Source organism: Ictidomys tridecemlineatus, chromosome 13, assembly GCF_052094955.1.
Source record: "Ictidomys tridecemlineatus isolate mIctTri1 chromosome 13, mIctTri1.hap1, whole genome shotgun sequence".
In the NCBI taxonomy this organism is placed as follows: Eukaryota; Metazoa; Chordata; class Mammalia; order Rodentia; family Sciuridae; genus Ictidomys; species Ictidomys tridecemlineatus.
The window spans coordinates 75877004-76021182 of NC_135489.1; positions in this window are offsets into that span (position 1 = coordinate 75877004).

Here is a 144179-nt window from a genome sequence, read left to right on the forward strand (position 1 = left end):
GATATCTGAGTTTTCTGAGATGCTCACTATTCATTTCAGCTATCTAGTACATGGCAATGTCACCAAGCTTGGAGGTGGTACATATCTTGGACACAAAACCATGAGCCTATTCTGAAGAGTGGCCAGAATTCAAGAAAAAACCAGAAATTTAGGAAGATAGTAGGTTTTGCCCATGGATAAGGCAAGCCCCAGTCCATTCATAAATTGGGCAGGATGAATGCTGGAAGCTTTCTACTAGACAGGACACATCCATTGATGCATTCTCTTTTCTAATGTCTACAACCACGGACACAGTGCGATACACAGACATAGCAACACTCGCCTTGTCAAAAGACTTGCTAGAAACAGTCCACTCCAAACCAAACAAACCGCCTTTCCTAGCTCTTCTCAGAACATGAGACCAAACCACAGACTCACACCCACACCCACAAAGCCACCTCATTCCCCCAAGTAGGTCTGTGACTACCCGCAGTGTCCTCTGACAGGTGGGCCATACTATGTTCCCCCGAAATGGCCTGTCCTGACTCAGATCTGGACTCCTTGGCCTATTCTGTTAATTTATCAGGAGCCAGGGGTGAGCCACTACCTGCTTTCTCAGGAAAGACCCCCTTCAGAGCTTTCTTGGCAATTGGCCATCCGCACAACTGTAGGTACCAAGAAAGACTGACTCTGTCCTTGGTAAATCCAAACAAGTGAGCCCACTGGGACTGGCACTGGGACTGCCTCTGGGTGCCTGGCTTCCTGGATCCCAAGTTCAGAGAGTTCCATCACCAAGGAAGTGTGGTGAGGTCACTTCCTTCAGGAACTGAATGAGGTCACTGCCTTGGAAACCACTCTGTTCTAACTGTTGCTTCCAAGGGTCCCATGAGATGGAGGCTTCCCCTGCTTCATGTGACACTTTCACAAGTTAGAATGGTATATCAACCATAGGCACCCAGGAAAAGCTCTCCACACAGGCCTGTTTTGGTCCATCTTGTCTACATTAAGAAGAGAGAGGCGCATTCAGACACATCTTTTCATCCTGACCAGGTTGTTTGCCACAAAAGATGACTTCTGCTCTCTCAGGTCCTTCCTGGCTGCCTACATCTTCTCCAGGGATCATTTCTGCATGGACCTTTGAGGTTCTCAGCAGGTGGAAGATCCCCTACATTCCTGTATTGTAAGACCAACTCTGTCCCTGCTCTTTTGTAAAGTTAGATTGAGGGAAAAGTAAATGCTTGGGGTTAAGAACATGTTCGATTTGGGTTAGAAATCATTCTGCTGGATGAAGAATGGTATTGGGAACCTGTGATATTTATAATAATATAGAGGTGAAATATATGTATGAAAACAGAAATCTAAGTAAGATTTGAAGACCAGAAGGGCATTGGGCCCTTGATTGAAATACTTAGCTTTGAATTACATTCTGTACAGATGTCTCTGACAAATCTATATACAATGGCATAGGACCTTGTACCTTGGATGATTGAATGTAGAAGAGAAGATCCAGTCAAAAAGGGATAGTAGGTAGGATAAGGAAGATAGTTAGTAGGTTTAGGAAGAAGAGAGGGTATAATATTTGGACCAAAAGTTCTTTAGCAATAGGGTGTCTGTTAGAGAGTGAATGTAAATGTCAGCACATGTGAAGAGTCAGTCACAATGATGAACTGGGGAAGATATGTAGGAAAGCAGATATGAATATAGACATTAGGAAATCAGGAAAAGTATAAAGTGAGTGATAGGATATGACATTTTCAACAGGGGTGAGGTTGAATATATAATCTAAGGCAGAAACAAATGTGTAGTCACCAATAGGATTGACATTTGAGAGCATTAGGCAACCTGGTCAAGGATGGTTTTAGTAATCCATGCTAACTTTCCAATTAGGCTTTGGTACAATCATAAGTGTGACCTTTGCATTTTGTGTCCAGAATATCACTGTGATAAAATATATATGTAGATCAGGTGACATGAGTATTTCTTCAACTATTTTTGGGAGCAATGTATTGAAGACGTATAAATTAGCATTCGGGGGTACAAATAGGTATACCCAGGTTCTATGAGTATAGAGATAATGCATGAATAGACCACACTGTGAATAAAGAATATAACTGGTTCCAATTTAAATAATGGATTGAATTGATATCTGAAAATATATAGGAAATCTTATATTGATACAGGATCATTCATTCCAACCAGTTATACATCTAATGGTAATATTAGTGTGATGGTTTACCATGAGGGGTGTGTGAGTTTTGGTTCCAAAGTGATTAAGGAAATCCAAAATAATATGCTTGGAAAGAAGTCTCATGAAAAGACCAGTCAAGAAACATGGAGGAATACATGTGTTCTGAAGCAGGATTTGATGGAAAGTGAACCAAATGCCTAGAAATTTGTGAACATGAGGATGAAATATATATCTTATCATGTGCATCAACTGAAGAAATAGTAATGTGCCAGTGTTGAATAAAAATAAATGTCCAAATACACATCATGTCCCATAGGAGTCTACTTGCATTGATGTTAAACAGGGTAAGTTACTGAAGAAATGTTAGGACTTCTATTCACCATTCACTGAAGTTAGTTTTCAGTACTAGGAAACAAATACGTATTTCAGGTGGATGAATATTTCTGAGAATAATCTTGTGAAAAGTTGATTATAAATCCACATACATGAACATGAATTTAGGGAGTGTAAAATAAGACACATATATTTTATATTTTGAAAAATCTGGAGAGTGTGTGTGTGTATATATACATAGATATATATACACAAACACAGAGACATTAAGAAGTAAAAATATATATGCCAATTGAAATTCATCATGAAATATATATCATTTAAAGATCCAAAAATATTTATTTTACTGAACATGGATGTATGTATCATGTTGTTCAAGTAGGAAGCTCACCCATAGGTTGATTTTCAGTTCAAACAGCATTTAGGAGGAGTGATTTCTTCTCACAGATTGTATCTGCCACGTCAGCCACCTCAAAAGAATGTAGCTGGGAAACCAGGTAGGATTCTATATGTGCATGTAAAAAGACATGTGCTGAATAGGCTGCAAAAAAAGGGAGACAGGAATTCACATATTTGTTAAGTTTAAAAACACATGGAGATCTATTACATTGGACTAGATTCATAACATGTACCCTTTATAATTCAAAAAGCCTGTCCAACTACGCCTCATGCCTCCTCTGAACTGCTAGTATTTTTATTCTGTTTGGGTTATTTTTCTCTATCATATTATGATTCGTAGTCAGAGTCTAGTAGGGTATGGTCTAGTGTCAGGGATTCAGTTTTTGGAATGGAAAATAGGAAAATAAATCCAATGTTTATGCAAATATGTTCTACACAAAATCTTCCCAAAATCATCCAGAAAAATGCCTTGACAATACCCTTGCCCCATGTAAGACGCAATTCGAGAAGAAGAGTTAGAAAATCATTGAATAAATATGTGGAATGAAAAATGCTCAGGAGTTCACAACTTTGGAGGTGGTAGAGGAGTTTCCAGAAGTAAGGGACAGGAGAAACACTCCACAAACATGGAGCTCTGCTGGCCTAAAGACTTCTTGAGAAACTGCCTCTGAGAATGGGCTTTTGAAATATATGTTGTTGTCAGGGGCTTTAGCTTCTTTTGTAGTGAGACCATCAAAGCTGGGTCTTCATCTATGTGACCTGGAGGATATGGTTTCTGATTTTCCAATGAACATGAGGCAGAAGTGCTGAATTCTCTCTTTGTAGGTAAACTGTGGCCATTGGGGGCTAAGTGTCTCCCCGTGGGGACTCTGAAGCCATTTGGTCATCCTCCACTTTTCGTGGTGTTTCTTGCTGCTGCACTAGGAGTTTGGTATTTGCTTCAGGAAATACAAGGAGTTTAACTGGGACACATTGATGGAGGGAGTTCTGTCCCGTGTGGTGGGTCAGGGTCCTAGGAGAATGCACCAACCATGATTCTATCTTACAGAGCGTGGCCCCTTGACCATAGCAACCTGATTCTGAACATTGTTCTGAAACCTCTTCATATAACAAGATGCCTTTACATATAAGGGTCTGCTGGGTGCACCATGTCAGTCACAAGCCATTTGGAAGCCCATTGCAGATCCACATGGCCCCACCACAGATGTTTTATCACACACCTGCACACCACTGCTCTAGGCCCACTACTCAGCAGGCCCCACCATACTGGCATCTCTGTTCTTCATCATTTTCATGAAACCCGTCAATCAAGGCACCTGTCTGGTACACTCATGATCAGCAACAGGACATCCAAAGGTTCTCCAGTGCCATCTGGTCATGGGAATTTCAAAGATTGCATGGTATTTATCTAGCCGTTTTTAAAGGATGAAGTTGGAGGCACTGTGGGTTTCCATTTATTCAGGAACCATTAAATGGTGAGAAAGATCATTTCAATGAAATCTCTGGAGAACTCTAACAAACAAGGCTTCTCAAAGAGTGGCCAAAACGTCACATGAAACCAGGCCCACTGAGGTGTACAATGTGAGGTCCATGTGTGTTTTGACTCACAACTATGGCTGCCAGGTCTTTAAGAATAAAATCATGTGATATCCTGGCTGAGATTCCCAGTGTTCTGTGGAAAGTCACCCTGGGCTTCGATCTCAGTTTCCAGGGGGTGCTCTCATGAGTGGCCTCGGAAAATCCCAACTCAATTCATGGCAATACTTCTCTGAGTTCAGTTCCAGAACTCAGTCTCCAAGGGAATCACACCAGAGTTCAAGCCCAGGCGGACCCAGTCCTCTCTTCCACCGCCACACAAATGACCACAATTCAAACCAAAACACTGCCAAAAGGCCCTCATCTTCTTCCATATAGACAATACTCATAACCTCTGGCTGGAGGTTTCCATGAGGGGCGCAGCCTAAGACAGTGTCCACAATAAGCTCCCTTGCCCATCATTTGCCTAATGTCAGGGTGGCCTGGACACCCTTCCTTTGAACCAGGGGTGATCAAATAGGCCTGCCTTTAATACTGCTCAGCTTCTCCGCTTGGAGGCCTGCTGATCTTGGGGTATAGATTCTTTGTGTGAATTGGAGTCATGAGAAAACCCAAGCACATAATGGCTAGCCTCTGCAGGGCTTTGAAAAACTCATTTGACCCAAAGGATCCCTATTCTCACTTGATGGAGGACAGGAACCTTACAGAGGAAGGCAAGAGACTTCATCCACATTGACTGCTTTTTTGCCATATTGGCTATGGATGCACATATGGGATCTTTCTTGAGATCCATCAGGTGCTGACAATCTAAGCCACAGCCTTACAAGGGGCCAAGAGGCTGATTCAGACACATCCCTTTGCAAAGCAATTAAGCAAAGAGCCACAAGTGATGCCCGTTCGTTTGCATTTGAAAACTGTTTTCTTCAGGCTTCACAAAGGGGTGTCCTGAGGCAAAGACCTTGCTGACATCCAGGGAAACAGAACAATAGGTAAGCAAAAGGCCCAAAGCAGGGTTTTTCCACTGAGACTTTAATGGGCCCACTGATATCTGAGTTTTCTGAGATCCTCACTATTCACTTCAACTATCTAGTACATGGCAATGTCACCAAGCTTGGAGGTGGTACATATCTTGGACACAAAACCATGAGCCTATTCTGAAGAGAGGCCAGAATTCAGGAAAAAACCAGAAATTTAGGAAGATAGTAGGTTTTGCCCATTGATAAGGCAAGCCCCAGTCCATTCATAAATTGGGCAGGATGAATGCTGGAAGCTTTCTACTAGACAGGACACATCCATTGATGCATTCTCTTTTCTAATGTCTACAACCACGGACACAGTGCGATACACAGACATAGCAACACTCGCCTTGTCAAAAGACTTGCTAGAAACAGTCCACTCCAAACCAAACAAACCGCCTTTCCTAGCTCTTCTCAGAACATGAGACCAAACACAGACTCACACCCACACCCACAAAGCCACCTCCTTCCCCCAAGTACGTCTGTGACTACCCGCAGTGTCCTCTGACAGGTGGGCCATACTATGTTCCCCCGAAATGGCCTGTCCTGTCTCAGATCTGGACTCCTTGGCCAATTCTGTGAAGTTATCAGGAGCCAGGGTTGAGCCACTACCTTCTTTCTCAGGAAAGACCCCCTTCAGAGCTTCCTTGGCAATTGGCCATCCGCACATCTGTAGGTACCACGAAAGACTGACTCTGTCCTTGGTAAATCCAAACAAGTGAGCCCACTGGGACTGGCACTGGGACTGCCTCTGGGTGCCTGGCTTCCTGGATCCCAAGTTCAGAGAGTTCCATCACCAAGGAAGTGTGGTGAGGTCACTTCCTTCAGAAACTGAATGAGGTCACTGCCTTGGAAACCACTCTGTCCTAACTGTTGCTTTCAGGGGTCCCATGAGATGGAGGCTGCCCCTGCTTCCTGTGACACTTTCACAAGTTAGAATGGTATATCAACCATAGGCACCCAGGAAAAGCTCTCCACACAGGCCTGGTTTGGTCCATCTTGTCTACATTAAGAAGGGAGAGGCTCATTCAGACACATCTTTTCATCCTGACCAGGTTGTTTGCCACAGAAGATGACTTCTGCTCTCTCAGGTCCTTCCTGGATGCCTACATCTTCTCCAGGGATCATTTCTGCATGGACCTTTGAGGTTCTCAGCAGGTGGAAGATCCCCTACATTCCTGTATTGTAAGACCAACTCTGTCCCTGCTCTTCTGTAAAGTTAGATTGAGGGAAAAGTAAATGCTTGGGTTTAAGAACATGTTCGATTTGGGTTAGAAATCATTCTGCTGGATGAAGAATGGTATTGGGAACCTGTGATATTTATAATAATATAGAGGTGAAATATATGTATGAAAACAGAAATCTAAGTAAGATTTGAAGGCCAGAAGGGCATTGGGCCCTTGATTGAAATACTTAGCTTTGAATTACATTCTGTACAGATGTCTCTGACAAATCCATATACAATGGCATAGGACCTTGTACCTTGGATGGTTGAATGTAGAAGAGAAGATCCAGTCAAAAAGAAACAGTAGGTAGGATTAGGAAGATAGTCAGTAGGTTTAGGAAGAAGAGTGGGTATAATATTTGGACAAAAAGTTCTTTAGCAATAGGGTGTCTGTTAGAGAGTGAATGTAAATGTCAGCACATGTGAAGAGTCAGTCACAATGATGAACTGGGGAAGATATGTAGGAAAGCAGATATAAATATAGACATTAGGAAATCAGGAAAAGTATAAAGTGAGTGATAGGCTTTGACATTTTCAACAGGGTTGAGGTTGAATATATAATCTAAGGCAGAAACAAATGTGTAGTCACCAATAGGATCGACATTTGAGAGCATTAGGCAACCTGGACAAGGATGGTTCTAGTAATCCATGCTAACTTTCCAATTAGGCTTTGGTACAATCATAAGTGTGACCTTTGCATTTTGTGTCCAGAACATCACTGTGATAACATATATATGTAGATCAGGTGACATGAGTATTTCTTCAACTATTTTTGGGAGCAATGTATTGAAGACGTATAAATTAGCATTCGGGGGTACAAATAGGTATACCCAGGGTCTATGAGTATAGAGATAATGCATGAATAGACCACACTGTGAATAAAGAATATAACTGGTTCCAATTTAAATAATGGATTGAATTGATATCTGAAAATATATAGGAAATCTTATATTGATACAGGATCATTCATTCCAACCAGTAATACATCTAATGGTAATAATTAGGGTGATGGTTTATCATGAGGGGTGTGTGAGTTTTGGTTCCAAAGTGATTAAGGAAATCCAAAATAATATGCTTGGAAAGAAGTCTCATAAAAAGACCAGTCAAGAAACATGGAGGAATACATGTGTTCTGAAGCAGGATTTGATGGAAAGTGAACCAAATGCCTAGAAATTTGTGAACATGAGGATGAAATATATATCCTATGATGTGCATCAACTGAAGAAATAGTAATGTACCAGTGTTGAATAAAAATAAATGTCCAAATACACATCATGTCCCATAGGAGTCTACTTGCATTGATGTTAAACAGGGTCAGTTACTGAAGAAATGTTAGGATTTCTATTCACCATTCACTGAAGTTAGTTTTCAGTACTAGGAAACAAATACGTATTTCAGGTGGATGAATATTTCTGAGAATAATCTTGTGAAAAGTTGATTATAAATCCACATACATGAACATGAATTTAGGGAGTGTAAAATAAGACACATATATTTTATATTTTGAAAAATCTGGAGAGTGTGTGTGTGTATATATACATAGATATATATACAAAAACACAAACACAGAGACATTAAGAAGTAAAAATATATATGCCAATTGAAATTCTTCATGAAATATATATCATTTAAAGATCCAAAAATATTTATTTTACTGAACATGGATGTATGTATCATGTTGTTCAATTAGGAAGCACACCCACAGGTTGATTTTCAGTTCAAACAGCATTTAGGAGGAGTGATTTCTTCTCACAGATTGTATCTGCCAAGTCAGCCACCTCAAAAGAATGTAGCTGGGAAACCAGGTAGGATTCTGTATGTGCATGTAAAAAGACATGTGCCGAATAGGCTGCAAAGAAAGGGAGACAGGAATTCACATATTTGTTAAGTTTACAAACACATGGAGATGTATTACATTGGACAGGATTCATAACATGTACCCTTTATAATTCAAAAGGCCTGTCCAACTACGCATCATGCCTCCTCGGAACTGCTAGTATTTTTATTCTGTTTGGGTTATTTTTCTCTATCATATTATGATTAGTAGTCAGAGTCTAGTAGGGTATGGGCTAGTGTCAGGGATTCAGTTTTTGGAATGGAAAATAGGAAAATAAATCCAATGTTTATGCAAATATGTTCTACACAAAATCTTCCCAAAATCATCCAGAAAAATGCCTTGACAATACCCTTGCCCCATGTAAGACGCAATTTGTGAAGAAGAGTTAGAAAATCATTGAATACATATGTGGAATGAAAAATGCTCAGGAGTTCACAACTTTGGAGGTGGTAGAGGAGTTTCCAGAAGTAAGGGACAGGAGAAACACTCCACAAACATGGAGCTCTGCTGGCCTAAAGACTTCTTGAGAAACTGCCTCTGAGAATGGGCTTTTGAAATATATGTTGTTGTCAGGGGCTTTAGCTTCTTTTGTAGTGAGACCATCAAAGCTGGGTCTTCATCTATGTGACCTGGAGGATATGGTTTCTGATTTTCCAATGAACATGAGGCAGAAGTGCTGAATTCTCTCTTTGTAGGTAAACTGTGGGCATTGGGGGCTAAGTGTCTCCCCGTGGGGACTCTGAAGCCATTTGGTCATCCTCCACTTTTCGTGGTGTTTCTTGCTGCTGCACTAGGAGTTTGGTATTTGCTTCACGAAATACAAGGAGTTTAACTGGGACACAGTGCTGGAGGGAGTTCTGTCACGTGTGGTGGGTCAGGGTCCTAGGAGAATGCACCAACCATGATTCTATCTTGCAGAGCGTGGCCCCTTGACCATAGCAACCTGATTCTGAACATTGTTCTGAAACCTCTTCATATAACAAGATGCCTTTACATATAAGGGTCTGCTGGGTGCACCATGTCAGTCACAAGCCATTTGGAAGCCCATCGCAGATCCACATGGCCCCACCACAGATGTTTTATCACACACCTGCACACCACTGCTCTAGGCCCACTACTCAGCAGGCCCCACCATACTGGCATCTCTGTTCTTCATCATTTTCATGAAACCCGTCAATCAAGGCACCTGTCTGGTACATTCATGATCAGCAACAGGACATCCAAAGGTTCTCCAGTGCCACCTGGTCATGGGAATTTCAAAGATTGCATGGTATTTATCTAGCCGTTTTTAAAGGATGAAGTTGGAGGCACTGTGGGTTTCCATTCATTCAGGAACCATTAAATGGTGAGAAAGATCATTTCAATGAAATCTCTGGAGAACTCTAACAAACAAGGCTTCCCAAAGAGTGGCCAAAACATCACATGAAACCAGGCCCACTGAGGTGTACAATTTGAGGTCCATGTGTGTTTTGACTCTCAACTATGGCTGCCAGGTCTCTAAGAATAAAATCATGTGATATCCTGGCTGAGATTCCCAGTGTTCTGTGGAAAGTCACCCTGGGCTTCGATCTCAGTTTCCACGGGGGGCTCTCATGAGTGGCCTCGGAAAATCCCAACTCAATTCATGGCAATACTTCTCTGAGTTCAGTTCCAGAACTCAGTCTCCAAGGGAATCACACCAGAGTTCAAGCCCAGGCGGACCCAGTCCTCTCTTCCACCGCCACACAAATGACCACAATTCAAACCAAAACACTGCCAAAAGGCCCTCATCTTCTTCCATATAGACAATACTCATAACCTCTGGCTGGAGGTTTCCATGAGGGGCGCAGCCTAAGACAGTGTCCACAATAAGCTCCCTTGCCCATCATTTGCCTAATGTCAGGGTGGCCTGGACACCCTTCCTTTGAACCAGGAGTGATCAAATAGGCCTGCCTTTAATACTGCTCAGCTTCTCCGCTTGGAGGCCTGCTGATCTTGGGGTATAGATTCTTTGTGTGAATTGGAGTCATGAGAAAACCCAAGCACATAATGGCTAGCCTCTGCAGGGCTTTGAAAAACTCATTTGACCCAAAGGATCCCTATTCTCACTTGATGGAGGACAGGAACCTTACAGAGGAAGGCAAGAGACTTCATCCACATTGACTGCTTTTTTGCCATATTGGCTATGGATGCACATATGGGATCTTTCTTGAGATCCATCAGGTGCTGACAATCTAAGCCACAGCCTTACACAGGGCCAAGAGGCTGATTCAGACACATCCCTTTGCAAAGCAATTAAGCAAAGAGCCACAAGTGATGCCCGTTCGTTTGCATTTGAAAACTGTTTTCTTCAGGCTTCACAAAGGGGTGTCCTGAGGCAAAGACCTTGCTGACATCCAGGGAAACAGAACAATAGGTAAGCAAAAGGCCCAAAGCAGGGTTTCTCCACTGAGACTTTAATGGGCCCACTGATATCTGAGTTTTCTGAGATGCTCACTATTCATTTCAGCTATCTAGTACATGGCAATGTCACCAAGCTTGGAGGTGGTACATATCTTGGACACAAAACCATGAGCCTATTCTGAAGAGTGGCCAGAATTCAGGAAAAAAACAAAAATTTAGGAAGATAGTAGGTTTTGCCCATGGATAAGGCAAGCCCCAGTCCATTCATAAATTGGGCAGGATGAATGCTGGAAGCTTTCTACTAGACAGGACACATCCATTGATGCATTCTCTTTTCTAATGTCTACAACCACGGACACAGTGCGATACACAGACATAGCAACACTCGCCTTGTCAAAAGACTTGCTAGAAACAGTCCACTCCAAACCAGACAAACCGCCTTTCCTAGCTCTTCTCAGAACATGAGACCAAACCACAGACTCACACCCACACCTACAAAGCCACCTCCTTCCCCCAAGTAGGTCTGTGACTACCCGCAGTGTCCTCTGACTGGTGGGCCATACTATGTTCCCCCGAAATGGCCTGTCCTGTATCAGATCTGGACTCCTTGGCCAATTCTGTGAAGTTATCAGGAGCCAGGGGTGAGCCACTACCTGCTTTCTCAGGAAAGACCCCCTTCAGAGCTTCCTTGGCAATTGGCCATCCGCACATCTGTAGGTACCAAGGAAGACTGACTCTGTCCTCGGTAAATCTAAAAAAGTGAGCCCACTGGGACTGGCACTGGGACTGCCTCTGGGTGCCTGGCTTCCTGGATCCCAAGTTCAGAGAGTTCCATCACCAAGGAAGTGTGGTGAGGTCACTTCCTTCAGGAACTGAATGAGGTCACTGCCTTGGAAACCACTCTGTCCTAACTGTTGCTTCCAAGGGTCCCATGAGATGGAGGCTGCCCCTGCTTCCTGTGACACTTTCACAAGTTAGAATGGTATATCAACCATAGGCACCCAGGAAAAGCTCTCCACACAGGCCTGGTTTGGTCCATCTTGTCTACATTAAGAAGAGAGAGGCTCATTCAGACACATCTTTTCATCCTGACCAGGTTGTTTGCCACAGAAGATGACTTCTGCTCTCTCAGGTCCTTCCTGGCTGCCTACATCTTCTCCAGGGATCATTTCTGCATGGACCTTTGAGGTTCTCAGCAGGTGGAAGATCCCCTACATTCCTGTATTGTAAGACCAACTCTGTCCCTGCTCTTCTGTAAAGTTAGATTGAGGGAAAAGTAAATGCTTGGGGTTAAGAACATGTTCGATTTGGGTTAGAAATCATTCTGCTGGATGAAGAATGGTATTGGGAACCTGTGATATTTATAATAATATAGAGGTGAAATATATGTATGAAAACAGAAATCTAAGTAAGATTTGAAGGCCAGAAGGGCATTGGGCCCTTGATTGAAATACTTAGCTTTGAATTACATTCTGTACAGATGTCTCTGACAAATCCATATACAATGGCATAGGACCTTGTACCTTGGATGATTGAATGTAGAAGAGAAGATCCAGTCAAAAAGAAATAGTAGGTAGGATTAGGAAGATAGTCAGTAGGTTTAGGAAGAAGAGTGGGTATAATATTTGGACCAAAAGTTCTTTAGCAATAGGGTGTCTGTTAGAGAGTGAATGTAAATGTCAGCACATGTGAAGAGTCAGTCACAATGATGAACTGGGGAAGATATGTAGGAAAGCAGATATGAATATAGACATTAGGAAATCAGGAAAAGTATAAAGTGAGTGATAGGATTTGACATTTTCAACAGGGTTGAAGTTGAATATATAATCTAAGGCAGAAACAAATGTGTAGTCACCAATAGGATTGACATTTGAGAGCATTAGGCAACCTGGACAAGGATGGTTTTAGTAATCCATGCTAACTTTCCAATTAGGCTTTGGTACAATCATAAGTGTGACCTTTGCATTTTGTGTCCAGAATATCACTGTGATAAAATATATATGTAGATCAGGTGACATGAGTATTTCTTCAACTATTTTTGGGAGCAATGTATTGAAGACGTATAAATTAGCATTCGGGGGTACAAATAGGTATACCCAGGGTCTATGAGTATAGAGATAATGCATGAATAGACCACACTGTGAATAAAGAATATAACTGGTTCCAATTTAAATAATGGATTGAATTGATATCTGAAAATATATAGGAAATCTTATATTGATACAGGATCATTCATTTCAACCAGTTATACATCTAATGGTAATATTAGGGTGATGGTTTACCATGAGGGGTGTGTGAGTTTTGGTTCCAAAGTGATTATGGAAATCCAAAATAATATGCTTGGAAAGAAGTCTCATGAAAAGACCAGTCAAGAAACATGGAGGAATACATGTGTTCTGAAGCAGGATTTGATGGAAAGTGAACCAAATGCCTAGAAATTTGTGAACATGAGGATGAAATATATATCCTATGATGTGCATCAACTGAAGAAATAGTAATGTACCAGTGTTGAATAAAAATAAATGTCCAAATACACATCATGTCCCATAGGAGTCTACTTGCATTGATGTTAAACAGGGTCACTTACTGAAGAAATGTTAGGACTTCTATTCACCATTCACTGAAGTTAGTTTTCAGTACTAGGAAACAAATACGTATTTCAGGTGGATGAATATTTCTGAGAACAATCTTGTGAAAAGTTGATTATAAATCCACATACATGAACATGAATTTAGGGAGTGTAAAATAAGACACATATATTTTGTATTTTGAAAAATCTGGAGAGTGTGTGTGTGTCTATATACATAGATATATATACACAAACAGAAACACAGAGACATTAAGAAGTAAAAATATATGCCAATTGAAATTCTTCATGAAATATATATCATTTAAAGATCCAAAAATATTTATTTTACTGAACATGGATGTATGTATCATGTTGTTCAAGTAGGAAGCTCACCCACAGGTTGATTTTCAGTTCAAACAGCATTTAGGAGGAGTGATTTCTTCTCACAGATTGTATCTGCCAAGTCAGCCACCTCAAAAGAATGTAGCTGGGAAACCAGGTAGGATTCTGTATGTGCATGTAAAAAGACATGTGCCGAATAGGCTGCAAAGAAAGGGAGACAGGAATTCACATATTTGTTAAGTTTAAAAACACATGGAGATCTATTACATTGGACTGGATTCATAACATGTACCCTTTATAATTCAAAAGGCCTGTCCAACTACGCATCATGCCTCCTCTGAACTGCTAGTATTTTTATTCTGTTTGGGTTATTTTTCTCTATCATATTATGATTCGTAGTCAGAGTCTAGTAGGGTATGGGCTAGTGTCAGGGATTCAGTTTTTGGAATGGAAAATAGGAAAATAAATCCAATGTTTATGCAAATGTGTTCTACACAAAATCTTCCCACAATCATCCAGAAAAATGCCTTGACAATACCCTTGCCCCATGTAAGACGCAATTCGAGAAGAAGAGTTAGAAAATCATTGAATACATATGTGGAATGAAAAATGCTCAGGAGTTCACAACTTTGGAGGTGGTAGAGGAGTTTCCAGAAGTAAGGGACAGGAGAAACACTCCACAAACATGGAGCTCTGTTGGCCTAAAGACTTCTTGAGAAACTGCCTCTGAGAATGGGCTTTTGAAATATATGTTGTTGTCAGGGGCTTTAGCTTCTTTTGTAGTGAGACCATCAAAGCTGGGTCTTCATCTATGTGACCTGGAGGATATGGTTTCTGATTTTCCAATGAACATGAGGCAGAAGTGCTGAATTCTCTCTTTGTAGGTAAACTATGGCCATTGGGGGCTATGTGTCTCCCCGTGGGGACTCTGAAGCCATTTGGTCATCCTCCACTTTTCGTGGTGTTTCTTGCTGCTGCACTAGGATTTTGGTATTTGCTTCACGAAATACAAGGAGTTTAACTGGGACACAGTGCTGGGAGGGAGTTCTGTCACGTGTGGTGGGTCAGGGTCCTAGGAGAATGCACCAACCATGATTCTATCTTACAGAGCGTGGCCCCTTGATTATAGCAACCTGATTCTGAACATTGTTCTGAAACTTCTTCAAATAACAAGATGCCTTTACATATAAGGGTCTGCTGGGTGCACCATGTCAGTCACAAGCCATTTGGAAGCCCATTGCAGATCCACATGGCCCCACCACAGATGTTTTATCACACACCTGCACACCACTGCTCTAGGCCCACTACTCAGCAGGCCCCACCATACTGGCATCTCTGTTCTTCATCATTTTCATGAAACCCGTCAATCAAGGCACCTGTCTGGTACACTCATGATCAGCAACAGGACATCCAAAGGTTCTCCAGTGCCACCTGGTCATGGGAATTTCAAAGATTGCATGGTATTTATCTAGCCGTTTTTAAAGGATGAAGTTGGAGGCACTGTGGATTTCCATTCATTCAGGAACCATTAAATGGTGAGAAAGATCATTTTAATGAAATCTCTGGAGAACTCTAACAAACAAGGCTTCCCAAAGAGTGGCCAAAACGTCACATGAAACCAGGCCCACTGAGGTGTACAATGTGAGGTCCACGTGTGTTTTGACTCTCAACTATGGCTGCCAGGTCTTTAAGAATAAAATCATGTGATATCCTGGCTGAGATTCCCAGTGTTCTGTGGAAAGTCACCCTGGGCTTCGATCTCAGTTTCCAGGGGGTTCTCTCATGAGTGGCCTCGGAAAATCCCAACTCAATTCATGGCAATACTTCTCTGAGTTCAGTTCCAGAACTCAGTCTCCAAGGGAATCACACCAGAGTTCAAGCCCAGGCGGACCCAGTCCTCTCTTCCACCGCCACACAAATGACCACAATTCAAACCAAAACACTGCCAAAAGGCCCTCATCTTCTTCCATATAGACAATACTCATAACCTCTGGCTGGAGGTTTCCATGAGGGGCGCAGCCTAAGACAGTGTCCACAATAAGCTCCCTTGCCCATCATTTGCCTAATGTCAGGGTGGCCTGGACACCCTTCCTTTGAACCAGGAGTGATCAAATAGGCCTGCCTTTAATACTGCTCAGCTTCTCCGCTTGGAGGCCTGCTGATCTTGGGGTATAGATTCTTTGTGTGAATTGGAGTCATGAGAAAACCCAAACACATAATGGCTAGCCTCTGCAGGGCTTTGAAAAACTCATTTGACCCAAAGGATCCCTATTCTCACTTGATGGAGGACAGGAACCTTACAGAGGAAGGCAAGAGACTTCATCCACATTGACTGATTTTTTGCCATATTGGCTATGGATGCACATATGGAATCTTTCTTGAGATCCATCAGGTGCTGACAATCTAAGCCACAGCCTTACACAGGGCCAAGAGGCTGATTCAGACACATCCCTTTGCAAAGCAATTAAGCAAAGAGCCACAAGTGATGCCCGTTCGTTGGCATTTGAAAACTGTTTTCTTCAGGCTTCACAAAGGGGTGTCCTGAGGCAAAGACCTTGCTGACATCCAGGGAAACAGAACAATAGGTAAGCAAAAGGCCCAAAGCAGGGTTTCTCCACTGAGAACTTAATGGGCCCACTGATAGCTGAAATGAAATTCAGATATCTAGTACATGGCAATGTCACCAAGCTTGGAGGTGGTACATATCTTGGACACAAAACCATGAGCCTATTCTGAAGAGTGGCCAGAATTCAGGAAAATACCAGAAATTTAGGAAGATAGTAGGTTTTGCCCATGGATAAGGCAAGCACCATTCCATTCATAAATTGGGCAGGATGAATGCTGGAAGCTTTCTACTAGACAGGACACATCCATTGATGCATTCTCTTTTCTAATGTCTACAACCACGGACACAGTGCGATACACAGACATAGCAACACTCGCCTTGTCAAAAGACTTGCTAGAAACAGTCCACTCCAAACCAAACAAACCGCCTTTCCTAGCTCTTCTCAGAACATGAGACCAAACCACAGACTCACACCCACACCCACAAAGCCACCTCCTTCCCCCAAGTAGGTCTGTGACTACCCACAGTGTCCTCTGACAGGTGGGCCATACTATGTTCCCCCGAAATGGCCTGTCCTGTCTCAGATCTGGACTCCTTGGCCTATTCTGTGAAGTTATCAGGAGCAAGGGGTGAGCCACTACCTGCTTTCTCAGGAAAGACCCCCTTCAGAGCTTTCTTGGCAATTGGCCATCCTCACATCTGTAGGTAAAAAGAAAGACTGACTCTGTCCTTGGTAAATCTAAACAAGTGAGCCCACTGGGACTGGCACTGGGACTGCCTCTGGGTGCCTGGCTTCCTGGATCCCAAGTTCAGAGAGTTCCATCACCAAGGAAGTGTGGTGAGGTCACTTCCTTCAGGAACTGAATGAGGTCACTGCCTTGGAAACCACTCTGTCCTAACTGTTGCTTCCAAGGGTCCCATGAGATGGAGGCTGCCCCTGCTTCCTGTGACACTTTCACAAGTTAGAATGGTATATCAACCATAGGCACCCAGGAAAAGCTCTCCACACAGGCCTGGTTTGGTCCATATTGTCTACATTAAGAAGAGAGAGGCTCATTCAGACACATCTTTTCATCCTGACCAGGTTGTTTGCCACAGAAGATGACTTCTGCTCTCTCAGGTCCTTCCTGGCTGCCTACATCTTCTCCAGGGATCATTTCTGCATGGACCTTTGAGGTTCTCAGCAGGTGGAAGATCCCCTACATTCCTGTATTGTAAGACCAACTCTGTCCCTGCTCTTCTGTAAAGTTAGATTGAGGGAAAAGTAAATGCTTGGGGTTAAGAACATGTTCGATTTGGGTTAGAAATCATTCTGCTGGATGAAGAATGGTATTGGGAACCTGTGATATTTATAATAATATAGAGGTGAAATATATGTATGAAAACAGAAATCTAAGTAAGATTTGAAGGCCAGAAGGGCATTGGGCCCTTGATTGAAATACTTAGCTTTGAATTACATTCTGTACAGATGTCTCTGACAAATCCATATACAATGGCATAGGACCTTGTACCTTGGATGATTGAATGTAGAAGAGAAGATCCAGTCAAAAAGAAATAGTAGGTAGGATTAGGAAGATAGTCAGTAGGTTTAGGAAGAAGAGTGGGTATAATATTTGGACCAAAAGTTCTTTAGCAATAGGGTGTCTGTTAGAGAGTGAATGTAAATGTCAGCACATGTGAAGAGTCAGTCACAATGATGAACTGGGGAAGATATGTAGGAAAGCAGATATGAATATAGACATTAGGAAATCAGGAAAAGTATAAAGTGAGTGATAGGCTTTGACATTTTAAACAGGGTTGAGGTTGAATATATAATCTAAGGCAGAAACAAATGTGTAGTCACCAATAGGATTGACATTTGAGAGCATTAGGCAACCTGGACAAGGATGGTTTTAGTAATCCATGCTAACTTTCCAATTAGGCTTTGGTACAATCATAAGTGTGACCTTTGCATTTTGTGTCCAGAATATCACTGTGATAAAATATATATGTAGATCAGGTGACATGAGTATTTCTTCAACTATTTTTGGGAGCAATGTATTGAAGACGTATAAATTAGCATTCGGGGGTACAAATAGGTATACCCAGGGTCTATGAGTATAGAGATAATGCATGAATAGACCACACTGTGAATAAAGAATATAACTGGTTCCAATTTAAATAATGGATTGAATTGATATCTGAAAATATATAGGAAATCTTATATTGATACAGGATCATTCATTTCAACCAGTTATACATCTAATGGTAATATTAGGGTGATGGTTTACCATGAGGGGTGTGTGAGTTTTGGTTCCAAAGTGATTATGGAAATCCAAAATAATATGCTTGGAAAGAAGTCTCATGAAAAGACCAGTCAAGAAACATGGAGGAATACATGTGTTCTGAAGCAGGATTTGATGGAAAGTGAACCAAATGCCTAGAAATTTGTGAACATGAGGATGAAATATATATCCTATGATGTGCATCAACGGAAGAAATAGTAATGTACCAGTGTTGAATAAAAATAAATGTCCAAATACACATCATGTCCCATAGGAGTCTACTTGCATTGATGTTAAACAGGGTCACTTACTGAAGAAATGTTAGGACTTCTATTCACCATTCACTGAAGTTAGTTTTCAGTACTAGGAAACAAATACGTATTTCAGGTGGATGAATATTTCTGAGAACAATCTTGTGAAAAGTTGATTATAAATCCACATACATGAACATGAATTTAGGGAGTGTAAAATAAGACACATATATTTTGTATTTTGAAAAATCTGGAGAGTGTGTGTGTGTCTATATACATAGATATATATACACAAACACAAACACAGAGACATTAAGAAGTAAAAATATATATGCCAATTGAAATTCTTCATGAAATATATATCATTTAAAGATCCAAAAATATTTATTTTACTGAACATGGATGTATGTATCATGTTGTTCAAGTAGGAAGCTCACCCATAGGTTGATTTTCAGTTCAAACAGCATTTAGGAGGAGTGATTTCTTCTCACAGATTGTATCTGCCAAGTCAGCCACCTCAAAAGAATGTAGCTGGGAAACCAGGTAGGATTCTGTATGTGCATGTAAAAAGACATGTGCCGAATAGGCTGCAAAGAAAGGGAGACAGGAATTCACATATTTGTTAAGTTTAAAAACACATGGAGATCTATTACATTGGACTGGATTCATAACATGTACCCTTTATAATTCAAAAGGCCTGTCCAACTACGCATCATGCCTCCTCTGAACTGCTAGTATTTTTATTCTGTTTGGGTTATTTTTCTCTATCATATTATGATTCGTAGTCAGAGTCTAGTAGGGTATGGGCTAGTGTCAGGGATTCAGTTTTTGGAATGGAAAATAGGAAAATAAATCCAATGTTTATGCAAATGTGTTCTACACAAAATCTTCCCACAATCATCCAGAAAAATGCCTTGACAATACCCTTGCCCCATGTAAGACGCAATTCGAGAAGAAGAGTTAGAAAATCATTGAATACATATGTGGAATGAAAAATGCTCAGGAGTTCACAACTTTGGAGGTGGTAGAGGAGTTTCCAGAAGTAAGGGACAGGAGAAACACTCCACAAACATGGAGCTCTGTTGGCCTAAAGACTTCTTGAGAAACTGCCTCTGAGAATGGGCTTTTGAAATATATGTTGTTGTCAGGGGCTTTAGCTTCTTTTGTAGTGAGACCATCAAAGCTGGGTCTTCATCTATGTGACCTGGAGGATATGGTTTCTGATTTTCCAATGAACATGAGGCAGAAGTGCTGAATTCTCTCTTTGTAGGTAAACTATGGCCATTGGGGGCTATGTGTCTCCCCGTGGGGACTCTGAAGCCATTTGGTCATCCTCCACTTTTCATGGTGTTTCTTGCTGCTGCACTAGGATTTTGGTATTTGCTTCACGAAATACAAGGAGTTTAACTGGGACACAGTGCTGGGAGGGAGTTCTGTCACGTGTGGTGGGTCAGGGTCCTAGGAGAATGCACCAACCATGATTCTATCTTACAGAGCGTGGCCCCTTGATTATAGCAACCTGATTCTGAACATTGTTCTGAAACTTCTTCAAATAACAAGATGCCTTTACATATAAGGGTCTGCTGGGTGCACAATGTCAGTCACAAGCCATTTGGAAGCCCATTGCAGATCCACATGGCCCCACCACAGATGTTTTATCACACACCTGCACACCACTGCTCTAGGCCCACTACTCAGCAGGCCCCACCATACTGGCATCTCTGTTCTTCATCATTTTCATGAAACCCGTCAATCAAGGCACCTGTCTGGTACACTCATGATCAGCAACAGGACATCCAAAGGTTCTCCAGTGCCACCTGGTCATGGGAATTTCAAAGATTGCATGGTATTTATCTAGCCGTTTTTAAAGGATGAAGTTGGAGGCACTGTGGATTTCCATTCATTCAGGAACCATTAAATGGTGAGAAAGATCATTTTAATGAAATCTCTGGAGAACTCTAACAAACAAGGCTTCCCAAAGAGTGGCCAAAACGTCACATGAAACCAGGCCCACTGAGGTGTACAATGTGAGGTCCACGTGTGTTTTGACTCTCAACTATGGCTGCCAGGTCTTTAAGAATAAAATCATGTGATATCCTGGCTGAGATTCCCAGTGTTCTGTGGAAAGTCACCCTGGGCTTCGATCTCAGTTTCCAGGGGGGGCTCTCATGAGTGGCCTCGGAAAATTCCAACTCAATTCATGGCAATACTTCTCTGAGTTCAGTTCCAGAACTCAGTCTCCAAGGGAATCACACCAGAGTTCAAGCCCAGGCGGACCCAGTCCTCTCTTCCACCGCCACACAAATGACCACAATTCAAACCAAAACACTGCCAAAAGGCCCTCATCTTCTTCCATATAGACAATACTCATAACCTCTGGCTGGAGGTTTCCATGAGGGGCGCAGCCTAAGACAGTGTCCACAATAAGCTCCCTTGCCCATCATTTGCCTAATGTCAGGGTGGCCTGGACACCCTTCCTTTGAACCAGGAGTGATCAAATAGGCCTGCCTTTAATACTGCTCAGCTTCTCCGCTTGGAGGCCTGCTGATCTTGGGGTATAGATTCTTTGTGTGAATTGGAGTCATGAGAAAACCCAAACACATAATGGCTAGCCTCTGCAGGGCTTTGAAAAACTCATTTGACCCAAAGGATCCCTATTCTCACTTGATGGAGGACAGGAACCTTACAGAGGAAGGCAAGAGACTTCATCCACATTGACTGATTTTTTGCCATATTGGCTATGGATGCACATATGGAATCTTTCTTGAGATCCATCAGGTGCTGACAATCTAAGCCACAGCCTTACACAGGGCCAAGAGGCTGATTCAGACACATCCCTTTGCAAAGCAATTAAGCAAAGAGCCACAAGTGATGCCCGTTCGTTGGCATTTGAAAACTGTTTTCTTCAGGCTTCACAAAGGGGTGTCCTGAGGCAAAGACCTTGCTGACATCCAGGGAAACAGAACAATAGGTAAGCAAAAGGCCCAAAGCAGGGTTTCTCCACTGAGAACTTAATGGGCCCACTGATAGCTGAAATGAAATTCAGATATCTAGTACATGGCAATGTCACCAAGCTTGGAGGTGGTACATATCTTGGACACAAAACCATGAGCCTATTCTGAAGAGTGGCCAGAATTCAGGAAAATACCAGAAATTTAGGAAGATAGTAGGTTTTGCCCATGGATAAGGCAAGCACCATTCCATTCATAAATTGGGCAGGATGAATGCTGGAAGCTTTCTACTAGACAGGACACATCCATTGATGCATTCTCTTTTCTAATGTCTACAACCACGGACACAGTGCGATACACAGACATAGCAACACTCGCCTTGTCAAAAGACTTGCTAGAAACAGTCCACTCCAAACCAAACAAACCGCCTTTCCTAGCTCTTCTCAGAACATGAGACCAAACCACAGACTCACACCCACACCCACAAAGCCACCTCCTTACCCCAAGTTGGTCTGTGACTACCCACAGTGTCCTCTGACAGGTGGGCCATACTATGTTCCCCCGAAATGGCCTGTCCTGTCTCAGATCTGGACTCCTTGGCCTATTCTGTTAAGTTATCAGGAGCCAGGGGTGAACCACTACCTGCTTTCTCAGGAAAGACCTCCTTCAGAGCTTTCTTGGCAATTGGCCATTCTCACATCTGTAGGTACCAAGAAAGACTGACTCTGTCCTTGGTAAATCTAAACAAGTGAGCCCACTGGGACTGGCACTGGGACTGCCTCTGGGTGCCTGGCTTCCTGGATCCCAAGTTCAGAGAGTTCCATCACCAAGGAAGTGTGGTGAGGTCACTTCCTTCAGGAACTGAATGAGGTCACTGCCTTGGAAACCACTCTGTCCTAACTGTTGCTTCCAAGGGTCCCATGAGATGGAGGCTGCCCCTGCTTCCTGTGACACTTTCACAAGTTAGAATGGTATATCAACCATAGGCACCCAGGAAAAGCTCTCCACACAGGCCTGGTTTGGTCCATATTGTCTACATTAAGAAGAGAGAGGCTCATTCAGACACATCTTTTCATCCTGACCAGGTTGTTTGCCACAGAAGATGACTTCTGCTCTCTCAGGTCCTTCCTGGCTGCCTACATCTTCTCCAGGGATCATTTCTGCATGGACCTTTGAGGTTCTCAGCAGGTGGAAGATCCCCTACATTCCTGTATTGTAAGACCAACTCTGTCCCTGCTCTTCTGTAAAGTTAGATTGAGGGAAAAGTAAATGCTTGGGGTTAAGAACATGTTCGATTTGGGTTAGAAATCATTCTGCTGGATGAAGAATGGTATTGGGAACCTGTGATATTTATAATAATATAGAGGTGAAATATATGTATGAAAACAGAAATCTAAGTAAGATTTGAAGGCCAGAAGGGCATTGGGCCCTTGATTGAAATACTTAGCTTTGAATTACATTCTGTACAGATGTCTCTGACAAATCCATATACAATGGCATAGGACCTTGTACCTTGGATGATTGAATGTAGAAGAGAAGATCCAGTCAAAAAGAAATAGTAGGTAGGATTAGGAAGATAGTCAGTAGGTTTAGGAAGAAGCGTGGGTATAATATTTGGACCAAAAGTTCTTTAGCAATAGGGTGTCTGTTAGAGAGTGAATGTAAATGTCAGCACATGTGAAGAGTCAGTCACAATGATGAACTGGGGAAGATATGTAGGAAAGCAGATATGAATATAGACATTAGGAAATCAGGAAAAGTATAAAGTGAGTGATAGGCTTTGACATTTTAAACAGGGTTGAGGTTGAATATATAATCTAAGGCAGAAACAAATTTGTAGTCACCAATAGGATTGACATTTGAGAGCATTAGGCAACCTGGACAAGGATGGTTTTAGTAATCCATGCTAACTTTCCAATTAGGCTTTGGTACAATCATAAGTGTGACCTTTGCATTTTGTGTCCAGAATATCACTGTGATAAAATATATATGTAGATCAGGTGACATGAGTATTTCTTCAACTATTTTTGGGAGCAATGTATTGAAGACGTATAAATTAGCATTCGGGGGTACAAATAGGTATACCCAGGGTCTATGAGTATAGAGATAATGCATGAATAGACCACACTGTGAATAAAGAATATAACTGGTTCCAATTTAAATAATGGATTGAATTGATATCTGAAAATATATAGGAAATCTTATATTGATACAGGATCATTCATTTCAACCAGTTATACATCTAATGGTAATATTAGGGTGATGGTTTACCATGAGGGGTGTGTGAGTTTTGGTTCCAAAGTGATTATGGAAATCCAAAATAATATGCTTGGAAAGAAGTCTCATGAAAAGACCAGTCAAGAAACATGGAGGAATACATGTGTTCTGAAGCAGGATTTGATTGAAAGTGAACCAAATGCCTAGAAATTTGTGAACATGAGGATGAAATATATATCCTATGATGTGCATCAACGGAAGAAATAGTAATGTACCAGTGTTGAATAAAAATAAATGTCCAAATACACATCATGTCCCATAGGAGTCTACTTGCATTGATGTTAAACAGGGTCAGTTACTGAAGAAATGTTAGGATTTCTATTCACCATTCACTGAAGTTAGTTTTCAGTACTAGGAAACAAATACGTATTTCAGGTGGATGAATATTTCTGAGAATAATCTTGTGAAAAGTTGATTATAAATCCACATACATGAACATGAATTTAGGGAGTGTAAAATAAGACACATATATTTTATATTTTGAAAAATCTGGAGAGTGTGTGTGTGTATATATACATAGATATATATACACAAACACAAACACAGAGACATTAAGAAGTAAAAATATATATGCCAATTGAAATTCATCATGAAATATATATCATTTAAAGATCCAAAAATATTTATTTTACTGAACATGGATGTATGTATCATGTTGTTCAAGTAGGAAGCTCACCCATAGGTTGATTTTCAGTTCAAACAGCATTTAGGAGGAGTGATTTCTTCTCACAGATTGTATCTGCCAAGTCAGCCACCTCAAAAGAATGTAGCTGTGAAACCAGGTAGGATTCTCTATGTGCATGTAAAAAGACATGTGCTGAATAGGCTGCAAAGAAAGGGAGACAGGAATTCACATATTTGTTAAGTTTAAAAACACATGGAGATCTATTACATTGGACTAGATTCATAACATGTACCCTTTATAATTCAAAAGGCCTGTCCAACTACGCCTCATGCCTCCTCTGAACTGCTAGTATTTTTATTCTGTTTGGGTTATTTTTCTTTATCATATTATGATTCGTAGTCAGAGTCTAGTAGGGTAGGGGTTAGTGTCAGGGATTCAGTTTTTGGAATGGAAAATAGGAAAATAAATCCAATGTTTATGCAAATGTGTTCTACACAAAATCTTCCCACAATCATCCAGAAAAATGCCTTGACAATACCCTTGCCCCATGTAAGACGCAATTCGAGAAGAAGAGTTAGAAAATCATTGAATACATATGTGGAATGAAAAATGCTCAGGAGTTCACAACTTTGGAGGTGGTAGAGGAGTTTCCAGAAGTAAGGGACAGGAGAAACACTCCACAAACATGGAGCTCTGCTGGCCTAAAGACTTCTTGAGAAACTGCCTCTGAGAATGGGCTTTTGAAATATATGTTGTTGTCAGGAGCTTTAGCTTCTTTTGTAGTGAGACCATCAAAGCTGGGTCTTCATCTATGTGACCTGGAGGATATGGTTTCTGATTTTCCAATGAACATGAGGCAGAAGTGCTGAATTCTCTCTTTGTAGGTAAACTGTGGCCATTGGGGGCTAAGTGTCTCCCCGTGGGGACTCTGAAGCCATTTGGTCATCCTCCACTTTTCGTGGTGTTTCTTGCTGCTGCACTAGGAGTTTGGTATTTGCTTCACGAAATACAAGGATTTTAACTGGGACACAGTGCTGGAGGGAGTTCTGTCACGTGTGGTGGGTCAGGGTCCTAGGAGAATGCACCAACCATGATTCTATCTTACAGAGCGTGGCCCTTGACCATAGCAACCTGATTCTGAACATTGTTCTGAAACCTCTTCATATAACAAGATGCCTTTACATATAAGGGTCTGCTGGGTGCACCATGTCAGTCACAAGCCATTTGGAAGCCCATCGCAGATCCACATGGCCCCACCACAGATGTTTTATCACACACCTGCACACCACTGCTCTAGGCCCACTACTCAGCAGGCCCCACCATACTGGCATCTCTGTTCTTCATCATTTTCATGAAACCCGTCAATCAAGGCACCTGTCTGGTACACTCATGATCAGCAACAGGACATCCAAAGGTTCTCCAGTGCCACCTGGTCATGGGAATTTCAAAGATTGCATGGTATTTATCTAGCCGTTTTTAAAGGATGAAGTTGGAGGCACTGTGGGTTTCCATTCATTCAGGAACCATTAAATGGTGAGAAAGATCATTTCAATGAAATCTCTGGAGAACTCTAACAAACAAGGCTTCCCAAAGAGTGGCCAAAACGTCACATGAAACCAGGCCCACTGAGGTGTACAATGTGAGGTCCACGTGTGTTTTGACTCTCAACTATGGCTGCCAGGTCTTTAAGAATAAAATCATGTGATATCCTGGCTGAGATTCCCAGTGTTCTGTGGAAAGTCACCCTGGGCTTCGATCTCAGTTTCCAGGGGGGGCTCTCATGAGTGGCCTCGGAAAATCCCAACTCAATTCATGGCAATACTTCTCTGAGTTCAGTTCCAGAACTCAGTCTCCAAGGGAATCACACCAGAGTTCAAGCCCAGGCGGACCCAGTCCTCTCTTCCACCGCCACACAAATGACCACAATTCAAACCAAAACACTGCCAAAAGGCCCTCATCTTCTTCCATATAGACAATACTCATAACCTCTGGCTGGAGGTTTCCATGAGGGGCGCAGCCTAAGACAGTGTCCACAATAAGCTCCCTTGCCCATCATTTGCCTAATGTCAGGGTGGCCTGGACACCCTTCCTTTGAACCAGGAGTGATCAAATAGGCCTGCCTTTAATACTGCTCAGCTTCTCCGCTTGGAGGCCTGTTGATCATGGGGTATAGATTCTTTGTGTGAATTGGAGTCATGAGAAAACCCAAGCACATAATGGCTAAGCTCTGCAGGGCTTTGAAAAACTCATTTGACCCAAAGGATCCCTATTCTCACTTGATGGAGTACAGGAACCTTACAGAGGAAGGCAAGAGACTTCATCCACATTGACTGCTTTTTTGCCATATTGGCTATGGATGCACATATGGGATCTTTCTTGAGATCCATCAGGTGCTGACAATCTAAGCCACAGCCTTACAAGGGGCCAAGAGGCTGATTCACACACATCCCTTTGCAAAGCAATTAAGCAAAGAGCCACAAGTGATGCCCGTTCGTTTGCATTTGAAAACTGTTTTCTTCAGGCTTCACAAAGGGGTGTCCTGAGGCAAAGACCTTGCTGACATCCAGGGAAACAGAACAATAGGTAAGCAAAAGGCCCAAAGCAGGGTTTCTCCACTGAGAACTTAATGGGCCCACTGATATCTGAGTTTTCTGAGATGCTCACTATTCATTTCAGCTATCTAGTACATGGCAATCATCACCAAGCTTGGAGGTGGTACATATCTTGGACACAAAACCATGAGCCTATTCTGAAGAGTGGCCAGAATTCAGGAAAATACCAGAAATTTAGGAAGATAGTAGGTTTTGCCCATGGATAAGGCAAGCCCCAGTCCATTCATAAATTGGGCAGGATGAATGCTGGAAGCTTTCTACTAGACAGGACACATCCATTGATGCATTCTCTTTTCTAATGTCTACAACCACGGACACAGTGCGATACACAGACATAGCAACACTCGCCTTGTCAGAAGACTTGCTAGAAACAGTCCACTCCAAACCAAACAAACTGCCTTTCCTAGCTCTTCTCAGAACATGAGACCAAACCACAGACTCACACCCACACCCACAAAGCCACCTCCTTCCCCCAAGTAGGTCTCTGACTGCCCGCAGTGTCCTCTGACTGGTGGGCCATACTATGTTCTTACGAAAAGGCCTGTCCTGTCTCAGATCTGGACTCCTTGGCCAATTCTGTGAAGTTATCAGGAGCCAGGGGTGAGCCACTACCTGCTTTCTCAGGAAAGACCCCCTTCAGAGCTTCCTTGGCAATTGGCCATCCGCACATCTGTAGGTACCAAGAAAGACTGACTCTGTCCTTGGTAAATCCAAACAAGTGAGCACACTGGGACTGGCACTGGGACTGCCTCTGGGTGCCTGGCTTCCTGGATCCCAAGTTCAGAGAGTTCCATCACCAAGGAAGTGTGGTGAGGTCACTTCCTTCAGGAACTGAATGAGGTCACTGCCTTGGAAACCACTCTGTCCTAACTGTTGCTTCCAAGGGTCCCATGAGATGGAGGCTGCCCCTGCTTCCTGTGACACTTTCACAAGTTAGAATGGTATATCAACCATAGGCACCCAGGAAAAGCTCTCCACACAGGCCTGGTTTGGTCCATATTGTCTACATTAAGAAGAGAGAGGCTCATTCAGACACATCTTTTCATCCTGACCAGGTTGTTTGCCACAGAAGATGACTTCTGCTCTCTCAGGTCCTTCCTGGCTGCCTACATCTTCTCCAGGGATCATTTCTGCATGGACCTTTGAGGTTCTCAGCAGGTGGAAGATCCCCTACATTCCTGTATTGTAAGACCAACTCTGTCCCTGCTCTTGTGTAAAGTTACATTGAGGGAAAAGTAAATGCTTGGGGTTAAGAACATGTTCGATTTGGGTTAGAAATCATTGTGCTGGATGAAGAATGGTATTGGGAACCTGTGATATTTATAATAATATAGAGGTGAAATATATGTATGAAAACAGAAATCTAAGTAAGATTTCAAGGCCAGAAGGGCATTGGGCCCTTGATTGAAATACTTAGCTTTGAATTACATTCTGTACAGATGTCTCTGACAAATCCATATACAATGGCATAGGACCTTGTACCTTGGATGATTGAATGTAGAAGAGAAGATCCAGTCAAAAAGAAATTGTACGTAGGATTAGGAAGATAGTCAGTAGGTTTAGGAAGAAGAGTGGGTATAATATTTGGACCAAAAGTTCTTTAGCCATAGGGTGTCTGTTAGAGAGTGAATGTAAATGTCAGCACATGTGAAAAGTCAGTCACAATGATGAACTGGGGAAGATATGTAGGAAAGCAGATATGAATATAGACATTAGGAAATCAGGAAAAGTATAAAGTGAGTGATAGGCTTTGACATTTTCAACATGGTTGAGGTTGAATATATAATCTAAGGCAGAAACAAATGTGTAGTCACCAATAGGATTGACATTTGAGAGCATTAGGCAACCTGGACAAGGATGGTTTTAGTAATCCATGCTAACTTTCCAATCAGGCTTTGGTACAATCATAAGTGTGACCTTTGCATTTTGTGTCCAGAATATCACTGTGATAAAATATATATGTAGATCAGGTGACATGAGTATTTCTTCAACTATTTTTGGGAGCAATGTATTGAAGACTTATAAATTAGCATTCGGGGGTACAAATAGGTATACCCAGGGTCTATGAGTATAGAGATAATGCATGAATAGACCACACTGTGAATAAAGAATATAACTGGTTCCAATTTAAATAATGGATTGAATTGATATCTGAAAATATATAGGAAATCTTATATTGATACAGGATCATTCATTCCAACCAGTTATACATCTAATGGTAATATTAGGGTGATGGTTTACCATGAGGGGTGTGTGAGTTTTGGTTCCAAAGTGATTATGGAAATCCAAAATAATATGCTTGGAAAGAAGTCTCATGAAAAGACCAGTCAAGAAACATGGAGGAATACATGTGTTCTGAAGCAGGATTTGATGGATAGTGAACCAAATGCCTAGAAATTTGTGAACATGAGGATGAAATATATATCCTATGATGTGCATCAACTGAAGAAATAGCAATGTTCCAGGGTTGAATAAAAATAAATGTCTAAATACACATCATGTCCCATAGGAGTCTACTTGCATTGATGTTAAACAGGGTCAGTTACTGAAGAAATGTTAGGATTTCTATTCACCATTCACTGAAGTTAGTTTTCAGTACTAGGAAACAAATACGTATTTCAGGTGGATGAATATTTCTGAGAATAAGCTTGTGAAAAGTTGATTATAAATCCACATACATGAACATGAATTTAGGGAGTGTAAAATAAGACACATATATTTTATATTTTGAAAAATCTGGAGAGTGTGTGTGTGTATATATACATAGATATATATACACAAACACAAACACAGAGACATTAAGAAGTAAAAATATATATGCCAATTGAAATTCTTCATGAAATATATATGATTTAAAGATCCAAAAATATTTATTTTACTGAACATGGATGTATGTATCATGTTGTTCAAGTAGGAAGCTCACCCATAGGTTGATTTTCAGTTCAAACAGCATTTAGGAGGAGTGATTTCTTCTCACAGATTGTATCTGCCAAGTCAGCCACCTCAAAAGAATGTAGCTGGGAAACCAGGTAGGATTCTGTATGTGCATGTAAAAAGACATGTGCCGAATAGGCTGCAAAGAAATGGAGACAGGAATTCACATATTTGTTAAGTTTAAAAACACATGGAGTTCTATTACACTGGACTAGATTCATAACATGTACCCTTTATAATTCAAAAGGCCTGTCCAACTACGCATCATGCCTCCTCTGAACTGCTAGTATTTTTATTCTGTTTGGGTTATTTTTCTCTATCATATTATGATTCATAGTCAGAGTCTACTAGGGTATGGGTTAGTGTCAGGGATTCAGTTTTTGGAATGGAAAATAGGAAAATAAATCCAATGTTTATGCAAATATGTTCTCCACAAAATCTTCCCACAATCATCCAGAAAAATGCCTTGACAATACCCTTGCCCCATGTAAGACGCAATTCGAGAAGAAGTGTTAGAAAATCATTGAATACATATGTGGAATGAAAAATGCTCAGGAGTTCACAACTTTGGAGGTGGTAGAGGAGTTTCCAGAAGTAAGGGACAGGAGAAACACTCCACAAACATGGAGCTCTGCTGGCCTAAAGACTTCTTGAGAAACTGCCTCTGAGAATGGGCTTTTGAAATATATGTTGTTGTCAGGAGCTTTAGCTTCTTTTGTAGTGAGACCATCAAAGCTGGGTCTTCATCTATGTGACCTGGAGGATATGGTTTCTGATTTTCCAATGAACATGAGGCAGAAGTGCTGAATTCTCTCTTTGTAGGTAAACTGTGGCCATTGGGGGCTAAGTGTCTCCCCGTGGGCACTCTGAAGCCATGTGGTCATCCTCCAATTTTCGTGGTGTTTCTTGCTGCTGCACTAGGAGTTTGGTATTTGCTTCACGAAATACAAGGAGTTTAACTGGGACACAGTGCTGGAGGGAGTTCTGTCACGTGTGGTGGGTCAGGGTCCTAGGAGAATGCACCAACCATGATTCTATCTTACAGAGCGTGGCCCCTTGACCATAGCAACCTGATTCTGAACATTGTTCTGAAACCTCTTCATATAACAAGATGCCTTTACATTTAAGGGTCTGCTGGGTGCACCGTGTCAGTCACAAGCCATTTGGAAGCCCATCGCAGATCCACATGGCCCCACCACAGATGTTTTATCACACACCTGCACACCACTGCTCTAGGCCCACTACTCAGCAGGCCCCACCATACTGGCATCTCTGTTCTTCATCATTTTCATGAAACCCGTCAATCAAGGCACCTGTCTGGTACACTCATGATCAGCAACAGGACATCCAAAGGTTCTCCAGTGCCACCTGGTCATGGGAATTTCAAAGATTGCATGGTATTTATCTAGCCGTTTTTAAAGGATGAAGTTGGAGGCACTGTGGGTTTCCATTCATTCAGGAACCATTAAATGGTGAGAAAGATCATTTCAATGAAATCTCTGGAGAACTCTAACAAACAAGGCTTCCCAAAGAGTGGCCAAAACGTCACATGAAACCAGGCCCACTGAGATGTACTATGTGAGGTCCATGTGTGTTTTGACTCTCAACTATGGCTGCCAGGTCTTTAAGAATAAAATCATGTGATATCCTGGCTGAGATTCCCAGAGTTCTGTGGAAAGTCACCCTGGGCTTCGATCTCAGTTTCCAGGGGGGGCTCTCATGAGTGGCCTCGGAAAATCCCAACTCAATTCATGGCAATACTTCTCTGAGTTCAGTTCCAGAACTAAGTCTCCAAGGGAATCACACCAGAGTTCAAGCCCAGGCGGACCCAGTCCTCTCTTCCACCGCCCCACAAATGACCACAATTCAAACCAAAACACTGCCAAAAGGCCCTCATCTTCTTCCATATAGACAATACTCATAACCTCTGGCTGGAGGTTTCCATGAGGGGCGCAGCCTAAGACAGTGTCCACAATAAGCTCCCTTGCCCATCATTTGCCTAATGTCAGGGTGGCCTGGACACCCTTCCTTTGAACCAGGAGTGATCAAATAGGCCTGCCTTTAATACTGCTCAGCTTCTCCGCTTGGAGGCCTGCTGATCTTGGGGTATAGATTCGTTGTGTGAATTGGAGTCATGAGAAAACCCAAGCACATAATGGCTAGCCTCTGCAGGGCTTTGAAAAACTCATTTGACCCAAAGGATCCCTATTCTCACTTGATGGAGGACAGGAACCTTACAGAGGAAGGCAAGAGACTTCATCCACATTGACTGCTTTTTTGCCATATTGGCTATGGATGCACATATGGGATCTTTCTTGAGATCCATCAGGTGCTGACAATCTAAGCCACAGCCTTACACAGGGCCAAGAGGCTGATTCAGACACATCCCTTTGCAAAGCAATTAAGCAAAGAGCCACAAGTGATGCCCGTTCGTTTGCATTTGAAAACTGTTTTCTTCAGGCTTCACAAAGGGGTGTCCTGAGGCAAAGACCTTGCTGACATCCAGGGAAACAGAACAATAGGTAAGCAAAAGGCCCAAAGCAGGGTTTCTCCACTGAGAACTTAATGGGCCCACTGATATCTGAGTTGTCTGAGATGCTCACTATTCATTTCAGCTATCTAGTACATGGCAATGTCACCAAGCTTGGAGGTGGTACATATCTTGGACACAAAACCATGAGCCTATTCTGCAGAGTGGCCAGAATTCAGGAAAAAACCAGAAATTTAGGAAGATAGTAGGATTTGCCCATGGATAAGGCAAGCCCCAGTCCATTCATAAATTGGGCAGGATGAATGCTGGAAGCTTTCTACTAGACAGGACATAGCAACACTCGCCTTGTCAAAAGACTTGCTAGAAACAGTCCACTCCAAACCAAACAAACCACCTTTCCTAGCTCTTCTCAGAACATGAGACCAAAAAACAAACTCACACCCACACCCACAAAGCCACCTCCTTCCCCCAAATAGGTCTGTGACTACCCGCAGTGTCCTCTGACAGGTGGGCCATACTATGTTCCCCCGAAATGGCCTGTCCTGTCTCAGATAAGGACTCCTTGGCCTATTCTGTTAAGTTATCAGGAGCCAGGGGTGAGCCACTACCTGCTTTCTCAGGAAAGACCCCCTTCAGAGCTTCCTTGGCAATTGGCCATCCGCAAATCTGTAGGTACCAAGAAAGACTGACTCTGTCCTTGGTAAATCCAAACAAGTGAGCAAACTGGGACTGGCACTGGGACTGCCTCTGGGTGCCTGGCTTCCTGGATCCCAAGTTCAGAGAGTTCCATCACCAAGGAAGTGTGGTGAGGTCACTTCCTTCAGGAACTGAATGAGGTCACTGCCTTGGAATCCACACTGTCCTAACTGTTGCTTCCAAGGGTCCCATGAGATGGAGGCTGCCCCTGCTTCCTGTGACACTTTCACAAGTTAGAATGGTATATCAACCATAGGCACCCAGGAAAAGCTCTCCACACAGGCCTGGTTTGGTCCATCTTGTCTACATTAAGAAGAGAGAGGCTCATTCAGACACATCTTTTCATCCTGACCAGGTTGTTTGCCACAGAAGATGACTTCTGCTCTCTCAGGTCCTTCCTGGCTGCCTACATCTTCTCCAGGGATCATTTCTGCATGGACCTTTGAGGTTCTCAGCAGGGGGAAGATCCCCTACATTCCTGTATTGTAAGACCAACTCTGTCCCTGCTCTTCTGTAAAGTTAGATTGAGGGAAAAGTAAATGCTTGGGATTAAGAACATGTTCGATTTGGGTTAGAAATCATTCTGCTGGATGAAGAATGGTATTGGGAACCTGTGATATTTATAATAATATAGAGGTGAAATATATGTATGAAAACAGAAATCTAAGTAAGATTTGAAGGCCAGAAGGGCATTGGGCCCTTGATTGAAATACTTAGCTTTGAATTACATTCTGTACAGATGTCTCTGACAAATCCATATACAATGGCATAGGACCTTGTACCTTGGATGATTGAATGTAGAAGAGAAGATCCAGTCAAAAAGGGATAGGAGGTAGGATTAGGAAGATAGTCAGTAGGTTTAGGAAGAAGAGTGGGTATAATATTTGGACCAAAAGTTCTTTAGCAATAGGGTGTCTGTTAGAGAGTGAATGTAAATGTCAGCACATGTGAAGAGTCAGTCACAATGATGAACTGGGGAAGATATGTAGGAAAGCAGATATGAATATAGACATTAGGAAATCAGGAAAAGTATAAAGTGAGTGATAGGATTTGACATTTTCAACAGGGTTGAGGTTGAATATATAATCTAAGGCAGAAACAAATGTGTAGTCACCAATAGGATTGACATTTGAGAGCATTAGGCAACCTGGACAAGGATGGTTTTAGTAATCCATGCTAACTTTCCAATTAGGCTTTGGTACAATCATAAGTGTGACCTTTGCATTTTGTGTCCAGAATATCACTGTGATAAAATATATATGTAGATCAGGTGACATGAGTATTTCTTCAACTATTTTTGGGAGCAATGTATAGAAGACGTATAAATTAGCATTCGGGGGTACAATTAGGTATACCCAGGGTCTATGTGTATAGAGATAATGCATGAATAGACCACACTGTGAATAAAGAATATAACTGGTTCCAATTTAAATAATGGATTGAATTGATATCTGAAAATATATAGGAAATCTTATATTGATACAGGATCATTCATTCCAACCAGTTATACATCTAATGGTAATATTAGGGTGATGGTTTACCATGAGGGGTGTGTGAGTTTTGGTTCCAAAGTGATTATGGAAATCCAAAATAATATGCTTGGAAAGAAGTCTCATGAGAAGACCAGTCAAGAAACATGGAGGAATACATGTGTTCTGAAGCAGGATTTGATTGAAAGTGAACCAAATGCCTAGAAATTTGTGAACATGAGGATGAAATATATATCCTATGATGTGCATCAACTGAAGAAATAGTAATGTACCAGTGTTGAATAAAAATAAATGTCCAAATACACATCATGTCCCATAGGAGTCTACTTGCATTGATGTTAAAAAGGGTCAGTTACTGAAGAAATGTTAGGATTTCTATTCACCATTCACTGAAGTTAGTTTTCAGTACTAGGAAAAAAATACGTATTTCAGGTGGATGAATATTTCTGAGAATAATTTGTGAAAAGTTTATTATAAATCCACATACATGAACATGAATTTAGGGAGTGTAAAATAAGACACATATATTTTATATTTTGAAAAATATGGAGAGTGTGTGTGTGTATATATATACATAGATATATATACAAAACACAAACACAGAGACATTAAGAAGTAAAAATATATATCCCAATTGAAATTCATCACGAAATATATATCATTTGAAGATCCAAAAATATTTATTTTACTGAACATGGATGTATGTATCATGTTGTTCAAGTAGGAAGCTCACCCATAGGTTGATTTTCAGTTCAAACAGCATTTAGGAGGAGTGATTTCTTCTCACAGATTGTATCTGCCAAGTCAGCCACCTCAAAAGAATGTAGCTGGGAAACCAGGTAGATTTCTGTATGTGCATGTAAAAAGACATGTGCTGAATAGGCTGAAAAGAAAGGGAGACTGGAATTCAGATATTTGTTAAGTTTAAAAACACAGGGAGTTCTATTACATTGGACTGGATTCATAACATGTACCCTTTATAATTCAAAAGGCCTGTTCAACTACGCCTCATGCCTCCTCTGTACTTCTAGTATTTTTATTCTGTTTGGGTTATTTTTCTCTATCATATTATGATTCGTAGTCAGAGTCTAGTAGGGTATGGGTTAGTGTCAGGGATTCAGTTTTTGGAATGCAAAATAGGAAAATAAGTCCAATGTTTATGCAAATATGTTCTACACAAAATCTTCCCACAATCATCCAGAAAAATGCCTTGACAATACCCTTGCCCCATGTAAGACGCAATTCGAGAAGAAGAGTTAGAAAATCATTGAATACATATGTGGAATGAAAAATGCTCAGGAGTTCACAACTTTGGAGGTGGTAGAGGAGTTTCCAGAAGTAAGGGACAGGATAAACACTCCACAAACATGGAGCTCTGCTGGCCTAAAGACTTCTTGAGAAACTGCCTCTGAGAATGGGCTTTTGAAATATATGTTGTTGTCAGGAGCTTTAGCTTCTTTTGTAGTGAGACCATCAAAGATGGGTCTTCATCTATGTGACCTGGAGGATATGGTTTCTGATTTTCCAATGAACATGAGGCAGAAGTGCTGAATTCTCTCTTTGTAGGTAAACTGTGGCCATTGGGGGCTAAGTGTCTCCCCGTGGGGACTCTGAAGCCATTTGGTCATCCTCCACTTTTCGTGGTGTTTCTTGCTGCTGCACTAGGAGTTTGGTATTTGCTTCACGAAATACAAGGAGTTTAACTGGGACACAGTGCTGGAGGGAGTTCTGTCACGTGTGGTGGGTCAGGGTCCTAGGAGAATGCACCAACCATGATTCTATCTTACAGAGCGTGGTCCCTTGACCATAGCAACCTGATTCTGAACATTGTTCTGAAACCTCTTCATATAACAAGATGCCTTTACATATAAGGGTCTGCTGGGTGCACCATGTCAGTCACAAGCCATTTGGAAGCCCATCGCAGATCCACATGGCCCCACCAAAGATGTTTTATCACACACCTGCACACCACTGCTCTAGGCCCACTACTCAGCAGGCCCCACCATACTGGCATCTCTGTTCTTCATCATTTTCATGAAACCCGTCAATCAAGGCACCTGTCTGGTACACTCATGATCAGCAACAGGACATCCAAAGGTTCTCCAGTGCCACCTGGTCATGGGAATTTCAAAGATTGCATGGTATTTATCTAGCCGTTTTTAAAGGATGAAGTTGGAGGCACTGTGGGTTTCCATTCATTCAGGAACCATTAAATGGTGAGAAAGATCATTTCAATGAAATCTCTGGAGAACTCTAAAAAACAAGGCTTCCCAAAGAGTGGCCAAAACGTCACATGAAACCAGGCCCACTGAGGTGTACAATGAGAGGTCCATGTGTGTTTTGACTCTCAACTATGGCTGCCAGGTCTTTAAGAGTAAAATCATGTGATATCCTGGCTGAGATTCCCAGTGTTCTGTGGAAAGTCACCCTGGGCTTCGATCTCAGTTTCCAGGGGGGGCTCTCATGAGTGGCCTCGGAAAATCCCAACTCAATTCATGGCAATACTTCTCTGAGTTCAGTTCCAGAACTCAGTCTCCAAGGGAATCACACCAGAGTTCAAGCCCAGGCGGACCCAGTCCTCTCTTCCACCGCCACACAAATGACCACAATTCAAACCAAAACACTGCCAAAAGGCCCTCATCTTCTTCCATATAGACAATACTCATAACCTCTGGCTGGAGGTTTCCATGAGGGGCGCAGCCTAAGACAGTGTCCACAATAAGCTCCCTTGCCCATCATTTGCCTAATGTCAGGGTGGCCTGGACACCCTTCCTTTGAACCAGGAGTGATCAAATAGGCCTGCCTTTAATACTGCTCAGCTTCTCCGCTTGGAGGCCTGCTGATCTTGGGGTATAGATTCTTTGTGTGAATTGGAGTCATGAGAAAACCCAAGCACATAATGGCTAGCCTCTGCAGGGCTTTGAAAAACTCATTTGACCCAAAGGATCCCTATTCTCACTTGATGGAGGACAGGAACCTTACAGAGGAAGGCAAGAGACTTCATCCACATTGACTGCTTTTTTGCCATATTGGCTATGGATGCACATATGGGATCTTTCTTGAGATCCATCAGGTGCTGACAATCTAAGCCACAGCCTTACACAGGGCCAAGAGGCTGATTCAGACACATCCCTTTGCAAAGCAATTAAGCAAAGAGCCACAAGTGATGCCCGTTCGTTTGCATTTGAAAACTGTTTTCTTCAGGCTTCACAAAGGGGTGTCCTGAGGCAAAGACCTTGCTGACATCCAGGGAAACAGAACAATAGGTAAGCAAAAGGCCCAAAGCAGGGTTTCTCCACTGAGAACTTAATGGGCCCACTGATATCTGAGTTTTCTGAGATGCTCACTATTCATTTCAGCTATCTAGTACATGGCAATGTCACCAAGCTTGGAGGTGGTACATATCTTGGACACAAAACCATGAGCCTATTCTGAAGAGGGGCCAGAATTCAGGAAAAAACCAGAAATTTAGGAAGATAGTAGGTTTTGCCCATGGATAAGGCAAGCCCCAGTCCATTCATAAATTGGGCAGGATGAATGTTGGAAGCTTTCTACTAGACAGGACACATCCATTGATGCATTCTCTTTTCTAATGTCTACAACCACGGACACAGTGCCATACACAGACATAGCAACACTCGCCTTGTCAAAAGACTTGCTAGAAACAGTCCACTCCAAACCAAACAAACCGCCTTTCCTAGCTCTTCTCAGAACATGAGACCAAACCACAGACTCACACCCACACCCTCAAAGCCACCTCCTTCCCCCAAGTAGGTCTGTGACTACCCGCAGTGTCCTCTGACAGGTGGGCCATACTATGTTCCCCCGAAATGGCCTTTCCTGTCTCAGACCTGGACTCCTTGGCCAATTCTGTTAAGTTATCAGGAGCCAGGGGTGAGCCACTACCTGCTTTCTCAGAAAAAACCCCCTTCAGAGCTTTCTTGGCAATTGGCCATCCTCACATCTGTAGGTACCAAGAATGACTGACTCTGTCCTCGGTAAATCCAAACAAGTGAGCCCACTGGGACTGGCACTGGGACTCCCTCTGGGTGCCTGGCTTCCTGGATCCCAAGTTCAGAGAGTTCCATCACCAAGGAAGTGTGGTGAGGTCACTTCCTTCAGGAACTGAATGAGGTCACTGCCTTGGAAACCACTCTGTCCTAACTGTTGCTTCCAAGGGTCCCATGAGATGGAGGCTGCCACTGCTTCCTGTGACACTTTCACAAGTTAGAATGGTATATCAACCATAGGCACCCAGGAAAAGCTCTCCACACAGGCCTGGTTTGGTCCATCTTGTCTACATTAAGAAGAGACAGGCTCATTCAGAAACATCTTTTCATCCTGACCAGGTTGTTTGCCACAGAAAATGACTTCTGCTCTCTCAGGTCCTTCCTTTCTGCCTACATCTTCTCCAGGGATCATTTCTGCATGGACCTTTGAGGTTCTCAGCAGGTGGAAGATCCCCTACATTCCTGTATTGTAAGACCAACTCTGTCCCTGCTCTTCTGTAAAGTTAGATTGAGGGAAAAGTAAATGCTTGGGGTTAAGAACATGTTCGATTTGGGTTAGAAATCATTCTGCTGGATGAAGAATGGTATTGGGAACCTGTGATATTTATAATAATATAGAGGTGAAATATATGTATGAAAACAGAAATCTAAGTAAGATTTGAAGGCCAGAAGGGCATTGGGCCCTTGATTGAAATACTTAGCTTTGAATTACATTCTGTACAGATGTCTCTGACAAATCCATATACAATGGCATAGGACCTTGTACCTTGGATGATTGAAGGTAGAAGAGAAGATCCAGTCAAAAAAGGATAGGAGGTAGGATTAGGAAGATAGTCAGTAGGTTTAGGAAGAAGAGTGGGTATAATATTTGGACCAAAATTTCTTTAGCAATAGGGTGTCTGTTAGAGAGTGAATGTAAATGTCAGCACATGTGAAGAGTCAGTCACAATGATGAACTGGGGAAGATATGTAGGAAAGCAGATATGAATATAGACATTAGGAAATCAGGAAAAGTATAAAGTGAGTGATAGGCTTTGACATTTTCAACAGGGTTGAGGTTGAATATATAATCTAAGGCAGAAACAAATGTGTAGTCACCAATAGGATTGACATTTGAGAGCATTAGGCAACCTGGACAAGGATGGTTTTAGTAATCCATGCTAACTTTCCAATTAGGCTTTGGTACAATCATAAGTGTGACCTTTGCATTTTGTGTCCAGAATATCACTGTGATAAAATATATATGTAGATCAGGTGACATGAGTATTTCTTCAACTATTTTTGGGAGCAATGTATTGAAGACGTATAAATTAGCATTCGGGGGTACAAATAGGTATACCCAGGGTCTATGAGTATAGAGATAATGCATGAATAGACCACACTGTGAATAAAGAATATAACTGTTTCCGATTTAAATAATGCATTGAATTGATATCTGAAAATATATAGGAAATCTTATATTGATACAGGATCATTCATTCCAACCAGTTATACATCTAATGGTAATATTAGGGTGATGGTTTACCATGAGGGGTGTGTGAGTTTTGGTTCCAAAGTGATTATGGAAATCCAAAATAATATGCTTGGAAAGAAGTCTCATGAAAAGACCAGTCAAGAAACATGGAGGAATACATGTGTTCTGAAGCAGGATTTGATTGAAAGTGAAACAAATGCCTAGAAATTTGTGAACATGAGGATGAAATATATATCCTATGATGTGCATTAACTGAAGAAATAGTAATGTGCCAGTGTTGAATAAAAATAAATGTCCAAATACACATCATGTCCCATAGGAGTCTACTTGCATTGATGTTAAACATGGTCAGTTACTGAAGAAATGTTAGGATTTCTATTCACCATTCACTGAAGTTAGTTTTCAGTACTAGGAAACAAATACGTATTACAGTTGGATGAATATTTCTGAGAATAATCTTGTGAAAAGTTGATTATAAATCCACATACATGAACATGAATTTAGGGAGTGTAAAATAAGACACATATATTTTATATTTTAAAAAATCTGGAGAGTGTGTGTGTGTATATACACATAGATATATATACACAAACACAAACACAGAGACATTAAGAAGTAAAAATATATATGCCAATTGAAATTCATCATGAAATATATATCATTTAAAGATCCAAAAATATTTATTTTACTGAACATTAATGTATGTATCATGTTGTTAAAGTAGGAAGCTCACCCATAGGTTGATTTTCAGTTCAAACAGCATTTAGGAGGAGTGATTTCTTCTCACAGATTGTATCTGCCAAGTCAGCCACCTCAAAAGAATGTAGCTGGGAAACCAGGTAGGATTCTGTATGTGCATGTAAAAAGACATGTGCTGAATAGGCTGCAAAGAAAGGGAGACAGGAATTCACATATTTGTTAAGTTTAAAAACACATGGAGATCTATTACATTGGACTAGATTCATAACTTGTACCCTTTATAATTCAAAAGGCCTGTCCAACTATGCATCATGCCTCCTCTGAACTGCTAGTATTTTTATTCTGTTTGGGTTATTTTTCTCTATCATATTATGATTCGTAGTCAGAGTCTAATAGGGTATGGGTTAGTGTCAGGGATTCAGTTTTTGGAATGGAAAATAGGAAAATAAATCCAATGTTTATGCAAATATGTTCTCCACAAAATCTTCCCACAATCATCCAGAAAAATGCCTTGACAATACCCTTGCCCCATGTAAGATGCAATTCGAGAAGAAGAGTTAGAAAATCATTGAATACATATGTGGAATGAAAAATGCTCAGGAGTTCACAACTTTGGAGGTGGTAGAGGAGTTTCCAGAAGTAAGGGACAGGAGAAACACTCCACAAACATGGAGCTCTGCTGGCCTAAAGACTTCTTGAGAAATTGTATCTGAGAATGTGCTTTTGAAATATATGTTGTTGTCAGGAGCTTTAGCTTCTTTTGTAGTGAGACCATCAAAGCTGGGTCTTCATCTATGTGACCTGGAGGATATGGTTTCTGATTTTCCAATGAACATGAGGCAGAAGTGCTGAATTCTCTCTTTGTAGGTAAACTGTGGCCATTGGGGGCTAAGTGTCTCCTTGTGGGGACTCTGAAGCCATTTGGTCATCCTCCACTTTTCGTGGTGTTTCTTGCTGCTGCACTAGGAGTTTGGTATTTGCTTCAGGAAATACAAGGAGTTTAACTGGGACACATTGCTGGAGGGAGTTCTGTCACGTGTGGTGGGTCAGGGTCCTAGGAGAATGCACCAACCATGATTCTATCTTACAGAGCCTGGCCCCTTGACCATAGCAACCTGATTCTGAACATTGTTCTGAAACCTCTTCATATAACAAGATGCCTTTACATATAAGGGTCTGCTGGGTGCACCATGTCAGTCACAAGCCATTTGGAAGCCCATCGCAGATCCACATGGCCCCACCACAGATGTTTTATCACACACCTGCACACCACTGCTCTAGGCCCACTACTCAGCAGGCCCCACCATACTGGCATCTCTGTTCTTCATCATTTTCATGAAACCCGTCAATCAAGGCACCTGTCTGGTACACTCATGATCAGCAACAGGACATCCAAAGGTTCTCCAGTGCCACCTGGTCATGGGAATTTCAAAGATTGCATGGTATTTATCTAGCCGTTTTTAAAGGATGAAGTTGGAGGCACTGTGGGTTTCCGTTCATTCAGGAACCATTAAATGGTGAGAAAGATCATTTCAATGAAATCTCTGGAGAACTCTAACAAACAAGGCTTCCCAAAAAGTGGCCAAAACTTCACATGAAACCAGGCCCACTGAGGTGTACAATGTGAGGTCCATGTGTGTTTTGACTCTCAACTATGGCTGCCAGGTCTTTAAGAATAAAATCGTGTGATATCCTGGCTGAGATTCCCAGTGTTCTGTGGAAAGTCACCCTGGGCTTCGATCTCAGTTTCCAGGGGGGGCTCTCATGAGTGGCCTCGGAAAATCCCAACTCAATTCATGGCAATACTTCTCTGAGTTCAGTTCCAGAACTCAGTCTCCAAGGGAATCACACCAGAGTTCAAGCCCAGGCGGACCCAGTCCTCTCTTCCACCGCCACACAAATGACCACAATTCAAACCAAAACACTGCCAAAAGGCCCTCATCTTCTTCCATATAGACAACACTCATAACCTCTGGCTGGAGGTTTCCATGAGGGGCGCAGCCTAAGACAGTGTCCACAATAAGCTCCCTTGCCCATCATTTGCCTAATGTCAGGGTGGCCTGGACACCCTTCCTTTGAACCAGGAGTGATCAAATAGGCCTGCCTTTAATACTGCTCAGCTTCTCCGCTTGGAGGCCTGCTGATCTTGGGGTATAGATTCTTTGTGTGAATTGGAGTCATGAGAAAACCCAAGCACATAATGGCTAGCCTCTGCAGGGCTTTGAAAAACTCATTTGACCCAAAGGATCCCTATTCTCACTTGATGGAGGACAGGAACCTTACAGAGGAAGGCAAGAGACTTCATCCACATTGACTGCTTTTTTGCCATATTGGCTATGGATGCACATATGGGATCTTTCTTGAGATCCATCAGGTGCTGACAATCTAAGCCACAGCCTTACACAGGGCCAAGAGGCTGATTCAGACACATCCCTTTGCAAAGCAATTAAGCAAAGAGCCACAAGTGATGCCCGTTCGTTTGCATTTGAAAACTGTTTTCTTCAGGCTTCACAAAGGGTTGTCCTGAGGCAAAGACCTTGCTGACATCCAGGGAAACAGAACAATAGGTAAGCAAAAGGCCCAAAGCAGGGTTTCTCCACTGAGACTTTAATGGGCCCACTGATATCTGAGTTTTCTGAGATGCTCACTATTCATTTCAGCTATCTAGTACATGACAATGTCACCAAGCTTGGAGGTGGTACATATCTTGGACACAAAACCATGAGCCTATTCTTAAGAGTGGCCAGAATTCAGGAAAATACCAGAAATTTAGGAAGATAGTAGGTTTTGCTCATGGATAAGGCAAGCCCCAGTCCATTCATAAATTGGGCAAGATGAATGCTGGAAGCTTTCTACTAGACAGGACACATCCATTGATGCATTCTCTTTTCTAATGTCTACAACCACGGACACAGTGCGATACACAGACATAGCAACACTCTCCTTGTCAAAAGACTTGCTAGAAACAGTCCACTCCAAACCAAACAAACTGCCTTTCCTAGCTCTTCTCAGAACATGAGACCAAACCACAGACTCACACTCACACCCACAAAGCCACCTCCTTCCCCCAAGTAGGTCTGTGACTACCCGCAGTGTCCTCTGACAGGTGGGCCATACTATGTTCCCCCGAAATGGCCTGTCCTGTCTCAGATCTGGACTCCTTGGCCAATTCTGTTAAGTTATCAGGAGCCAGGGGTGAGCCACTACCTGCTTTCTCAGGAAAGACCACCTTCAGAGCTTCCTTGGCAATTGGCCATCCTCACATCTGTAGGTACCAAGAAAGACTGACTCTGTCCTCGGTAAATCCAAACAAGTGAGCCCACTGGGACTGGCACTGGGACTGCCTCTGGGTGCCTGGCTTCCTGGATCCCAAGTTCAGAGAGTTCCATCACAAGGAAGTGTGGTGAGGTCACTTCCTTCAGGAACTGAATGAGGTCACTGCCTTGGAAACCACTCTGTCCTAACTGTTGCTTCCAAGGGTCCCATGAGATGGAGGCTGCCCCTGCTTCCTGTGACACTTTCACAAGTTAGAATGGTATATCAACCATAGGCACCCAGGAAAAGCTCTCCACACAGGCCTGGTTTAGTCCATCTTGTCTACATTAAGAAGAGAGAGGCTCATTCAGACACATCTTTTCATCCTGACCAGGTTGTTTGCCACAGAAGATGACTTCTGCTCTCACAGGTCCTTCCTGGCTGCCTACATCTTCTCCAGGGATCATTTCTGCATGGACTTTTGAGGTTTTCAGCAGGTGGAAGATCCCCTACATTCCTGTATTGTAAGACCAACTCTGTCCCTGCTCTTCTGTAAAGTTAGATTGAGGGAAAAGTAAATGCTTGGGGTTAAGAACATGTTCGATTTGGGTTAGGAATCATTCTGCTGGATGAAGAATGGTATTGGGAACCTGTGATATTTATAATAATATAGAGGTGAAATATATGTATGAAAACAGAAATCTAAGTAAGATTTGAAGGCCAGAAGGGCATTGGGCCCTTGATTGAAATACTTAGCTTTGAATTACATTCTGTACAGATGTCTCTGACAAATCCATATACAATGGCATAGGACCTTGTACCTTGGATGATTGAATGTGGAAGAGAAGATCCAGTCAAAAATGGATAGTAGGTAGGATTAGGAAGATAGTCAGTAGGTTTAGGAAGAAGAGTGGGCATAATATTTGGACCAAAAGTTCTTTAGCAATAGGGTGTCTGTTAGAGAGTGAATGTAAATGTCAGCACATGTGAAGAGTCAGTCACAATGATGAACTGGGGAAGATATGTAGGAAAGCAGATATGAATATAGACATTAGGAAATCAGGAAAAGTATAAAGTGAGTGATAGGCTTTGACATTTTCAACAGGGTTGAGGTTGAATATATAATCTAAGGCAGAAACAAATGTGTAGTCACCAATAGGATTGACATTTGAGAGCATTAGGCAACCTGGACAAGGATGGTTTTAGTAATCCATGCTAACTTTCCAATTAGGCTTTGGTACAATCATAAGTGTGACCTTTGCATTTTGTGTCCAGAATATCACTGTGATAAAATATATATGTAGATCAGGTGACATGAGTATTTCTTCAACTATTTTTGGGAGCAATGTATTGAAGACGTATAAATTAGCATTCGGGGGTACAAATACGTATACCCAGGGTCTATGAGTATAGAGATAATGCATGAATAGACCACACTGTGAATAAAGAATATAACTGTTTCCAATTTAAATAATGGATTGAATTGATATCTGAAAATATATAGGAAATCTTATATTGATACAGGATCATTCATTCCAACCAGTTATACATCTAATGGTAATATTAGGGTGATGGTTTACCATGAGGGGTGTGTGAGTTTTGGTTCCAAAGTGATTATGGAAATCCAAAATAAAATGCTTGGAAAGAAGTCTCATGAAAAGACCAGTCAAGAAACATGGAGGAATACATGTGTTCTGAAGCAGGATTTGATGGAAAGTGAACCAAATGCCTAGAAATTTGTGAACATGAGGATGAAATATATATCCTATGATGTGCATCAACTGAAGGAATAGTAATGTGCCAGTGTTGAATAAAAATAAATGTCTAAATACACATCATGTCCCATAGGAGTCTACTTGCATTGATGTTAAACAGGGTCAGTTACTGAAGAAATGTTAGGACTTCTATTCACCATTCACTGAAGTTAGTTTTCAGTACTAGGAAACAAATACGTATTTCAGGTGGATGAATATTTCTGAGAATAATCTTGTGAAAAGTTGATTATAAATCCACATACATGAACATGAATTTAGGGAGTGTAAAATAAGACACATATATTTTAAATTTTGAAAAATCTGGAGAGTGTGTGTGTGTATATATACATAGATATATATACACAAACACAAACACAGAGACATTAAGAAGTAAAAATATATATGCCAATTGAAATTCATCATGAAATATATATCATTTAAAGATCCAAAAATATTTATTTTACTGAACATGGATGTATGTACCATGTTGTTCAAGTAGGAAGCTCACCCATAGGTTGATTTTCAGTTCAAACAGCATTTAGGAGGAGTGATTTCTTCTCACAGATTGTATCTGCCAAGTCAGCCACCTCAAAAGAATGTAGCTGGGAAACCAGGTAGGATTCTGTATGTGCATGTAAAAAGACATGTGCTGAATAGGCTGCAAAGAAAGGGAGACAGGAATTCACATATTTGTTAAGTTTAAAAACACATGGAGATCTATTACATTGGACTAGATTCATAACATGTACCCTTTATAATTCAAAAGGCCTGTCCAACTATGCCTCATGCCTCCTCTGAACTGCTAGTATTTTTATTCTGTTTGGGTTATTTTTCTCTATCATATTATGATTCGTAGTCAGAGTCTAGTAGGGTATGGGTTAGTGTCAGGGATTCAGTTTTTGGAATGGAAAATAGGAAAATAAATCCAATGTTTATGCAAATATGTTCTCCACAAAATCTTCCCACAATCATCCAGAAAAATGCCTTGACAATACCCTTGCCCCATGTAAGACGCAATTCGAGAAGAATAGTTAGAAAATCATTGAATACATATGTGGAATGAAAAATGCTCAGGAGTTCACAACTGTGGAGGTGGTAGAGGAGTTTCCAGAAGTAAGGGACAGGATAAACACTCCACAAACATGGAGCTCTTTTTGAATTGAGACCATCAAAGCTGGGTCTTCATCTATGTGACCTGGAGGATATGGTTTCTGATTATCCAATGAACATGAGGCAGAAGTGCTGAATTCTCTCTTTGTAGGTAAACTGTGGCCATTGGGGGCTAAGTGTCTCCCCGTGGGGACTCTGAAGCCATTTGGTCATCCTCCACTTTTCGTGGTGTTTCTTGCTGCTGCACTAGGAGTTTGGTATTTGCTTCATGAAATAGAAGGAGTTTAACTGGGACACAGTGCTGGAGGGAGTTCTGTCACGTGTGGTGGGTCAGGGTCCTAGGAGAATGCACCAACCATGATTCTATCTTACAGAGCGTGGCCCCTTGACCATAGCAACCTGATTCTGAACATTGTTCTGAAACCTCTTCATATAACAAGATGCCTTTACATTTAAGGGTCTGCTGGGTGCACCATGTCAGTCACAAGCCATTTGGAAGCCCATCGCAGATCCACATGGCCCCACCACAGATGTTTTATCACACACCTGCACACCACTGCTCTAGGCCCACTACTCAGCAGGCCCCACCATACTGGCATCTCTGTTCTTCATCATTTTCATGAAACCCGTCAATCAAGGCACCTGTCTGGTACACTCATGATCAGCAACAGGACATCCAAAGGTTCTCCAGTGCCACCTGGTCATGGGAATTTCAAAGATTGCATGGTATTTATCTAGCCGTTTTTAAAGGATGAAGTTGGAGGCACTGTGGGTTTCCATTCATTCAGGAACCATTAAATGGTGAGAAAGATCATTTCAATGAAATCTCTGGAGAACTCTAACAAACAAGGCTTCCCAAAGAGTGGCCAAAACGTCACATGAAACCAGGCCCACTGAGGTGTACAATGTGAGGTCCATGTGTGTTTTGACTCTCAACTATGGCTGCCAGGTCTTTAAGAATAAAATCATGTGATATCCTGGCTGAGATTCCCAGTGTTCTGTGGAAAGTCACCCTGGGCTTCGATCTCAGTTTCCAGGGGGGGCTCTCATGAGTGGCCTCGGAAAATCCCAACTCAATTCATGGCAATACTTCTCTGAGTTCAGTTCCAGAACTCAGTCTCCAAGGGAATCACACCAGAGTTCAAGCCCAGGCGGACCCAGTCCTCTCTTCCACCGCCACACAAATGACCACAATTCAAACCAAAACACTGCCAAAAGGCCCTCATCTTCTTCCATATAGACAATACTCATAACCTCTGGCTGGAGGTTTCCATGAGGGGCGCAGCCTAAGACAGTGTCCACAATAAGCTCCCTTGCCCATCATTTGCCTAATGTCAGGGTGGCCTGGACACCCTTTCATTGAACCAGGAGTGATCAAATAGGCCTGCCTTTAATACTGCTCAGCTTCTCCTCTTGGAGGCCTGCTGATCTTGGGGTATAGATTCTTTGTGTGAATTGGAGTCATGAGAAAACCCAAGCACATAATGGCTAGCCTCTGCAGGGCTTTGAAAAACTCCTTTGACCCAAAGGATCCCTATTCTCACTTGATGGAGGACAGGAACCTTACAGAGGAAGGCAAGAGACTTCATCCACATTGACTGCTTTTTTGCCATATTGGCTATGGATGCACATATGGGATCTTTCTTGAGATCCATTAGGTGCTGACAATCTAAGCCACAGCCTTACACAGGGCCAAGAGGCTGATTCAGACACATCCCTTTGCAAAGCAATTAAGCAAAGAGCCACAAGTGATGCCCGTTCGTTTGCATTTGAAAACTGTTTTTTTCAGGCTTCACAAAGGGGTGTCCTGAGGCAAAGACCTTGCTGACATCCAGGGAAACAGAACAATAGGTAAGCAAAAGGCCCAAAGCAGGGTTTCTCCACTGAGAACTTAATGGGCCCACTGATATCTGAGTTTTCTGAGATGCTCACTCTTCATTTCAGCTATCTAGTACATGGCAATGTCACCAAGCTTGGAGGTGGTACATATCTTGGACACAAAACCATGAGCCTATTCTGAAGAGTGGCCAGAATTCAGGAAAAAACCAGAAATTTAGGAAGATAGTAGGATTTGCCCATGGATAAGGCAAGCCCCAGTCCATTCATAAATTGGGCAGGATGAATGCTGGAAGCTTTCTACTAGACAGGACACATCCATTGATGCATTCTCTTTTCTAATGTCTACAACCACGGACACAGTGCGATACACAGACATAGCAACACTCGCCTTGTCAAAAGACTTGCTAGAAACAGTCCACTCCAAACCAAACAAACCGCCTTTCCTAGCTCTTCTCAGAACATGAGACCAAACCACAGACTCACACCCACACCCACAAAGCCACCTCCTTCCCCCAAGTAGGTCTGTGACTACCCGCAGTGTCCTCTGACAGGTGGGCCATACTATGTTCCCCCGAAATGGCCTGTCCTGTCTCAGATCTGGACTCCTTGGCCTATTCTGTTAAGTTATCAGGAGCCAGGGGTGAGCCACTACCTGCTTTCTCAGGAAAGACCCCCTTCAGAGCTTCCTTGGCAATTGGCCATCCGCACATCTGTACTTACCAAGAAAGACTGACTCTGTCCATGGTAAATACAAACAAGTGAGCCCACTGAAACTGCCACTGGGACTGCCTCTGGGTGCCTGGCTTCCTGGATCCCAACTTCAGAGAGTTCCAACACCAAGGAAGTGTGGTGAGGTCACTTCCTTCAGGAACTGAATGAGGTCACTGCCTTGGAAACCACTCTGTCCTAACTGTTGATTCCAAGGGTCCCATGAGATGGAGGCTGCCCCTGCTTCCTGTGACACTTTCACAAGTTAGAATGGTATATCAACCATAGGCACCCAGGAAAAGCTCTCCACACAGGCCTGGTTTGGTCCATCTTGTCTACATTAAGAAGAGAGAGGCTCATTCAGACACATCTTTTCATCCTGACCAGGTTGTTTGCCACAGAAGATGACTTCTGCTCTCTCAGGTCCTTCCTGGCTGCCTACATCTTCTCCAGGGATCATTTCTGCATGGACCTTTGAGGTTCTCAGCAGGTGGAAGATCCCCTACATTCCTGTATTGTAAGACCAACTCTGTCCCTGCTCTCCTGTAAAGTTAGATTGAGGGAAAAGTAAATGCTTGGGGTTAAGAACATGTTCGATTTGGGTTAGAAATCATTCTGCTGGATGAAGAATGGTATTGGGAACCTGTGATATTTATAATAATATAGAGGTGAAATATATGTATGAAAACAGAAATCTAAGTAAGATTTGAAGGCCAGAAGGGCATTGGGCCCTTGATTGAAATACTTAGCTTTGAATTACATTCTGTACAGATGTCTCTGACAAATCCATATACAATGGCATAGGACCTTGTACCTTGGATGATTGAATGTAGAAGAGAAGATCCAGTCAAAAAGGGATAGGAGGTAGGATTAGGAAGATAGTCAGTAGGTTTAGGAAGAAGAGTGGGTATAATATTTGGACCAAAAGTTCTTTAGCAATAGGGTGTCTGTTAGAGAGTGAATGTAAATGTCAGCACATGTGAAGAGTCAGTCACAATGATGAACTGGGGAAGATATGTAGGAAAGCAGATATGAATATAGACATTAGGAAATCAGGAAAAGTATAAAGTGAGTGATAGGATTTGACATTTTCAACAGGGTTGAGGTTGAATATATAATCTAAGGCAGACACAAATGTGTAGTCACCAATAGGATTGACATTTGAGAGCATTAGGCAACCTGGACAAGGATGGTTTTAGTAATCCATGCTAACTTTCCAATTAGGCTTTGGTACAATCATAAGTGTGACCTTTGCATTTTGTGTCCAGAATATCACTGTGATAAAATATATATGTAGATCAGGTGACATGAGTATTTCTTCAACTATTTTTGGGAGCAATGTATTGAAGACGTATAAATTAGCATTCGGGGGTACAAATAGGTATACCCAGGGTCTATGAGTATAGAGATAATGCATGAATAGACCACACTGTGAATAAAGAATATAACTGTTTCCAATTTAAATAATGGATTGAATTGATATCTGAAAATATATAGGAAATCTTATATTGATACAGGATCATTCATTCCAACCAGTTATACATCTAATGGTAATATTAGGGTGATGGTTTACCATGAGGGGTGTGTGAGTTTTGGTTCCAAAGTGATTAAGGAAATCCAAAATAATATGCTTGGAAAGAAGTCTCATGAAAAGACCAGTCAAGAAACATGGAGGAATACATGTGTTCTGAAGCAGGATTTGATGGAAAGTGAACCAAATGCCTAGAAATTTGTGAACATGAGGATGAAATATATATCCTATGATGTGCATCAACTGAAGAAATAGTAATGTGCCAGTGTTGAATAAAAATAAATGTCCAAATACACATCATGTCCCATAGGAGTCTACTTGCATTGATGTTAAACAGGGTCAGTTACTGAAGAAATGTTAGGACTTCTATTCACCATTCACTGAAGTTAGTTTTCAGTACTAGGAAACAAATACGTATTTCAGGTGGATGAATATTTCTGAGAATAATCTTGTGAAAAGTTGATTATAAATCCACATACATGAACATGAATTTAGGGAGTGTAAAATAAGACACATATATTTTATATTTTGAAAAATCTGGAGAGTGTGTGTGTGTGTATATATACATAGATATATATACACAAACACAAACACAGAGACATTAAGAAGTAAAAATATATATGCCAATTGAAATTCATCATGAAATATATATCATTTAAAGATCCAAAAATATTTATTTTACTGAACATGGATGTATGTATCATGTTGTTCAAGTAGGAAGCTCACCCATAGGTTGATTTTCAGTTCAAACAGCATTTAGGAGGAGTGATTTCTTCTCACAGATTGTATCTGCCAAGTCAGCCACCTCAAAAGAATGTAGCTGGGAAACCAGGTAGGATTCTGTATGTGCATGTAAAAAGACATGTGCTGAATAGGCTGCAAAGAAAGGGAGACAGGAGTTCACATATTTTTTAAGTTTAAAAACACATGGAGATCTATTACATTGGACTAGATTCATAACATGTACCCTTTATAATTCAAAAGGCCTGTCCAACTACGCATCATGCCTCCTCTGAACTGCTAGTATTTTTATTCTGTTTGGGTTATTTTTCTCTATCATATTATGATTCGTAGTCAGAGTCTAATAGGGTATGGGTTAGTGTCAGGGATTCAGTTTTTGGAATGGAAAATAGGAAAATGAATCCAAGGTGTACGCAAATATGTTCTACACAAAATCTTCCCACAATCATCCAGAAAAATGCCTTGACAATACCCTTGCCCCATGTAAGACGCAATTCGAGAAGAAGAGTTAGAAAATCATTGAATACATATGTGGAATGAAAAATGCTCAGGAGTTCACAACTTTGGAGGTGGTAGAGGAGTTTCCAGAAGTAAGGGACAGGAGAAACACTCCACAAACATGGAGCTCTGCTGGCCTAAAGACTTCTTGAGAAACTGCCTCTGAGAATGGGCTTTTGAAATATATGTTGTTGTCAGGAGCTTTAGCTTCTTTTGTAGTGAGACCATCAAAGCTGGGTCTTCATCTATGTGACCTGGAGGATATGGTTTCTGATTTTCCAATGAACATGAGGCAGAAGTGCTGAATTCTCTCTTTGTAGGTAAACTGTGGCCATTGGGGGCTAAGTGTCTCCCCGTGGGGACTCTGAAGCCATTTCGTCATCCTCCACTTTTCGTGGTGTTTCTTGCTGCTGCACTAGGAGTTTGGTATTTGCTTCATGAAATACAAGGAGTTTAACTGGGACACAGTGCTGGAGGGAGTTCTGTCACGTGTGGTGGGTCAGGGTCCTAGGAGAATGCACCAACCATGATTCTATCTTACAGAGCGTGGCCCCTTGACCATAGCAACCTGATTCTGAACATTGTTCTGAAACCTCTTCATATAACAAGATGCCTTTACATATAAGGGTCTGCTGGGTGCACCGTGTCAGTCACAAGCCATTTGGAAGCCCATCGCAGATCCACATGGCCCCACCACAGATGTTTTATCACACACCTGCACACCACTGCTCTAGGCCCACTACTCAGCAGGCCCCACCATACTGGCATCTCTGTTCTTCATCATTTTCATGAAACCCGTCAATCAAGGCACCTGTCTGGTACACTCATGATCAGCAACAGGACATCCAAAGGTTCTCCAGTGCCACCTGGTCATGGGAATTTCAAAGATTGCATGGTATTTGTCTAGCCGTTTTTAAAGGATGAAGTTGGAGGCACTGTGGGTTTCCATTCATTCAGGAACCATTAAATGGTGAGAAAGATCATTTCAATGAAATCTCTGGAGAACTCTAACAAACAAGGCTTCCCAAAGAGTGGCCAAAACGTCACAGGAAAACAAGCCCACTGAGGTGTACAATGTGAGGTCCATGTGTGTTTTGACTCTCAACTATGGCTGCCAGGTCTTTAAGAATAAAATCATGTGATATCCTGGCTGAGATTCCCAGTGTTCTGTGGAAAGTCACCCTGGGCTTTGATCTCAGATTCCAGGGGGGGCTCTCTTGAGTGGCCTCGGAAAATCCCAACTCAATTCATGGCAATACTTCTCTGAGTTCAGTTCCAGAACTCAGTCTCCAAGGGAATCACACCAGAGTTCAAGCCCAGGCGGACCCAGTCCTCTCTTCCACCGCCACACAAATGACCACAATTCAAACCAAAACACTGCCAAAAGGCCCTCATCTTCTTCCATATAGACAATACTCATAACCTCTGGCTGGAGGTTTCCATGAGGGGCGCAGCCTAAGACAGTGTCCACAATAAGCTCCCTTGCCCATCATTTGCCTAATGTCAGGGTGGCCTGGACACCCTTCCTTTGAACCAGGAGTGATCAAATAGGCCTGCCTTTAATACTGCTCAGCTTCTCCGCTTGGAGGCCTGCTGATCTTGGGGTATAGATTCTTTGTGTGAATTGGAGTCATGAGAAAACCCAAGCACATAATGGCTAGCCTCTGCAGGGCTTTGAAAAACTCATTTGACCCAAAGGATCCCTATTCTCACTTGATGGAGGACAGGAACCTTACAGAGGAAGGCAAGAGACTTCATCCACATTGACTGCTTTTTTGCCATATTGGCTATGGATGCACATATGGGATCTTTCTTGAGATCCATCAGGTGCTGACAATCTAAGCCACAGCCTTACACAGGGCCAAGAGGCTGATTCAGACACATCCCTTTGCAAAGCAATTAAGCAAAGAGCCACAAGTGATGCCCGTTCGTTTGCATTTGAAAACTGTTTTCTTCAGGCTTCACAAAGGGGTGTCCTGAGGCAAAGACCTTGCTGACATCCAGGGAAACAGAACAATAGGTAAGCAAAAGGCCCAAAGCAGGGTTTCTCCACTGAGAACTTAATGGGCCCACTGATATCTGAGTTTTCTGAGATGCTCACTATTCATTTCAGCTATCTAGTACATGGCAATGTCACCAAGCTTGGAGGTGGTACATATCTTGGACACAAAACCATGAGCCTATTCTGAAGAGTGGCCAGAATTCAGGAAAAAACCAGAAAATTAGGAAGATAGTAGGATTTGCCCATAGATAAGGCAAGCCCCAGTCCATTCATAAATTGGGCAGGATGAATGCTGGAAGCTTTCTACTAGACAGGACACATCCATTGATGCATTCTCTTTTCTAATGTCTACAACCACAGACACAGTGCGATACACAGACATAGCAACACTCACCTTGTCAAAAGACTTGCTAGAAACAGTCCACTCCAAACCAAACAAACCGCCTTTCCTAGCTCTTCTCAGAACATGAGACCAAACCACAGACTGAAACCCACACCCACAAAGCCACCTCCTTCCCCCAAGTAGGTCTGTGACTACCCGCAGTGTCCTCTGACAGGTGGGCCATACTATGTTCCCCCGAAATGGCCTGTCCTGTCTCAGATCTGGACTCCTTGGCCTATTCTGTTAAGTTATCAGGAGCCAGGGGTGAGCCACTACCTGCTTTCTCAGGAAAGACCCCCTTCAGAGCTTCCTTGGCAATTGGCCATCTGCACATCTGTATGTACCAAGAAAGACTGACTCTGTCCTTGGTAAATCCAAACAAGTGTGCCCACTGAAACTGCCACTGGGACTGCCTCTGGGTGCCTGGCTTCCTGGATCCCAAGTTCAGAGAGTTTCATCACCAAGGAAGTGTGGTGAGGTCACTTCCTTCAGGAACTGAATGAGGTCACTGCCTTGGAAACCACTCTGTCCTAACTGTTGCTTCCAAGGGTCCCATAAGATGGAGGCTGCCCCTGCTTCCTGTGACACTTTCACAAGTTAGAATGGTATATCAACCATAGGCACCCAGGAAAAGCTCTCCACACAGGCCTGGTTTGGTCCATCTTGTCTACATTAAGAAGAGAGAGGCTCATTCAGACACATCTTTTCATCCTGACCAGGTTGTTTGCCACAGAAGATGACTTCTGCTCTCTCAGGTCCTTCCTGGCTGCCTACATCTTCTCCAGGGATCATTTCTGCATGGACCTTTGAGGTTCTCAGCAGGTGGAAGATCCCCTACATTCCTGTATTGTAAGACCAACTCTGTCCCTGCTCTCCTGTAAAGTTAGATTGAGGGAAAAGTAAATGCTTGGGGTTAAGAACATGTTCGATTTGGGTTAGAAATCATTCTGCTGGATGAAGAATGGTATTGGGAACCTGTGATATTTATAATAATATAGAGGTGAAATATATGGATGAAAACAGAAATCTAAGTAAGATTTGAAGGCCAGAAGGGCATTGGGCCCTTGATTGGAATACTTAGCTTTGAATTACATTCTGTACAGATGTCTCTGACAAATCCATATACAATGGCATAGGACCTTGTACCTTGGATGATTGAATGTAGAAGAGAAGATCCAGTCAAAAAGGGATAGTAGGTAGGATTAGGAAGATAGTCAGTAGGTTTAGGAAGAAGAGTGGGTATAATATTTGGACCAAAAGTTCTTTAGCAATAGAGTGTCTGTTAGAGTGTGAATGTAAATGTCAGCACATGTGAAGAGTCAGTCACAATGATGAACTGGGGAAGATATGTAGGAAAGCAGATATGAATATAGACATTAGGAAATCAGGAAAAGTATAAAGTGAGTGATAGGATTTGACATTTTCAACAGGGTTGAGGTTGAATATATAATCTAAGGCAGAAACAAATGTGTAGTCACCAATAGGATTGACATTTGAGAGCATTAGGCAACCTGGACAAGGATGGTTTTAGTAATCCATGCTAACTTTCCAATTAGGCTTTGGTACAATCATAAGTGTGACCTTTGCATTTTGTGTCCAGAATATCACTGTGATAAAATATATATGTAGATCAGGTGACATGAGTATTTCTTCAACTATTTTTGGGAGCAATGTATTGAAGACGTATAAATTAGCATTCGGGGGTACAAATAGGTATACCCAGGGTCTATGAGTATAGAGATAATGCATGAATAGACCACACTGTGAATAAAGAATATAACTGTTTCCGATTTAAATAATGCATTGAATTGATATCTGAAAATATATAGGAAATCTTATAGTGATACCGGATCATTCATTCAAACCAGTTATACATCTAATGGTAATATTAGGGTGATGGTTTACCATGAGGGGTGTGTGAGTTTTGGTTCCAAAGTGATTAAGGAAATCCAAAATAATATGCTTGGAAAGAAGTCTCATGAAAAGACCAGTCAAGAAACATGGAGGAATACATGTGTTCTGAAGCAGGATTTTATTGAAAGTGAAACAAATGCCTAGAAATTTGTGAACATGAGGATGAAATATATATCCTATGATGTGCATCAACTGAAGAAATAGTAATGTGCCAGTGTTGAATAAAAATAAATGTCCAAATACACATCATGTCCCATAGGAGTCTACTTGCATTGATGTTAAACATGGTCAGTTACTGAAGAAATGTTAGGATTTCTATTCACCATTCACTGAAGTTAGTTTTCAGTACTAGGAAACAAATACGTATTACAGTTGGATGAATATTTCTGAGAATAATCTTGTGAAAAGTTGATTATAAATCCACATACATGAACATGAATTTAGGGAGTGTAAAATAAGACACATATATTTTATATTTTAAAAAATCTGGAGAGTGTGTGTGTGTATATACACATAGATATATATACACAAACACAAACACAGAGACATTAAGAAGTAAAAATATATATGCAAATTGAAATTCATCATGAAATATATATCATTTAAAGATCCAAAAATATTTATTTTACTGAACATTAATGTATGTATCATGTTGTTCAAGTAGGAAGCTCACCCATAGGTTGATTTTCAGTTCAAGCAGCATTTAGGAGGAGTAATTTCTTCTCACAGATTGTATCTGCCAAGTCAGCCACCTCAAAAGAATGTAGCTGGGAAACCAGGTAGGATTCTGTATGTGCATGTAAAAAGACATGTGCTGAATAGGCTGCAAAGAAAGGGAGACAGGAATTCACATATTTGTTAAGTTTAAAAACACATGGAGATCTATTACATTGGACTAGATTCATAACATGTACCCTTTATAATTCAAAAGGCCTGTCCAACTACGCATCATGCCTCCTCTGAACTGCTAGTATTTTTATTCTGTTTGGGTTATTTTTCTCTATCATATTATGATTCGTAGTCAGAGTCTAATAGGGTATGGGTTAGTGTCAGGGATTCAGTTTTTGGAATGGAAAATAGGAAAATAAATCCAATGTTTATGCAAATATGTTCTCCACAAAATCTTCCCACAATCATCCAGAAAAATGCCTTGACAATACCCTTGCCCCATGTAAGATGCAATTCGAGAAGAAGAGTTAGAAAATCATTGAATACATATGTGGAATGAAAAATGCTCAGGAGTTCACAACTTTGAGGTGGTAGAGGAGTTTCCAGAAGTAAGGGACAGGATAAACACTCCACAAACATGGAGCTCTGCTGGCCTAAAGACTTCTTGAGAAACTGTATCTGAGAATGTGCTTTTGAAATATATGTTGTTGTCAGGAGCTTTAGCTTCTTTTGTAGTGAGACCATCAAAGCTGGGTCTTCATCTATGTGACCTGGAGGATATGGTTTCTGATTTTCCAATGAACATGAGGCAGAAGTGCTGAATTCTCTCTTTGTAGGTAAACTGTGGCCATTGGGGGCTAAGTGTCTCCTTGTGGGGACTCTGAAGCCATTTGGTCATCCTCCACTTTTCGTGGTGTTTCTTGCTGCTGCACTAGGAGTTTGGTATTTGCTTCAGGAAATACAAGGAGTTTAACTGGGACACATTGCTGGAGGGAGTTCTGTCACGTGTGATGGGTCAGGGTCCTAGGAGAATGCACCAACCATGATTCTATCTTACAGAGCGTGGCCCCTTGACCATAGCAACCTGATTCTGAACATTGTTCTGAAACCTCTTCATATAACAAGATGCCTTTACATATAAGGGTCTGCTGGGTGCACCATGTCAGTCACAAGCCATTTGGAAGCCCATCGCAGATCCACATGGCCCCACCACAGATGTTTTATCACACACCTGCACACCACTGCTCTAGGCCCACTACTCAGCAGGCCCCACCATACTGGCATCTCTGTTCTTCATCATTTTCATGAAACCCGTCAATCAAGGCACCTGTCTGGTACACTCATGATCAGCAACAGTACATCCAAAGGTTCTCCAGTGCCACCTGGTCATGGGAATTTCAAAGATTGCATGGTATTTATCTAGCCGTTTTTAAAGGATGAAGTTGGAGGCACTGTGGGTTTCCGTTCATTCAGGAACCATTAAATGGTGAGAAAGATCATTTCAATGAAATCTCTGGAGAACTCTAACAAACAAGGCTTCCCAAAAAGTGGCCAAAACGTCACATGAAACCAGGCCCACTGAGGTGTACAATGTGAGGTCCATGTGTGTTTTGACTCTCAACTATGGCTGCCAGGTCTTTAAGAATAAAATCGTGTGATATTCTGGCTGAGATTCCCAGTGTTCTGTGGAAAGTCACCCTGGGCTTCGATCTCAGTTTCCAGGGGGGGCTCTCATGAGTGGCCTCGGAAAATCCCAACTCAATTCATGGCAATACTTCTCTGAGTTCAGTTCCAGAACTCAGTCTCCAAGGGAATCACACCAGAGTTCAAGCCCAGGCGGACCCAGTCCTCTCTTCCACCGCCACACAAATGACCACAATTCAAACCAAAACACTGCCAAAAGGCCCTCATCTTCTTCCATATAGACAACACTCATAACCTCTGGCTGGAGGTTTCCATGAGGGGCGCAGCCTAAGACAGTGTCCACAATAAGCTCCCTTGCCCATCATTTGCCTAATGTCAGGGTGGCCTGGACACCCTTCCTTTGAACCAGGAGTGATCAAATAGGCCTGCCTTTAATACTGCTCAGCTTCTCCGCTTGGAGGCCTGCTGATCTTGGGGTATAGATTCTTTGTGTGAATTGGAGTCATGAGAAAACCCAAGCACATAATGGCTAGCCTCTGCAGGGCTTTGAAAAACTCATTTGACCCAAAGGATCCCTATTCTCACTTGATGGAGGACAGGAACCGTACAGAGGAAGGCAAGAGACTTCATCCACATTGACTGCTTTTTTGCCATATTGGCTATGGATGCACATATGGGATCTTTCTTGAGATCCATCAGGTGCTGACAATCTAAGCCACAGCCTTACACAGGGCCAAGAGGCTGATTCAGACACATCCCTTTGCAAAGCAATTAAGCAAAGAGCCACAAGTGATGCCTGTTCGTTTGCATTTGAAAACTGTTTTCTTCAGGCTTCACAAAGGGGTGTCCTGAGGCAAAGACCTTGCTGACATCCAGGGAAACAGAACAATAGGTAAGCAAAAGGCCCAAAGCAGGGTTTCTCCACTGAGACTTTAATGGGCCCACTGATATCTGAGTTTTCTGAGATGCTCACTATTCATTTCAGCTATCTAGTACATGGCAATGTCACCAAGCTTGGAGGTGGTACATATCTTGGACACAAAACCATGAGCCTATTCTTAAGAGTGTCCAGAATTCAGGAAAATACCAGAAATTTAGGAAGATAGTAGGTTTTGCTCATGGATAAGGCAAGCCCCAGTCCATTCATAAATTGGGCAGGATGAATGCTGGAAGCTTTCTACTAGACAGGACACATCCATTGATGCATTCTCTTTTCTAATGTCTACAACCACGGACACAGTGCCATACACAGACATAGCAACACTCGCCTTGTCAAAAGACTTGCTAGAAACAGTCCACTCCAAACCAAACAAACTGCCTTTCCTAGCTCTTCTCAGAACATGAGACCAAACCACAGACTCACACTCACACCCACAAAGCCACCTCCTTCCCCCAAGTAGGTCTGTGACTACCCGCAGTGTCCTCTGACAGGTGGGCCATACTATGTTCCCCCGAAATGGCCTGTCCTGTCTCAGATCTGGACTCCTTGGCCAATTCTGTTAAGTTATCAGGAGCCAGGGGTGAGCCACTACCTGCTTTCTCAGGAAAGACCCCCTTCAGAGCTTCCTTGGCAATTGGCCATCCTCACATCTGTAGGTACCAAGAAAGACTGACCCTGTCCTTGGTAAATCCAAACAAGTGTGCCCACTGGGACTGGCACTGGGACTGCCTCTGGGTGCCTGGCTTCCTGGATCCCAAGTTCAGAGAGTTCCATCACCAAGGAAGTGTGGTGATGTCACTTAATTCAGGAACTGAATGAGGTCACTGCCTTGGAAACCACTCTGTCCTAACTGTTGCTTCCAAGGGTCCCATGAGATGGAGGCTTCCCCTGCTTCCTGTGACACTTTCACAAGTTAGAATGGTATATCAGCCATAGGCACCCAGGAAAAGCTCTCCACACAGGCCTGGTTTGGTCCATCTTGTCTACATTAAGAAGAGAGAGGCTCATTCAGACACATCTTTTCATCCTGACCAGGTTGTTTGCCACAGAAGATGACTTCTGCTCTCTCAGGTCCTTCCTGGCTGCCTACATCTTCTCCAGGGATCATTTCTGCATGGACCTTTGAGGTTCTCAGGAGGTGGAAGATCCCCTACACTCCTGTATTGTAAGACCAACTCTGTCCCTGCTCTTCTGTAAAGTTAGATTGAGGGAAAATAAATGCTTGGGGTTAAGAACATGTTCGATTTGGGTTAGAAATCATTCTGCTGGATGAAGAATGGTATTGGGAACCTGTGATATTTATAATAATATAGAGGTGAAATATATGTATGAAATCAGAAATCTAAGTAAGATTTGAAGGCCAGAAGGGCATTGGGCCCTTGATTGAAATACTTAGCTTTGAATTACATTCTGTACAGATGTCTCTGACAAATCCATATACAATGGCATAGGACCTTGTACCTTGGATGATTGAATGTAGAAGAGAAGATCCAGTCAAAAAGGGATAGGAGGTAGGATTAGGAAGATAGTCAGTAGGTTTAGGAAGAAGAGTGGGTATAATATTTGGACCAAAAGTTCTTTAGCAATAGGGTGTCTGTTAGAGAGTGAATGTAAATGTCAGCACATGTGAAGAGTCAGTCACAATGTTGAACTGGGGAAGATATGTAAGAAAGCAGATATGAATATAGACATTAGGAAATCAGGAAAAGTATAAAGTGAGTGATAGGCTTTGACATTTTCAACAGGGTTGAGGTTGAATATATAATCTAAGGCAGAAACAAATGTGTAGTCACCAATAGGATTGACATTTGAGAGCATTAGGCAACCTGGACAAGGATGGTTTTAGTAATCCATGCTAACTTTCCAATTAGGCTTTGGTACAATCATAAGTGTGACCTTTGCATTTTGTGTCCAGAATATCACTGTGATAAAATATATATGTAGATCAGGTGACATGAGTATTTCTTCAACTATTTTTGGGAGCAATGTATTGAAGACGTATAAATTAGCATTCGGGGGTACAAATAGGTATAACCAGGGTCTATGAGTATAGAGATAATGCATGAATAGACCACACTGTGAATAAAGAATATAACTGGTTCCAATTTAAATAATGGATTGAATTGATATCTGAAAATATATAGGAAATCTTATAGTGATACAGGATCATTCATTCCAACCAGTTATACATCTAATGGTAATATTAGGGTGATGGTTTACCATGAGGGGTGTGTGAGTTTTGGTTCCAAAGTGATTATGGAAATCCAAAATAATATGCTTGGAAAGAAGTCTCATGAAAAGACCAGTCATGAAACATGGAGGAATACATGTGTTCTGAAGCAGGATTTGATGGAAAGTGAACCAAATGCCTAGAAATTTGTGAACATGAGGATGAAATATATATCCTATGATGTGCATCAACTGAAGAAATAGTAATGTACCAGTGTTGAATAAAAATAAATGTCCAAATACACATCATGTCCCATAGGAGTCTACTTGCATTGATGTTAAATAGGGTCAGTTACTGAAGACATGTTAGGATTTCTATTCACCATTCACTGAAGTTAGTTTTCAGTACTAGGAAACAAATACGTATTTCAGGTGGATGAATATTTCTGAGAATAATCTTGTGAAAAGTTGATTATAAATCCACATACATGAACATGAATTTAGGGAGTGTAAAATAAGACACATATATTTTATATTTTGAAAAATCTGGAGAGTGTGTGTGTGTGTATATACATAGATATATATACACAAACACAAACACAGAGACATTAAAAAGTAAAAATATATATGCCAATTGAAATTCATCATGAAATATATATCATTTAAAGATCCAAAAATATTTATTTTTCTGAACATGGATGTATGTATCATGTTGTTCAAGAAGGAAGCTCACCCATAGGTTGATTTTCAGTTCAAACAGCATTTAGGAGGAGTGATTTCTTCTCACAGATTGTATCTGCCAAGTCAGCCACCTCAAAAGAATGTAGCTAGGAAACCAGGTAGGATTCTGTATGTGCATGTAAAAAGACATGTGCCGAATAGGCTGCAAAGAAAGGGAGACAGGAATTCACATATTTGTTAAGTTTAAAAACACATGGAGATCTATTACATTGGACTAGATTCATAAAATGTACCCTTTATAATTCAAAAGGCCTGTCCAACTACACATCATGCCTCCTCTGAACTGCTAGTATTTTTATTCTGTTTGGGTTATTTTTCTCTATCATATTATGATTCGTCGTCAGAGTCTAATAGGGTATGGGTTAGTGTCAGGGATTCAGTTTTTGGAATGGAAAATAGGAAAATAAGTCCAATGTTTATGCAAATATGTTCTACACAAAATCTTCCCACAATCATCCAGAAAAATGCCTTGACAACACCCTGGCCCCATGTAAGACGCAATTCGAGAAGAAGAGTTAGAAAATCATTGAATACATATGTGGAATGAAAAATGCTCAGGAGTTCACAACTTTGGAGGTGGTAGAGGAGTTTCCAGAAGTAATGGACAGGATAAACACACCACAAACATGTAGCTCTGCTTGCCTATAGACTTCTTGAGTAACTGCCTCTGAGAATGGGCTTTTGAAATATATGTTGTTGTCAGGAGCTTTAGCTTCTTTTGTAGTGAGACCATCAAAGCTGGGTCTTCATCTATGTGACCTGGAGGATATGGTTTCTGATTTTCCAATGAACATGAGGCAGAAGTGCTGAATTCTCTCTTTGTAGGTAAACTGTGGGCATTGGGGGCTAAGTGTCTGCCCGTGGGGACTCTGAAGCCATTTGATCATCCTCCACTTTTCGTGGTTTTTCTTGCTGCTGCACTAGGAGTTTGGTATTTGCTTCACGAAATACAAAGAGTTTAACTGAGACACAGTGCTGCAGGGAGTCCTACCACGTGTGGTGGGTCAGGGTCCTAGGAGAATGCACCAACCATGATTCTATCTTACAGAGCGTGGCCCCTTGACCATAGCAACCTGATTCTGAACATTGTTCTGAAACCTCTTCATATAACAAGATGCCTTTACATATAAGGGTCAGCTGGGTGCACCATGTCAGTCACAAGCCATTTGGAAGCCCATCGCAGATCCACATGGCCCCACCACAGATGTTTTATCACACACCTGCACACCACTGCTCTAGGCCCACTACTCAGCAGGCCCCACCATACTGGCATCTCTGTTCTTCATCATTTTCATGAAACCCGTCAATCAAGGCACCTGTCTGGTACACTCATGATCAGCAACTGGACATCCAAAGGTTCTCCAGTGCCACCTGGTCATGGGAATTTCAAAGATTGCATGGTATTTATCTAGCCGTTTTTAAAGGATGAAGTTGGAGGCACTGTGGGTTTCCATTCATTCAGGAACCATTAAATGGTGAGAAAGATCATTTCAATGAAATCTCTGGAGAACTCTAACAAACAAGGCTTCCCAAAGAGTGGCCAAAACGTCACATGAAACCAGGCCCACTGAGGTGTACAATGTGAGGTCCATGTGTGTTTTGACTCTCAACTATGGCTGCCAGGTCTTTAAGAATAAAATCATGTGATATCCTGGCTGAGATTCCCAGTGTTCTGTGGAAAGTCACCCTGGGCTTCGATCTCAGTTTCCAGGGGGGGCTCTCATGAGTGGCCTCGGAAAATCCCAACTCAATTCATGGCAATACTTCTCTGAGTTCAGTTCCAGAACTCAGTCTCCAAGGGAATCACACCAGAGTTCAAGCCCAGGCGGACCCAGTCCTCTCTTCCACCGCCACACAAATGACCACAATTCAAACCAAAACACTGCCAAAAGGCCCTCATCTTCTTCCATATAGACAATACTCATAACCTCTGGCTGGAGGTTTCCATGAGGGGCGCAGCCTAAGACAGTGTCCACAATAAGCTCCCTTGCCCATCATTTGCCTAATGTCAGGGTGGCCTGGACACCCTTCCTTTGAACCAGGAGTGATCAAATAGGCCTGCCTTTAATACTGCTCAGCTTCTCCGCTTGGAGGCCTGCTGATCTTGCGGTATAGATTCTTTGTGTGAATTGGAGTCATGAGAAAACCCAAGCACATAATGGCTAGCCTCTGCAGGGCTTTGAAAAACTCATTTGACCCAAAGGATCCCTATTCTCACTTGATGGAGGACAGGAACCTTACAGAGGAAGGCAAGAGACTTCATCCACATTGACTGCTTTTTTGCCATATTGGCTATGGATGCACATATGGGATCTTTCTTGAGATCCATCAGGTGCTGACAATCTAAGCCACAGCCTTACACAGGGCCAAGAGGCTGATTCAGACACATCCCTTTGCAAAGCAATTAAGCAAAGAGCCACAAGTGATGCCCGTTCACTTGCATTTGAAAACTGTTTTCTTCAGGCTTCACAAACGGGTGTCCTGAGGCAAAGACCTTGCTGACATCCAGGTAAACAGAACAATAGGTAAGCAAAAGGCCCAAAGCAGGGTTTCTCCACTGAGAACTTAATGGGCCCACTGATATCTGAGTTTTCTGAGATGCTCACTATTCATTTCAGCTATCTAGTACATGGCAATGTCACCAAGCTTGGAGGTGGTACATATCTTGGACACAAAACCATGAGCCTATTCTGAAGAGTGGCCAGAATTCAGGAAAAAACCAGAAATTTAGGAAGATAGTAGGTTTTGCCCATGGATAAGGCAAGCCCCAGTCCATTCAAAATTGGGCAGGATGAATGCTGGAAGCTTTCTACTAGACAGGACACATCCATTGATGCATTCTCTTTTCTAATGTCTACAACCACGGACACAGTGCGATACACAGACATAGCAACACTCGCCTTGTCAAAAGACTTGCTAGAAACAGTCCCACTCCAAACCAAACAAACCGCCTTTCCTAGCTCTTCTCAGAACATGAGACCAAACCACAAACTCACACCCACACCCACAAAGCCACCTCCTTCCCCCAAGTAGGTCTGTGACTACCCGCAGTGTCCTCTGACAGGTGGGCCACACTATGTTCCCTTGGAATGGCCTGTCCTGTCTCAGATCTGGACTCCTTGGCCAATTCTGTGAAGTTATCAGGAGCCAGGGGTGAGCCACTACCTGCTTTCTCAGGAAAGACCCCCTTCAGAGCTTTCTTGGCAATTGGCCATCCTCATATCTGTAGGTACCAAGAAAGAATGACTCTGTCCTCGGTAAATCCAAACAAGTGAGCCCACTGGGACTGGCACTGGGACTGCCTCTGGGTGCCTGGCTTCCTGGATCCCAAGTTCAGAGAGTTCCATCATCAAGGAAGTGTGGTGAGGTCACTTCGTTCAGGAACCGATTGAGGTCACTGCCTTGGAAAACACTCTGTCCTAACTGTTGCTTCCAAGGGTCCCATGAGATGGAGGCTGCCCCTGCTTCCTGTGACACTTTCACAAGTTAGAATGGTATATCAACCATAGGCACCCAGGAAAAGCTCTCCACACAGGCCTGGTTTGGTCCATCTTGTCTACATTAAGAAGAGAGAGGCTCATTCAGACACATCTTTTCATCCTGACCAGGTTGTTTGCTACAGAAGATGACTTCTGCTCTCTCAGGTCCTTCCTGGCTGCCTACATCTTCTCCAGGGATCATTTCTGCATGGACCTTTGAGGTTCTCAGCAGGTGGAAGATCCCCTACATTCCTGTATTGTAAGACCAACTCTGTCCCTGCTCTTCTGTAAAGTTAGATTGAGGGAAAAGTAAATGCTTGGGGTTAAGAACATGTTCGATTTGGGTTAGAAATCATTCTGCTGGATGAAGAATGGTATTGGGAACCTGTGATATTTATAATAATATAGAGGTGAAATATATGTATGAAAACAGAAATCTAAGTAAGATTTGAAGGCCAGAAGGGCATTGGGCCCTTGATTGAAATACTTAGCTTTGAATTACATTCTGTACAGATGTCTCTGACAAATCCATGTACAATGGCATAGGACCTTGTACCTTGGATGATTGAATGTAGAAGAGAAGATCCAGTCAAAAAGGGATAGGAGGTAGGATTAGGAAGATAGTCAGTAGGTTTAGGAAGAAGAGTGGGTATAATATTTGGAGCAAAAGTTCTTTAGCAATAGGGTGTCTGTTAGAGAGTGAATGTAAATGTCAGCACATGTGAAGAGTCAGTCACAATGATGAACTGGGGAAGATATGTAGGAAAGCAGATATGAATATAGACATTAGGAAATCAGAAAAAGTATAAATTGAGTGATAGGATTTGACATTTTCAACAGGGTTGAGGTTGAATATATAATCTAAGGCAGAAACAAATGTGTAGTCACCAATAGGATTGACATTTGAGAGCATTAGGCAACCTGGACAAGGATGGTTTTAGTAATCCATGCTAACTTTCCAATTAGGCTTTGGTACAATCATAAGTGTGACCTTTGCATTTTGTGTCCAGAATATCACTGTGATAAAATATATATGTAGATCAGGTGACATGAGTATTTCTTCAACTATTTGTGGGAGCAATGTATTGAAGACATATAAATTAGCATTCGGGGGTACAAATAGGTATACCCAGGGTCTATGAGTATAGAGATAATGCATGAATAGACCACACTGTGAATAAAGAATACAACTGGTTCCAATTTAAATAATGGATTGAATTGATATCTGAAAATATATAGGAAATCTTATATTGATACACGATCATTCATTCCAACCAGTTATACATCTAATGGTAATATTAGGGTGATGGTTTACCATGAGGGGTGTGTGAGTTTTGGTTCCAAAGTGATTATGGAAATCCAAAATAATATGCTTGGAAAGAAGTCTCATGAAAAGACCATTCAAGAAACATGGAGGAATACATGTGTTCTGAAGCAGGATTTGATTGAAAGTGAACCAAATGCCTAGAAATTTGTGAACATGAGGATGAAATATATATCCTATGATGAGCATCAACTGAAAAAATAGTAATGTGCCAGTGTTGAATAAAAATAAATGTCCAAATACATATCATGTCCCATAGCAGTCTACTTGCATTGATGTTAAACAGGGTCAGTTATGAAGAAATGTTAGGACTTCTATTCACCATTCACTGAAGTTAGTTTTCAGTACTAGGAAACAAATACGTATTTCAGGTGGATGAATATTTCTGAGAATAATCTTGTGAAAAGTTGATTATAAATCTACATACATGAACATGAATTTAGGGAGTGTAAAATAATACACATATATTTTATATTTTGAAAAATCTGGAGAGTGTGTGTGTGTCTATGTACATAGATATATATACACAAACACAAACACAGAGACATTAAGAAGTAAAAATATATATGCCAATTGAAATTCATCATGAAATATATATCATTTAAAGATCCAAAAATATTTATTTTACTGAACATGGATGTATGTATCATGTTGTTCAAGTAGGAAGCTCACCCATAGGTTGATTTTCAGTTCAAACAGCATTTAGGAGGAGTGATTTCTTCTCACAGATTGTATCTGCCAAGTCAGCCACCTCAAAAGAATGTAGCTGGGAAACCATGTAGGATTCTGTATGTGCATGTAAAGAGACATGTGCCGAATAGGCTGCAAATAAAGGGAGACAGGAATTCACATATTTGTTAAGTTTAAAAACACATGGAGATCTATTACATTGGACTAGATTCATAACATGTACCCTTTATAATTCAAAAGGCCTGTCCAACTACGCATCATGCCTCCTCTGAACTGCTAGTATTTTTATTCTGTTTGGGTTATTTTTCTCTATCATATTATGATTCATAGTCAGAGTCTAGTAGGGTATGGGTTAGTGTCAGGGATTCAGTTTTTGGTATGGAAAATAGGAAAATAAATCCAATGTTTATGCAAATATGTTCTACACAAAATCTTCCCACAATCATCCAGAAAAATGCCTTGACAATACCCTTGCCCCATGTAAGACGCAATTCGAGAAGAAGAGTTAGAAAATCATTGAATACATATGTGGAATGAAAAATGCTCAGGAGTTCACAACTTTGGAGGTGGTAGAGGAGTTTCCAGAAGTAAGGGACAGGAGAAACACTCCACAAACATGGAGCTCTGCTGGCGAAAAGACTTCTTGAGAAACTGCCTCTGAGAATGGGCTTTTGAAATATATGTTGTTGTCAGGAGCTTTAGCTTCTTTTGTAGTGAGACCATCAAAGATGGGTCTTCATCTATGTGACCTGGAGGATATGGTTTCTGATTTTCCAATGAACATGAGGCAGAAGTGCTGAATTCTCTCTTTGTAGGTAAACTGTGGGCATTGGGGGCTAAGTGTCTCCTCGTGGGGTCTCTGAAGCCATTTGGTCATCCTCCACTTTTCGTGGTGTTTCTTGCTGCTGCACTAGGAGTTTGGTATTTGCTTCACGAAATACAAAGAGTATAACTGGGGCACAGTGCTGGAGGGACTTCTGTCACTTGTGGTGGGTCAGGGTCCTAGGAGAATGCACCAACCATGATTCTATCTTACAGAGCGTGGCCCCTTGACCATAGCAACCTGATTCTGAACATTGTTCTGAAACATCTTCATATAACAAGATGCCTTTACATATAAGGGTCTGCTGGGTCCACCATGTCAGTCACAAGCCATTTGGTAGCCCATCGCAGATTCACATGGCCCCACCACAGATGTTTTATCACACACCTGCACACCACTGCTCTAGGCCCACTACTCAGCAGGCCCCGCCATACTGGCATCTCTGTTCTTCATCATTTTCATGAAACCCGTCAAACAAGGCACCTGTCTGGAACACTCATGATCAGCAACAAGACATCCAAAGGTTCTCCATTGCCACCTGGTCATGGGAGTTTCAAAGATTGCATGGTATTTATCTAGCCGTTTTTAAAGGATGAAGTTGGAGGCACTGTGGGTTTCCATTCATTCAGGAACCATTAAATGGTGAGAAAGATCATTTCAATGAAATCTCTGGAGAACTCTAACAAACAAGGCTTCCCAAAGAGTGGCTAAAACGTCACATGAAACCAGGCCCACTGAGGTGTACAATGTGAGGTCCATGTGTGTTTTGACTCTCAACTATGGCTACCAGGTCTTTAAGAATAAAATCATGTGATATCCTGGCTGAGATTCCCAGTGTTCTGTGGAAAGTCACCCTGGGCTTCGATCTCAGTTTCCAGGGGGGGCTCTCATGAGTGGCCTCGGAAAATCCCAACTCAATTCATGGGAATACTTCTCTGAGTTCAGTTCCAGAACTCAGTCTCCAAGGGAATCACACCAGAGTTCAAGCCCAGGCGGACCCAGTCCTCTCTTCCACCGCCACACAAATGACCACAATTCAAACCAAAACACTGCCAAAAGGCCCTCATCTTCTTCCATATAGACAATACTCATAACCTCTGGCTGGAGGTTTCCATGAGGGGCGCAGCCTAAGACAGTGTCCACAATAAGCTCCCTTGCCCATCATTTGCCTAATGTCAGGGTGGCCTGGACACCCTTCCTTTGAACCAGGAGTGATCAAATAGGCCTGCCTTTAATACTGCTCAGCTTCTCCGCTTGGAGGCCTGCTGATCTTGGGGTATAGATTCTTTGTGTGAATTGGAGTCATGAGAAAACCCAAGCACATAATGGCTAGCCTCTGCAGGGCTTTGAAAAACTCATTTGACCCAAAGGATCCCTATTCTCACTTGATGGAGGACAGGAACCTTACAGAGGAAGGCAAGAGACTTCATCCACATTGACTGCTTTTTTGCCATATTGGCTATGGATGCACATATGGGATCTTTCTTGAGATCCATCAGGTGCTGACAATCTAAGCCACAGCCTTACACAGGGCCAAGAGGCTGATTCAGACACATCCCTTTGCAAAGCAATTAAGCAAAGAGCCACAAGTGATGCCCGTTCGTTTGCATTTGAAAACTGTTTTCTTCAGGCTTCACAAAGGGGTGTCCTGAGGCAAAGACCTTGCTGACATCCAGGGAAACAGAACAATAGGTAAGCAAAAGGCCCAAAGCAGAGTTTCTCCACTGAGAACTTAATGGGCCCACTGATATCTGAGTTTTCTGAGATGCTCACTATTCACTTCACCTATCTAGTACATGGCACTGTCACCAAGCTTAGAGGTGGTACATATCTTGGACACAAAACCATGAGCCTATTCTGAAGAGTGGCCAGAATTCAGGAAAAAACCAGAAATTTAGGAAGATAGTAGGATTTGCCCATGGATAAGGCAAGCCCCAGTCCATTCGTAAATTGGGCAGGATGAATGCTGGAAGCTTTCTACTAGACAGGACACATCCATTGATGCATTCTCTTTTCTAATGTCTACAATCACGGACACAGTGCGATACACAGACATAGCAACACTCGCCTTGTCAAAAGACTTGCTAGAAACAGTCCACTCCAAACCAAACAAACCGCCTTTCCTAGCTCTTCTGAGAACATGAGACCAAACCACAGACTCACACCCACACCCACAAAGCCACCTCCTTCCCCCCAAGTAGGTCTGTGACTACCCGCAGTGTCCTCTGACTGGTGGGCCATACTATGTTCCCCCGAAATGGCCTGTCCTGTCTCAGATCTGGACTCCTTGGCCAATTCTGTGAAGTTATCAGGAGCCAGGGGTGAGCCACTACCTGCTTTCTCAGGAAAGACCCCCTTCAGAGCTTTCTTGGCAATTGGCCATCCTCACATCTGGGGGTACCAAGAAAGACTGACTCTGTCCTCGGTAAATCCAAACAAGTGAGCCCACTGGGACTGGCACTGGGACTGCCTCTGGGTGCCTGGCTTGCTGGATCCCAAGTTTAGAGAGTTCCATCACCAAGGAAGTGTGGTGAGGTCACTTCCTTCAGGAACTGAATGAGGTCACTGCCTTGGAAACCATTCTGTCCTAACTGTTGCTTCCAAGGGTCCCATGAGATGGAGGCTGCCCCTGCTTCCTGTGACACTTTCACAAGTTAGAATGGTATATCAACCATAGGCACCCAGGAAAAGCTCTCCACACAGGCCTGGTTTGGTCCATCTTGTCTACATTAAGAAGAGAGAGGCTCATTCAGACACATCTTTTCATCCTGACCAGGTTGTTTGCCACAGAAGATGACTTCTGCTCTCTCAGGTCCTTCCTGGCTGCCTACATCTTCTCCAGGGATCATTTCTGCATGGACCTTTGAGGTTCTCAGCAGGTGGAAGATCCCCTACATTCCTGTATTGTAAGACCAACTCTGTCCCTGCTCTTCTGTAAAGTTAGATTGAGGGAAAAGTAAATGCTTGGGATTAAGAACATGTTCGATTTGGGTTAGAAATCATTCTGCTGGATGAAGAATGGTATTGGGAACCTGTGATATTTATAATAATATAGAGGTGAAATATATGTATGAAAACAGAAATCAAAGTAAGATATGAAGGCCAGAAGAACATTGGGCCCTTGATTGAAATACTTAGCTTTGAATTACATTCTGTACAGATGTCTCTGACAAATCCATATACAATGGCATAGGACCTTGTACCTTGGATGATTAAATGTAGAAAAGAAGATCCAGTCAAAAAGGGATAGTAGGTAGGATTACGAAGATAGTCAGTAGGTTTAGGAAGAAGAGTGGGTATAATATTTGGATCAAAAGTTCTTTAGCAATAGGGTGCCTGTTAGAGAGTGAATGTAAATGTCAGCACATGTGAAGAGTCAGTCACAATGATGAACTGGGGAAGATATGTAGGAAAGCAGATATGAATATAGACATTAGGAAATCAGGAAAAGTATAAAGTGAGTGATAGGATTTGACATTGTCAACAGGGTTGAGGTTGAATATATAATCTAAGGCAGAAACAAATGTGTACTCACCAATAGGATTGACATTTGAGAGCATTAGGCAACCTGGACAAGGATGGTTTTAGTAATCCATGCTAACTTTCCAATCAGGCTTTGGTACAATCATAAGTGTGACCTTTGCATTTTGTGTCCAGAATATCACTGTGATAAAATATATATGTAGATCAGGTGACATGAGTATTTCTTCAACTATTTGTGGGAGCAATGTATAGAAGACGTATAAATTAGCATTCGGGGGTACAATTAGGTATACCCAGGGTCTATGTGTATAGAGATAATGCATGAATAGACCACACTGTGAATAAAGAATATAACTGGTTCCAATTTAAATAATGGATTGAATTGATATCTGAAAATATATAGGAAATCTTATATTGATACAGGATCATTCATTCCAACCAGTTATACATCTAATGGTAATATTAGGGTGATGGTTTACCATGAGGGGTGTGTGAGTTTTGGTTCCAAAGTGATTATGGAAATCCAAAATAATATGCTTGGAAAGAAGTCTCATGAAAAGACCAGTCAAGAAACATGGAGGAATACATGTGTTCTGAAGCAGGATTTGATTGAAAGTGAACCAAATGCCTAGAAATTTGTGAACATGAGGATGAAATATATATCCTATGATGTGCATCAACTGAAGAAATAGTAATGTACCAGTGTTGAATAAAAATAAATGTCCAAATACACATCATGTCCCATAGGAGTCTACTTGCATTGATGTTAAAAAGGGTCAGTTACTGAAGAAATGTTAGGATTTCTATTCACCATTCACTGAAGTTAGTTTTCAGTACTAGGAAACAAATACGTATTTCAGGTGGATGAATATTTCTGAGAATAATTTGTGAAAAGTTTATTATAAATCCACATACATGAACATGAATATAGGGAGTGTAAAATAAGACACATATATTTTATATTTTGAAAAATATGGAGAGTGTGTGTGTGTATATATATACATAGATATATATACAAAAACACAAACACAGAGACATTAAGAAGTAAAAATATATATGCCAATTGAAATTCATCATGAAATATATATCATTTGAAGATCCAATAATATTTATTTTACTGAACATGGATGTATGTATCATGTTGTTCAAGTAGGAAGCTCACCCATAGGTTGATTTTCAGTTCAAACAGCATTTAGGAGGAGTGATTTCTTCTCACAGATTGTATCTCCCAAGTCAGCCACCTCAAAAGAATGTAGCTGGGAAACCAGGTAGGATTCTGTATATGCATGTAAAAAGACATGTGCTGAATAGGCTGCAAAGAAAAGGAGACAGGAATTCAGATATTTGTTAAGTTTAAAAACACATGGAGTTCTATTACATTGGACTGGATTCATAACATGTACCTTTTATAATTCAAAAGGCCTGTCCAACTACGCCTCATGCCTCCACTGTACTGCTAGTATTTTTATTCTGTTTGGGTTATTTTTCTCTATCATATTATGATTCGTAGTCAGAGTCTAGTAGGGTATGGGTTAGTGTCAGGGATTCAGTTTTTGGAATGGAAAATAGGAAAATAAGTCCAATGTTTATGCAAATATGTTCTACACAAAATCTTCCCACAATCATCCAGAAAAATGCCTTGACAATACCCTTGCCCCATGTAAGACGCAATTCGAGAAGAAGAGTTAGAAAATCATTGAATACATATGTGGAATGAAAAATGCTCAGGAGTTCACAACTTTGGAGGTGGTAGAGGAGTTTCCAGAAGGAAGGGACAGGAGAAACACTCCACAAACATGGAGCTCTTTTTGTAGTGAGACCATCAACCATCAAAGCTGGGTCTTCATCTATGTGACCTGGAGGATATGGTTTCTGATTTTCCAATGAACATGAGGCAGAAGTGCTGAATTCTCTCTTTGTAGGTAAACTGTGGCCATTGGGGGCTAAGTGTCTCCCCGTGGGGACTCTGAAGCCATTTGGTCATCCTCCACTTTTCGTGGCGTTTCTTGCTGCTGCACTAGGAGTTTGGTATTTGCTTCACGAAATACAAGGAGTTTAACTGGGACACAGTGCTGGAAGGAGTTCTGTCACGTGTCGTGGGTCAGGGTCCTAGGAGAATGCACCAACCATGATTCTATCTTACAGAGCGTGGCCCCTTGACCATAGCAACCTGATTCTGAACATTGTTCTGAAACCTCTTCATATAACAAGATGCCTTTACATATAAGGGTCTGCTGGGTGCACCGTGTCAGTCACAAGCCATTTGGAAGCCCATCGCAGATCCACATGGCCCCACCACAGATGTTTTATCACACACCTGCACACCACTGCTCTAGGCCCACTACTCAGCAGGCCCCACCATACTGGCATCTCTGTTCTTCATCATTTTCATGAAACCCGTCAATCAAGGCACCTGTCTGGTACACTCATGATCAGCAACAGGACATCCAAAGGTTCTCCAGTGCCACCTGGTCATGGGAATTTCAAAGATTGCATGGTATTTATCTAGCCGTTTTTAAAGGATGAAGTTGGAGGCACTGTGGGTTTCCATTCATTCAGGAACCATTAAATGGTGAGAAAGATCATTTCATTGAAATCTCTGGAGAACTCTAACAAACAAGGCTTCCCAAAGAGTGGCCAAAACGTCACATGAAACCAGGCCCACTGAGGTGTACAATGTGAGGTCCATGTGTGTTTTGACTCTCAACTATGGCTGCCAGGTCTTTAAGAATAAAATCGTGTGATATCCTGGCTGAGATTCCCAGTGTTCTGTGGAAAGTCACCCTGGGCTTCGATCTCAGTTTCCAGGTGGGGCTCTCATGAGTGGCCTCGGAAAATCCCAACTCAATTCATGGGAATACTTCTCTGAGTTCAGTTCCAGAACTCAGTCTCCAAGGGAATCACACCAGAGTTCAAGCCCAGGCGGACCCAGTCCTCTCTTCCACCGCCACACAAATGACCACAATTCAAACCAAAACACTGCCAAAAGGCCCTCATCTTCTTCCATATAGACAATACTCATAACCTCTGGCTGGAGGTTTCCATGAGGGGCGCAGCCTAAGACAGTGTCCACAATAAGCTCCCTTGCCCATCATTTGCCTAATGTCAGGGTGGCCTGGACACCCTTCCTTTGAACCAGGAGTGATCAAATAGGCCTGCCTTTAATACTGCTCAGCTTCTCCGCTTGGAGGCCTGCTGATCTTGGGGTATAGATTCTTTGTGTGAATTGGAGTCATGAGAAAACCCAAGCACATAATGGCTAGCCTCTGCAGGGCTTTGAAAAACTCATTTGACCCAAAGCATCCCTATTCTCACTTGATGGAGGACAGGAACCTTACAGAGGAAGGCAAGAGACTTCATCCACATTGACTGCTTTTTTGCCATATTGGCTATGGATGCACATATGGGATCTTTCTTGAGATCCATCAGGTACTGACAATCTAAGCCACTGCCTTACAAGGGGCCAAGAGGCTGATTCAGACACATCCCTTTGCAAAGCAATTAAGCAAAGAGCCACAAGTGATGCCCGTTCGTTTGCATTTGAAAACTGTTTTCTTCAGGCTTCACAAAGGGGTGTCCTGAGGCAAAGACCTTGCTGACATCCAGGGAAACAGAACAATAGGTAAGCAAAAGGCCCAAAGCAGGGTTTCTCCACTGAGAACTTAATGGGCCACTGATATCTGAGTTTTCTGAGATGCTCACTATTCATTTCAGCTATCTAGTACATGGCAATGTCACCAAGCTTGGAGGTGGTACATATCTTGGACACAAAACCATGAGCATATTTTGAAGAGGGGCCAGAATTCAGGAAAAAACCAGAAATTTAGGAAGATAGTAGGATTTGCCCATGGATAAGGCAAGCCCCAGTCCATTCATAAATTGGGCAGGATGAATGCTGGAAGCTTTCTACTAGACAGGACACATCCATTGATGCATTCTCTTTTCTAATGTCTACTACCACGGACACAGTGCGATACACAGACATAGCAACACTCGCCTTGTCAAAAGACTTGCTAGAAACAGTCCACTTCAAACCAAACAAACCGCCTTTCCTAGCTCTTCTCAGAACATGAGACCAAACCACAGACTCACACCCACACCCTCAAAGCCACCTCCTTCCCCCAAGTAGGTCTGTGACTACCCGCAGTGTCCTCTGACAGGTGGGCCATACTATGTTCCCCCGAAATGGCCCGTCCTGTCTCAGATCTGGACTCCTTGGCCAATTCTGTGAAGTTATCAGGAGCCAGGGGTGAGCCACTACCTGCTTTCTCAGGAAAGACCCCCTTCAGAACTTTCTTGTCAATTGGCCATCCTCAAATCTGTAGGTACCAAGAAAGACTGACTCTGTCCTCGGTAAATCCAAACAAGAGAGCCCACTGGGACTGGCACTGGGACTGCCTCTGGGTGCCTGGCTTCCTGGATCCCAAGTTCAGAGAGTTCCATCACCAAGGAAGTGTGGTGAGGTCACTTCCTTCAGGAACTGAATGAGGTCACTGCCTTGGAAACCACTCTGTCCTAACTGTTGCTTCCAAGGGTCCCATGAGATGGAGGCTGCCCCTGCTTCCTGTGACACTTTCACAAGTTAGAATGGTATATCAACCATAGGCACCCAGGAAAAGCTCTCCACACAGGCCTGGTTTGGTCCATCTTGTCTACATTAAGAAGAGAGAGGCTCATTCAGACACATCTTTTCATCCTGACCAGGTTGTTTGCCACAGAAGATGACTTCTGCTCTCTCAGGTCTTGCTGGCTGCCTACATCTTCTCCAGGGATCATTTCTGCATGGACCTTTGAGGTTCTCAGCAGGTGGAAGATCCCCTACATTCCTGTATTGTAAGACCAACTCTTTCCCTGCTCTTCTGTAAAGTTAGATTGAGGGAAAAGTAAATGCTTGGGGTTAAGAACATGTTCGATTTGGGTTAGAAATCATTCTGCTGGATGAAGAATGGTATTGGGAACCTGTGATATTTATAATAATATAGAGGTGAAATATATGTATGAAAACAGAAATCTAAGTAAGATTTGAAGGCCAGAAGGGCATTGGGCCCTTGATTGAAATACTTAGCTTTGAATTACATTCTGTACAGATGTCTCTGACAAATCCATGTACAATGGCATAGGACCTTGTACCTTGGATGATTGAATGTAGAAGAGAAGATCCAGTCAAAAAGGGATAGGAGGTAGGATTAGGAAGATAGTCAGTAGGTTTAGGAAGAAGAGTGGGTATAATATTTGGACCAAAAGTTCTTTAGCAATAGGGTGTCTGTTAGAGTGAATGTAAATGTCAGCACATGTGAAGAGTCAGTCACAATGATGAACTGGGGAAGATATGTAGGAAAGCAGATATGAATATAGACATTAGGAAATCAGGAAAAGTATAAAGTGAGTGATAGGATTTGACATTTTCAACAGGGTTGAGGTTGAATATATAATCTAAGGCACAAACAAATGTGTAGTCACCAATAGGATTGACATTTGAGAGCATTAGGCAACCTGGACAAGGATGGTTTTAGTAATCCATGCTAACTTTCCAATTAGGCTTTGGTACAATCATAAGTGTGACCTTTGCCATTTTGTGTCCAGAATATCACTGTGATAAAATATATATGTAGATCAGGTGACATGAGTATTTCTTCAACTATTTTTGGGAGCAATGTATAGAAGACGTATAAATTAGCATTCGGGGGTACAAATAGGTATACCCAGGGTCTATGAGTATAGAGATAATGCATGAATAGACCACACTGTGAATAAAGAATATAACTGGTTCCAATTTAAATAATGGATTGAATTGATATCTGAAAATATATAGGAAATCTTATATTGATACAGGATCATTCATTCCAACCAGTTATACATCTAATGGTAATATTAGGGTGATGGTTTACCATGAGGGGTGTGTGAGTTTTGGTTCCAAAGTGATTATGGAAATCCAAAATAATATGCTTGGAAAGAAGTCTCATGAAAAGACCAGTCAAGAAACATGGAGGGATACATGTGTTCTGAAGCAGGATTTCATGGAAAGTGAACCAAATGCCTAGAAATTTGTGAACATGAGGATGAAATATATATCCTATGATGTGCATCAACTGAAGAAATAGTAATGTACCAGTGTTGAATAAAAATAAATGTCTAAATACACATCATGTCCCATAGGAGTCTACTTGCATTGATGTTAAATAGGGTCAGTTACTGAAGAAATGTTAGGAATTCTATTCACCATTCACTGAAGTTAGTTTTCAGTACTAGGAAACAAATACGTATTTCAGGTGGATGAATATTTCTGAGAATAATCTTGGGAAAAGTTGATTATAAATCCACATACATGAACATGAATTTAGGGAGTGTAAAATAAGACACATATATTTTATATTTTGAAAAATCTGGAGAGAGTGTGTGTGTATATATACATAGATATATAACACAAACACAAACACAGAGACATTAAGAAGTAAAAATATATATGCCAATTGAAATTCTTCATGAAATACATATATTTTAAAGATCCAAAAATATTTATTTTACTGAACATTAATGTATGTATCATGTTGTTCAAGTAGGAAGCTCACCCATAGGTTGATTTTCAGTTCAAACAGCATTTAGGAGGAGTGATTTCTTCTCACAGATTGTATCTGCCAAGTCAGCCACCTCAAAAGAATGTAGCTGGGAAACCAGGTAGGATTCTGTATGTGCATGTAAAAAGACATGTGCCGAATAGGCTGCAAAGAAAGGGAGACAGGAATTCACATATTTGTTAAGTTTAAAAACACATGGAGATCTATTACATTGGACTAGATTCATAACATGTACCTTTTATAATTCAAAAGGCCTGTCCAACTACCCATCATGCCTCCTCTGAACTGCTAGTATTTTTATTCTGTTTGGGTTATTTTTCTCTATCATATTATGATTCGTAGTCAGAGTCTAGTAGGGTATGGGTTAGTGTCAGGGATTCAGTTTTTGGAATGGAAAATAGGAAAATAAATCCAATGTTTATGCAAATGTGTTCTACACAAAATCTTCCCACAATCATCCAGAAACATGCCTTGACAATACCCTTGCCCCATGTAAGACGCAATTCGAGAAGAAGAGTTAGAAAATCATTGAATACATATGTGGAATGAAAAATGCTCAGGAGTTCACAACTTTGGAGGTGGTAGAGGAGTTTCCAGAAGTAAGGGACAGGAGAAACACTCCACAAACATGGAGCTCTGCTGGCCTAAAGACTTCTTGAGAAACTGCCTCTGAGAATGGGCTTTTGAAATATATGTTGTCAGGAGCTTTAGCTTCTTTTGTAGTGAGACCATCAAAGCTGGGTCTTCATCTATGTGACCTGGAGGATATGGTTTCTGATTTTCCAATGAACATGAGGCAGAAGTGCTGAATTCTCTCTTTGTAGGTAAACTGTGGGCATTGGGGGCTAAGTGTCTCCCCGTGGGGACTCTGAAGCCATTTGGTCATCCTCCACTTTTCGTGGTGTTTCTTGCTGCTGCACTAGGAGTTTGGTATTTGCTTCACGAAATACAAGGAGTTTAACTGGGACACAGTGCTGGAAGGAGTTCTGTCACGTGTGGTGGGTCAGGGTCCTAGGAGAATGCACCAACCATGATTCTATCTTACAGAGCGTGGCCCCTTGACCATAGCAACCTGATTCTGAACATTGTTCTGAAACCTCTTCATATAACAAGATGCCTTTACATATAAGGGTCTGCTGGGTGCACCGTGTCAGTCACAAGCCATTTGGAAGCCCATCGCAGATCCACATGGCCCCACCACAGATGTTTTATCACACACCTGCACACCACTGCTCTAGGCCCACTACTCAGCAGGCCCCACCATACTGGCATCTCTGTTCTTCATCATTTTCATGAAACCCGTCAATCAAGGCACCTGTCTGGTACACTCATGATCAGCAACAGGACATCCAAAGGTTCTCCAGTGCCACCTGGTCATGGGAATTTCAAAGATTGCATGGTATTTATCTAGCCGTTTTTAAAGGATGAAGTTGGAGGCACTGTGGGTTTCCATTCATTCAGGAACCATTAAATGGTGAGAAAGATCATTTCAATGAAATCTCTGGAGAACTCTAACAAACAAGGCTTCCCAAAGAGTGGCCAAAACGTCACATGAAACCAGGCCCACTGAGGTGTACAATGTGAGGTCCATGTGTGTTTTGACTCTCAACTATGGCTGCCAGGTCTTTAAGAATAAAATCATGTGATATCCTGGCTGAGATTCCCAGTGTTCTGTGGAAAGTCACCCTGGGCTTCGATCTCAGTTTCCAGGGGGGGCTCTCATGAGTGGCCTCGGAAAATCCCAACTCAATTCATGGCAATACTTCTCTGAGTTCAGTTCCAGAACTCAGTCTCCAAGGGAATCACACCAGAGTTCAAGCCCAGGCGGACCCAGTCCTCTCTTCCACCGGCACACAAATGACCACAATTCAAACCAAAACACTGCCAAAAGGCCCTCATCTTCTTCCATATAGACAATACTCATAACCTCTGGCTGGAGGTTTCCATGAGGGGCGCAGCCTAAGACAGTGTCCACAATAAGCTCCCTTGCCCATCATTTGCCTAATGTCAGGGTGGCCTGGACACCCTTCCTTTGAACCAGGAGTGATCAAATAGGCCTGACTTTAATACTGCTCAGCTTCTCCGCTTGGAGGCCTGCTGATCTTGGGGTATAGATTCTTTGTGTGAATTGGAGTCATGAGAAAACCCAAGCACATAATGGCTAGCCTCTGCAGGGCTTTGAAAAACTCATTTGACCCAAAGGATCCCTATTCTCACTTGATGGAGGACAGGAACCTTACAGAGGAAGGCAAGAGACTTCATCCACATTGACTGCTTTTTTGCCATATTGGCTATGGATGCACATATGGGATCTTTCTTGAGATCCATCAGGTGCTGACAATCTAAGCCACAGCCTTACACAGGGCCAAGAGGCTGATTCAGACACATCCCTTTGCAAAGCAATTAAGCAAAGAGCCACAAGTGATGCCCGTTCACTTGCATTTGAAAACTGTTTTCTTCAGGCTTCACAAAGGGGTGTCCTGAGGCAAAGACCTTGCTGACATCCAGGGAAACAGAACAATAGGTAAGCAAAAGGCCCAAAGCAGGGTTTCTCCACTGAGAACTTAATGGGCCACTGATATCTGAGTTTTCTGAGATGCTCACTATTCATTTCAGCTATCTAGTACATGGCAATGTCACCAAGCTTGGAGGTGGTACATATCTTGGACACAAAACCATGAGCATATTTTGCAGACGGGCCAGAATTCAGGAAAAAACCAGAAATTTAGGAAGATAGTAGGATTTGCCCATGGATAAGGCAAGCCCCAGTCCATTCATAAATTGGGCAGGATGAATGCTGGAAGCTTTCTACTAGACAGGACACATCCATTGATGCATTCTCTTTTCTAATGTCTACAACCACGGACACAGTGCGATACACAGACATAGCAACACTCGCCTTGTCAAAAGACTTGCTAGAAACAGTCCACTTCAAACCAAACAAACCGCCTTTCCTAGCTCTTCTCAGAACATGAGACCAAACCACAGACTCACACCCACACCCTCAAAGCCACCTCCTTCCCCCAAGTAGGTCTGTGACTACCCGCAGTGTCCTCTGACAGGTGGGCCATACTATGTTCCCCCGAAATGGCCTGTCCTGTCTCAGATCTGGACTCCTTGGCCAATTCTGTGAAGTTATCAGGAGCCAGGGGTGAGCCACTACCTGCTTTCTCAGGAAAGACCCCCTTCAGAACTTTCTTGTCAATTGGCCATCCTCAAATCTGTAGGTACCAAGAAAGACTGACTCTGTCCTCGGTAAATCCAAACAAGAGAGCACACTGGGACTGGCACTGGGACTACCTCTGGGTGCCTGGCTTCCTGGATCCCAAGTTCAGAGTGTTCCATCACCAAGGAAGTGTGGTGAGGTCACTTCCTTCAGGAACTGAATGAGGTCACTGCCTTGGAAAACACTCTGTCCTAACTGTTGCTTCCAAGGGTCCCATGAGATGGAGGCTGCCCCTGCTTCCTGTGACACTTTCACAAGTTAGAATGGTATATCAACCATAGGCACCCAGGAAAAGCTCTCCACACAGGCCTGGTTTGGTCCATCTTGTCTACATTAAGAAGAGAGAGGCTCATTCAGACACATCTTTTCATCCTGACCAGGTTGTTTGCCACAGAAGATGACTTCTGCTCTCTCAGGTCTTGCTGGCTGCCTACATCTTCTCCAGGGATCATTTCTGCATGGACCTTTGAGGTTCTCAGCAGGTGGAAGATCCCCTACATTCCTGTATTGTAAGACCAACTCTTTCCCTGCTCTTCTGTAAAGTTAGATTGAGGGAAAAGTAAATGCTTGGGGTTAAGAACATGTTCGATTTGGGTTAGAAATCATTCTGCTGGATGAAGAATGGTATTGGGAACCTGTGATATTTATAATAATATAGAGGTGAAATATATGTATGAAAACAGAAATCTAAGTAAGATTTGAAGGCCAGAAGGGCATTGGGCCCTTGATTGAAATACTTAGCTTTGAATTACATTCTGTACAGATGTCTCTGACAAATCCATGTACAATGGCATAGGACCTTGTACCTTGGATGATTGAATGTAGAAGAGAAGATCCAGTCAAAAAGGGATAGGAGGTAGGATTAGGAAGATAGTCAGTAGGTTTAGGAAGAAGAGTGGGTATAATATTTGGAGCAAAAGTTCTTTAGCAATAGGGTGTCTGTTAGAGAGTGAATGTAAATGTCAGCACATGTGAAGAGTCAGTCACAATGATGAACTGGGGAAGATATGTAGGAAAGCAGACATGAATATAGACATTAGGAAATCAGAAAAAGTATAAATTGAGTGATAGGATTTGACATTTTCAACAGGGTTGAGGTTGAATATATAATCTAAGGCAGAAACAAATGTGTAGTCACCAATAGGATTGACATTTGAGAGCATTAGGCAACCTGGACAAGGATGGTTTTAGTAATCCATGCTAACTTTCCAATTAGGCTTTGGTACAATCATAAGTGTGACCTTTGCATTTTGTGTCCAGAATATCACTGTGATAAAATATATATGTAGATCAGGTGACATGAGTATTTCTTCAACTATTTGTGGGAGCAATGTATTGAAGACATATAAATTAGCTTTCGGGGGTACAAATAGGTATACCCAGGGTCTATGAGTATAGAGATAATGCATGAATAGACCACACTGTGAATAAAGAATACAACTGGTTCCAATTTAAATAATGGATTGAATTGATATCTGAAAATATATAGGAAATCTTATATTGATACAGGATCATTCATTCCAACCAGTTATACATCTAATGGTAATATTAGGGTGATGGTTTACCATGAGGGGTGTGTGAGTTTTGGTTCCAAAGTGATTATGGAAATCCAAAATAATATGCTTGGAAAGAAGTCTCATGAAAAGACCATTCAAGAAACATGGAGGAATACATGTGTTCTGAAGCAGGATTTGATTGAAAGTGAAACAAATGCCTAGAAATTTGTGAACATGAGGATGAAATATATATCCTATGATGTGCATCAAGTGAAGAAATAGTAATGTGCCAGTGTTGAATAAAAATAAATGTCTAAATACACATCATGTCCCATAGGAGTCTACTTGCATTGATGTTAAACAGGGTCAGTTACTGAAGAAATGTTAGGACTTCTATTCACCATTCACTGAAGTTAGTTTTCAGTACTAGGAAACAAATACGTATTTCAGGTGGATGAATATTTCTGAGAATAATCTTGTGAAAAGTTGATTATAAATCCACATACATGAACATGAATTTAGGGAGTGTAAAATAAGACACATATATTTTATATTTTGAAAAATCTGGAGACTGTGTGTGTGTATATATACATAGATATATATACACAACACAAACACAGAGACATTAAGAAGTAAAAATATATATGCCAATTGAAATTCATCATGAAATATATATCATTTAAAGATCCAAAAATATTTATTTTACTGAACATGGATGTATGTATCATGTTGTTCAAGTAGGAAGCTCACCCATAGGTTGATTTTCAGTTCAAACAGCATTTAGGAGGAGTGATTTCTTCTCACAGATTGTATCTGCCAAGTCAGCCACCTCAAAAGAATGTAGCTGGGAAACCAGGTAGGATTCTGTATGTGCATGTAAAAAGACATGTGCTGAATAGGCTGCAAAGAAAGGGAGACAGGAATTCAGATATTTGTTAAGTTTAAAAACATATGGAGTTCTATTACATTGGACTGGATTCATAACATGTACCCTTTATAATTCAAAAGGCCTGTCCAACTACGCCTCATGCCTCCTCTGTACTGCTAGTATTTTTATTCTGTGTGGGTTATTTTTATCTATCATATTATGATTCGTAGTCAGAGTCTAGTAGGGTATGGGTTAGTGTCAGGGATTCAGTTTTTGGAATGGAAAATAGGAAAATAAGTCCAATGTTTATGCAAATATGCTCTACACAAAATCTTCCCACAATCATCCAGAAAAATGCCTTGACAATACCCTTGCCCCATGTAAGACGCAATTCCAGAAGAAGAGTTAGAAAATCATTGAATACATATGTGGAATGAAAAATGCTCAGGAGTTCACAACTTTGGAGGTGGTAGAGGAGTTTCCAGAAGTAAGGGACAGGAGAAACACTCCACAAACATGGAGCTCTGCTGGCCTAAAGACTTCTTGAGAAACTGCCTCTGAGAATGGGCTTTTGAAATATATGTTGTCAGGAGCTTTAGCTTCTTTTGTAGTGAGACCATCAAAGCTGGGTCTTCATCTATGTGACCTGGAGGATATGGTTTCTGATTTTCCAATGAACATGAGGCAGAAGTGCTGGATTCTCTCTTTGTAGGTAAACTGTGGGCATTGGGGGCTAAGTGTCTCCCCGTGGGGACTCTGAAGCCATTTGGTCATCCTCCACTTTTCGTGGTGTTTTTTGCTGCTGCACTAGGAGTTTGGTATTTGCTTCATGAAATACAAGGAGTTTAACTGGGACACAGTGCTGGAGGGAGTTCTGTCACGTGTGGTGGGTCAGGGTCCTAGGAGAATGCACCAACCATGATTCTATCTTACAGAGCGTGGCCCCTTGACCATAGCAACCTGATTCTGAACATTGTTCTGAAACCTCTTCATGTAACAAGATGCCTTTACATATAAGGGTCTGCTGGGTGCACCATGTCAGTCACAAGCCATTTGGAAGCCCATCGCAGATCCACATGGCCCCACCACAGATGTTTTATCACACACCTGCACACCACTGCTCTAGGCCCACTACTCAGTAGGCCCCACCATACTGGCATCTCTGTTCTTCATCATTTTCATGAAACCCGTCAATCAAGGCACCTGTCGGGTACACTCATGATCAGCAACAGGACATCCAAAGGTTCTCCAGTGCCACCTGGTCATGGGAATTTCAAAGATTGCATGGTATTCATCTAGCCGTTTTTAAAGGATGAAGTTGGAGGCACTGTGGGTTTCCATTCATTCAGGAACCATTAAATGGTGAGAAAGATCATTTCAATGAAATCTCTGGAGAACTCTAACAAACAAGGCTTCCCAAAGAGTGGCCAAAACGTCACATGAAACCAGGCCCACTGAGGTGTACAATGTGAGGTCCATGTGTGTTTTGACTCTCAACTATGGCTGCCAGGTCTTTAAGAATAAAATCATGTGATATCCTGGCTGAGATTCCCAGTGTTCTGTGGAAAGTCACCCTGGGCTTCGATCTCAGTTTCCAGGGGGGGCTCTCATGAGTGGCCTCGGAAAATCCCAACTCAATTCATGGCAATACTTCTCTGAGTTCAGTTCCAGAACTCAGTCTCCAAGGGAATCACACCAGAGTTCAAGCCCAGGCGGACCCAGTCCTCTCTTCCACCGCCACACAAATGACCACAATTCAAACCAAAACACTGCCAAAAGGCCCTCATCTTCTTCCATATAGACAATACTCATAACCTCTGGCTGGAGGTTTCCATGAGGGGCGCAGCCTAAGACAGTGTCCACAATAAGCTCCCTTGCCCATCATTTGCCTAATGTCAGGGTGGCCTGGACACCCTTCCTTTGAACCAGGAGTGATCAAATAGGCCTGCCTTTAATACTGCTCAGCTTCTCCGCTTGGAGGCCTGCTGATCTTGGGGTATAGATTCTTTGTGTGAATTGGAGTCATGAGAAAACCCAAGCACATAATGGCTAGCCTCTGCAGGGCTTTGAAAAACTCATTTGACCCAAAGGATCCCTATTCTCACTTGATGGAGGACAGGAACCTTACAGAGGAAGGCAAGAGACTTCATCCACATTGACTGCTTTTTTGCCATATTGGCTATGGATGCACATATGGGATCTTTCTTGAGATCCATCAGGTGCTGACAATCTAAGCCACAGCCTTACAGAGGAAGGCAAGAGACTTCATCCACATTGACTGCTTTTTTGCCATATTGGCTATGGATGCACATATGGGATCTTTCTTGAGATCCATCAGGTGCTGACAATCTAAGCCACAGCCTTACACAGGGCCAAGAGGCTGATTCAGACACATCCCTTTGCAAAGCAATTAAGCAAAGAGCCACAAGAGATGCCCGTTCCTTTGCATTTGAAAACTGTTTTCTTCAGGCTTCACAAAGGGGTGTCCTGAGGCAAAGACCTTGCTGACATCCAGGGAAACAGAACAATAGGTAAGCAAAAGGCCCAAAGCAGGGTTTCTCCACTGAGACTTTAATGGGCCCACTGATATCTGAGTTTTCTGAGATGCTCACTATTCACTTCAGCTATCTAGTAAATGGCAATGTCACCAAGCTTAAAGGTGGTACATATCTTGGACACAAAACCATGAGCCTATTCTGAAGAGTGGCCAGAATTCAGGAAAAAAACAGAAATTTAGGAAGATAGTAGGTTTTGCCCATGGATAAGGCAAGCCCCAGTCCATTCATAAATTGGGCAGGATGAATGCTGGAAGCTTTCTACTAGACAGGACACATCCATTGATGCATTCTCTTTTCTAATGTCTACAACCACGGACACAGTGCGATACACAGACATAGCAACACTCGCCTTGTCAAAAGACTTGCTAGAAACAGTCCACTCCAAACCAAACAAACCGCCTTTCCTAGCTCTTCTCAGAACATGAGACCAAACCACAGACTGAAACCCACACCCACAAAGCCACCTCCTTCCCCCAAGTAGGTCTGTGACTACCCGCAGTGTACTCTGACAGGTGGGCCATACTATGTTCCCTTGGAATGGCCTGTCCTGTCTCAGATCTGGACTCCTTGGCCAATTCTGTGAAGTTATCAGGAGCCAGGGGTGAGCCACTACCTGCTTTCTCAGGAAAGACCCCCTTCAGAGCTTTCTTGGCAATTGGCCATCCTCACATCTGTAGGTACCAAGAAAGACTGACTCTGTCCTCGGTAAATCCAAACAAGTGAGCCCACTGAGACTGGCACTGGGACTGCCTCTGGGTGCCTGGCTTCCTGGATCCCAAGTTCAGAGAGTTCCATCACCAAGGAAGTGTGGTGAGGTTACTTCCTTCAGGAACCAATTGAGGTCACTGCCTTGGAAACCACTCTGTCCTAACTGTTGCTTCCAAGGGTCCCATGAGATGGAGGCTGCCCCTGCTTCCTGTGACACTTTCACAAGTTAAAATGGTATATCAACCATAGGCACCCAGGAAAAGCTCTCCACACAGGCCTGGTTTGGTCCATCTTGTCTACATTAAGAAGAGAGAGGCTCATTCAGACACATCTTTTCATCCTGACCAGGTTGTTTGCCACAGAAGATGACTTCTGCTCTCTCAGGTCCTTCCTGGCTGCCTACATCTTCTCCAGGGATCATTTCTGCATGGACCTTTGAGGTTCTCAGCAGGTGGAAGATCCCCTACATTCCTGTATTGTAAGACCAACTCTGTCCCTGCTCTTCTGTAAAGTTAGATTGAGGGAAAAGTAAATGCTTGGGGTTAAGAACATGTTCGATTTGGGTTAGAAATCATTCTGCTGGATGAAGAATGGTATTGGGAACTTGTGATATTTATAATAATATAGAGGTGAAATATATGTATGAAAACAGAAATCTAAGTAAGATTTGAAGGCCAGAAGGGCATTGGGCCCTTGATTGAAATACTTAGCTTTGAATTACATTCTGTATAGATGTCTCTGACAAATCCATATACAATGGCATAGGACCTTGTACCTTGGATGATTGAATGTAGAAGAGAAGATCCAGTCAAAAAGGGATAGTAGGTAGGATTAGGAAGATAGTCAGTAGGTTTAGGAAGAAGAGTGGGTATAATATTTGGACCAAAAGTTCTTTAGCAATAGGGTGTCTGTTAGAGAGTGAATGTAAATGTCAGCACATGTGAAGAGTCAGTCACAATGATGAACTGGGGAAGATATGTAGGAAAGCAGATATGAATATAGACATTAGGAAATCAGGAAAAGTATAAAGTGAGTGATAGGATTTGACATTTTCAACAGGGTTGAGGTTGAATATATAATCTAAGGCAGAAACAAATGTGTAGTCACCAATAGGATTGACATTTGAGAGCATTAGGCAACCTGGACAAGGATGGTTTTAGTAATCCATGCTAACTTTCCAATTAGGCTTTGGTACAATCATAAGTGTGACCTTTGCATTTTGTGTCCAGAATATCACTGTGATAAAATATATATGTAGATCAGGTGACATGAGTATTTCTTCAACTATTTTTGGGAGCAATGTATTGAAGACGTATAAATTAGCATTCGGGGGTACAAATAGGTATACCCAGGGTCTATGAATATAGAGATAATGCATGAATAGACCACACTGTGAATAAAGAATATAACTGTTTCCAATTTAAATAATAGATTGAATTGATATCTGAAAATATATAGGAAATCTTATAGTGATACAGGATCATTCATTCAAACCAGGTATACATCTAATGGTAATATTAGGGTGATGGTTTACCATGAGGGGTGTGTGAGTTTTGGTTCCAAAGTGATTCAGGAAATCCAAAATAATATGCTTGGAAAGAAGTCTCATGAAAAGACCAGTCAAGAAACATGGAGGAATACATGTGTTCTGAAGCAAGATTTGATTGAAAGTGAACCAAATGCCTAGAAATTTGTGAACATGAGGATGAAATATATATCCTATGATGAGCATCAACTGAAGAAATAGTAATGTGCCAGTGTTGAATAAAAATAAATGTCCAAATACATATCATGTCCCATAGCAGTCTACTTGCATTGATGTTAAACAGGGTCAGTTACTGAAGAAATGTTAGGACTTCTATTCACCATTCACTGAAGTTAGTTTTCAGTACTAGGAAATAAAATACGTATTTCAGGTGGATGAATATTTCTGAGAATAATCTTGTGAAAAGTTGATTATAAATCTACATACATGAACATGAATTTAGGGAGTGTAAAATAAGACACATATATTTTATATTTTGAAAAATCTGGAGAGTGTGTGTGTGTGTATATACATAGATATATATACACAAACACAAACACAGAGACATTAAGAAGTAAAAATATATATGCCAATTGAAATTCATCATGAAATATATATCATTTAAAGATCCAAACATATTTATTTTACTGAACATGGATGTATGTATCATGTTGTTCAAGTAGGAAGCTCACCCATAGGTTGATTTTCAGTTCAAACAGCATTTAGGAGGAGTGATTTCTTCTCACAGATTGTATCTGCCAAGTCAGCCACCTCAAAAGAATGTAGCTGGGAAACCATGTAGGATTCTGTATGTGCATGTAAAAAGACATGTGCCGAATAGGCTGCAAAGAAAGGGAGACAGGAATTCACATATTTGTTAAGTTTAAAAACACATGGAGATCTATTATATTGGACTAGATTCATAACATGTACCCTTTATAATTCAAAAGGCCTGTCCAACTACGCATCATGCCTCCTCTGAACTGCTAGTATTTTTATTCTGTTTGGGTTATTTTTCTCTATCATATTATGATTCATAGTCAGAGTCTACTAGGGTATGGGTTAGTGTCAGGGATTCAGTTTTTGGAATGGAAAATAGGAAAATAAATCCAATGTTTATGCAAATATGTTCTACACAAAATCTTCCCACAATCATCCAGAAAAATGCCTTGACAATACCCTTGCCCCATGTAAGACGCAATTCGAGAAGAAGAGTTAGAAAATCATTGAATACATATGTGGAATGAAAAATGCTCAGGAGTTCACAACTTTGGAGGTGGTAGAGGAGTTTCCAGAAGTAAGGGACAGGAGAAACACTCCACAAACATGGAGCTCTGCTGGCCTAAAGACTTCTTGAGAAACTGCCTCTGAGAATGGGCTTTTGAAATATATATTGTTGTCAGGAGCTTTAGCTTCTTTTGTAGTGAGACCATCAAAGCTGGGTCTTCATCTATGTGACCTGGAGGATATGGTTTCTGATTTTCCAATGAACATGAGGCAGAAGTACTGAATTCTCTCTTTGTAGGTAAACTGTGGGCATTGGGGGCTAAGTGTCTCCCCGTGGGGACTCTGAAGCCATTTGGTCATCCTCCACTTTTCGTGGTGTTTCTTGCTGCTGCACTAGGAGTTTGGTATTTGCTTCACGAAATACAAGGAGTTTAACTGGGACACAGTGCTGGAGGGAGTTCTGTCACTTGTGGTGGGTCAGGGTCCTAGGAGAATGCACCAACCATGATTCTATCTTACAGAGCGTGGCCCCTTGACCATAGCAACCTGATTCTGAACATTGTTCTGAAACCTCTTCATATAACAAGATGCCTTTACATATAAGGGTCTGCTGGGTGCACCATGTCAGTCACAAGCCATTTGGAAGCCCATCGCAGATCCACATGGCCCCAACACAGATGTTTTATCACACACCTGCACACCACTGCTCTAGGCCCACTACTCAGCAGGCCCCACCATACTTGCATCTCTGTTCTTCATCATTTTCATGAAACCCGTCAATCAAGGCACCTGTCTGGAACACTCATGATCAGCAACAAGACATCCAAAGGTTCTCCAGTGCCACCTGGTCATGGGAATTTCAAAGATTGCATGGTATTTATCTAGCCGTTTTTAAAGGATGAAGTTGGAGGCACTGTGGGTTTCCATTCATTCAGGAACCATTAAATGGTGAGAAAGATCATTTCAATGAAATCTCTGGAGAACTCTAACAAACAAGGCTTCCCAAAGAGAGGCCAAAACGTCACATGAAACCAGGCCCACTGAGGTGTACAATGTGAGGTCCATGTGTGTTTTGACTCTCAACTATGGCTGCCAGGTCTTTAAGAATAAAATCATGTGATATCCTGGCTGAGATTCCCAGTGTTCTGTGGAAAGTCACCCTGGGCTTCGATCTCAGTTTCCAGGGGGGGCTCTCATGAGTGGCCTCGGAAAATCCCAACTCAATTCATGGCAATACTTCTCTGAGTTCAGTTCCAGAACTCAGTCTCCAAGGGAATCACACCAGAGTTCAAGCCCAGGCGGACCCAGTCCTCTCTTCCACCGCCACACAAATGACCACAATTCAAACCAAAACACTGCCAAAAGGCCGTCATCATCTTCCATATAGACAATACTCATAACCTCTGGCTGGAGGTTTCCATGAGGGGCGCAGCCTAAGACAGTGTCCACAATAAGCTCCCTTGCCCATCATTTGCCTAATGTCAGGGTGGCCTGGACACCCTTCCTTTGAACCAGGAGTGATCAAATAGGCCTGCCTTTAATACTGCTCAGCTTCTCCCCTTGGAGGCCTGCTGATCTTGGGGTATAGATTCTTTGTGTGAATTGGAGTCATGAGAAAACCCAAGCACATAATGGCTAGCCTCTGCAGGGCTTTGAAAAACTCATTTGACCCAAAGGATCCCTATTCTCACTTGATGGAGGACAGGAACCTTACAGAGGAAGGCAAGAGACTTCATCCACATTGACTGCTTTTTTGCCATATTGGCTATGGATGCACATATGGGATCTTTCTTGAGATCCATCAGGTGCTGACAATCTAAGCCACAGCCTTACACAGGGCCAAGAGGCTGATTCAGACACATCCCTTTGCAAAGCAATTAAGCAAAGAGCCACAAGTGATGCTCATTTGTTTGCATTTGAAAACTGTTTTCTTCAGGCTTCACAAAGGGGTGTCCTGAGGCAAAGACCTTGCTGACATCCTGGGAAACAGAACAATAGGTAAGCAAAAGGCCCAAAGCAGGGTTTCTCCACTGAGAACTTAATGGGCCCACTGATATCTGAGTTTTCTGAGATGCTCACTATTCATTTCAGCTATCTAGTACATGGCAATGTCACCAAGCTTGGAGGTGGTACATATCTTGGACACAAAACCATGAGCCTATTCTGAAGAGTGGCCAGAATTCAGGAAAAAACCAGAAATTTAGGAAGATAGTAGGTTTTGCTCATGGATAAGGCAAGCCCCAGTCCATTCATAAATTGGGCAGGATGAATGTTGGAAGCTTTCTACTAGACAGGACACATCCATTGATGCATTCTCTTTTCTAATGTCTACAACCACGGACACAGTGCGATACACAGACATAGCAACACTCGCCTTGTCAAAAGACTTGCTAGAAACAGTCCCACTCCAAACCAAAAAAACCGCCTTTCCTAGCTCTTCTCAGAACATGAGACCAAACCACAAACTCACACCCACACCCACGAAGCCACCTCCTTCCCCCAAGTAGGTCTGTGACTACCCGCAGTGTCCTCTGACAGGTGGGGCATACTATGTTCCCTTGGAATGGCCTGTCCTGTCTCAGATCTGGACTCCTTGGCCAATTCTGTTAAGTTATCAGGAGCCAGGGGTGAACCACTACCTGCTTTCTCAGGAAAGACCCCCTTCAGAGCTTTCTTGGCAATTGGCCATCCTCACATCTGTAGGTACCAAGAAAGACTGACCCTGTCCTCGGTAAATCCAAACAAGTGAGCCCACTGGGACTGCCACTGGGACTGCCTCTGGGTGCCTGGCTTCCTGGATCCCATGTTCAGAGAGTTCCATCACCAAGGAAGTGTGGTGAGGTCACTTCCTTCAGGAACTGAATGAGGTCACTGCCTTGGAAACCACTCTGTCCTAACTGTTGCTTCCAAGGGCCCCATGAGATGGAGGCTGCCCCTGCTTCCTGTGACACTTTCACAAGTTAGAATGGTATATCAACCATAGGCACCCAGGAAAAGCTCTCCACACAGGCCTGGTTTGGTCCATCTTGTCTACATTAAGAAGAGAGAGGCTCATTCAGACACATCTTTTCATCCTGACCAGGTTGTTTGCCACAGAAGATGACTTCTGCTCTCTCAGGTCCTTCCTGGCTACCTACATCTTCTCCAGGGTTCATTTCTGCATGGACCTTTGAGGTTCTCAGCAGGTGGAAGATCCCCTACATTCCTGTATTGTAAGACCAACTCTGTCCCTGCTCTTCTGTAAAGTTAGATTGAGGGAAAAGTAAATGCTTGGGGTTAAGAACATGTTCGATTTGGGTTAGAAATCATTCTGCTGGATGAAGAATGGTATCGGGAACCTGTGATATTTATAATAATATAGAGGTGAAATATATGTATGAAAACAGAAATCTAAGTAAGATTTGAAGGCCAGAAGGGCATTGGGCCCTTGATTGAAATACTTAGCTTTGAATTACATTCTGTACAGATGTCTCTGACAAATCCATATACAATGGCATAGGACCTTGTACCTTGGATGATTGAATGTAGAAGAGAAGATCCAGTCAAAAAGGGATAGTAGGTAGGATTAGGAAGATAGTCAGTAGGTTTAGGAAGAAGAGTGGGTATAATATTTGGACCAATAGTTCTTTAGCAATAGGGTGTCTGTTAGAGTGAATGTAAATGTCAGCACATGTGAAGAGTCAGTCACAATGATGAACTGGGGAAGATATGTAGGAAAGAAGATATGAATATAGACATTAGGAAATCAGGAAAAGTATAAAGTGAGTGATAGGCTTTGACATTTTCAACAGGGTTGAGGTTGAATATATAATCTAAGGCAGAAACAAATGTGTAGTCACCAATAGGATTGACATTTGAGAGCATTAGGCAACCTGGACAAGGATGGTTTTAGTAATCCATGCTAACTTTCCAATTAGGCTTTGGTACAATCATAAGTGTGACCTTTGCATTTTGTGTCCAGAATATCACTGTGATAAAATATATATGTAGATCAGGTGACATGAGTATTTCTTCAACTATTTGTGGGAGCAATATATTGAAGACGTATAAATTAGCATTCGAGGGTACAAATAGGTATACCCAGGGTCTATGAGTATAGAGATAATGCATGAATAGACCACACTGTGAATAAAGAATATAACTGGTTCCAATTTAAATAATGGATTGAATTGATATCTGAAAATATATAGGAAATCTTATATTGATACAGGATCATTCATTCCAACCAGTTATACATCTAATGGTAATATTAGGGTGATGGTTTACCATGAGGGGTGTGTGAGTTTTGGTTCCAAAGTGATTATGGAAATCCAAAATAATATGCTTGGAAAGAAGTCTCATGAAAAGACCAGTCAAGAAACATGGAGGAATACATGTGTTCTGAAGCAGGATTTGATGGAAAGTGAACCAAATGCCTAGAAATTTGTGAACATGAGGATGAAATATATATCCTATGATGTGCATCAACTGAAGAAATAGTAATGTACCAGTGTTGAATAAAAATAAATGTCTAAATACACATCATGTCCCATAGGAGTCTACTTGCATTGATGTTAAATAGGGTCAGTTACTGAAGAAATGTTAGGACTTCTATTCACCATTCACTGAAGTTAGTTTTCAGTACTAGGAAACAAATACGTATTTCAGGTGGATGAATATTTCTGAGAATTATCTTGTGAAAAGTTGATTATAAATCCACATACATGAACATGAATTTAGGGAGTGTAAAATAAGACACATATATTTTATATTTTGAAAAATCTGGAGAGAGTGTGTGTGTATATATACATAGATATATATACACAAACACAAACACAGAGACATTAAGAAGTAAAAATATATATGCCAATTGAAATTCTTCATGAAATATATATCATTTAAAGATCCAAAAATATTTATTTTACTGAACATGGATGTATGTATCATGTTGTTCAAGTAGGAAGCTCACCCATAGGTTGATTTTCAGTTCAAACAGCATTTAGGAGGAGTGATTTCTTCTCACACATTGTATCTGCCAAGTCAGCCACCTCAAAAGAATGTAGCTGGGAAACCAGGTAGGATTCTGTATGTGCATGTAAAAAGACATGTGCCGAATAGGCTGCAAAGAAAGGGAGACAGGAATTCACATATTTGTTAAGTTTAAAAACACATGGAGATCTATTACATTGGACTAGATTCATAACATGTACCTTTTATAATTCAAAAGGGCTGTCCAACTACCCATCATGCCTCCTCTGAACTGCTAGTATTTTTATTCTGTTTGGGTTATTTTTCTCTATCATATTATGATTCGTAGTCAGAGTCTAGTAGGGTATGGGTTAGTGTCAGGGATTCAGTTTTTGGAATGGAAAATAGGAAAATAAATCCAATGTTTATGCAAATGTGTTCTACACAAAATCTTCCCACAATCATACAGAAAATTGCCTTGACAATACCCTTGCCCCATGTAAGACGCAATTCGAGAAGAAGAGTTAGAAAATCATTGAATACATATGTGGAATAAAAAATGCTCAGGAGTTCACAACTTTGAGGTGGTAGAGGAGTTTCCAGAAGTAAGGGACAGGATAAACCCTCCACAAACATGGAGCTCTGCTGGCCTAAAGACTTCTTGAGAAACTGCCTCTGAGAATGGGCTTTTGAAATATATGTTGTTGTCAGGAGCTTTAGCTTTTTTGTAGTGAGACCATCAAAGCTGGGTCTTCATCTATGTGACCGGGAGGATATGGTTTCTGATTTTCCAATGAACATAGGCAGAAGTGCTGAATTCTCTCTTTGTAGGTAAACTGTGGGCATTGGGGGCTAAGTGTCTCCTTGTGGGGACTCTGAAGCCATTTGGTCATCCTCCACTTTTCGTGGTGTTTCTTGCTGCTGCACTAGGAGTTTGGTATTTGCTTCAGGAAATACAAGGAGTTTAACTGGGACACATTGCTGGAGGGAGTTCTGTCACGTGTGGTGGGTCAGGGTCCTAGGAGAATGCACCAACCATGATTCTATCTTACAGAGAGTGGCCCCTTGACCATAGCAACCTGATTCTGAACATTGTTCTGAAACCTCTTCATATAACAAGATGCCTTTACATATAAGGGTCTGCTGGGTGCACCATGTCAGTCACAAGCCATTTGGAAGCCCATCGCAGATCCACATGGCCCCACCACAGATGTTTTATCACACACCTGCACACCACTGCTCTAGGCCCACTACTCAGCAGGCCCCACCATACTGGCATCTCTGTTCTTCATCATTTTCATGAAACCCGTCAATCAAGGCACCTGTCTGGTACACTCATGATCAGCAACAGGACATCCAAAGGTTCTCCTGTGCCACCTGGTCATGGGAATTTCAAAGATTGCATGGTATTTATCTAGCCGTTTTTAAAGGATGAAGTTGGAGGCACTGTGGGTTTCCATTCATTCAGGAACCATTAAATGGTGAGAAAGATCATTTCAATGAAATCTCTGGAGAACTCTAACAAACAAGGCTTCCCAAAGAGTGGCCAAAACATCACATGAAACCAGGCCAACTGAGGTGTACAATGTGAGGTCCATGTGTGTTTTGACTCTCAACTATGGCTGCCAGGTCTTTAAGAATAAAATCATGTGATATCCTGGCTGAAATTCCCAGTGTTCTGTGGAAAGTCACCCTGGGCTTCGATCTCAGTTTCCAGGGGGGGCTCTCATGAGTGGCCTCGGAAAATCCCAACTCAATTCATGGCAATACTTCTCTGAGTTCAGTTCCAGAACTCAGTCTCCAAGGGAATCACACCAGAGTTCAAGCCCAGGCGGACCCAGTCCTCTCTTCCACCGCCACACAAATGACCACAATTCAAACCAAAACACTGCCAAAAGGCCCTCATCTTCTTCCATATAGACAATACTCATAACCTCTGGCTGGAGGTTTCCATGAGGGGCGCAGCCTCAGACAGTGTCCACAATAAGCTCCCTTGCCCATCATTTGCCTAATGTCAGGGTGGCCTGGACACCCTTCCTTTGAACCAGGAGTGATCAAATAGGCCTGACTTTAATACTGCTCAGCTTCTCCGCTTGGAGGCCTGCTGATCTTGGGGTATAGATTCTTTGTGTGAATTGGAGTCATGAGAAAACCCAAGCACATAATGGCTAGCCTCTGCAGGGCTTTGAAAAACTCATTTGACCCAAAGGATCCCTATTCTCACTTGATGGAGGACAGGAACCTTACAGAGGAAGGCAAGAGACTTCATCCACAATGACTGCTTTTTTGCCATATTGGCTATGGATGCACATATAGGATCTTTCTTGAGATCCATCAGGTGCTGACAATCTAAGCCACAGCCTTACAAGGGGCCAAGAGGCTGATTCAGACACATCCCTTTGCAAAGCAATTAAGCAAAGAGCCACAAGTGATGCCCGTTCGTTTGCATTTGAAAACTGTTTTCTTCAGGCTTCACAAAGGGGTGTCCTTAGGCAAAGACCTTGCTGACATCCTGGGAAACAGAACAATAGGTAAGCAAAAGGCCCAAAGCAGGGTTTCTCCACTGAGAACTTAATGGGCCCACTGATATCTGAGTTTTCTGAGATGCTCACTATTCATTTCAGCTATCTAGTACATGGCAATGTCACCAAGCTTGGAGGTGGTACATATCTTGGACACAAAACCATGAGCCTATTCTGAAGAGTGGCCAGAATTCAGGAAAAAACCAGAAATTTAGGAAGATAGTAGGTTTTGCTCATGGATAAGGCAAGCCCCAGTCCATTCATAAATTGGGCAGGATGAATGTTGGAAGCTTTCTACTAGACAGGACACATCCATTGATGCATTCTCTTTTCTAATGTCTACAACCACGGACACAGTGCGATACACAGACATAGCAACACTCGCCTTGTCAAAAGACTTGCTAGAAACAGTCCCACTCCAAACCAAAAAAACCGCCTTTCCTAGCTCTTCTCAGAACATGAGACCAAACCACAAACTCACACCCACACCCACGAAGCCACCTCCTTCCCCCAAGTAGGTCTGTGACTACCCGCAGTGTCCTCTGACAGGTGGGCCATACTATGTTCCCTTGGAATGGCCTGTCCTGTCTCAGATCTGGACTCCTTGGCCAATTCTGTTAAGTTATCAGGAGCCAGGGGTGAGCCACTACCTGCTTTCTCAGGAAAGACCCCCTTCAGAGCTTTCTTGGCAATTGGCCATCCTCACATCTGTAGGTACCAAGAAAGACTGACCCTGTCCTCGGTAAATCCAAACAAGTGAGCCCACTGGGACTGCCACTGGGACTGCCTCTGGGTGCCTGGCTTCCTGGATCCCATGTTCAGAGAGTTCCATCACCAAGGAAGTGTGGTGAGGTCACTTCCTTCAGGAACTGAATGAGGTCACTGCCTTGGAAACCACTCTGTCCTAATTGTTGCTTCCAAGGTCCCATGAGATGGAGGCTGCCCCTATTTCTTGTGACACTTTCATAAGTTAGAATGGTATATCAACCATAGGCACCCAGGAAAAGCTCTCCACACAGGCCTGGTTTGGTCCATCTTGTCTACATTAAGAAGGGAGAGGCTCATTCAGACACATCTTTTCATCCTGACCAGATTGTTTGCCACAGAAGATGACTTCTGCTCTCTCAGGTCCTTCCTGGCTGCCTACATCTTCTCCAGGGATCATTTCTGCATGGACCTTTGAGGTTCTCAGCAGGTGGAAGATCCCCTACATTCCTGTATTGTAAGACCAACTCTGTCCCTGCTCTTCTGTAAAGTTAGATTGAGGGAAAAGTAAATGCTTGGGGTTAAGAACATGTTCGATTTGGGTTAGAAATCATTCTGCTGGATGAAGAATGGTATTGGGAACCTGTGATATTTATAATAATATAGAGGTGAAATATATGTATGAAAACAGAAATCTAAGTAAGATTTGAAGGCGAGAAGGGCATTGGGCCCTTGATTGAAATACTTAGCTTTGAATTACATTCTGTACAGATGTCTCTGACAAATCCATATACAATGGCATAGGACCTTGTACCTTGGATGATTGAATGTAGAAGAGAAGATTCAGTCAAAAAGGGATAGTAGGTAGGATTAGGAAGATAGTAGGTTTAGGAAGAAGAGTGGGTATAATATTTGGACCAAAAGTTCTTTAGCAATAGGGTGTCTGTTAGAGAGTGAATGTAAATTTCAGCACATGTGAAGAGTCAGTCACAATGATGAACTGGGGAAGATATGTAGGAAAGCAGATATGAATATAGACATTAGGAAATCATTAAAAGTATAAAGTGAGTGATAGGATTTGACATTTTCAACAGGGTTGAGGTTGAATATATAATCAAAGGCAGAAACAAATGTGTAGTCACCAATAGGATTGACATTTGAGAGCATTAGGCAACCTGGACAAGAATGGTTTTAGTAATCCATGCTAACTTTCCAATTAGGCTTTGGTACAATCATAAGTGTGACCTTTGCATTTTGTGTCCAGAATATCACTGTGATAAAATATATATGTAGATCAGGTGACATGAGTATTTCTTCAACTATTTTTGGGAGCAATGTATTGAAGACGTATAAATTAGCATTCGGGGGTACAAATAGGTATACCCAGGGTCTATGAGTATAGAGATAATGCATGAATAGACCACACTGTGAATAAAGAATATAACTGGTTCCAATTTAAATAATGGATTGAATTGATATCTGAAAATATATAGGAAATCTTATATTGATACAGGATCATTCATTCCAACCAGTTATACATCTAATGGTAATATTAGGGTGATGGTTTACCATGAGGGGTGTGTGAGTTTTGGTTCCAAAGTGATTATGGAAATCCAAAATAATATGCTTGGAAAGAAGTCTCATGAAAACACCAGTCAAGAAACATGGAGGAATACATGTGTTCTGAAGCAGGATTTGATGGAAAGTGAACCAAATGCCTAGAAATTTGTGAACATGAGGATGAAATATATATCCTATGATGTGCATCAACTGAAGAAATAGTAATGTACCAGTGTTGAATAAAAATAAATGTCTAAATACACATCATGTCCCATAGGAGTCTACTTGCATTGATGTGAAATAGGGTCAGTTACTGAAGAAATGTTAGGATTTCTATTCACCATTCACTGAAGTTAGTTTTCAGTACTAGGAAACAAATACGTATTTCAGGTGGATGAATATTTCTGAGAATAATCTTGTGAAAAGTTGATTATAAATCCACATACATGAACATGAATTTAGGGAGTGTAAAATAAGACACATATATTTTATATTTTGAAAAATCTGGAGAGTGTGTGTGTGTATATATACATAGATATATATACACAAACACAAACACAGAGACATTAAGAAGTAAAAATATATATGCCAATTGAATTTCATCATGAAATATATATCATTTAAAGATCCAAAAATATTTATTTTACTGAACATGGATGTATGTATCATGTTATTCAAGTAGGAAGCTCACCCATAGGTTGATTTTCAGTTCAAACAGCATTTAGGAGGAGTGATTTCTTCTCACAGATTGTATCTGCCAAGTCAGCCACCTGAAAAGAATGTAGCTGGGAAACCAGGTAGGATTCTGTATGTGCATGTAAAAAGACATGTGCCGAATAGGCTGCAAAGAAAGGGAGACAGAAATTCACATATTTGTTAAGTTTAAAAACACATGGAGATCTATTACATTGGACTAGATTCATAACATGTACCCTTTATAATTCAAAAGGCCTGTCCAACGACGCATCATGCCTCCTCTGAACTGCTAGTATTTTTATTCTGTTTGGGTTATTTTTCTCTATCATATTATGATTCGTAGTCAGAGGCTAGTAGGGTATGGGTTAGTGTCAGGGATTCAGTTTTTGGAATGGAAAATAGGAAAATAAATCCAATGTTTATGCACATGTGTTCTACACAAAATCTTCCCACAATCATCCAGAAAAATGCCTTGACAATACCCTTGCCCCATGTAAGACGCAATTCGAGAAGAAGAGTTAGAAAATCATTGAATACATATGTGGAATGAAAAATGCTCAGGAGTTCACAACTTTGGAGGTGGTAGAGGAGTTTCCAGGAGTAAGGGACAGGATAAACATTCCACAAACATGGAGCTCTGCTGGCCTAAAGACTTCTTGAGAAACTGCCTCTGAGAATGGGCTTTTGAAATATATGTTGTTGTCAGGAGATTTAGCTTCTTTTGTAGTGAGACCATCAAAGCTGGGTCTTCATCTATGTGACCTGGAGGATATGGTTTCTGATTTTCTAATGAACATGAGGCAGAAGTGCTGAATTCTCTCTTTGTAGGTAAACTGTGGGCATTGGGGGCTAAGTGTCTCCCCGTGGGGACTCTGAAGCCATTTGGTCATCCTCCACTTTTCGTGGTGTTTCTTGCTGCTGCACTAGGAGTTTGGTATTTGCTTCACGAAATACAAGGAGTTTAACTGGGACACAGTGCTGGAGGGAGTTCTGTCACTTGTGGTGGGTCAGGGTCCTAGGAGAATGCACCAACCATGATTCTATCTTACAGAGCGTGGCCCCTTGACCATAGCAACCTGATTCTGAACATTGTTCTGAAACCTCTTCATATAACAAGATGCCTTTACATATAAGGTTCTGCTGGGTGCACCATGTCAGTCACAAGCCATTTGGAAGCCCATCGCAGATCCACATGGCCCCACCACAGATGTTTTATCACACACCTGCACACCACTGCTCTAGGCCCACTACTCAGCAGGCCCCACCATACTGGCATCTCTGTTCTTCATCATTTTCATGAAACCCGTCAATCAAGGCACCTGTCTGGTACACTCATGATCAGCAACAGGACATCCAAAGGTTCTCCAGTGCCACCTGGTCATGGGAATTTCAAAGATTGCATGGTATTTATCTAGCCGTTTTTAAAGGATGAAGTTGGAGGCACTGTGGGTTTCCATTCATTCAGGAACCATTAAATGGTGAGAAAGATCATTTCAATGAAATCTCTGGAGAACTCTAACAAACAAGGCTTCCCAAAGAGTGGCCAAAACGTCACATGAAACCTATCCCACTGAGGTGTACAATGTGAGCTCCATGTGTGTTTTGACTCTCAACTATGGCTGCCAGGTCTCTAAGAATAAAATCATGTGATATCCTGGCTGAGATTCCCAGTGTTCTGTGGAAAGTCACCCTGGGCTTCGATCTCAGTTTCCAGGGGGGGCTCTCATGAGTGGCCTTGGAAAATCCCAACTCAATTCATGGCAATACTTCTCTGAGTTCAGTTCCAGAACTCAGTCTCCAAGGGAATCACACCAGAGTTCAAGCCCAGGCGGACCCAGTCCTCTCTTCCACGGCCACACAAATGACCACAATTCAAACCAAAACACTGCCAAAAGGCCCCCATCTTCTTCCATATAGACAATACTCATAACCTCTGGCTGGAGGTTTCCATGAGGGGCGCAGCCTAAGACAGTGTCCACAATAAGCTCCCTTGCACATCATTTGCCTAATGTCAGGGTGGCCTGGACACCCTTCCTTTGAACCAGGAGTGATCAAATAGGCCTGCCTTTAATACTGCTCAGCTTCTCCGCTTGGAGGCCTGCTGATCTTGGGGTATAGATTCTTTGTGTGAATTGGAGTCATGAGAAAACCCAAGCACATAATGGCTAGCCTCTGCAGGGCTTTGAAAAACTCATTTGACCCAAAGGATCCCTATTCTCACTTGATGGAGGACAGGAACCTTACAGAGGAAGGCAAGAGACTTCATCCACATTGACTGCTTTTTTGCCATATTGGCTATGGATGCACATATGGGATCTTTCTTGAGATCCATCAGGTGCTGACAATCTAAGCCACAGCCTTACACAGGGCCAAGAGGCTTCTTCAGACACATCCCTTTGCAAAGCAATTAAGCAAAGAGCCACAAGTCATGCCCGTTCGTTTGCATTTGAAAACTGTTTTCTTCAGGCTTCACAAAGGGGTGTCCTGAGGCAAAGACCTTGCTGACATCCAGGGAAACAGAACAATAGGTAAGCAAAAGGCCCAAAGCAGGGTTTCTCCACTGAGAACTTAATGGGCCCACTGATATCTGAGTTTTCTGAGATGCTCACTATTCATTTCAGCTATCTAGTACATGGCAATGTCACCAAGCTTGGAGGTGGTACATATCTTGGACACAAAACCATGAGCCTATTCTGAAGAGTGGCCAGAATTCAGGAAAAAACCAGAAATTTAGGAAGATAGTAGGATTTGCCCATGGATAAGGCAAGCCCCAGTCCATTCATAAATTGGGCAGGATGAATGCTGGAAGCTTTCTACTAGACAGGACACATCCATTGATGCATTCTCTTTTCTAATGTCTACAACCACGGACACAGTGCAATACACAGACATAGCAACACTCGCCTTGTCAAAAGACTTGCTAGAAACAGTCCACTCCAAACCAAACAAACCGCCTTTCCTAGCTCTATTCAGAACATGAGACCAAACCACAGACTCACAACAACACCCTCAAAGCCACCTCCTTCCCAAAAGTAGGTCTGTGACTACCCGAAGTGTCCTCTGACTGGTGGGCTATACTATGTTCCCCCGAAATGGCCTGTCCTGTCTCAGATTTGGACTCCTTGGCCAATTCTGTGAAGTTATCAGGAGCCAGGGGTGAGCCACTACCTGCTTTCTCAGGAAAGATCCCCTTCAGAGCTTTCTTGGCAAGTGGCCATCCTCACATCTGTAGGTACCAAGAAAGACTGACTCTGTCCTTGGTAAATCCAAACAAGTGAGCCCACTGGGACTCTCACTGGGACTGCCTCTGTGTTCCTGGCTTCCTGGATCCCAAGTTCAGAGAGTTCCATCACCAAGGAAGTGTGGTGAGGTCACTTCCTTCAGGAACTGAATGATGTCACTGCCTTGGAAACCACTCTGTCCTAACTGTTGCTTCCAAGGGTCCCATGAGATGGAGGCTGCCCCCTGCTTCCTGTGACACTTTCACAAGTTAGAATGGTATATCAACCATAGGCATCCAGGAAAAGCTCTCCACACAGGCCTCGTTTGGTCCATCTTGTCTACATTAAGAAGAGAGAGGCTCATTCAGACACATCTTTTCATTCTGACCAGGTTGTTTGCCACAGAAGATGACTTCTCCTCTCTCAGTTCCTTCCTGGATGCCTACATCTTCTCCAGGGATCATTTCTGCATGGACCTTTGAGGTTCTCAGCAGGTGGAAGATCCCCTACATTCCTGTATTGTAAGACCAACTCTGTCCCTGCTCTTCTGTAAAGTTAGATTGAGGGAAAAGTAAATGCTTGGGGTTAAGAACATGTTCGATTTGGGTTAGAAATCTTTCTGCTGGATGAAGAATGGTATTGGGAACCTGTGATATTTATAATAATATAGAGGTAAAATATATGTATGAAAACAGAAATCTAAGTAAGATTTGAAGGCCCGAAGGGCATTGGGCCCTTGATTGAAATACTTAGCTTTGAATTACATTCTGTACAGATGTCTCTGACAAATCCATATACAATGGCATAGGACCTTATACCTTGGATGATTGAATGTAGAAGAGAAGATCCAGTCAAAAAGGGATAGGAGGTAGGATTAGGAAGATAGTCAGTAGGTTTAGGAAGAAGAGTGGGTATAATATTTAGACCAAAAGTTCTTTAGCAATAGGGTGTCTGTTAGAGAGTGAATGTAAATGTCAGCACATGTGAAGAGTCAGTCACAATGATGAACTGGGGAAGATATGTAGGAAAGCAGATATGAATATAGACATTAGGAAATCAGGAAAAGTATAAAGTGAGTGATAGGATTTGACATTTTCAACAGGGTTGAGGTGGAATATATAATCTAAGGCAGAAACAAATGTGTAGTCACCAATAGGATTGACATTTGAGAGCATTAGGCAACCTGGACAAGGATGGTTTTAGTAATCCATGCTAACTTTCCAATTAGGCTTTGGTACAATCATAAGTGTGACCTTTGCATTTTGTGTCCAGAATATCACTGTGATAAAATATATATGTAGATCAGGTGACATGAGTATTTCTTCAACTATTTTTGGGAGCAATGTATTGAAGACGTATAAATTAGCATTCGGGGGTACAAATAGGTATACCCAGGGTCTATGAGTATAGAGATAATGCATGAATAGACCACAATGTGAATAAAGAATATAACTGGTTCCAATTTAAATAATGGATTGAATTGATATCTGAAAATATATAGGAAATCTTATATTTATACAGGATCATTCATTCCAACCAGTTATACATCTAATGGTAATATTAGGGTGATGGTTTACCATGAGGGGTGTGTGAGTTTTGGTTCCAAAGTGATTATGGAAATCCAAAATAATATGCTTGGAAAGAAGTCTCATGAAAAGACCAGTCAAGAAACATGGAGGAATACATGTGTTCTGAAGCAGGATTTGATTGAAAGTGAACCAAATGCCTAGAAATTTGTGAACATGAGGATGAAATATATATCCTATGATGTGCATCAACTGAAGAAATAGTAATGTACCAGTGTTGAATAAAAATAAATGTCTAAATACACATCATGTCCCATAGGAGTCTACTTGCATTGATGTTAAATAGGGTCAGTTACTGAAGAAATGTTAGGATTTCTATTCACCATTCACTGAAGTTAGTTTTCAGTACTAGGAAACAAATACGTATTTCAGGTGGATGAATATTTCTGAGAATAATCTTGTGAAAAGTTGATTATAAGTCCACATACATGAACATGAATTTAGGGAGTGTAAAATAAGACACATATATTTTATATTTTGAAAAATCTGGAGAGTGTGTGTGTGTGTATATACATAGATATATATACACAAACACAAACACAGAGACATTAAGAAGTAAAAATATATATGCCAATTGAAATTCATCATGAAATATATATCATTTAAAGATCGAAAAATATTTATTTTACTGAACATGGATGTATGTATCATGTTGTTCAAGTAGGAAGCTCACCCATAGGTTGATTTTCAGTTCAAACAGCATTTAGGAGGAGTGATTTCTTCTCACAGATTGTATCTGCCAAGTCAGCCACCTCAAGAGAATGTAGCTGGGAAACCAGGCAGGATGCTATATGTGCATGTAAAAAGATATGTGCCGAATAGGCTGCAAAGAAAGGGAGACAGGAATTCACATATTTGTTAAGTTTAAAAACACATGGAGATCTATTACATTGGACTAGATTCATAACATGTACCCTTTATAATTCAAAAGGCCTGTCCAACTACGCCTCATGCCTCCTCTGTACTGCTAGTATTTTTATTCTGTTTGGGTTATTTTTCTCTATCATATTATGATTCGTAGTCAGAGTCTAGTAGGGTATGGGTTAGTGTCAGGGATTCAGTTTTTGGAATGGAAAATAGGAAAATAAGTCCAATGTTTATGCAAATATGTTCTACACAAAATCTTCCCACAATCATCCAGAAAAATGCCTTGACAATACCCTAGCCCCATGTAAGACGCAATTCGAGAAGAAGAGTCAGAAAATCATTGAATACATATGTGGAATGAAAAATGCTCAGGAGTTCACAACTTTGGAGGTGGTAGAGGAGTTTCCAGATGTAAGGGACAGGATAAACACTCCACAAACATGGAGCTCTGCTTGCCTAAAAAATTCTTGAGAAACTGCCTCTGAGAATGGGCTTTTGAAATATGTTGTCAGGAGCTTTAGCTTCTTTTGTAGTGAGACCATCAAAGCTGGGTCTTCATCTATGTGACCTGGAGGATATGGCTTCTGATTTTCCAATGAACATGAGGCAGAAGTGCTGAATTCTCTCTTTGTAGGTAAACTGTGGGCATTGGGGGCTAAGTGTCTCCCCGTGGGGACTCTGAAGCCATTTGGTCATCCTCCACTTTTCTGGTGTTTCTTGCTGCTGCACTAGGAGTTTGGTATTTGCTTCACGAAATACAAGGAGTTTAACTGGGACACAGTGCTGGAGGGAGTTCTGTCACGTGTGGTGGGTCAGGGTCCTAGGAGAATGCACCAACCATGATTCTATCTTACAGAGAGTGGCCCCTTGACCATAGCAACCTCTTTCTGAACATTGTTCTGAAACCTCTTCATATAACAAGATGCCTTTACATATAAGGGTCTGCTGGGTGCACCATGTCAGTCACAAGCCATTTGGAAGCCCATCGCAGATCCACATGGCCCCACCACAGATGTTTTATCACACACCTGCACACCACTGCTCTAGGCCCACTACTCAGCAGGCCCCACCATACTGGCATCTCTGTTCTTCATCATTTTCATGAAACCCGTCAATCAAGGCACCTGTCTGGTACACTCATGATCAGCAACAGGTCATCCAAAGGTTCTCCAGTGCCACCTGGTTATGGGAATTTCAAAGATTGCATGGTATTTATCTAGCCGTTTTTAAAGGATGAAGTTGGAGGCACTGTGGGTTTCCATTCATTCAGGAACCATTAAATGGTGAGAAAGATCATTTCAATGAAATCTCTGGAGAACTCTAACAAACAAGGCTTCCCAAAGAGTGGCCAAAACGTCACATGAAACCAGGCCCACTGAGGTGTACAATGAGAGGTCCATGTGTGTTTTGACTCTCAACTATGGCTGCCAGGTCTTTAAGAGTAAAATCATGTGATATCCTGGCTGAGATTCCCAGTGTTCTGTGGAAAGTCACCCTGGGCTTCGATCTCAGTTTCCAGGGGGGGCTCTCATGAGTGGCCTCGGAAAATCCCAACTCAATTCATGGCAATACTTCTCTGAGTTCAGTTCCAGAACTCAGTCTCCAAGGGAATCACACCAGAGTTCAAGCCCAGGCGGACCCAGTCCTCTCTTCCACCGCCACACAAATGACCACAATTCAAACCAAAACACTGCCAAAAGGCCCTCATCTTCTTCCATATAGACAATACTCATAACCTCTGGCTGGAGGTTTCCATGAGGGGCGCAGCCTAAGACAGTGTCCACAATAAGCTCCCTTGCCCATCATTTGCCTAATGTCAGGGTGGCCTGGACACCCTTCCATTGAACCAGGAGTGATCAAATAGGCCTGCCTTTAATACTGCTCTGCTTCTCCGCTTGGAGGCCTGCTGATCTTGGGGTATAGATTCTTTGTGTGAATTGGAGTCATGAGAAAACCCAAGCACATAATGGCTAGCCTCTGCAGGGCTTTGAAAAACTCATTTGACCCAAAGGATCCCTATTCTCACTTGATGGAGGACAGGAACCTTACAGAGGAAGGCAAGAGACTTCATCCACATTGACTGCTTTTTTGCCATATTGGCTATGGATGCACATATGGGATCTTTCTTGAGATCCATCAGGTGCTGACAATCTAAGCCACAGCCTTACACAGGGCCAAGAGGCTGATTCAGACACATCCCTTGGCAAAGCAATTAAGCAAAGAGCCACAAGTGATGCCCGTTCGTTTGCATTTGAAAACTGTTTTCTTCAGGCTTCACAAAGGGGTGTCCTGAGGCAAAGACCTTGCTGACATCCAGGGAAACAGAACAATAGGTAAGCAAAAGGCCCAAAGCAGGGTTTCTCCACTGAGAACTTAATGGGCCCACTGATATCTGAGTTTTCTGAGATGCTCACTATTCATTTCAGCTATCTAGTACATGGCAATGTCACCAAGCTTGGAGGTGGTACATATCTTGGACACAAAACCATGAGCCTATTCTGAAGAGGGGCCAGAATTCAGGAAAAAACCAGAAATTTAGGAAGATAGTAGGTTTTGCTCATGGATAAGGCAAGCCCCAGTCCATTCATAAATTGGGCAGGATGAATGCTGGAAGCTTTCTACTAGACAGGACACATCCATTGATGCATTCTCTTTTCTAATGTCTACAACCACGGACACAGTGCGATACACAGACATAGCAACACTCGCCTTGTCAAAAGACTTGCTAGAAACAGTCCACTCCAAACCAAACAAACCGCCTTTCCTAGCTCTTCTCAGAACATGAGACCAAACCACAGAGTCACACCCACACCCTCAATGCCACCTCCTTCCCCCAAGTAGGTCTGTGACTACCCGCAGTGTCCTCTGACAGGTGGGCCATACTATGTTCCCCCGAAATGGCCTGTCCTGTCTCAGATCTGGACTCCTTGGCCAATTCTGTGAAGTTATCAGGAGCCAGGGGTGAGCCACTACCTGCTTTCTCAGGAAAAACCCCCTTCAGGGCTTTCTTGGCAATTGGCCATCCTCACATCTGTAGGTACCAAGAAAGACTGATTCTGTCCTCGGTAAATCCAAACAAGTGAGCCCACTGGGACTGGCACTGGGAATGCCTCTGGGTGCCTGGCTTCCTGGATCCCAAGTTCAGAGAGTTCCATCACCAAGGAAGTGTGGTGAGGTCACTTCCTTCAGGAACTGAATGAGGTCACTGCCTTGGAAACCACTCTGTCCTAACTGTTGCTTCCAAGGGTCCCATGAGATGGAGGCTGCCCCTGCTTCCTGTGACACTTTCACAAGTTAGAATGGTATATCAACCATAGGCACCCAGGAAAAGCTCTCCACACAGGCCTGGTTTGGTCCATCTTGTCTACATTAAGAAGAGACAGGCTCATTCAGAAACATCTTTTCATCCTGACCAGGTTGTTTGCCACAGAAGATGACTTCTGCTCTCTCAGGTCCTTCCTGGCTGCCTACATCTTCTCCAGGGATCATTTCTGCATGGACCTTTGAGGTTCTCAGCAGGTGGAAGATCCCCTACATTCCTGTATTGTAAGACCAACTCTGTCCCTGCTCTTCTGTAAAGTTAGATTGAGGGAAAAGTAAATGCTTGGGGTTAAGAACATGTTCGATTTGGGTTAGAAATCATTCTGCTGGATGAAGAATGGTATTGGGAACCTGTGATATTTATAATAATATAGAGGTGAAATATATGTATGAAAACAGAAATCTAAGTAAGATTTGAAGGCCAGAAGGGCATTGGGCCCTTGATTGAAATACTTAGCTTTGAATTACATTCTGTACAGATGTCTCTGACAAATCCATATACAATGGCATAGGACCTTGTACCTTGGATGATTGAAGGTAGAAGAGAAGATCCAGTCAAAAAAGGATAGGAGGTAGGATTAGGAAGATAGTCAGTAGGTTTAGGAAGAAGAGTGGGTATAATATTTGGACCAAAATTTCTTTAGCAATAGGGTGTCTGTTAGAGAGTGAATGTAAATGTCAGCACATGTGAAGAGTCAGTCACAATGATGAACTGGGGAAGATATGTAGGAAAGCAGATATGAATATAGACATTAGGAAATCAGGAAAAGTATAAAGTGAGTGATAGGATTTGACATTTTCAACAGGGTTGAGGTTGAATATATAATCTAAGGCAGAAACAAATGTGTAGTCACCAATAGGATTGACATTTGAGAGCATTAGGCAACCTGGACAAGGATGGTTTTAGTAATCCATGCTAACTTTCCAATTAGGCTTTGGTACAATCATAAGTGTGACCTTTGCATTTTGTGTCCAGAATATCACTGTGATAAAATATATATGTAGATCAGGTGACATGAGTATTTCTTCAACTATTTTTGGGAGCAATGTATTGAAGACGTATAAATTAGCATTCGGGGGTACAAATAGGTATACCCAGGGTCTAGGAGTATAGAGATAATGCATGAATAGACCACACTGTGAATAAAGAATATAACTGTTTCCGATTTAAATAATGCATTGAATTGATATCTGAAAATATATAGGAAATCTTATAGTGATACCGGATCATTCATTCAAACCAGTTATACATCTAATGGTAATATTAGGGTGATGGTTTACCATGAGGGGTGTGTGAGTTTTGGTTCCAAAGTGATTAAGGAAATCCAAAATAATATGCTTGGAAAGAAGTCTCATGAAAAGACCAGTCAAGAAACATGGAGGAATACATGTGTTCTGAAGCAGGATTTGATTGAAAGTGAAACAAATGCCTAGAAATTTGTGAACATGAGGATGAAATATATATCCTATGATGTGCATCAACTGAAGAAATAGTAATGTGCCAGTGTTGAATAAAAATAAATGTCCAAATACACATCATGTCCCATAGGAGTCTACTTGCATTGATGTTAAACATGGTCAGTTACTGAAGAAATGTTAGGATTTCTATTCACCATTCACTGAAGTTAGTTTTCAGTACTAGGAAACAAATACGAATTACAGTTGGATGAATATTTCTGAGAATAATCTTGTGAAAAGTTGATTATAAATCCACATACATGAACATGAATTTAGGGAGTGTAAAATAAGACACATATATTTTATATTTTAAAAAATCTGAAGAGTGTGTGTGTGTATATACACATAGATATATATACACAAACACAAACACAGAGACATTAAGAAGTAAAAATATATATGCCAATTGAAATTCATCATGAAATATATATCATTTAAAGATCCAAAAATATTTATTTTACTGAACATTAATGTATGTATCATGTTGTTCAAGTAGGAAGCTCACCCATAGGTTAATTTTCAGTTCAAGCAGCATTTAGGAGGAGTAATTTCTTCTCACAGATTGTATCTGCCAAGTCAGCCACCTCAAAAGAATGTAGCTGGGAAACCAGGTAGGATTCTGTATGTGCATGTAAAAAGACATGTGCTGAATAGGCTGCAAAGAAAGGGAGACAGGAATTCACATATTTGTTAAGTTTAAAAACACATGGAGATCTATTACATTGGACTAGATTCATAACATGTACCCTTTATAATTCAAAAGGCCTGTCCAACTATGCATCATGCCTCCTCTGAACTGCTAGTATTTTTATTCTGTTTGGGTTATTTTTCTCTATCATATTATGATTCGTAGTCAGAGTCTAATAGGGTATGGGTTAGTGTCAGGGATTCAGTTTTTGGAATGGAAAATAGGAAAATAAATCCAATGATTATGCAAATATGTTCTCCACAAAATCTTCCCACAATCATCCAGAAAAATGCCTTGACAATACCCTTGCCCCATGTAAGATGCAATTCGAGAAGAAGAGTTAGAAAATCATTGAATACATATGTGGAATGAAAAATGCTCAGGAGTTCACAACTTTGGAGGTGGTAGAGGAGTTTCCAGAAGTAAGGGACAGGATAAACACTCCACAAACATGGAGCTCTGCTGGCCTAAAGACTTCTTGAGAAACTGTATCTGAGAATGTGCTTTTGAAATATATGTTGTTGCCAGGAGCTTTAGCTTCTTTTGTAGTGAGACCATCAAAGCTGGGTCTTCATCTATGTGACCTGGAGGATATGGTTTCTGATTTTCCAATGAACATGAGGCAGAAGTGCTGAATTCTCTCTTTGTAGGTAAACTGTGGCCATTGGGGGCTAAGTGTCTCCTTGTGGGGACTCTGAAGCCATTTGGTCATCCTCCACTTTTCGTGGTGTTTCTTGCTGCTGCACTAGGAGTTTGGTATTTGCTTCAGGAAATACAAGGAGTTTAACTGGGACACATTGCTGGAGGGAGTTCTGTCACGTGTGGTGGGTCAGGGTCCTAGGAGAATGCACCAACCATGATTCTATCTTACAGAGCGTGGCCCCTTGACCATAGCAACCTGATTCTGAACATTGTTCTGAAACCTCTTCATATAACAAGATGCCTTTACATATAAGGGTCTGCTGGGTGCACCATGTCAGTCACAAGCCATTTGGAAGCCCATCGCAGATCCACATGGCCCCACCACAGATGTTTTATCACACACCTGCACACCACTGCTCTAGGCCCACTACTCAGCAGGCCCACCATACTGGCATCTCTGTTCTTCATCATTTTCATGAAACCCGTCAATCAAGGCACCTGTCTGGTACACTCATGATCAGCAACAGGACATCCAAAGGTTCTCCAGTGCCACCTGGTCATGGGAATTTCAAAGATTGCATGGTATTTATCTAGCCGTTTTTAAAGGATGAAGTTGGAGGCACTGTGGGTTTCCGTTCATTCAGGAACCATTAAATGGTGAGAAAGATCATTTCAATGAAATCTCTGGAGAACTCTAACAAACAAGGCTTCCCAAAGAGTGGCCAAAACGTCACATGAAACCAGGCCCACTGAGGTGTACAATGTGAGGTCCATGTGTGTTTTGACTCTCAACTATGGCTGCCAGGTCTTTAAGAATAAAATCGTGTGATATCCTGGCTGAGATTCCCAGTGTTCTGTGGAAAGTCACCCTGGGCTTCGATCTCAGTTTCCAGGGGGGGCTCTCATGAGTGGCCTCGGAAAATCCCAACTCAATTCATGGCAATACTTCTCTGAGTTCAGTTCCAGAACTCAGTCTCCAAGGGAATCACACCAGAGTTCAAGCCCAGGCGGACCCAGTCCTCTCTTCCACCGCCACACAAATGACCACAATTCAAACCAAAACACTGCCAAAAGGCCCTCATCTTCTTCCATATAGACAATACTCATAACCTCTGGCTGGAGGTTTCCATGAGGGGCGCAGCCTAAGACAGTGTCCACAATAAGCTCCCTTGCCCATCTTTTGCCTAATGTCAGGGTGGACTGGACACCCTTCCTTTGAACCAGGAGTGATCAAATAGGCCTGCCTTTAATACTGCTCAGCTTCTCCGCTTGGAGGCCTGCTGATCTTGGGGTATAGATTCTTTGTGTGAATTGGAGTCATGAGAAAACCCAAGCACATAATGGCTAGCCTCTGCAGGGCTTTGAAAAACTCATTTGACCCAAAGGATCCCTATTCTCACTTGATGGAGGACAGGAACCTTACAGAGGAAGGCAAGAGACTTCATCCACATTGACTGCTTTTTTGCCATATTGGCTATGGATGCACATATGGGATCTTTCTTGAGATCCATCAGGTGCTGACAATCTAAGCCACAGCCTTACACAGGGCCAAGAGGCTGATTCAGACACATCCCTTTGCAAAGCAATTAAGCAAAGAGCCACAAGTGATGCCCGTTCGTTTGCATTTGAAAACTGTTTTCTTCAGGCTTCACAAAGGGGTGTCCTGAGGCAAAGACCTTGCTGACATCCAGGGAAACAGAACAATAGGTAAGCAAAAGGCCCAAAGCAGGGTTTCTCCACTGAGACTTTAATGGGCCCACTCATATCTGAGTTTTCTGAGATGCTCACTATTCATTTCAGCTATCTAGTACATGGCAATGTCACCAAGCTTGGAGGTGGTACATATCTTGGACACAAAACCATGAGCCTATTCTTAAGAGTGGCCAGAATTCAGGAAAATACCAGAAATTTAGGAAGATAGTAGGTTTTGCTCATGGATAAGGCAAGCCCCAGTCCATTCATAAATTGGGCAGGATGAATGCTGGAAGCTTTCTACTAGACAGGACACATCCATTGATGCATTCTCTTTTCTAATGTCTACAACCACGGACACAGTGCGATACACAGACATAGCAACACTCGCCTTGTCAAAAGACTTGCTAGAAACAGTCCACTCCAAACCAAACACACTGCCTTTCCTAGCTCTTCTCAGAACATGAGACCAAACCACAGACTCACACTCACACCCACAAAGCCACCTCCTTCCCCCAAGTAGGTCTGTGACTACCCGCAGTGTCCTCTGACAGGTGGGCCATACTATGTTCCCCCGAAATGGCCTGTCCTGTCTCAGATCTGGACTCCTTGGCCAATTCTGTTAAGTTATCAGGAGCCAGGGGTGAGCCACTACCTGCTTTCTCAGGAAAGACCCCCTTCAGAGCTTCCTTGGCAATTGGCCATCCTCACATCTGTAGGTACCAAGAAAGACTGACCCTGTCCTTGGTAAATCCAAACAAGTGTGCCCACTGAAACTGCCACTGGGACTGCCTCTGGGTGCCTGGCTTCCTGGATCCCAAGTTCAGAGAGTTCCATCACCAAGTAAGTGTGGTGAGGTCACTTAATTCAGGAACTGAATGAGGTCACTGCCTTGGAAACCACTCTGTCCTAACTGTTGCTTCCAAGGGTCCCATGAGATGGAGGCTGCCCCTTCTTCCTGTGACACTTTCACAAGTTAGAATGGTATCTCAACCATAGGCACCCAGGAAAAGCTCTCCACACAGGCCTGGTTTGGTCCTTCTTGTCTACATTAAGAAGAGAGAGGCTCATTCAGACACATCTTTTCATCCTGACCAGGTTGTTTGCCACAGAAGATGACTTCTGCTCTCTCAGGTCCTTCCTGGTTGCCTACATCTTCTCCAGGGATCATTTCTGCATGGACCTTTGAGGTTCTCAGCAGGTGGAAGATCCCCTACATTCCTGTATTGTAAGACCAACACTGTCCGTGCTCTTCTGTAAAGTTAGATTGAGGAAAAAGTAAATGCTTGGGGTTAAGAACATGTTCGATTTGGGTTAGAAATCATTCTGCTGGATGAAGAATGGTATTGGGAACCTGTGATATTTATAATAATATAGAGGTGAAATATATGTATGAAAACAGAAATCTAAGTAAGATTTGAAGGCCAGAAGGGCATTGGGCCCTTGATTGAAATACTTAGCTTTGAATTACATTCTGTACAGATGTCTCTGACAAATCCATATACAATGGCATAGGACCTTGTACCTTGGATGATTGAATGTAGAAGAGAAGATCCAGTCAAAAAGGGATAGTAGGTAGGATTAGGAAGATAGTCAGTAGGTTTAGGAAGAAGAGTGGGTATAATATTTGGACCAAAAGTTCTTTAGCAATAGGGTGTCTGTTAGAGAGTGAATGTAAATGTCAGCACATGTGAAGAGTCAGTCACAATGATGAACTGGGGAAGATATGTAGGAAAGCAGATATGAATATAGACATTAGGAAATCAGGAAAAGTATAAAGTGAGTGATAGGATTTGACATTTTCAACAGGGTTGAGGTTGAATATATAATCTAAGGCAGAAACAAATGTGTAGTCACCAATAGGATTGACATTTGAGAGCATTAGGCAACCTGGACAAGGATGGTTTTAGTAATCCATGCTAACTTTCCAATTAGGCTTTGGTACAATCATAAGTGTGACCTTTGCATTTTGTGTCCAGAATATCACTGTGATAAAATATATATGTAGATCAGGTGACATGAGTATTTCTTCAACTATTTTTGGGAGCAATGTATTGAAGACGTATAAATTAGCATTCGGGGGTACAAATAGGTATACCCAAGGTCTATGAGTATAGAGATAATGCATGAATAGACCACACTGTGAATAAAGAATATAACTGGTTCCAATTTAAATAATGGATTGAATTGATATCTGAAAATATATAGGAAATCTTATATTGATACAGGATCATTCATTCCAACCAGTTATACATCTAATGGTAATATTAGGGTGATGGTTTACCATGAGGGGTGTGTGAGTTTTGGTTTCAAAGTGATAAAGGAAATCCAAAATAATATGCTTGGAAAGAAGTCTCATGAAAAGACAAGTCAAGAAACATGGAGGAATACATGTGTTCTGAAGCAGGATTTGATGGAAAGTGAACCAAATGCCTAGAAATTTGTGAACATGAGGATGAAATATATATCCTATGATGTGCATCAATTGAAGAAATAGTAATGTGCCAGTGTTGAATAAAAATAAATGTCCAAATACACATCATGTCCCATAGGACTCTACTTGCATTGATGTTAAATAGGGTCAGTTACTGAAGAAATGTTAGGACTTCTATTCACCATTCACTGAAGTTAGTTTTCAGTACTAGGAAACAAATATGTATTTCAGGTGGATGAATATTTCTGAGAATAATCTTGTGAAAAGTTGATTATAAATCCACATACATGAACATGAATTTAGGGAGTGTAAAATAAGACACATATATTTTATATTTTGAAAAATCTGGAGAGTGTGTGTGTGTATATATACATAGATATATATACACAAACACAAACACAGAGACATTAAGAAGTAAAAATATATATGCCAATTGAAATTCATCATGAAATATATATCATTTAAAGATCCAAAAATATTTATTTTATTGAACATGGATGTATGTATCATGTTGTTCAAGTAGGAAGCTCACCCATAGGTTGATTTTCAGTTCAAACAGCATTTAGGAGGAGTGATTTCTTCTCACAGATTGTATCTGCCAAGTCAGCCACCTCAAGAGAATGTAGCTGGGAAACCAGGCAGGATGCTATATGTGCATGTAAAAAGATATGTGCCGAATAGGCTGCAAAGAAAGGGAGACAGGAATTCACATATTTGTTAAGTTTAAAAACACATGGAGATCTATTACATTGGACTAGATTCATAACATGTACCCTTTATAATTCAAAAGGCCTGTCCAACTACGCCTCATGCCTCCTCTGAACTGCTAGTATTTTTATTCTGTTTGGGTTATTTTTCTCTATCATATTATGATTCGTAGTCAGAGTCTACTAGGGTATGGGTTAGTGTCAGGGATTCAGTTTTTGGAATGGAAAATAGGAAACTAAATCCAATGTTTATGCAAATGTGTTCTACACAAAACTTCCCACAATCATCCAGAAAAATGCCTTGACAATACCCTTGCCCCATGTAAGACGCAATTCGAGAAGAAGAGTTAGAAAATCATTGAATACATATGTGGAATGAAAAATGCTCAGGAGTTCACAACTTTGGAGGTGGTAGAGGAGTTTCCAGAAGTAAGGGACAGGAGAAACACTCCACAAACCTGGAGCTCTTCTGGCCTAAAGACTTCTTGAGAAACTGCCTCTGAGAATGGGCTTTTGAAATATATGTTGTTGTCAGGAGCTTTAGCTTCTTTTGTAGTGAGACCATCAAAGCTGGGTCTTCATCTATGTGACCTGGAGGATATGGTTTCTGATTTTCCAATGAACATGAGGCAGAAGTGCTGAATTCTCTCTTTGTAGGTAAACTGTGGGCATTGGGGGCTAAGTGTCTCCCCGTGGGGACTCTGAAGCCATTTGGTCATCCTCCACTTTTCGTGGTGTTTCTTGCTGCTGCACTAGGAGTTTGGTATTTGCTTCACGAAATACAAGGAGTATAACTGGGACACAGTGCTGGAGGGAGTTCTGTCACGTGTGGTGGGTCAGGGTCCTAGGAGAATGCACCAACCATGATTCCATCTTACAGAGCATGGCCCCTTGACTATAGCAACCTGATTCTGAACATTGTTCTGAAACCTCTCCATATAACAAGATGCCTTTACATATAAGGGTCTGCTGGGTGCACCATGTCAGTCACAAGCCATTTGGAAGCCCATCGCAGATCCACATGGCCCCACCACAGATGTTTTATCACACACCTGCACACCACTGCTCTAGGCCCACTACTCAGCAGGCCCCACCATACTGGCATCTCTGTTCTTCATCATTTTCATGAAACCCGTCAATCAAGGCACCTGTCTGGTACACTCATGATCAGCAACAGGACATCCAAAGGTTCTCCAGTGCCACCTGGTCATGGGAATTTCAAAGATTGCATGGTATTTATCTAGCCGTTTTTAAAGGATGAAGTTGGAGGCACTGTGGGTTTCCATTCATTCAGGAACCATTAAATGGTGAGAAAGATCATTTCAATGAAATCTCTGGAGAACTCTAACAAACAAGGCTTCCCAAAGAGTGGCCAAAACGTCACATGAAACCAGGCCCACTGAGGTGTACAATGTGAGGTCCATGTGTGTTTTGACTCTCAACTATGGCTGCCAGGTCTTTAAGAATAAAATCATGTGATATCCTGGCTGAGATTCCCAGTGTTCTGTGGAAAGTCACCCTGGGCTTCGATCTCAGTTTCCAGGGGGGGCTCTCATGAGTGGCCTCGGAAAATCCCAACTCAATTCATGGCAATACTTCTCTGAGTTCAGTTTCAGAACTCAGTCTCCAAGGGAATCACACCAGAGTTCAAGCCCAGGCGGACCCAGTCCTCTCTTCCACCACCACACAAATGACCACAATTCAAACCAAAACACTGCCAAAAGACCCTCATCTTCATCCATATAGACAATACTCATAACCTCTGGCTGGAGGTTTCCATGAGGGGCGCAGCCTAAGACAGTGTCCACAATAAGCTCCCTTGCCCATCATTTGCCTAATGTCAGGGTGGCCTGGACACCCTTCCTTTGAACCAGGAATGATCAAATAGGCCTGCCTTAAATACTGCTCAGCTTCTCCGCTTGGAGGCCTGCTGATCTTGGGGTATAGATTCTTTGTATGAATTGGAGTCATGAGAAAACCCAAGCACATAATGGCTAGCCTCTGCAGGGCTTTGAAAAACTCATTTGACCCAAAGGATCCCTATTCTCACTTGATGGAGGACAGGAACCTTACAGAGGAAGGCAAGAGACTTCATCCACATTGACTGCTTTTTTGCCATATTGGCTATGGATGCACATATGGGATCTTTCTTGAGATCCATCAGGTGCTGACAATCTAAGCCACAGCCTTACACAGGGCCAAGAGGCTGATTCAGACACATCCCTTTGAAAGCAATTAAGCAAAGAGCCACAAGTGATGCCCGTTCATTTGCATTTGAAAACTGTTTTCTTCAGGCTTCACAAAGGGGTGTCCTGAGGCAAAGACCTTGCTGACATCCAGGGAAACAGAACAATAGGTAAGCAAAAGGCCCAAAGCAGGGTTTCTCCACTGAGACTTTAATGGACCTACTGATATCTGAGTTTTCTGAGATGCTCACTATTCACTTCACCTATCTAGTACATGGCAATGTCACCAAGCTTGGAGGTGGTACATATCTTGGACACAAAACCATGAGCCTATTCTGAAGAGTGGCCAGAATTCAGGAAAAAAACAGTAATTTAGGAAGATAGTAGGTTTTTCCCATGGATAAGGCAAGCCCCAGTCCATTCATAAATTGGGGAGGATGAATGCTAGAAGCTTTCTACTAGACAGGACACATCCATTGATGAATTCTCTTTTCTAATGTCTACAACCACGGACACAGTGCAATACACAGACATGGCAACACTCGCCTTTTCAAAAGACTTGCTAGAAAAAGTCCACTCCAAACCAAACAAACCGCCTTTCCTAGCTTTTCTCAGAACATGAGACCAAACCACAGACTCACACCCACACCCACAAAGCCACCTCCTTCCCCCCAAGTAGGTCTGTGACTACCCGCAGTGTCCTCTGACTGGTGGCCCATACTATGTTCCCCCGAAATGGCCTGTCCTGTCTCAGATCTAGACTCCTTGGCCAATTCTGTGAAGTTATCAGGAGCCAGGGGTGAGCCACTACCTGTTTTCTCAGGAAAGACCCCCTTCAGAACTTTCTTGGCAATTGGCCATCCTCACATCTGTGGGTACCAAGAAAGACTGACTCTGTCCTCGGTAAATCCAAACAAGTGAGCCCACTGGGACTGGCACTGGGACTGCCTCTGGGTGCCTGGCTTCCTGGATCCCATTTTCAGAGAGTTCCATCACCAAGGAAGTGTGGTGAGGTCACTTCCTTCAGGAACTGAATGAGGTCACTGCCTTGGAAACCACTCTGTCCTAACTGTTGCTTCCAAGGGTCCCATGAGATGGAGGCTGCCCCTGCTTCCTGTGACACTTTCACAAGTTAGAATGGTATATCAACCATAGGCACCCAGGAAAAGCTCTCCACACAGGCCTGGTTTGGTCCATCTTGTCTACATTAAGAAGAGAGAGGCTCATTCAGACACATCTTTTCATTCTGACCAGGTTGTTTGCCACAGAAGATGACTTCTGCTCTCTCAGGTCCTTCCTGGATGCCTACATCTTCTCCAGGGATCATTTCTGCATGGACCTTTGAGGTTCTCAGCAGGTGGAAGATCCCCTACATTCCTGTATTGTAAGACCAACTCTGTCCCTGCTCTTCTGTAAAGTTAGATTGAGGGAAAAGTAAATGCTTGGGATTAAGAACATGTTCGATTTGGGTTAGAAATCATTCTGCTGGATGAAGAATGGTATTGGGAACCTGTGATATTTATAATAATATAGAGGTGAAATATATGTATGAAAACAGAAATCTAAGTAAGATTTGAAGGCCAGAAGAACATTGGGCCCTTGATTGAAATACTTAGCTTTGAATTACATTCTGTACAGATGTCTCTGACAAATCCATATACAATGGCATAGGACCTTGTACCTTGGATGATTGAATGTAGAAGAGAGGATCCAGTCAAAAAGGGATAGTAGGTAGGATTAGGAAGATAGTCGTTAGGTTTAGGAAGAAGAGTGGGTATAATATTTGGACCAAAAGTTCTTTAGCAATAGGGTGTCTGTTAGAGAGTGAATGTAAATGTCAGCACATGTGAAGAGTCAGTCACAATGATGAACTGGGGAAGATATGTAGGAAAGCAGATATGAATATAGACATTAGGAAATCAGGAAAAGTATAAAGTGAGTGATAGGCTTTGACATTTTCAACAGGGTTGAGGTTGAATATATAATCTAAGGCAGAAACAAATGTGTAGTCACCAATAGGATTGACATTTGAGAGCATTAGGCAACCTGGACAAGGATGGTTTTAGTAATCCATGCTAACTTTCCAATTAGGCTTTGGTACAATTATAAGTGTGACCTTTGCATTTTGTGTCCAGAATATCACTGTGATAAAATATATATGTAGATCAGGTGACATGAGTATTTCTTCAACTATTTGTGCAAGCAATGTATAGAAGACGTATAAATTAGCATTCGGGGGTACAAATAGGTATACCCAGGGTCTATGTGTATAGAGATAATGCATTAATAGACCACAATGTGAATAAAGAATATAACTGGTTCCAATTTAAATAATGGATTGAATTGATATCTGAAAATATATAGGAAATCTTAAATTGATACAGGATCATTCATTCCAACCAGTTATACATCTAATGGTAATATTAGGGTGATGGTTTACCATGAGGGGTGTGTGAGTTTTGGTTCCAAAGTGATTATGGAAATCCAAAATAATATGCTTGGAAAGAAGTCTCATGAAAAGACCAGTCAAGAAACATGGAGGAATACATGTGTTCTGAAGCAGGATTTGATTGAAAGTGAACCAAATGCCTAGAAATTTGTGAACATGAGGATGAAATATATATCCTATGATGTGCATCAACTGAAGAAACAGTAATGTACCAGTGTTGAATAAAAATAAATGTCCAAATACACATCATGTCCCATAGGAGTCTACTTGCATTGATGTTACAAAGGGTCAGTTACTGAAGAAATGTTAGGATATCTATTCACCATTCACTGAAGTTAGTTTTCAGTACTAGGAAACAAATACGTATTTCAGGTGGATGAATATTTCTGAGAATAATCTTGTGAAAAGTTGACTATAAATCCACATACATGAACATGAATTTAGGGAGTGTAAAATAAGACACATATATTTTATATTTTGAAAAATATGGTGAGTGTGTGTGTGTATATATATACATAGATATATATACAAAACCACAAACACAGAGACATTAAGAAGTAAAAATATATATGCCAATTGAAATTCATCATGAAATATATATCATTTAAAGATCCAAAAATATTTATTTTACTGAACATGGATGTATGTATCATGTTGTTCAAGTAGGAAGCTCACCCATAGGTTGATTTTCAGTTCAAACAGCATTTAGGAGGAGTGATTTCTTCTCACAGATTGTATCTCCCATGTCAGCCACCTCAAAAGAATGTAGCTGGGAAACCAGGTAGGATTCTGTATGTGCATGTAAAAAGACATGTGCTGAATAGGCTGCAAAGAAAGGAAGACAGGAATTCAGATATTTGTTAAGTTTAAAAACACATGGAGTTCTATTACATTGGACTGGATTCATAACATGTACCCTTTATAATTTAAAAGGCCTGTCCAACTACGCCTCATGCCTCCTCTGTACTGCTAGTATTTTTATTCTGTTTGGGTTATTTTTCTCTATCATATTATGATTCGTAGTCAGAGTCTAGTAGGGTATGGGTTAGTGTCAGGGATTCAGTTTTTGGAATGGAAAATAGGAAAATAAGTCCAATGTTTATGCAAATATGTTCTACACAAAATCTTCCCACAATCATCCAGAAAAATGCCTTGACAATACCCTTGCCCCATGTAAGACGCAATTCGAGAAGAAGAGTCAGAAAATCATTGAATACATATGTGGAATGAAAAATGCTCAGGAGTTCACAACTTTGGAGGTGGTAGAGGAGTTTCCAGATGTAAGGGACAGGATAAACACTCCACAAACATGGAGCTCTGCTCTCCTAAAAAATTCTTGAGAAACTGCCTCTGAGAATGGGCTTTTGAAATATATGTTGTTGTCAGGAGCTTTAGCTTCTTTTGTAGTGAGACCATCAAAGCTGGGTCTTCATCTATGTGACCTGGAGGATATGGCTTCTGTTTTTCCAATGAACATGAGGCAGAAGTGCTGAATTCTCTCTTTGTAGGTAAACTGTGGGCATTGGGGGCTAAGTGTCTCCCCGTGGGGACTCTGAAGCCATTTGGTCATCCTCCACTTTTCGTGGTGTTTCTTGCTGCTGCACTAGGAGTTTGGTATTTGCTTCACGAAATACAAGGAGTTTAACTGGGACACAGTGCTGGAGGGAGTTCTGTCACGTGTGGTGGGTCAGGGTCCTAGGAGAATGCACCAACCATGATTCTATCTTACAGAGCATGGCCCCTTGACCATAGCAACCTGATTCTGAACATTGTTCTGAAACCTCTTCATATAACAAGATGCCTTTACATATAAGGGTCTGCTGGGTGCACCATGTCAGTCACAAGCCATTTGGAAGCCCATCGCAGATCCACATGGCCCCACCACAGATGTTTTATCACACACCTGCACACCACTGCTCTAGGCCCACTACTCAGCAGGCCCCACCATACTGGCATCTCTGTTCTTCATCATTTTCATGAAACCCGTCAATCAAGGCACCTGTCTGGTACACTCATGATCAGCAACAGGACATCCAAAGGTTCTCCAGTGCCACCTGGTCATGGGAATTTCAAAGATTGCATGGTATTTATCTAGCCGTTTTTAAAGGATGAAGTTGGAGGCACTGTGGGTTTCCATTCATTCAGGAACCATTAAATGGTGAGAAAGATCATTTCAATGAAATCTCTGGAGAACTCTAACAAACAAGGCTTCCCAAAGAGTGGCCAAAACGTCACATGAAACCAGGCCCACTGAGGTGTACAATGTGAGGTCCATGTGTGTTTTGACTCTCAACTATGGCTGCCAGGTCTTTAAGAATAAAATCATGTGATATCCTGGCTGAGATTCCCAGTGTTCTGTGGAAAGTGACCCTGGGCTTCGATCTCAGTTTCCAGGGGGGTCTCTCATGAGTGGCCTCGGAAAATCCCAACTCAATTCATGGCAATACTTCTCTGAGTTCAGTTCCAGAACTCAGTCTCCAAGGGAATCACACCAGAGTTCAAGCCCAGGCGGACCCAGTCCTCTCTTCCACCGCCACACAAATGACCACAATTCAAACCAAAACAGTGCCAAAAGGCCCTCATCTTCTTCCACATAGACAATACTCATAACCTCTGGCTGGAGGTTTCCATGAGGGGCGCAGCCTAAGACAGTGTCCACAATAAGCTCCCTTGCCCATCATTTGCCTAATGTCAGGGTGGCCTGGACACCCTTCCTTTGAACCAGGAGTGATCAAATAGGCCTGCCTTTAATACTGCTCAGCTTCTCCGCTTGGAGGCCTGCTGATCTTGGGGTATAGATTCTTTGTGTGAATTGGAGTCATGAGAAAACCCAAGCACATAATGGCTAGCCTCTGCAGGGCTTTGAAAAACTCATTTGACCCAAAGGATCCCTATTCTCACTTGATGGAGGACAGGAACCTTACAGAGGAAGGCAAGAGACTTCATCAACATTAACTGCTTTTTTGCCATATTGGCTATGGATGCACATATGGGATCTTTCTTGAGATCCATCAGGTGCTGACAATCTAAGCCACAGCCTTACACAGGGCCAAGAGGCTGATTCAGACACATCCCTTTGCAAAGCAATTAAGCAAAGAGCCACAAGTGATGCCTGTTCGTTTGCATTTGAAAACTGTTTTCTTCAGGCTTCACAAAGGGGTGTCCTGAGGCAAAGACCTTGCTGACATCCAAGGAAACAGAACAATAGGTAAGCAAAAGGCCCAAAGCAGGGTTTCTCCACTGAGAACTTAATGGGCCCACTGATATCTGAGTTTTCTGAGATGCTCACTATTCATTTCAGCTATCTAGTACATGGCAATGTCACCAAGCTTGGAGGTGGTACATATCTTGGACACAAAACCATGAGCCTATTCTGAAGAGTGGCCAGAATTCAGGAAAAAACCAGAAATTTAGGAAGATAGTAGGATTTGCCCATGGATAAGTAAAGCCCCAGTCCATTCATAAATTGGGCAGGATGAATGCTGGAAGCTTTCTACTAGACAGGACATATCCATTGATGCATTCTCTTTTCTAATGTCTACAACCACGGACACAGTGCGATACACAGACATAGCAACACTCGCCTTGTCAAAAGACTTGCTAGAAACAGTCCACTCCAAACCAAACAAACCGCCTTTCCTAGCTCTTCTCAGAACATGAGACCAAACCACAGACTCACACCCACACCCACAAAGCCACCTCCTTCCCCCAAGTAGGTCTGTGACTACCCACAGTGTCCTCTGACAAGTGGGCCATACTATGTTCCCCCAAATGGCCTGTCCTGTCTCAGATCTGGACTCCTTGGCCTATTCTGTTAAGTTATCAGGAGCCAGGGGTGAGCCACTACCTGCTTTCTCAGGAAAGACCCCCTTCAGAGCTTCCTTGGCAATTGGCCATCCGCACATCTGTAGGTACCAAGAAAGACTGACTCTGTCCTTGGTAAATCCAAACAAGTGAGTCCACTGGGACTGGCAGTGGAACTGCCTCTGGGTGCCTGGCTTCCTGGATCCCAAGTTCAGAGAGTTCCATCACCAAGGAAGTGTGGTGAGGTCACTTCCTTCAGGAACTGAATGAGGTCACTGCCTTGGAAACCACTCTGTCCTAACTGTTGCTTCCAAGGGTCCCATGAGATGGAGGCTGCCCCTGCTTCCTGTGACACTTTCACAAGTTAGAATGGTATATCAACCATAGGCACCCAGGAAAAGGTCTCCACACAGGCCTGGTTTGGTCCATCTTGTCTACATTAAGAAGAGAGAGGCTCATTCAGACACATCTTTTCATCCTGACCAGGTTGGTTTGCCACAGAAGATGACTTCTGCTCTCTCAGGTCCTTCCTGGCTGCCTACATCTTCTCCAGGGATCATTTCTGCATGGACCTTTGAGGTTCTCAGCAGGTGGAAGATCCCCTACATTCCTGTATTGTAAGACCAACTCTGTCCCTGCTCTTCTGTAAAGTTAGATTGAGGGAAAAGTAAATGCTTGGGTTTAAGAACATGTTTGATTTGGGTTAAAAATCATTCTGCTGGATGAAGAATGGTATTGGGAACCTGTGATATTTATAATAATATAGAGGTGAAATATATGTATGAAAACAGAAATCTAAGTAAGATTTGAAGGCCAGAAGGGCATTGGGCCCTTGATTGAAATACTTAGCTTTGAATTACATTCTGTACAGATGTCTCTGACAAATCCATGTACAATGGCATAGGACCTTGTACCTTGGATGAGTGAATGTAGAAGAGAAGATCCAGTCAAAAAGGGATAGGAGGTAGGATTAGGAAGATAGTCAGTAGGTTTAGGAAGAAGAGTGGGTATAATATTTGGACCAAAAGTTCTTTAGCAATAGGGTGTCTGTTAGAGAGTGAATGTAAATGTCAGCACATGTGAAGTGTCAGTCACAATGATGATGTGGGAAAGATATGTAGGAAAGCAGATATGAATATAGACATTAGGAAATCAGGAAAAGTATAAAGTGAGTGATAGGATATTGACATTTTCAACAGGGTTGAGGTGGAATATATAATCTAAGGCAGAAACAAATGTGTAGTCACCAATAGGATTGACATTTGAGAGCATTAGGCAACCTGGACAAGGATGGTTTTAGTAATCCATGCTAACTTTTCAATTAGGCTTTGGTACAATCATAAGTGTGACCTTTGCATTTTGTGACCAGAATATCACTGTGATAAAATATATATGTAGATCAGGTGACATGAGTATTTCTACAACTATTTTTGGGAGCAATGTATTGAAGACGTATAAATTAGCATTCGGGGGTACAAATAGGTATACCCAGGGTCTATGAGTATAGAGATAATGCATGAATAGACCACAATGTGAATAAGGAATATAACTGGTTCCAATTTAAATAATGGATTGAATTGATATCTGAAAATATATAGGAAATCTTATATTGATACAGGATCATTCATTCCAACCAGTTATACATCTAATGGTAATATTAGGGTGATGGTTTACCATGAGGGGTGTGTGAGTTTTGGTTCCAAAGTGATTATGGAAATCCAAAATAATATGCTTGGAAAGAAGTCTCATGAAAAGACCAGTCAAGAAACATGGAGGAATACATGTGTTCTGAAGCAGGATTTGATGGAAAGTGAACCAAATGCCTAGAAATTTGTGAACATGAGGATGAAATATATATCCTATGATGTGCATCAACTGAAGAAATAGTAATGTACCAGTGTTGAATAAAAATAAATGTCCAAATACACATCATGTCCCATAGGAGTCTACTTGCATTGATGTTAAACAGGGTCAGTTACTGAAGAAATGTTAGGATTTCTATTCACCATTCACTGAAGTTAGTTTTCAGTACTAGGAAACAAATACGTATTTTAGGTGGATGAATATTTCTGAGAATAATCTTGTGAAAAGTTGATTATAAATCCACATATGAACATGTATTTAGGGAGTGTAAAATAAGACACATATATTTTATATTTTGAAAAATCTGGAGAGTGTGTGTGTGTATATATACATAGATATATATACCCAAACACAAACACAGAGACATTAAGAAGTAAAAATATATATGCCAATTGAAATTCATCATGAAATATATATCATTTAAAGATCCAAAAATATTTATTTTACTGAACATGGATGTATGTATCATGTTGTTCAAGTAGGAAGCTCACCCATAGGTTGATTTTCAGTTCAAACAGCATTTAGGAGGAGTGATTTCTTCTCACAGATTGTATCTGCCAAGTCAGCCACCTCAAAACAATGTAGCTGGGAAACCAGGTAGGATTCTGTATGTGCATGTAAAAAGACATGTGCTGAATAGGCTGCAAAGAAAGGGAGACAGGAATTCACATATTTGTTAAGTTTAAAAACACATGGAGATCTATTACATTGGACTAGATTCATAACATGTACCCTTTATAATTCAAAAGGCCTGTCCAACTACGCCTCATGCCTCCTCTGAACTGCTAGTATTTTTATTCTGTTTGGGTTATTTTTCTCTATCATATTATGATTCGTAGTCAGAGTCTAGTAGGGTATGGGTTAGTGTCAGGGATTCAGTTTTTGGAATGGAAAATAGGAAAATAAATCCAATGTTTATGCAAATATGTTCTACACAAAATCTTCCCACAATCATCCAGAAAAATGCCTTGACAATACCCTTGCCCCATGTAAGACGCAATTCGAGAAGAAGAGTTAGAAAATCATTGAATACATATGTGGAATGAAAAATGCTCAGGAGTTCACAACTTTGGAGGTGGTAGAGGAGTTTCCAGAAGTAAGGGACAGGATAAACACTCCACAAACATGGAGCTCTGCTGGCCTAAAGACTTCTTGAGAAACTGCCTCTGAGAATGGGCTTTTGAAATATATGTTGTTGTCAGGAGCTTTAGCTTCTTTTGTAGTGAGACCATCAAAGCTGGGTCTTCATCTATGTGACCTGGAGGATATGGTTTCTGATTTTCCAATGAACATGAGGCAGAAGTGCTGAATTCTCTCTTTGTAGGTAAACTGTGGCCATTGGGGGCTAAGTGTCTCCCCGTGGGGACTCTGAAGCCATTTGGTCATCCTCCACTTTTCGTGGTGTTTCTTGCTGCTACACTAGGAGTTTGGTATTTGCTTCACGAAATACAAGGAGTTTAACTGGGACACAGTGCTGGAGGGAGTTCTGTCACGTGTGGTGGGTCAGGGTCCTAGGAGAATGCACCAACCATGATTCTATCTTACAGAGCGTGGCCCCTTGACCATAGCAACCTGATTCTGAACATTGTTCTGAAACCTCTTCATATAACAAGATGCCTTTACATATAAGGGTCTGCTGGGTGCACCATGTCAGTCACAAGCCATTTGGAAGCCCATCGCAGATCCACATGGCCCCACCACAGATGTTTTATCACACACCTGCACACCACTGCTCTAGGCCCACTACTCAGCAGGCCCCACCATACTGGCATCTCTGTTCTTCATCATTTTCATGAAACCCGTCAATCAAGGCACCTGTCTGGTACACTCATGATCAGCAACAGGACATCCAAAGGTTCTCCAGTGCCACCTGGTCATGGGAATTTCAAAGATTGCATGGTATTTATCTAGCCGTTTTTAAAGGATGAAGTTGGAGGCACTGTGGGTTTCCATTCATTCAGGAACCATTAAATGGTGAGAAAGATCATTTCAATGAAATCTCTGGAGAACTCTAACAAACAAGGCTTCCCAAAGAGTGGCCAAAACGTCACATGAAACCAGGCCCACTGAGGTGTACAATGTGAGGTCCATGTGTGTTTTGACTCTCAACTATGGCTGCCAGGTCTTTAAGAATAAAATCATGTGATATCCTGGCTGAGATTCCCAGTGTTCTGTGGAAAGTCACCCTGGGCTTCGATCTCAGTTTCCAGGGGGGGCTCTCATGAGTGGCCTCGGAAAATCCCAACTCAATTCATGGCAATACTTCTCTGAGTTCAGTTCCAGAACTCAGTCTCCAAGGGAATCACACCAGAGTTCAAGTCCAGGCGGACCCAGTCCTCTCTTCCACCGCCACACAAATGACCACAATTCAAACCAAAACACTGCCAAAAGGCCCTCATCTTCTTCCATATAGACAATACTCATAACCTCTGGCTGGAGTTTTCGATGAGGGGCGCAGCCTAAGACAGTGTCCACAATAAGCTCCCTTGCCCATCATTTGCCTAATGTCAGGGTGGCCTGGACACCCTTCCTTTGAACCAGGAGTGATCAAATAGGCCTGCCTTTAATACTGCTCAGCTTCTCCGCTTGGAGGCCTGCTGATCTTGGGGTATAGATTCTTTGTGTGAATTGGAGTCATGAGAAAACCCAAGCACATAATGGCTAGCCTCTGCAGGGCTTTGAAAAACTCCTTTGACCCAAAGGATCCCTATTCTCACTTGATGGAGGACAGGAACCTTACAGAGGAAGGCAAGAGACTTCATCCACATTGACTGCTTTTTTGCCATATTGGCTATGGATGCACATATGGGATCTTTCTTGAGATCGATCAGGTGCTGACAATCTAAGCCACAGCCTTACACAGGGCCAAGAGGCTGATTCAGACACAACCCTTTGCAAAGCAATTAAGCAAAGAGCCACAAGTGATGCCCGTTCGTTTGCATTTGAAAACTGTTTTCTTCAGGCTTCACAAAGGGGTGTCCTGAGGCAAAGACCTTGCTGACATCCAGGGAAACAGAACAATAGGTAAGCAAAAGGCCCAAAGCAGGGTTTCTCCACTGAGAACTTAATGGGCCCACTGATATCTGAGTTTTCTGAGATGCTCACTATTCATTTCAGCTATCTAGTACATGGCAATGTCACCAAGCTTGGAGGTGGTACATATCTTGGACACAAAACCATGAGCCTATTCTGAAGAGTGGCCAGAATTCAGGAAAAAACCAGAAATTTAGGAAGATAGTAGGATTTGCCCATGGATAAGGCAAGCCCCAGTCCATTCATAAATTGGGCAGGATGAATGCTGGAAGCTTTCTACTAGACAGGACACATCCATTGATGCATTCTCTTTTCTAATGTCTACAACCAGGGACACAGTGCGATACACAGACATAGCAACACTCGCCTTGTCAAAAGACTTGCTAGAAACAGTCCACTCCAAACCAAACAAACCGCCTTTCCTAGCTCTTCTCAGAACATGAGACCAAACCACAGACTCACACCCACACCCTCAAAGCCACCTCCTTCCCAAAAGTAGGTCTGTGACTACCCGAAGTGTCCTCTGACTGGTGGGCTATACTATGTTCCCCCGAAATGGCCTGTCCTGTCTCAGATCTGGACTCCTTGGCCAATTCTGTGAAGTTATCAGGAGCCAGGGGTGAGCCACAACCTGCTTTCTCAGGAAAGATCCCCTTCAGAGCTTTCTTGGCAAGTGGCCATCCTCACATCTGTAGGTACCAAGAAAGACTGACTCTGTCCTTGGTAAATCCAAACAAGTGAGCCCACTGGGACTCTCACTGGGACTGCCTCTGGGTGCCTGGCTTCCTGGATCCCAAGTTCAGAGAGTTCCATCACCAAGGAAGTGTGGTGAGGTCACTTCCTTCAGGAACTGAATGATGTCACTGCCTTGGAAACCACTCTGTCCTAACTGTTGCTTGCAAGGGTCCCATGAGATGGAGGCTGCCCCCTGCTTCCTGTGACACTTTCACAAGTTAGAATGGTATATCAACCATAGGCACCCAGGAAAAGCTCTCCACACAGGCCTGGTTTGGTCCATCTTGTCTACATTAAGAAGAGAGAGGCTCATTCAGACACATCTTTTCATTCTGACCAGGTTGTTTGCCACAGAAGATGACTTCTGCTCTCTCAGGTCCTTCCTGGATGCCTACATCTTCTCCAGGGATCATTTCTGCATGGAACTTTGAGGTTCTCAGCAGGTGGAAGATCCCCTACATTCCTGTATTGTAAGACCAACTCTGTCCCTGCTCTTCTGTAAAGTTAGATTGAGGGAAAAGTAAATGCTTGGGGTTAAGAACATGTTCGATTTGGGTTACAAATCTTTCTGCTGGATGAAGAATGGTATTGGGAACCTGTGATATTTATAATAATATAGAGGTAAAATATATGTATGAAAACAGAAATCTAAGTAAGATTTGAAGGCCAGAAGGGCATTGGGCCCTTGATTGAAATACTTAGCTTTGAATTACATTCTGTACAGATGTCTCTGACAAATCCATATACAATGGCATAGGACCTTGTACCTTGGATGATTGAATGTAGAAGAGAAGATTCAGTCAAAAAGGGATAGTAGGTAGGATTAGGAAGATAGTCAGTAGGTTTAGGAAGAAGAGTGGGTATAATATTTAGACCAAAAGTTCTTTAGCAATAGGGTGTCTGTTAGAGAGTGAATGTAAATGTCAGCACATGTGAAGAGTCAGTCACAATGATGAACTGGGGAAGATATGTAGGAAAGCAGATATGAATATAGACATTAGGAAATCAGGAAAAGTATAAAGTGAGTGATAGGATTTTGACATTTTCAACAGGATTGAGGTGGAATATATAATCTAAGGCAGAAACAAATGTGTAGTCACCAATAGGATTGACATTTGAGAGCATTAGGCAACCTGGACAAGGATGGTTTTAGTAATCCATGCTAACTTTTCAATTAGACTTTGGTACAATCATAAGTGTGACCTTTGCATTTTGTGTCCAGAATATCACTGTGATAAAATATATATGTAGATCAGGTGACATGAGTATTTCTACAACTATTTTTGGGAGCAATGTATTGAAGACGTATAAATTAGCATTCGGGGGTACAAATAGGTATACCCAGGGTCTATGAGTATAGAGATAATGCATGAATAGACCACACTGTGAATAAGGAATATAACTGGTTCCAATTTAAATAATGGATTGAATTGATATCTGAAAATATATAGGAAATCTTATATTGATACAGGATCATTCATTCCAACCAGTTATACATCTAATGGTAATATTAGGGTGATGGTTTACCATGAGGGGTGTGTGAGTTTTGGTTCCAAAGTGATTATGGAAATCCAAAATAATATGCTTGGAAAGAAGTCTCATGAAAAGACCAGTCAAGAAACATGGAGGAATACATGTGTTCTGAAGCAGGATTTGATGGAAAGTGAACCAAATGCCTAGAAATTTGTGAACATGAGGATGAAATATATATCCTATGATGTGCATCAACTGAAGGAATAGTAATGTACCAGTGTTGAATAAAAATAAATGTCTAAATACACATCATGTCCCATAGGAGTCTACTTGCATTGATGTTAAATAGGGTCAGTTACTGAAGAAATGTTAGGACTTCTATTCACCATTCACTGAAGTTAGTTTTCAGTACTAGGAAACAAATACGTATTTCAGGTGGATCAATATTTCTGAGAATACTCTTTTGAAAAGTTGATTATAAATCCACATACATGAACATGAATTTAGGGAGTGTAAAATAAGACACATATATTTTATATTTTGAAAAATCTGGAGAGTGTGTGTGTGTATATATACATAGATATATATACACAAACACAAACACAGAGACATTAAGAAGTAAAAATATATATGCCAATTGAAATTCATCATGAAATATATATCATTTAAAGATCCAAAAATATTTATTTTACTGAACATGGATGTATGTATCATGTTGTTCAAGTAGGAAGCTCACCCATAGGTTGATTTTCAGTTCAAACAGCATTTAGGAGGAGTGATTTCTTCTCACAGATTGTATCTGCCAAGTCAGCCACCTCAAAACAATGTAGCTGGGAAACCAGGTAGGATTCTGTATGTGCATGTAAAAAGACATGTGCTGAATAGGCTGCAAAGAAAGGGAGACGGGAATTCACATATTTGTTAAGTTTAAAAACACATGGAGATCTATTACATTGGACTAGATTCATAACATGTACCCTTTATAATTCAAAAGGCCTGTCCAACTACGCCTCATGCCTCCTCTGAACTGCTAGTATTTTTATTCTGTTTGGGTTATTTTTCTCTATCATATTATGATTCGTAGTCAGAGTCTAGTAGGGTATGGGTTAGTGTCAGGGATTCAGTTTTTGGAATGGAAAATAGGAAAATAAATCCAATGTTTATGCAAATATGTTCTACACAAAATCTTCCCACAATCATCCAGAAAAATGCCTTGACAATACCCTTGCCCCATGTAAGACGCAATTCGAGAAGAAGAGTTAGAAAATCATTGAATACATATGTGGAATGAAAAATGCTCAGGAGTTCACAACTTTGGAGGTGGTAGAGGAGTTTCCAGAAGTAAGGGACAGGAGAAAAACTCCACAAACATGGAGCTCTGCTGGCCTAAAGACTTCTTGAGAAACTGCCTCTGAGAATGGGCTTTTGAAATATATGTTGTTGTCAGGAGCTTTAGCTTCTTTTGTAGTGAGACCATCAAAGCTGGGTCTTCATCTATGTGACCTGGAGGATATGGTTTCTGATTTTCCAATGAACATGAGGCAGAAGTGCTGAATTCTCTCTTTGTAGGTAAACTGTGGGCATTGGGGGCTAAGTGTCTCCCCGTGGGGACTCTGAAGCCATTTGGTCATCCTCCACTTTTCATGGTGTTTCTTGCTGCTGCACTAGGAGTTTGGTATTTGCTTCACGAAATACAAGGAGTTTAACTGGGACACAGTGCTGGAGGGAGTTCTGTCACGTGTGGTGGGTCAGGGTCCTAGGAGAATGCACCAACCATGATTCTATCTTACAGAGCGTGGCCCCTTGACCATAGCAACCTGATTCTGAACATTGTTCTGAAACCTCTTCATATAACAAGATGCCTTTACATATAAGGGTCTGCTGGGTGCACCATGTCAGTCACAAGCCATTTGGAAGCCCATCGCAGATCCACATGGCCCCACCACAGATGTTTTATCACACACCTGCACACCACTGCTCTAGGCCCACTACTCAGCAGGCCCCACCATACTGGCATCTCTGTTCTTCATCATTTTCATGAAACCCGTCAATCAAGGCACCTGTCTGGTACACTCATGATCAGCAACAGGACATCCAAAGGTTCTCCAGTGCCACCTGGTCATGGGAATTTCAAAGATTGCATGGTATTTATCTAGCCGTTTTTAAAGGATGAAGTTGGAGGCACTGTGGGTTTCCATTCATTCAGGAACCATTAAATGGTGAGAAAGATCATTTCAATGAAATCTCTGGAGAACTCTAACAAACAAGGCTTCCCAAAGAGTGGCCAAAACGTCACATGAAACCAGGCCCACTGAGGTGTACAATGTGAGGTCCATGTGTGTTTTGACTCTCAACTATGGCTGCCAGGTCTTTAAGAATAAAATCATGTGATATCCTGGCTGAGATTCCCAGTGTTCTGTGGAAAGTCACCCTGGGCTTCGATCTCAGTTTCCAGGGGGGGCTCTCATGAGTGGCCTCGGAAAATCCCAACTCAATTCATGGCAATACTTCTCTGAGTTCAGTTCCAGAACTCAGTCTCCAAGGGAATCACACCAGAGTTCAAGCCCAGGCGGACCCAGTCCTCTCTTCCACCGCCACACAAATGACCACAATTCAAACCAAAACACTGCCAAAAGGCCCTCATCTTCTTCCATATAGACAATACTCATAACCTCTGGCTGGAGGTTTCCATGAGGGGCGCAGCCTAAGACAGTGTCCACAATAAGCTCCCTTGCCCATCATTTGCCTAATGTCAGGGTGGCCTGGACACCCTTCCTTTGAACCAGGAGTGATCAAATAGGCCTGCCTTTAATACTGCTCAGCTTCTCCGCTTGGAGGCCTGCTGATCTTGGGGTATAGATTCTTTGTGTGAATTGGAGTCATGAGAAAACCCAAGCACATAATGGCTAGCCTCTGCAGGGCTTTGAAAAACTCATTTGACCCAAAGGATCCCTATTCTCACTTGATGGAGGACAGGAACCTTACAGAGGAAGGCAAGAGACTTCATCCACATTGACTGCTTTTTTGCCATATTGGCTATGGATGCACATATGGGATCTTTCTTGAGATCCATCAGGTGCTGACAATCTAAGCCACAGCCTTACACAGGGCCAAGAGGCTGATTCAGACACATCCCTTTGCAAAGCAATTAAGCAAAGAGCCACAAGTGATGCCCGTTCGTTTGCATTTGAAAACTGTTTTCTTCAGGCTTCACAAAGGGGTGTCCTGAGGCAAAGACCTTGCTGACATCCAGGGAAACAGAACAATAGGTAAGCAAAAGGCCCAAAGCAGGGTTTCTCCACTGAGAACTTAATGGGCCCACTGATATCTGAGTTGTCTGAGATGCTCACTATTCATTTCAGCTATCTAGTACATGGCAATGTCACCAAGCTTGGAGGTGGTACATATCTTGGACACAAAACCATGAGCCTATTCTGCAGAGTGGCCAGAATTCAGGAAAAAACCAGAAATTTAGGAAGATAGTAGGATTTGCCCATGGATAAGGCAAGCCCCAGTCCATTCATAAATTGGGCAGGATGAATGCTGGAAGCTTTCTACTAGACAGGACATAGCAACACTCGCCTTGTCAAAAGACTTGCTAGAAACAGTCCACTCCAAACCAAACAAACCACCTTTCCTAGCTCTTCTCAGAACATGAGACCAAAAAACAAACTCACACCCACACCCACAAAGCCACCTCCTTCCCCCAAATAGGTCTGTGACTACCCGCAGTGTCCTCTGACAGGTGGGCCATACTATGTTCCCCCGAAATGGCCTGTCCTGTCTCAGATAAGGACTCCTTGGCCTATTCTGTTAAGTTATCAGGAGCCAGGGGTGAGCCACTACCTGCTTTCTCAGGAAAGACCCCCTTCAGAGCTTCCTTGGCAATTGGCCATCCGCAAATCTGTAGGTACCAAGAAAGACTGACTCTGTCCTTGGTAAATCCAAACAAGTGAGCAAACTGGGACTGGCACTGGGACTGCCTCTGGGTGCCTGGCTTCCTGGATCCCAAGTTCAGAGAGTTCCATCACCAAGGAAGTGTGGTGAGGTCACTTCCTTCAGGAACTGAATGAGGTCACTGCCTTAGAAACCACTCTGTCCTAACTGTTGCTTCCAAGGGTCCCATGAGATGGAGGCTGCCCCTGCTTCCTGAGACACTTTCACAAGGTAGAATGGTATACCAACCATAGGCACCCAGGAAAAGCTCTCCACACAGGCCTGGTTTGGTCCATCTTGTCTACATTAAGAAGAGAGAGGCTCATTCAGACACATCTTTTCATCCTGACCAGGTTGTTTGCCACAGAAGATGACTTCTGCTCTCTCAGGTCCTTCCTGGCTGCCTACATCTTCTCCAGGGATCATTTCTGCATGGACCTTTGAGGTTCTCAGCAGGTGGAAGATCCCCTACATTCCTGTATTGTAAGACCAACTCTGTCCCTGCTCTTCTGTAAAGTTAGATTGAGGGAAAAGTAAATGCTTGGGGTTAAGAACATGTTCGATTTGGGTTAGAAATCATTCTGCTGGATGAAGAATGGTATTGGGAACCTGTGATATTTATAATAATATAGAGGTGAAATATATGTATGAAAACAGAAATCTAAGTAAGATTTCAAGGCCAGAAGGGCATTGGGCCCTTGATTGAAATACTTAGCTTTGAATAACATTCTGTACAGATGTCTCTGACAAATCCATATACAATGGCATAAAACCTTGTACCTTGGATGATTGAATGTAGAAGAGAAGATCCAGTCAAAAAGGGATAGTAGGTAGGATTAGGAAGATAGTCAGTAGGTTTAGGAAGAAGAGTGGGCATAATATTTGGACCAATAGTTCTTTAGCAATAGGGTGTCTGTTAGAGAGTGAATGTAAATGTCAGCACATGTGAAGAGTCAGTCACAATGATGAACTGGGGAAGATATGTAGGAAAGCAAATATGAATATAGACATTAGGAAATCAGGAAAAGTATAAAGTGAGTGATAGGCTTTGACATTTTCAACAGGGTTGAGGTTGAATATATAATCTAAGGCAGAAACAAATGTGTAGTCACCAATAGGATTGACATTTGAGAGCATTAGGCAACCTGGACAAGGATGGTTTTAGTAATCCATGCTAACTTTCCAATTAGGCTTTGGTACAATCATAAGTGTGACCTTTGCATTTTGTGTCCAGAATATCACTGTGATAAAATATATATGTAGATCAGGTGACATGAGTGTTTCTTCAACTATTTTTGGGAGCAATGTATTGAAGACGTATAAATTAGGATTCGGGGGTACAAATAGGTATACCCAGGGTCTATGAGTATAGAGATAATGCATGAATAGACCACACTGTGAATAAAGAATATAACTGGTTCCAATTTAAATAATGGATTGAATTGATATCTGAAAATATATAGGAAATCTTATCTTGATACAGGATCATTCATTCCAACCAGTTATACATCTAATGGTAATATTAGGGTGATGGTTTACCATGAGGGGTGTGTGAGTTTTGGTTCCAAAGTGATTATGGAAATCCAAAATAATATGCTTGGAAAGAAGTCTCATGAAAAGACCAGTCAAGAAACATGGAGGAATACATGTGTTCTGAAGCAGAATTTGATGGAAAGTGAACCAAATGCCTAGAAATTTGTGAACATGAGGATGAAATATATATCCTATGATGTGCATCAACTGAAGAAATAGTAATGTACCAGTGTTGAATAAAAATAAATGTCCAAATACACATCATGTCCCATAGGAGTCTACTTGTATTGATGTTAAATAGGGTCAGTTACTGAAGAAATGTTAGGATTTCTATTCACCATTTACTGAAGTTAGTTTTCAGTACTAGGAAACAAATACGTATTTCAGGTGGATGAATATTTCTGAGAATAATCTTGTGAAAAGTTGATTATAAATCCACATACATGAACATGAATTTAGGGAGTGTAAAATAAGACACATATTTTATATTTTGAAAAATCTGGAGAGTGTGTGTGTGTATATATACATAGATATATATACACAAACACAAACACAGAGACATTAAGAAGTAAAAATATATATGCCAATTGAAATTCATCATGAAATATATATCATTTAAAGATCCAAAAATATTTATTTTACTGAACATGGATGTATGTATCATGTTGTTCAAGTAGGAAGCTCACCCATAGGTTGATTTTCAGTTCAAACAGCATTTAGGAGGAGTGATTTCTTCTCACAGATTGTATCTGCCAAGTCAGCCACCTCAAAAGAATGTAGCTGGGAAACCAGGTAGGATTCTGTATGTGCATGTAAAAAGACATGTGCTGAATAGGCTGCAAAGAAAAAGAGACAGGAATTCACATATTTGTTAAGTTTAAAAACACATGGAGATCTATTACATTGGACTGGATTCATAACATGTACCCTTTATAATTCAAAAGGCCTGTCCAACTACGCCTCATCGCTCCTCTGAACTGCTAGTATTTTTATTCTGTTTGGGTTATTTTTCTCTATCATATTATGATTCGTAGTCAGAGTCTAGTAGGGTATGGGTTAGTGTCAGGGATTCAGTTTTTGGAATGGAAAATAGGAAAAAAAATCCAATGTTTATGCAAATATGTTCTACACAAAATCTTCCCACAATCATCCAGAAAAATGCCTTGACAATACCCTTGCCCCATGTAAGACGCAATTCGAGAAGAAGAGTTAGAAAATCATTGAATACATATGTGGAATGAAAAATGCTCAGGAGTTCACAACTTTGGAGGTGGTAGAGGAGTTTCCAGAAGTAAGGGACAGGATAAACACTCCACAAACATGGAGCTCTGCTGGCCTAAAGACTTCTTGAGAAACTGCCTCTGAGAATGGGCTTTTGAAATATATGTTGTTGTCAGGAGCTTTAGCTTCTTTTGTAGTGAGACCATCAAAGCTGGGTCTTCATCTATGTGACCTGGAGGATATGGTTTCTGATTTTCCAATGAACATGAGGCAGAAGTGCTGAATTCTCTCTTTGTAGGTAAACTGTGGGCATTGGGGGCTAAGTGTCTCCCAGTGGGACTCTGAAGCCATTTGGTCATCCTCCACTTTTCGTGGTGTTTCTTGCTGCTGCACTAGGAGTTTGGTATTTGCTTCACGAAATACAAGGAGTTTAACTGGGACACAGTGCTGGAGGGAGTTCTGCCACGTGTGGTGGGTCAGGGTCCTAGGAGAATGCACCAACCATGATTCTATCTTACAGAGCGTGGCCCCTTGACCATAGCAACCTGATTCTGAACATTGTTCTGAAACCTCTTCATATAACAAGATGCCTTTACATATAAGGGTCTGCTGGGTGCACCATGTCAGTCACAAGCCATTTGGAAGCCCATCGCAGATCCACATGGCCCCACCACAGATGTTTTATCACACACCTGCACACCACTGCTCTAGGCCCACTACTCAGCAGGCCCCACCATACTGGCATCTCTGTTCTTCATCATTTTCATGAAACCCATCAATCAAGGCACCTGTCTGGTACACTCATGATCAGCAACAGGACATCCAAAGGTTCTCCAGTGCCACCTGGTCATGGGAATTTCAAAGATTGCATGGTATTTATCTAGCCGTTTTTAAAGGATGAAGTTGGAGGCACTGTGGGTTTCCATTCATTCAGGAACCATTAAATGGTGAGAAAGATCATTTCAATGAAATCTCTGGAGAACTCTAACAAACAAGGCTTCCCAAAGAGTGGCCAAAACGTCACATGAAACCAGGCCCACTGAGGTGTACAATGTGAGGTCCATGTGTGTTTTGACTCTCAACTATGTCTGCCAGGTCTTTAAGAATAAAATCATGTGATATCCTGGCTGAGATTCCCAGTGTTCTGTGGAAAGTCACCCTGGGCTTCGATCTCAGTTTCCAGGGGGGGCTCTCATGAGTGGCCTCGGAAAATCCCAACTCAATTCATGGCAATACTTCTCTGAGTTCAGTTCCAGAACTCAGTCTCCAAGGGAATCACACCAGAGTTCAAGCCCAGGCGGACCCAGTCCTCTCTTCCACCGCCACACAAATGACCACAATTCAAACCAAAACACTGCCAAAAGGCCCTCATCTTCTTCCATATAGACAATACTCATAACCTCTGGCTGGAGGTTTCCATGAGGGGCGCAGCCTAAGACAGTGTCCACAATAAGCTCCCTTGCCCATCATTTGCCTAATGTCAGGGTGGCCTGGACACCCTTCCTTTGAACCAGGAGTGATCAAATAGGCCTGCCTTAAATACTGCTCAGCTTCTCCGCTTGGAGGCCTGCTGATCTTGGGGTATAGATTCTTTGTGTGAATTGGAGTCATGAGAAAACCCAAGCACATAATGGCTAGCCTCTGCAGGGCTTTGAAAAACTCATTTGACCCAAAGGATCCCTATTCTCACTTGATGGAGGACAGGAACCTTACAGAGGAAGGCAAGAGACTTCATCCACATTGACTGCTTTTTTGCCATATTGGCTATGGATGCACATATGGGATCTTTCTTGAGATCCATCAGGTGCTGACAATCTAAGCCACAGCCTTACACAGGGCCAAGAGGCTGATTCAGACACATCCCTTTGCAAAGCAATTAAGCAAAGAGCCACAAGTGATGCCCGTTCGTTTGCATTTGAAAACTGTTTTCTTCAGGCTTCACAAAGGGGTGTCCTGAGGCAAAGACCTTGCTGACATCCAGGAAAACAGAACAATAGGTAAGCAAAAGGCCCAAAGCAGGGTTTCTCCACTGAGAACTTAATGGGCCCACTGATATCTGAGTTGTCTGAGATGCTCACTATTCATTTCAGCTATCTAGTACATGGCAATGTCACCAAGCTTGGAGGTGGTACATATCTTGGACACAAAACCATGAGCCTATTCTGCAGAGTGGCCAGAATTCAGGAAAAAACCAGAAATTTAGGAAGATAGTAGGATTTGCCCATGGATAAGGCAAGCCCCAGTCCATTCATAAATTGGGCAGGATGAATGCTGGAAGCTTTCTACTAGAGAGGACATAGCAACACTCGCCTTGTCAAAAGACTTGCTAGAAACAGTCCACTCCAAACCAAACAAACCGCCTTTCCTAGCTCTTCTCAGAACATGAGACCAAACCACAGACTCACACCCACACCCTCAAAGCCACCTCCTTCCCAAAAGTAGGTCTGTGACTACCCGAAGTGTCCTCTGACTGGTGGGCTATACTATGTTCCCCCGAAATGGCCTGTCCTGTCTCAGATCTGGACTCCTTGGCCAATTCTGTGAAGTTATCAGGAGCCAGGGGTGAGCCACTACCTGCTTTCTCAGGAAAGATCCCCTTCAGAGCTTTCTTGGCAATTGGCCATCCTCACATCTGTAGGTACCAAGAAAGACTGACTCTGTCCTTGGTAAATCCAAACAAGTGAGCCCACTGGCACTGGCACTGGGACTGCCTCTGGGTGCCTGGCTTCCTGGATCCCAAGTTCAGAGAGTTCCATCACCAAGGAAGTGTGGTGAGGTCACTTCCTTCAGGAACTGAATGAGGTCACTGCCTTGGAAACCACTCTGTTGCTTCCAAGGGTCCCATGAGATGGAGGCTGCCCCCTGCTTCCTGTGACACTTTCACAAGTTAGAATGGTATATCAACCATAGGCACCCAGGAAAAGCTCTCCACACAGGCCTGGTTTGGTCCATCTTGTCTACATTAAGGAGAGAGAGGCTCATTCAGACACATCTTTTCATCCTGACCAGGTTGTTTGCCACAGAAGATGACTTCTGCTCTCTCAGGTCCTTCCTGGCTGCCTACATCTTCTCCAGGGATCATTTCTGCATGGACCTTTGAGGTTTTCAGCAGGTGGAAGATCCCCTACATTCCTATATTGTAAGACCAACTCTGTCCCTGCTCTTATGTAAAGTTAGATTGAGGGAAAAGTAAATGCTTGGGGTTAAGAACATGTTCGATTTGGGTTAGAAATCATTCTGCTGGATGAAGAATGGTATTGGGAACCTGTGATATTTATAATAATATAGAGGTGAAATATATGTATGAAAACAGAAATCTAAGTAAGATTTGAAGGCCAGAAGGGCATTGGGCCCTTGATTGAAATACTTAGCTTTGAATTACATTCTGTACAGATGTCTCTGACAAATCCATATACAATGGCATAGGACCTTGTACCTTGGATGATTGAATGTAGAAGAGAAGATCCAGTCAAAAAGGGATAGTAGGTAGGATTAGGAAGATAGTCAGTAGGTTTAGGAAGAAGAGTGGGTATAATATTTGGACCAAAAGTTCTTTAGCAATAGGGTGTCTGTTAGAGTGAATGTAAATGTCAGCACATGTGAAGAGTCAGTCACAATGATGAACTGGGGAAGATATGTAGGAAAGCAGATATGAATATAGACATTAGGAAATCAGGAAAAGTATAAAGTGAGTGATAGGATTTGACATTTTCAACAGGGTTGAGGTTGAATATATAATCTAAGGCAGAAACAAATGTGTAGTCACCAATAGGATTGACATTTGAGAGCATTAGGCAACCTGGACAAGGATGGTTTTAGTAATCCATGCTAACTTTCCAATTAGGCTTTGGTACAATCATAAGTGTGACCTTTGC